Source organism: Zalophus californianus, chromosome 16 (assembly GCF_009762305.2).
Source record: "Zalophus californianus isolate mZalCal1 chromosome 16, mZalCal1.pri.v2, whole genome shotgun sequence".
Classification (NCBI taxonomy): Eukaryota; Metazoa; Chordata; class Mammalia; order Carnivora; family Otariidae; genus Zalophus; species Zalophus californianus.
The window spans coordinates 7,992,519-8,136,697 of NC_045610.1; positions in this window are offsets into that span (position 1 = coordinate 7,992,519).

Below are 144,179 nucleotides of genomic sequence, written 5' to 3' on the forward strand. Positions count from 1 at the left end.
TTCTCTTCTTGACAATTAATTGAAGCTGCTCTCTGAGGACTTCTAGTTCAAGCTCAGAACTGGAGAGTCCTGGGTTTAACTCTGCTGGACATGGAAACGCTCCACCCAGACCCCTCATCAAGGGGGGTTCACTTCAGATACAAGATGTGTCATCACCGGCAGCTAGCAGCTCCTTCAGAGCTGGCTCAGCAGTGCCACCTCGTCTAACAACATTCCTTTGTCAGGTGATCACATATAGGCTTGCCAGATAAAATACAAGATGTCCAGTTAAATTTGAGTTGCAGGTAAACAACAGGTTTAAAAAAAAAAGTATGTCTCATGCAATATTGGAAACATACCCATATTTTTTAAGGTTTTTATTTATTTTTAATAATCTTTACACCCAACGTGGGGCTCGAACTCATGACCCCAAGATCAAGTGTCACATGCTCTTCTGACTGAGCCAGACAGGTGCCCGGGGGACATACTCATATTTTAAAAGTATTAATTCTTCATCTGTAATTCAAAATTAATCTAACATCTTCTCTTTTTATTTGCTAAATCGGGAGACACTCCTCATCCACTGACTGAGTGAGGTGAGGGCATAAGGGCCAGGTCTGTTAGGCAACATTCCCTCCGCAGCTCCATGAAGGGCTGTCAAGGCTTTGTTGGATCAGCCTCACAGGTTTGCCTTCTTCCTCTGCACAGCCCTGCTTCTTCCCTCTCCCTTTGTAGGGTCTGAGCCATTAAAGCATCCTTCACACCACTCTCTTTCTCAGCACCTTTCACAGAACCCACCCAGAGACATCTCTCCATCCCAAGTTCCTTCTGCAATGTCCAGAGAAATAGAAAGCAAAGGATAACATAATTTCAACCCTGGAAAACAGGAAAGGAGGAATGGAATAAGGAAACCACCAAGTATCTCTCTGCTCTGTACATGTGAAGGAAAACGTGTTCTGGGCAACAAGTGGACAGTATTCTTAGAAGACCAAAATATACTAAATAGGAATACTGCAGAGGAAATAAAAAGAATTCTATAAAAGAGACGATACATATGTCCTATATATATATATATGGAAAGACTGAGCATAATTAGGAATCAAAGCAAAGCACATAAATGCACCATTGGACAACCATTGTTTTACTTGACGAATTGATAAAGATACAGAAGGAATATTTCTGCTACTCTTGAGCATATGAAGAAGTAACCAGTTGTGTATTTTTCTAGTAAAAATTCTATGCCTAGAAACTTAACCTAAGGAAATAATCAAGCACATGTACATGCATATATGAATAAAAAGGTTTAAAAGGTCAAAAATTAAAAATTGCTAATAAGAAAGTGATTGAATAAATTATGGTAGCTCTGTTACAACCAGAATAACTTGCAGCCATTTTTCATGTGCCTATTCATTGACATGGAAAGATATTCATGGCATATTGTTTTATGAAAATGACAGATTCCACATTACTATGTATATAATGTTCTATTTGTGTTTACAAAAAACATATATTTGCAAGAGAAATCATTAATAAGTGTTTATCTTTGAGTGGTGGAATTATGGATGATTGGGTTTCATTTGTTTTGATTATTATAATTTTTTTTCCCAATGAACAATACTCTTCATCAGATTTTAAAAATAACACTTCTGTCTATCCCATATGCACCAAAACCTTTGGATTTTTTTTCCTCCTTAGACTTTTTTTTTTTAATCTTTCTATAACACTGAATATAGTTGACTGTATGGACTCCTTTTCCATCTTCTTGTCTTTGCATTATTTTTTTATTCTCCATCAGTAAATCTCTCTTAGTTCTTTTTCCTTCACATGGGCATGCCACCATGTTGCACCATCAGCCTTTTTTTCTCTTCTCTCTACCTAGATGACTTAACTATTGCCTATGCACCCATAACTCAAGCATCTTAGTCTTAACAATATTGACTTACCTCACAAGCATGTAACAATATTGACTTACCTCACAAGCATGTAACAATATTGACTTACCTCACAAGCTAGTTCCAAATGCCTGCTGGACTTCCCAATTCCAGTGTTTATTCTGCACCTGCTATTTTCAGGGAACAGTACCTGTAGATGGCACCACAATGCCAGGGAGAGCCCACCTTAGAGGAACATCCAATCTCCACTTGGATTTTCTAATTTCAATATATTTAACAACAGATGTGTCTCCTCACCTTTTCTCAAATCAGCTCTCCTTCCTGACGTTCCATTTTCTGTTACCAGCACAACTAGCATTGCAGTTACCAGCCCTGCTTATTCCAGTAATTAATTAATTCCCTCACTTAACAAGCGAGGGGCCTGCTAACATAGTAGTACTCAGCCTCAACTACATATTCAAGTCACCTGGGAAGCTTTAAAATATGCCAGTGCTTGTTTCCCACCCCCCAGAGATTCTATTTAATTAGTCTAGAGTGCCACTCGAGTTTAGGAGTTTAACATTTTCCCAGGTGATTCTAATATGCACCCAGGATTGAAAGTTACTATGTCAGAGAAAGACGAGGACTTTGTAACTGATTGCATGATGAAAGGAGAAAGGTCAAATTTTTTAAATATTGTTTTTTCCTAGTAATTAACACCTGAGTTTTCACTGTCTTTCCATTGGATGGTAGAAGCTGAATTGGCTTTCCCATGGCAGTCAACTCCTTATCCAACTCAGCTCCAGGCTTTATTCAATTTCCAGAATGTACAAAGAGAAGAGAATCATCCTGCCATCTAGATACCTCCACACTCTGACCTGGACAGGTCTTTTCAGTATTATCCCACATTCAAACATCAGTTAAACAGGACTGCCCATTGCTCTCCAGACAGTGCCTCTGTCCTGACCTTGCTTTTTCCCTTGCCATTCCTTCCACCTTGATGATCCTTCACTCCCACCTGTCAATCACAATTCCACCAATCCTTTAGCTCTAAGGATTGATGATGAACCAGCGTTGATAACATGCCCCACCCCCCAACCACTTCTCACTCTCCTAAACTCCAAAGCACTCCTTGTTATACTTAATAAACCCTGTCTTATGGAAAAGTTATGTGGACACATATCATATGTTTCTAGTCAGACTTGACGCCCTCTGACAGCAGAAACTAAATTCCCTTCATCTGTATATGGAGAAATGAAGAAGTTAAACATGAGAGCTCCAGTCATCCTGCCTGACTTTATATCCAAACTGTGTTTACACACAGTGTGTGTGACTCTTAGGGAAGCAATTCACTTTCCTGAGCCTCAGTTTTCTCCTTCCCTGAATGAAAACAATATGACCTCTCAAGATAGTTATGAAGGTAAGATGAATAAATGTATATGAGGCACTTAGTGCAATTGTTCCAAAAGGCATCAGTAATAATGGTGATCAGCATTTGGGGGACTAAAGCACATCAAGAAAAATGTTTAGTTGTGAGGTCAACAGCATCTTTGTGTAGTAAATAGATGGAAAATAAAAACTCTTGGATTTGAAAAATATTTATTACATTTCCTAACATTACTCCCTAGGACAGCTCATGTTATTACTAGGGTTTTCAATTATTCCAGACAGCCAGTCCTGCTTCCTGATCGTATGTAAATTTCTCAGCTTGGTGCCATCTCTAAGATTCTAAATCTCATTTTGCAATGACAGCTTTTCTGAAAACTCTGCCACTCAGAGACCCCTGTGTCCTAAATGCTGTTTCTTCGTGGAATGCAACATTTTTAATCGAGTAAAACAGTGATGAAGAACATGTCAGATATCCATGTAGGATATAATCATTTGTGAAACATGAAATCTTGCTGTTAAGACTCCAATTAAATAAGAGAGCAACAAGCTATTTCTATCTAGCAGGCTGATAGCATTACAGGCTCTGGATCTAAAATGAGATCTACTTTAAATGCAATTCATTTTCTGAAAGGATAAATAACAAAAGTCAAAGACCAAATGCTGTGCAGATAGTTGGTAAGCGAGTGTGAGGACTCAGAGTGTGGATTTCTCAGGATTTCATGGGTGCCATCTCTCCCAGCAAAATGGTTGTGCTGTTTCCTAAGCCCATGTGAAGTACCAAAGACTCAACAAAGAGTAATTTCACGGGATGAGGCTGCAAACCAACAGGCCATCCGAGTTTAGAATGCATCTGTAATTTCTTGTCTCTCCTTTATCATCAACCTCTGTCTCCGTGGGGGAAACTTCCCAACAGTGTTTAGACGTCTCCAAGGCTCTCTTATCCTTAAAAATAAAAAACCTCTCTTCGTCCCACTTCCTTCTCCACCTACCACTTTGTTCCCTCTCCCCCTGAACCCCCTGTCTACATTCATTGTTTCCATGCCTCACGTCTCATGCATTCCTCATGGCCTCCCCAAAAGCTTCTACATCCTTCCCCTCCAAGCATCATGGAAATGATTCTTAGGCTACAAAAGGCTTCCAGGAGCCAAATCCAGCCCTCAGCTTGTGTGACACAATTAACCCAAACCTCCCTCTGAAGACACTTTTTCTTCAGCTTTTCTTATTCTTCATTCTCTAAGCCTTCCTCTACCTCCCTGACCTCTCCTTTGCTGCATCCTTCATAGCAGGCTTTTCCTCCCACCCCCCCCCCGCCCCGCCCCAGACACTAAAAGGTACTGTACACCAAGGGTGGGTCTCAAGCTCTTTTTTTCTCCCAGATTCCTCTTCCCAACAGATCTCCATCACATCCATGAGCTCAGTTACCAATGACTGACAACTCTGCTTCAGTCCATCCATATCCCCTTCTGAGTAGCTGGTATCTAAACATTGACACCACATCTTCTACCTGGATTCTTAAAAGTTCTTCGAAAGCAACATATTCTAAACTAGCTGTAACCTCTGTTGCTTTGTGATCACACCAGAAACCCAAGAGACACCCTTGACCCTTCCCTCAATATAACTCTTAATATTTGCAAGGCCCATGTCGAGAGTTCAGCTAAGCTGCACCCATTTGTGGGGCCACATGGCCTGCAGGGACCTGGAACTGCCACTAGCCCTCATGCAAGTGCGTGCCCTATGTAACAACCCGCAGAATCACAAGCAAATGAAGTTCCAGATATGACTCCCCAAACAACCCTGATGCTCAGCAGTCTCTCCCATCTCCCAGGGCCTTCTTCTCATGCACCCCTTAGATAAGACCCCCACGGAGCTTACCAAAACCCTGATCTCCTGATCAATCTTGGCCTTAGCCTGGGAATCCCAAAGCACTCCACCCACAGACCCTAGTAAAGGCCTGTGCCTCAGGCCCTGCCTCTCTGCCTGTACCTGCCTTGTCCTCCCCGTGTGGCCCCTCAGGGTATAGGTGTATTTCCTCCAGACCATGTAAGTAATAAACTTCTCTATTTCAATTTCTCTGTGGTCTTTTGTTGAACCTCAGCTCACAACCCAGCACCATGTGCTGTACTTAATAAAGTCATAATAGCCCGGAATGCAAGTATAAATGGAGTTCATATGCATATGTATAACTTTTATGTTTATGTAAAGAATCAGTATCATACTTAATTCATGTTTGGTCTAGATTAGAATAACACAAGTTGTTTAATATAGCAAAATATTCCTTAGCTACCATGTGCTGCAACCACAAAGACCACACTCATTTAGGAGTTTTGCAAAACAATGCAAAACAAACAACATGGATGCTGTGAGTACTATTAAGAAACTAAACTTGGTGACAAATAATTCATTTCATTCTTGCTATAGATTAGATAACGATTTTGACAAGTGAATTAGTCTTTTCTTCCACATCCGCATTCCTTTAGCTCAAATCTTCCCTGCACTAGAAAGTGTTGTTGGCAACAACAAAAGCCAAAAGCCTCCACAGCATTTAGACACATCTGTTTACAGGACTCAAGATGAAGGGATGGAGAGAAGCAACTCCCTGGGGTCTGAACAGCTTTGATCCTGACAGTAGATGCCTAGAGTTATAGTCAAGCAACTAGCCTGGGCTGAGACGGACTCACTATTTACTAAAAATTCATTTTTTGTGCAACTTTGGATATGTGGGGTCTTTGGAAGCATGGACTGGCAAAAAAAAATCTTTTCTGTAAGGGGCCAGATAGTAAATATTTTAGACTTCATGAGCCAGATAGCCTTTGTCACAACCTACTCAACTCCGCCGCTGTAGCACCATGGTAGCCACAGACAGTACGTAAATTAATGAGTGTAGCTGTCTTTCAATAAAACTTTATTTAAAAAAAGAAAAACAAGATAGAGATCAGACCTGACCCATGGGCTGGAGTTTGCCAACCCCTAGTCCAAGGTAGCGGCCCCTTTGCTAAGGTGTAAGGGCTAAGGATGGTACTGTCCTCACCTCTCTATTTCTAATATATTATCATAATCTCTTTTATACCCTAAAACATATTTCTAATCCATCCACTTCTGAACATGTTACCCTCCCCACTGTGCTCAGAGCTGCTTTTATTTCCACCCCCCACCCCCACCCCCACCCCGACCCCACCTGGGCTGCATTTGAGAATAGCCTAACAGACATCTTATTTCATTGTTATGTAATCTCCCACCCCACCTCTGCAGAGAAGGTGATCTTTCTTTTTTTTTTTTTTAAGTAGGCATAGAGTCCAACAAAGGGATCGAACTCATGACCCAGAGATCAAGACCTGAGCCAAAGAGTCGGAGGCTTAACCAACTGAATCACAAAGGCACCCCTAAGATGGTCTTTCTAATATGCAAATCTGGTCATGGTACTTCCCAACTTAAAACCTTTCCACACCTTCTCTTTTCCCTTCAGATTAAAGTCACAGTTTTTAATGTGACCTAGAGGTCCCTAACCAGCCAGGCAAAGGCCTTACATCAAACTGCACACGCTCCCTCCTCTTCTTGCTGGACACTCCTCTTTAGCCAGTAAATTCTTTCCCTTGCACAGGGCTGCCCCAAAGAGAGGATTTCTCGGCCTCTCCCATCATGGCCTCACCCCATGCTCTCACCATGGAGAGCTTACACTACTCCTTACTTCCCTGCCCTTTATCACCATTGAAATCAAATCATTGCTTGTGTAATGACCTGCTTAAAATGCAAGCTCTATGGGGATGAGGCAATGCCTATCTAGGTCACTGCCAAGAGCACTCTAAATCATGAAAGTCAGGTTATATAAAGAGGAGTTAAAGGAATTAGGAGCAGGTAGGGGTGAGGAGGAGGAATAAGCACTGAGGGGGAGGAGAGTGAGGGTGTGTTCTCCTAACACTTTCAGATGTTCTAGGTGGAAGTGACAATAGAAATATTCTATGCAGCTGCAGACAGAAATCAGCACTAGCACCCATGAATGGAAGGTAAATGGGGAAAGTTAGGCTCAGAACTTTTAAGAAATACCTGGAGATTTAAAGGTGTCAACAATGGGGCCCCTGGGTGGCTCAGTCGTTAAGTGTCTGCCTTCGGCTCAGGTCATGATCCCAGGGTCCTGGGATCGAGTCCCGCATAGGGCTCCCTGCTCAGCGGGAAGCCTGCTTCTCCCTCACCCACTCCCCCTGCTTGTGTTTCCTCTCTCACTGTGTCTCCCTCTGTCAAATAAACAAATAAAATCTTAAAAAAAAAAAATGTGTCAACAGTGGAACAAGTTGGCCTGAGATATGGTGACTGCCTTGTTAGCGTGGGGTTGTGGGCTAGAATTTACTGGGAGCAGTGGAGGTGGGGGCAGCGGGGAGACTAACACACATGCTAGGAAATGTCCACTCCATGCTAAGGCCCCATTAAGATGACTGGTAGTCCTGTTCAATGCCTTTGTTGTCATTGTCCTTGTTACAAAATGTCTATCCAAAGCCTAACCTAAGAACTGAAACATGACACATGCATGGCACAAAGTCCCTTATGGTCCTTCTTCCACCTCCACATTCTGTTATGGGTTGATTGTGTCACCCCCTAACCCCCCAAAAAAAGCTGTGCTGGAGTCCTAACCCCAAATACTGCACAATGTGATGTTATTTGGAGATAGGGTCTTCGCTGAGGTCATCAAACTAAAATAAGGTCATTAGGGTGGGCGCTAATCTAATGTGACTTATGTCCTTATAAAAGAATGGAAATTTGGGCACCCACATACAGACACATACAGAGGTAGACAGGGAAGTTCTCCCTGTGAAGACACAGGGAGAACACCATCCATAAGACAAGGAAGCATGGGACAGATGCTCCCCCACAGCCCTCAGAAGGAGCCGATTCTGCTGTTAGGGACTGAATTTTGTCTCCCTCCACCGACAAAATTCATATGTTGAAGCTCTAACCCCCAGTACCTCATAAATGTGACTACATTTGGAGATAGAGCCTTTAAAGAGGTGACTAAGGTAAAATGAGGCCATTGGAGTGAGCCCTAATCCAATCTGACAGGTGTCCTTATAAGAAGAGATTTGGACACCAAGTATGTCTGCACACAGGAGACCATGGGAAGACACAGCAAGGAGGAGACTATCTGCATGCCATAGAAAGAGGCCTTAGGAGAAATCAGACATGATAACACCTTGATCTTAGACTTCTAATTTCCATATCTGTGAGACAATAAATTTCTGTTGTTTAAGCTGCTCAGTTTGACACTTTATTACACCTGCCCCAGGAAACTAATACATTCTCCCTCAGCCCTAGTGGGGTACATATTGCTTTGCAATTGTATTGAATATGCATTTTCCAATAAATAATACATAATATTGCTTTGCATGTTTCTTTCTATACATGGACTTTTAGGTTGTGTCCAGTTTTTCCCTATTGCAAATGATGCTATAATAAATATTTATTCAGCCCTTGTAAGTAGATTTAGTTCTCCTCCCAACCTGGTAACGACATAGCTCCAATGACAACAACAAGAAAAATCAGCTAGTTAGACAGCATTGACTCTGTGCCAAGTGCTCCACCAACACAGAGAAATAAAGGCAAAACAGAAAATACAGGTTTGACTCAGGAGCGTAATCTTTATCTGCAACAAATATGACTGGAAGACCATTCTCAAAAAATGACTTAAGCAAGGCATTGAGTATACAAAGATGCATAGGACAAAGCCCTTCCTTTCATGGGGTCTATCACTGCTACAGCACCAAAAGGGTCAACATTAGGGAACCATTTGCATTAGGAAGTGCATGAGTAATGTAGGAAGCAGGTGCTCTGGGAGATTGTGAAAGCTTGCTGAAGACTGAGAAGAGTTCTTGATACTGGACTTGAGGATGAATAGTCTCAGACACACAGAGAGAAGAAAGGGGTTTCCCCACATGAGGGTTCTACCCAATAGCAGAAATTGGGAATGCATGTAGTCAGCTTAGTAGAGAGCAGAGGACTAGTATGTCTCTAAAGGGATGGTGGTAAGACAGTTGGAAGGTAAGTGGGGGCAAGATATGGACATCTGGGGAGGTTGCACTTGACCGTGCAAGCAAGAGGGAAGTAGAAGGTTAACTGCAAGGTGTAGAGCACCCACCTTTGAAGGTGTGCAAGAAGAAGGAAATTACTGTTTGGGGGATGATATCAAGCCAATTTCTACAGTGGAGTAAGGTTGAACTCCATCATCTCCAAGGTCCCCTCCATCTTGAAAATGAATATATTAAGTGGAATGAGCAAAAGGTGTCCAGTGTTTAAACATAAAGGCTCAGATCTTGAGCCCAGCCCTCATCATCACCATGTACTAGCTATGTGTCCCTTCTGAGCCTCAGTTTCCTTTTCTGTAAAATTCTGAGGATTATTGTGAAGACAAACATGGTAAATAGGTGGAGTCCTACTGTTGTGCCTGGCCAATAGTGAATACTCAGCAAGTGGTCTTTGTGAGATTCAAAGCACAGCTTTGGGCGGGTTTGTCCAACAGGACCTTTGATAACATAGGCACAATTTGTTTGCATAATGCTTTTATCTTTTCAAAAATGCTTGCATATCAGCCATCTTATTTGGTTCAGCATACAATGCAATGCATAGGTATGCATTGAGGGGGTTTAGCATCAACAAAAATAGACTCACTGCTTGGAAAAGAATGGAGCACTATCTAAATTCCTCGTGGACTAAACCATTTTGGAGGTCCTTCAAAGCTAGCAAGGCAGCTTATAAGCTAAACAAGCAATATACTAAATTTATCATCCTGGTGCCAGTGAAAAATCCCCAAGTGGTTTTGTTTCCTAGTTCTGGCCCTGCTTGTTACTTGTCAAGCTGCTTTTGCACATCTGGAAACAGAAAGACAGAAACCAGCCCTCAAAACTCATTAGAATGAGTTCTTGAAATGAACACTATCTCATTCATCTTGGTCTGTTCAGAGCCTAGTTCAGGACCTAGGTAGGCATTAGTTGGGGGGAATGGTGTGACCCAGACCCAAGAGCACGGGCTGTGGAATCAGGCAGACTCAAGCTCATGCCCAGGAGCAGGTCAGTGGTAGCAGTGAGTCCTTGAGCAAATGCCCTAACCTCTGGACACCTCACTCCCCTCATCTGTAAACTGGGCCACCAAACTTGCAAGCCTGGTGAGGATCGATGCTCATATATACAAAGAACCTGCACAGAGATGCTGTAATATGTAGGAGCTCTTAATACTGACGCTGGTTCTCAAGTCTTTGACTTAGGGCAGTTTTTCTCCAAGTGGCTCTTCTTTGTAGTCGCCTCAGATTCACCTGCCTGTATTTTGTTTAAAATGCAGATTCAGAACTCCGTGCAAACCTTCTGACTCAAATTATCTAGAAATGAGCTTCATTCTGCATTTTTAGCAAGCTTCCCAGGGAATTTGGAAAGATATGAAAGTTTGCATGTAGAGTCTGATTTAAGGTCTATTTGAAGGAGAGGTGTGCTCCTTCCTCCCCCTCCCCATTAAACCATGTCACCCGGCTTTTGTTCACCATCATCGGGATGTTGGGGTAAGAAGCTTCTGTTTAGAGGACATGACAACAGCACTGTCAAGCAGCTTGAAACAATAAACACTGTTGGAAAGACAGGTACCTGTATCTTCTCTGTGCTTGTGAAGCCCCTGGAGACCAGCCATAGTTCCCCTGATGGATGGCTTTGCAGGTAGTGGGAAGCACAGAGGATCTTCTGCCCTCCCTGTATCACAGATTGTCAATGAGCTTCTCTTGAACAAGGCCATGCAGGCTACACCCATTGGTAATGTTCCCCTCATTTCCATAAAGCTTAATCAGCCAAGGTTAGTGTGCAAATCACAGAGACACCCCTTCTTCTCTTGAACTTCATGGGACTGTGGTCTTTATAGACAGGCAATGATGCAAAAAACACAAATCCAGCAGGGGTTCAAAAGCATAAAAACATAACATTTTTAGCAGAAGTTTCCTGAAATGATAAAATTTCTTTGTGCCACACTTCTGTTTTTTAATTTATTTTTAATTTATTTTTTAAAAAATTTTATTTATTTATTTGACAGAGAGAGACACAGAGAGAGGGAACACAAGCAGGGGGAGTGGGAGAGGGAGAAGCAGGCCTCCTGTGGAGTAGGGAGCCGGATGCGGGGCTCGATCCCAGGACCCTGGGATCATGACCTGAGCCGAAGGCAGATGTCCAACCGACTGAGCCACCCAGGTGCCCCGTCATGCTTCTGTTTTTTTCATGATGAACATGATTATGGGAAATCTACCTTCACTGGGAGGCTGAGCTCTTCATGCTGCCCTTTTGAAAAATACCTACTTTCAAGGATTAGAGCACACAGCAGTGAGGTTAATACCATTGCTATTCCTCCTCCATTTGGGGATAAATAATAGACTACCTCTGAAGCTTCCAAGAAGGCTGTTAGAGCAAGAAAATAAATGTTATGTGAATTTTCCAATGCCACTGACTAAAGGTGAACTACTCCAGAAGCAAGTAGAAGGTTGGGACTTAAATCTCTCTAGATGTGCACGTATCTGAGAGTTAGTAACTAGAGAGGGTCGATCGATTTACTCAGAGTTCAGAGTAAGTGGGTCATACTCTTAGTGGCTCCTAAATATGGTGTTGTGGGACCCTGAAGTTTTCCTATTCATCTGAAAGAATTGGAAATGATGGCATTTGGTGGTTGTGGGGGGTGGGGGGAGTGCTTGCTGGTAGTGGTGAGAAGCAAAGTGGGAAGGAAGATGAGTCTTTTAAAGTGGCCCATTTTCAACAACTTTAAGGTGCCATGTTGGCATGACAGTTGTAAGAGTATGGTGATAAAACATCAGGGGAAGCAGCGTGAAAGGGAGGTCAGTGTGTTCAGTATGAGTTTGAATCATAAGGGTCAGACACAGAGACAACATAAACAGGAGAGCACAGCTGAGGCTTTGAGAATGTGCTCACTCCCAGCCAACCCCTACATGAGACAGGGGTCATCACCATCATCAGAAGCTAACAGTAACACTTCCTTACAAGAGTGTGGTACTCCTGGTGTAAAAGCCCCTTTGAGGGCTGGTTGAGGGTGTGGGAAAGGACCCGTAAGGGGAGAAGAGGTCAAAAATCCTTAAAATAATGAAGCTCCCAGTCACTAAAATTTTAGATAGAAAATGGCAAATATTTGAGATGGCTGCAGCAGGAAAGGACATTTGTCCTGGGTGGAAAATTCAAAAACGTTTGCCACCATAGAGATTTGACCAGCTCCCTTCCTATTTAGAATTCTACCCACTCTATCTATGTCCCAAAGCTCATCCCTCCTTCTTGTGTGCTTAACTCTGTGTTCTGGTCTCTACCCTTCCCCACATGCCATAGGGACAATTCCTTAATGGACTGTATTGACAAGCCTGGTGATCCTCTTTGGTTTGCCGGTGGGATTAGCTTAGGAAGGGGCATGTGATTCAGGTCTGAGCAGTGAGAGAGAAGAGCAAGTCTTTGGGGGTCTTCAGGGAATGATTTCCTCCGTATGAAATAGACAAATGCAGAAAAGGAGACTCTTTCTCCCCTAGACATTTTCTTGTCTGGATGTGACACTTGGAACTACTGAAGCTATCATTTGATGATGAGGTTATAACCAACATGACAAAAATGAAGAGTAGGAGAGATGGAAAACCCATCCAGTCACTGAACTGATGGATCTCAGCACTACCCTATCTCAGGCCTTCTTGTTAAATGACATAATCAAATTTCGCTGTTACTTAAAACAAATTCAATAGTTGGGGGTGGGGTGGGAGTGAGGGGGCATTGTTTCTTGCAGCTTAAAGAATACTAACTGATGCAAACAGTACCATTCTCAGACTGATGGTCATATTTTTTATTGTGTATTTTCCTTGTTTGTTACAGAGTTCAACTATTAAGAGAACACATACACAACACCAAAATGGGAGTAATAAAGAGAATAAAGTGACAATCCCTCCATAAGACTCATTTGGAAAGCACAGCTTTATCCTTACCCAGTGTTACAAAATTTAATAAAAATGACAGTGGTTCACATTCACTACTATGTGTACACCAGGCACAGTGATAGGCATTTTATGTCCATTCTCTCTTTTTAGTCCTTTCTAGCTACTTACTTATGTAGCTGTTTTATAAGCAATAAATTACCTGGAAAATCCTGATAATTATTCTTATTAATCATAGAGAATGAGTGATGCCTTTCCTTTGGATGGTTTATGCACAGTATGTTCACATCCCTTCTGACACTTTATTTTTTCCAGCTTCCCAGCATGTGAAAATTAAAGCTGAGAGTAGACACAGTGACAGAATCTCAACCCAGCCCAGTATCTTCTTATCCTCTTATGTCCCCTACACATTGTCATTAACAGTGTATAATTATTTTTTTAACTGAGTAAAAATTATTTTCTTATCCTGTAAAGCCTTGCTATTCAAAGTAGAGTCTGTAGACCAATATCACCTGAGAGCTTGTGATAAATGCAAAATCTCAGGTCTCACCCTGGACCTGCTGAATCAGAAACTGTATTTTACTTTTTTTATTTTTAAAAAACATATCAAAAACTAATGATGTACTATATGTTGGGTAATTGAATTTAAATTAAAAATTTTTTTATTTAAATTCAATTCAGTTAACATTTACTGTATTATTAGTTTTGGAGGTAGAGTTTAGTGATTCCTCAGTTGCATGCAACACCCAGGGTTCATTCCATCAAGTGCCCTCCTTAATGCCCATCCCCCAGTTGCCCCACCCCCCCACCAACCTCCCCTCTAGCAACCCTCAGTTTGTGTCCTACAGTTAAGAGTCTCTAATGGTCTGCCTCCCTCCCTGTTTTCATCTTATTTCATCTTATTTCATCTTATTCCTTCCCCTATGTTCATCTGTCTTGTTTCCTAAATTCCACATATGAGTGAAATCATATGATATTTGTCTTTCTCTGACTGACTTATTTCACTTAGCATAATATCCTCTAATTCCATCTGTGTCGTTGCAAGATTTCATTCTTTTTAATGGTTAAGAAATATTCCAATATATATACCACATCTTCCTTATCCATTCACCTGTTGATGGACATCTGGGCTCTTTTCATATTTTGGCTATTGTGGACATTGCTGCTACAAACATTGGAGTGCACGTGCCCCTTAGAATCACTACGTTTGTATCCTTTGGATAAATACATAGTGGTATAATAGCTACATCATAGGGTGGCTCTATTTTAACTTCTTGAGGAAACTCCATACTGTTTTCCACAGCGGCAGCATGAGCTTGCATTCCCACCAACAGTATAAGAAGGTTCCCCTTTCTCCACATCCTCACCAACATCTATTGTTTCCTGACTTGTTAATTTTAGCCATTCTGACATGTGTGAGGTGGTATCTCATTGTGGTTTTGATTTGTATTTCCCTGATGCCGAGTGATGTTGAGCATTTAGAAACTGCATTTTAATAAGACTTCCAGGTGATCTGAATGCATGTTGAAGTGTGAGAAACATTGGACTAGAGGCCACAGCTTTAAACCATGGAAGTGGTAGCAAGTGGCTGCTGGAGGCCTACATGAGATGTCTGGCAGTGTTTACAGGAGTTTAGTGGGGAATCTCCTGGGTGCAAGTCAATCTGGATGCTTTTAGTTCCAAACAACAGAATACTCATATTGGCTTAAACATTAGTATTTACACTAAAAAGCTAATAGGCAAACTTCTGAACATAAACACAAAATAAATCAAGAGTAAGTCAAGTTCCCCACCTGGATCTAACCTACAGCCTGGAGCCAAGCTAGCCTAGTCCAGTTTAGGGCAATCAACACTTGCTACTCTCTAGAGCAACTTGAAGTATAAGTAAGCAAGGCTGGGTGATGGCTGCTTTAGGCTGCTGAGTTTGAGATGACAAGCTGACTGATGGACCAACTTAACATTGCTCTGGAAGAAACTAGCTAATGCCATCAGAACAAAGAAAGGAAGAGAAGGGAGAGAAGGAAAAGGAGGAGGAGGAGGAGGAGGAGAAGGAGAAGGAGAAGGAGAAGGAGAAGAAGAAGAAGAAGAAGAAGAAGAAGAAGAAGAAGAAGAAGAAGAAGAAGAAGAAGAAGAAGAAGAAGAAGAAAAAGAAGAAGGAGAGGAAGGAGAGGAAGAGGAAGAGGAAGAAGAAGAAGAGGAAGAGGAAGAAGAAGAGGAAGAAGAAGAAGAAGAAGGAGAAGAAGAAGAAGGAGAGGAAGGAGAGGAAGAAGGAGGAGGAAGAAGAAAGAATTGTACATATTTGAAAGGAATACACAGAATTATTAGAAACAATAGGATTTTTTCTAATCCTGGAACATTCAAGAAAAGCAAATGAGTAATTATTAGAATAAGAGAGACTACTAAATTAAAAAATATATTAGTGTTACTGTTTAAGAATAGTAGAACAATTAGAATAGGGGAAATGTTAACATATAAACATTCACCAGTGCCACAAATACAAAATACTTATGAATTTTAAGATTAGTCCGTAATATATAGGGTTAATTGAATAAATGGAGGGGTATACTTGATTGGAATACTCAGTATTAAAAATTTATTGATTCACAAATTATCCTGTAAGCTAATGCAATTCTAATAAAAATGGCATGATTTTTGACAAATCAAAGATTTTAAATTCATTCCAAAAAAATATGAAAACACAAATACAGACCCCCTCCCAAATAAACCTAACAGGGGAAGGAGGAGATTGCCATACTATATATTAATTTGTATATTTATAATGCATTACTCTTCAGTATATAATGTTGTATATAATATAATGTGTTGTTATATTTTATATTCTATTTTATTTTACATTATATTTTCTCTAAAATGTAACATACTAATATGTTTATTTATAAAAGATTTCATGGGGCGCCTGGGTGGCTCAGTCATTAAGTGTATGCCTTCAGCTCAGGTCATGATCCCAGGGTCCTGGGATCCAGCCCCATATAGGGTTCCCTGCTCAGCGGGAAGCCTGCTTCTCCCTCTCCCGCCCCCCTGCTTGTATTCTCCCTCTCACTGTCTCTCTCTGTCAAATAAATAAATAAAATCTTAAAAAAAAAAAATTTCACTAGTGTGACAAGATAACAGAAATAGATCAATGGAGAAAAATAGTTGAATAAATCTCATCTGAACCTCATCTACAAAAATGCAATGTAATAATACCTACTAGAATGAGTTGTCATGAAGATTTAATGAAAAAAATGCAATAAGCTTATCATGGTGCTTGGCAAACTGTCAATTTATATGTAACAACTCTTACTGGAAATAAAAAGGGCCATTTAAGCCTGCCATCTTCCAAGGCACCCTCTGAGATGAAAGGAAAATCAAAACCCACTGGGTGGTGAGTGACTTGGTACAGAACATTTGATAAGATTCAAGAAACAAAGAAAAATCCAAGTACCCTACTCAGGGTTGAAGTTCTCCTCATCTGACTTCTTCCTTTTTCCCATGCTCAAAAAAATAAACAAAAACAAATACAGCTCTCAAAAGGTAGTACAATGGGGGAAGTTGGGGTAAAATAACCCAGAATAAACATGAACAAGATGCAAGGAAATGATGTTAATTCTGTATATAACTTCCAACAAGAGATAAAAGAGGAAAAAAATGATCAACAACAACAAAAATAGCACCCAAAAAACAAGCAAAGGGATCAGTCCAGAGAAAAGCATGACCCCAGGAACACAAGTGCATGGACCCATAGAATACACATTCAATAAAACTATAGTTGAGAAAGAAGATCATAAGGTTGGGATGAAAAAGGGAGAACAAAGAAACCAAGTGAAGGGTCATAACAACGTTATTTTGGGTCTTACAACATTCTAGAAAAAACAAGAACTATAGTAAATAAGGTTAAGTACTGTATTAATGGCATAGAGGGAGGACATTCGGTATGCTGAATGAATGGAAAAGACAAAGAAATTAAAGCAATTCCAGTGCATGATTAATATAGGAGACAAAGAAGATCCAACATAAAGCTAATTGGTGTCCCTACCATCGAGAACCCAAAGAGTGGGAAGGAAAGGTATTCAGAGATATAATACAGAAAAGATTGTCCCTAAGAAAGAAAAACTTGTACCAATTGAATGCTTATAGCATATATGGAGAATATGATAGAAATCAAGACATAACCTCATTTAATTATTTAACGTCAAGGATAAAGATAGAATCTTCAGCTGTACTGACAAGAAATGGCAGCTTAGTGCAAGACAAAAAGTCAGGCTGGTCTCCGATTTCACCACAATAAATTTCAATGCCAAAAGAGCATGGAACAGTATCTAAAAAGTTCTGAGGGAAAGAAAGCATGACTATATCTAGCCAGGTTAATTTTCAATCACCGAAACAAGTAAAGAACTCAAGTAATGTGCCATTGTTGAGCCAGTGTGGGGGGATAAATACTTCCCCTCTTGGTGGTTTCCAGAATCTTCTTGCCTGATTTTGAAGGAATTTATTAAGACCAAAGTTTTGTGTGGTGAAAATTTCTACAGATTCACTTCATCTACTCTTACTTCAGTTAATGAAAGTTAATCCTTTTTATTACAAAATAAAAGCAGCAAGAGAATTTTATGCCACCTAAAAGTTGGCAGGATTGTCATTGGAGAGTACCTTGTCGTTAGCAAATGTAAAGCAAATACATCACATTCTTTCTCTTTGGCTCTCTCTGCTCCCCACCTCTCTCCCTCACACACACACACACACACACACACACACACACACACACACACACACACACACAGCCTTGTCCTTTAAGACCTGAGTGCTATGAACTCACCAGACCACATATGCTTTGGTCTATAATTACATGTTCTGTTTGGTAAGATAAATACAGTATATCTTTCAGCGGACCTATATCTTTGCTACACTTTCCCTACGGTCAGTGGTTTGCAACGAGAATTGCATATTAGAATCACCTACAGAGATTTTACATTTTATAACCCAGATGCCTTGGCTTAGGTTCTTTCCAGCAGTGTTTTTATTGCCAATGTCCAGAACCACTGACTTAGAGAAAAGTTTCTTTCTCATGTAGGAATTTAGACTCCCCTGTACATCCATAGCACGTCTAACACTTGCAGAATCATACGTGTTCTTATTTACTTAGCTGTTCAAGTCAGCAAAGCAGTGTGAGTCCAAAGCTCTTTTATTTTTCCCTTTAAAAAAGGAGATTTGGGAAAGAAACAGAAGTGACTGTGGTGTATCCTGACTTGAATACCCCAGATCTTAGAAAACATACTTACATTATCCCATGGCACCCTCAGGGGAGTGCTACCTTTGGGAGAGAGCCTCTGTATGTTGAAGCTTCTTCCAAAAGAAATGGGCTAACAATCATCTTTTGAAAGCGTTCAGTCCTGGAGTGGGAAAAGAAGACTTAGTGGATGGATCTTAGGCTGGTTTTAGGTGGATGTCCATGGCCCCTTGGGGGTCTTTTAGCAAGTCCTTTGGGCCTGAACTTGAAGGCATGGAATTGCATGGAGCTTCCCAGCGGGGAAGGACACAGCAGAGTGTGCACAATTAGGGGCTAGGGGTCTGGCAGCCTGGTTCTAATCCCACTCTGCATTTGATAAGGAAAATCTGTGTCCTAAGATGGCTAACCAAGCCAGCAAGAGAGTCCCAGTCCTTGCCCCGGGGCTCTTCTGGGTTCTTCTCCCTGCTCTGCTTCCCGCACACACCAATCCGGGTTCTTCTCCCTGCCCGGCTTCGTGCATGCGCCAAAAGTGCCAAGTATGCGGAAATAAAAGTGTATAAATTACCCCCTTTGTTTGTGCTCGGGGCTCAGACCTTTGGAGAGCACTCTTCTCTGAGCCCGCTGGTGTTAAATAAACCTCCTATCCTCCAAGATCTCCAAGTGCCACTTGGTTCTTCCAACGGGTGATCCAATTCAGGTTCCTTAACATTAGGTTCTCTGACTGGGAAACTCAACCTCGCTGGCCCATTGTTGCCACTGCTTTGGTGGGGCAATGGTGGGGCGGTGAAGGAATGAGGGATCATAATGGAGAAGGCGCACCCTGCCTAATTTTAGGCAGTCTCCCGCCCTGGTCACCTGGTGTTGGCCCCGCTCCGCTATTCCCACCAGACTCAAGGAGACTTGACAGGTAAGGACCTGGTCCAGACATTGAATTCTGGTAAGGCCTGGGACCTCAAGACCCAGACAGGCCCACCCCCACTGGGGTGGAAGGGGAGCCTGATCACCTCCCAGAGACCTCTTAGAGGTCTCCCAGGTAGGGATTCCCAGGGAGGGAATGTGATAACTTCTGGAGTGTGAATATGTGAGTGAATGTGCAGTCTGACCTGGCTTGCTCAAGCGGACTGATTCTGTGACTCCACAGGCAGGTACACTTAAGGTCCCCAGAAGCCTACAGAGTCTTGAGTGAGACTGTCTGCAATTCCGTGGTGAATGGCATACAGTCTATGGTGGCATTGGAATAGTTTCCGATCATAAGTCACAACTCTGAGACCGCTATGGCTAAGCCTCACCTAAGCTCCTTTGGGACACGGCCAAATGGGCATCTGACTGGTCTCCTCATTTCAGGAGGCACCCCCCCTTTGTGCCACCACACACGGGGACATCACCATGGGGTCAGGGCAGAGTAAACCTACAGTTCTAGAGACCATGATCAAAAATTTCTAGAAGAGATTTTTGGGAGACTATAGAGTCAGGATTAACCCCAGCAAGTTGAGAACCCTATGTGAATTGGGGTGGCCCACCTTTGATGTCGGGTGGACTTCAGAAGGGACACTGGATGTCCCAACAATTCATCAAGTATGGCGAGTCGTAACAAGAGAACCAGGACACCCTGATCAGTTTCCGTGCATTGACTCCTGGCTAGGAATTGCTCAGACCCTTCCCCACTGTGTGCAATTTGCTTGCAGTTGGCAGGAAAAGGCCAGGGTCTTAATCGCCTCATCTAGGTGACCTAAAGAAAATCAGCAAAAGCCCCAATCTCCACAAATCCTAGCTGGAGGTCCCGAGGACGAACCGACCCTGCCCCCACCATAGGTACCCCCCAGGACCGCCTACACCTGGCCCTTCAGCTCCAGACACTCCACTGTCATTGGTTTTGCCAGTGCTCCCAGGCCCAGAGGACCCACCGGTGCCTCCCAGGCCAAAAAGATCCACTTTCTCCATGACCAGCAGCCAGGCTGCACCCCAGGCTGGATGCAAGTGCCCTCCAAATGCCGGTACAAGAGATGCAAGAACCCGAGAGGCACGATGAAGATGGGACAGTCCAACCTGGCCATTCCATGATGTATTATCAGCCCTTCTCTACCACCGACCTCCTCAACTGGAAACATAACACCCCATCCTACTCTGAGAAACCACAGGCTATGGTAGACCTCATAGAATCCCTCTTTCAGACTCATCGGCCAACCTGGGAAGACTGCCAACAGTTACACTGCACCCTGTTTAACACAGAGAAAAGGAGGAGAATAATAAAAGGTGCGTGGCAGTACCTGGAAGAGCACACACCAGCGGGAGTCATCAACCCTGCTGCCTGGGCTAATACAGCAGCATCCGAAGAGAGCCCAGCATGGGACTTCACCACAACTGAGGGACAGGTCCACATCCGCCAGTACCAGGAGGCCCTCCTGGTATCTGAGCAGGAGCTAAGAAACCCATGAACATGACTAAGGTATCCTCGGTCACTCAACAACCGGGGGAGTACCCGGGGGACTACTACGAAAGACTATGTGAAGCCTACAGGATATACACTCCATTTGACCCTGAGGCACAGGAAAGCCAACAGATGGTAAACACCTCCTTTGTGGCTTAGGCTGCCCCAGACATCAGAAAGAAACTTCAGAAACTAGAGGGTTTTGCCGGGATGAACATCACCCATCTAACAGAGATTGCCAATAAGGTCTACATGAACAGGGAGGTCGCAGGGAACGGGAAGCCGACAAAAAGATGAAAAAGAAAGTCAGCCTCCTTGCCACCACCCTGAAAGAAAAGGACAACACAAAGATGGGGAGACCCCAACCACTGAAAGGGGGGAAGCCCAGAACCTCCTTGGCAAGGGATCAATGTGCCTCCTGTAAAGAGAAAGGGCATTGGAAAAATGAATGTCCCAGACAGGGAAAGGCTCAAAAGCCCAGCCACTACAAGGAAGAACCCCAAGAGGAGGACCTCATAGGCCTTGCAGGAATGGACTCAGATTGAGGGTCACAGGCTCTTTCCTCCTTGGCCCCCATGAACCCACAGTCAAAATGAAGGTGGGGGGGGCCAACCAGTGACTTTTATGGTTGATACTGGGGCTGAGCACTCTGTTGTCACCTCCCCAGTGGCACCTTTCAACAAAAGGACTGAGACCATCCTCAGGGTCACTGGGACGCAGGCAATACAACAGCCCTTTTGCCAGGCTTGCCAGTGCGAACTCGGGGCCCACAAGGTCCGACATGAATTCCTTTATCTGCCTGATTGCCCCATCCTTCTCCTGGGCCGAGACATACTCTCCAAGCTTAGGGCTCAGATAACCTTTGAGCCCAGTGGACACACTAGCCTCCGATTGAACCCAAGGCAAGAGGAGATGGGGTCTCTAATACTAGCAATTACCATGCCAGAGGAAGAAGAATGGAGGCTATTCTGTGCCCAGGCCCAACCGAGGAGCCCGCCGGAGTTCAGACTCGTCTTCCCTTCAGTATGGGCTGAAAACAACCTACCTGGACTAGCCCGGAATTGGGCCCCTATCATTGTTGAACTTATCCCAGGAGCCCAACCTCAGAGGCAAAGGAAATACCCCTTCCACAAGAAGCTAAGATCGGCATCCAAGAACATCTGACCAAACTCAAAGAAGCAGGTATTCTAGTCGAGTGCCAGTCAGCCGGGAATGCCCCACTCCTGCCAGTCAAGAAGCCAGGAGGGGGATACCGACCAGTTCAAGACCTGCAGGCCATCAACAAGGTGACCATCTCTCTGCACCCAGTGGTCCCGAATCCATTCACCCTCCTCGGACAAATCCCAGGTTCGGCCAGATGGGTCACTTGCCTAGATTTGAAGGATACCTTCTTCTGTCTCCGCTTAGCTCCCCAGAGCCAGCCACTGTTTGCCTTTGAATGGTCTGAACCAGATACAGGGCACCAGAGGCAACTGACTTGGACGCGCCTCCCACAGGGGTTTAAAAATTCACCAACCCTCTTTGGGGAAGTGCTGGCCGAGGACCTCACCACCTTCCCAACAGAGGCCATATGATGCACTCTCCTCCAGTATGTGGATGACTTCCTCCTTGCCAGTGACACACAAGAAGACTGCACAAAAGGCACAAAGGCCCTCCTACAGCTCCTGTCAGACTCGGGATACCGAGCCTCATGGAAGAAGGCAGAAATCTGTCAACAACAGGTCCAATACCTTGGTTTCCTCCTCACCCAAGGGAGGAGAGAACTAGGGCCGGAGAGGAAAAGGGTCATCATCTCCCTGCCACAGCCCCAGACAAAAAGGGGCCTATGAGAATTCCTGGGGGCTGCAGAATTCTACCCCATCTGGATCCCTGGGTTCTCGGCAATAGCAAGACCACTCTATGATCTCTTAGGGGGACCAGATTGAGAACCCCTGCCTGGACTGAAGAAGCAAGAGCCACTTTCACAGAGATAAAAACTGTCCCGGGGCGGGTTCCAGCCCTGGGCCTACCAGATGTACAAAAACCCTTCAATCTCTTTGTGCATGAAAAGGAAAAAATAGCACTCAGGGTACTCACCCAGACTGTTGGACGCTGGCAATGGTCAATTGCTTACCTGTCAAAGAAGCTGGATTCCAGGCAGTGGGACAGCCACCTTGCCTCAGGGTGCTGGCAGCCACAGCCCTACTCATCAAGGAGGTGGACAAACTTACCCTGGGGCAAGAACTAAACGTCAAGGTCCCTCATGCAGTTGTGTCCCTCATGAACGCACAGGGACACTGCTTCCTTTCCAACTCTTGGCTAGCACAATACCAAGGGTTCCTCTGTGAAAACCTGGGGGTCACCCTCGGAACAGTAAGGACATTAAATCTAGCAACCTTTCTCCCCACGGAAGAGGGGGAACCAGACCATGACTGCTCCCAGGTGACTGATGAAGTCTACGTGAGCCGTCCAGATCTGTGGGATCAAGCCATAAAGAATCCAGAGCTCACGCTGATCAGCGATGGCAGCAGTTACCTACAAGAGGGTGCCCGGAAAGTGGGTTTTGCAGTATTCACAAGCACTGAAGTCCTAGAAGCTAAGGAATTACCAGCTGGATGGTCAGCTGAATGGGCCAAATTATATGCCTTAGTCCGAGCCCTTGCCCTTGGTGAAGGCAAGCAAGTCAACATCTATACTGACTCTAGGTATGCCTTTGCTACTGTACATATACATGGAGCCATCTGCAAGGAAAGGGACCTCCTAACCACAGCAGGAAAAGCTATCAAGAACAAAGAGGAGATACTGAGACTCCTTCAAGCCGTCTGGCTCCCAAAGGAAGTAGCAATCCTGCACTGTAAGGGACACCAGAAAAGAGATGACCCCATAGCACAGGGAAATAGTCTGGCAGGTGAGGCAGCCAAGACTGCAGCCAGTGAGGACATGGACAGAGCCCCTTCCCTCCCTATGGCCCTAACACCCCCGGAAGAAATCCCTCCACCCAGTTACACTAAAAAGGAAAAGGAATGGGCCATGGCTGAGGGAGCCACCCTGACTGAAAAGAGATGGTGGATGATGCCAGACGGGTGCCTCTTTGTTCCAACAGCAACTGGAGGGCATCTAGTCAAGGAATACCACCAACTCACTCACCTGGGAAAAACTGCATTAGAGCCCTTCTCAAGACGCACTACTACAACAGTCAGCTGCCGGCACTGTGCCAAGTAATGAGTGAACAGTGCATAACACGTGCTAAAAATAATGCTTGGTCTGCACCATTGCCCCACCAGGTGTCCAGAGAATGGAAACAACCCCCTTCAAAGACCTAGATGTAGACTTCGCAGATGTGCAGCCAAGCAGGGGTTCAAATATCTCCTAGTAATAGTATGCACATACTCTGGCTGGGTCAAAGACTTCCCAACTAGGACAGAGCAAAGCCGGGAAGTAGCAAGAGTCCTCTTGCAGGAGATCGTGCCCCAGTTTGGCCTGCCATTAACAATCCATAGTGACAATGGACCCGCATTTGTGACAGATATTGTACAGGTCTTGACCAAATCTCTCAACATCATCTGAAGACTCCACACCGCTTACCAGCCCCAAAGTTCAGGGGAAGTAGAGTGAATGACTCGCACCCTCAAGGGAACCTTAGCAAAGTTTTGTCAGGAGACTAACCTCCCATGGCCAGATCTGCTACCCCTGGCTTTCCTGTGTGCTCACTGCACGCCCGGGACATCAGGTTTCTCCCCATTCGAATTAATATATGGATGGCCTCCCCCGTGCCTGGGAAGCCTTCCAGGAAACCTACATCAGGTTGGAGATAAAGGGATAAAGGAGTAGCTTCAGGCCCTGGGGGCCACCCTAAATGAATTAACAAAAGTACACCATCAGGAGGGCCCCAATCTCCTTAGGATCTCAGATACACTCCTTCCAGACAAGGGACTCAGTTTGGGTCAAAGATTGGAAGAAAGACCCCCTCAGGCAGAAGGTATATTGGAGCAAATTATAGCAGAGAACTTCCCTAATGTGAGGAAGGAAACAGGCATTAAAATCCAGGAGGCACAGAGAACCCCTCTCAAAATCAATAAAAATAGGTCAACACCCCGACATCTAATAGTAAAACTTACGAGTCTCAGAGACAAAGAGAAAATCCTGAAAGCAGCTCGGGAGAAGAGATATGTAACCTACAATGGTAGAAACATTAGATTGGCAACAGACCTATCCACAGAGACCTGGCAGGCCAGAAAGGACTGGCAAGATATCTTCAGAGCACTAAACGAGAAAAATATGCAGCCAAGAATACTATATCCAGCTAGGCTATCATTGAAAATAGAAGGAGAGATCAAAAGCTTCCAGAACAAACAAAAACTAAAGGAATTTGCAAACACGAAACCAGCCCTCCAAGAAATATTGAGAGGGGTCCTCTAAGCAAAGAGAGAACCTAAAAGCAGCAAAGAGCAGAAACGAACACAGACAACAGACAGTTAACAGTCACCTTACAGGTAATACAATGGCACTAAATTCATACCTTTCAATAGTTACCCTGAATGTAAATGGGCTAAATGCCCCAATCAAAAGACACAGGCTATCAGATTGGATTAAAAAACAAGACCCATCCATATGCTGTCTGCAAGAGACTCATTTTACACCCAAAGACACCCCCAGATTGAAAGTGAGGGGGTGGAAAACCATTTACCATGCTAATGGACACCAAAAGAAAGCTGGGGTGGCAATCCTTATATCAGACAAACTAGATTTTAAAACAAGGACTGTAATAAGAGATGAGGAAGGACACTATATCCTACTTAAAGGGTCTATCCAACAAGAAGATCTAACAATTGTAAATATCTATGCCCCGAACATGGGAGCAGCCAATTATATAAGGCAATTAATAACAAAAGCAAAGAAACACATTGACAACAATACAATAATAGTGGGGGACTTTAACACCCCCCTGACTGAAATGGACAGATCATCTAAGCAAAAGATCAACAAGGAAATAAAGACTTTAAATGACACACTGGACCAAATGGACTTCACAGACATATTCAGAACATTCCATCCCAAAGCAACGGAATACACATTCTTCTCTAGTGCCCATGGAACATTTTCCAGAATTGATCACATCCTAGGTCACAAATCAGGTCTCAATAGGTACCAAAAGATTGGGATCATTCCCTGCATATTTTCAGACCACAATGCTTTGAAACTAGAACTCAACCACAAGAGGAAAGTCGGAAAGAACTCAAATACATGGAGGCTAAAGAGCATCCTACTAAAGAATGAATGGGTCAACCAAGAAATTAAAGAAGAATTAAAAAAATTCCTGGAAACCAATGAAAATGAAAACACAACTGTTCAAAATCTTTGGGATACAGCAAAGGCAGTCCTGAGAGGAAAGTATATAGCAATACAAGCCTTTCTCAAGAAACAGGAAAGGTCTCAAATACACAACCTAACCCTACACCTAAAGGAGCTGGAGAAAGAACAGCAAAGAAAGCCTAAACCCAGCAGGAGAAGAGAAATCATAAAGATCAGAGCAGAAATCAATGAACTAGAAACCAAAAGAACAGTAGAACAGATCAACGAAACTAGGAGCTGGTTCTTTGAAAGAATTAACAAGTTTGATAAACCCCTGGCCAGACTGATCAAAAAGAAAAGAGAAATGACCCAAATCAACAAAATCATGAATGAAAGAGGAGAGATCACAACCAACACCAAAGAAATACAAACAATTATAAGAACATATTATGAGCAACTCTATGCCAGCAAATTAGATAACCTGGAAGAAATGGGTGCATTCCTAGAGATGTATCAACTACCAAAATTGAACCAGGAAGAAATAGAAAACCTGAACAGACCTATAACCACTAAGGAAATTGAAACAGTCATCAAAAATCTCCCAAGAAACAAAAGCCCAGGGCCAGATGGCTTCCCAGGGGAATTCTATCAGACATTTCAAGAAGAATTAATACCTATTCTCCTGAAACTGTTCCAAAAAATAGAAATGGAAGGGAAACTTCCAAACTCATTTTATGCGGCCAGCATTACCTTGATCCCAAAACCAGACAAAGACCCCATCAAAAAAGAGAATTACAGACCAATATCCTTGATGAACATGGATGCAAAAATTCTCACCAAAATACTAGCCAATAGGATCCAACAGTACATTAAAAGGATTATTTACCACGACCAAGTGGGATTTATCCCTGGGCTGCAAGGCTGGTTCAACATCCGCAAATCAATCAACGTGATACAACACATTAACAAAAGAAAGAACAAGAATCATATGATCCTCTCAATAGATGCAGAAAAAGCATTTGACAAAGTACAACATCCTTTCTTGATCAAAACTCTTCAGAGTATAGGGATAGAGGGTACATACCTCAATATCATAAAAGCCATCTACGAAAAACCTACAGCGAATATCATTCTCAATGGGGAAAGGCTGAGAGCTTTTCCCCTAAGGTCAGGAACGCGGCAGGGATGTCCACTCTCACCACTGCTATTCAACATAGTATTAGAAGCCCTAGCCACAGCAATCAGACAACAAAAAGAAATCAAAGGCATCCAAATCGGCAAAGAGGAAGTCAAACTCTCACTCTTTGCAGATGATATGATACTGTATGTGGAAAACCCAAAAGACTCCACCCCAAAACTGCTAGAACTCATACAGGAATTCAGTAAAGTAGCAGGATATAAAATCAATGCACAGAAATCAGTGGCATTCCTATACACCAACAACAAGACAGAAGAGAGACAAATCAAGGAGTCTATCCCATTTACAATTGCACCCAAAACCATTAGATACCTAGGAATAAATCTAACCAAAGAGGCAAAGGATCTGTACTCAGAAAACTATAAAATACTCAGGAAAGAAATTGAAGAAGACACAAAGAAATGGAAAAACGTTCCATGCTCATGGATTGGGAGAATCAACATTGTGAAGATGTCAATGCTACCTAGAGCAATCTACACATTCAATGCAATCCCCATCAAAATACCATCCACTTTTTTCAAAGAAATGGAACAAATAATCCTAAAATTTGTATGGAACCAGAAGAGACCCAGAATAGCCAGAGGAATACTGAAAAAGAAAAGCAAAGCTGGCGGCATCACAATTCCAGACTTCCAGCTCTATTACAAAGCTGTCATCATCAAGACAGTATGGTACTGGCACAAAAACAGACACATAGATCAATGGAACAGAATTGAGAGCCCAGAAATGGACCCTCAACTCTATGGTCAACTTATTTTTGACAAAGCAGGAAAGAATGTCCAATGGCAAAAAGACAGTCTCTTCAACAAATGGTGTTGGGAAAATTGGACAGCCACATGCAGAAGAATGAAACTGGACCATTTCCTTACACCACACACAAAAATAGACTCCAAATGGTTGAAAGACCTAAACGTGAGACAGGAGTCCATCCAAATCCTAAAGGAGAACACAGGTAGCAACCTTTTCGACCTTAGCCGCAGCAACTTCTTCCTAGAAACATCGCCAAAGGCACGGGAAGCCAGGGCAAAAATGAACTATTGGGATTTCATCAAGATAAAAAGCTTCTGCACAGCAAAAGAAACAGTCCACAAAACCAAAAGACAACCGACAGAATGGGAGAAAATATTTGCAAATGACATATCAGATAAAGGGCTAGTATCCAAAATCTATAAAGAACTTATCAAACTCAACACCCAAAGAACAAATAATCCAATCAAGAAATGGGCAGAAGACATGAACAGACATTTCTCCAAAGAAGACATCCAAATGGCCAACAGGCACATGAAAAAGTGCTCAACATCGCTTGGCATCAGGGAAATCCAAATCAAAACCTCCATGAGATACCACCTCACACCCGTCAGAATGGCTAAAATTAACAAGTCAGGGAACGACAGATGTTGGCGGGGATGTGGAGAAAGGGGAACCCTCCTACACTGTTGGTGGGAATGCAAGCTGGTGCAACTCCTCTGGAAAACAGTATGGAGGTTCCTCAAACAGTTGAAATTAGAGCTACCGTTCGATCCAGCAATTGCACTACTGGGTATTTACCCCAAAGATACAAATGTAGGGACCCGAAGGGGTACGTGTACCCCAATGTTTATAGCAGCAATGTCCACCATAGCCAAACTGTGGAAAGAGCCAAGATGCCCATCGACAGACGAATGGATAAAGAAGATGTGGTATATATACACAATGGAATATTATGCAGCCATCAAAAGGAATGAGATCTTGCCATTTGCAATGATGTGGATGGAACTGGAGGGTGTTATGCTGAGTGAAATAAGTCAATCAGAGAAAGACATGTATCATATGACCTCACTGATATGAGGAATTCTTAATCTCAGGAAAGAAACTGAGTGTTACTGGAGTGGTTGGGGGTGGGAGGGATGGGGTGGCTGGGTGATAGATATTGGGGAGGGTATGTGCTACGGTGAGCACTGTGAATTGTGCAAGACTGTTGAATCACAGATCTGTACTTCTGAAACAAATAATGCAACATATTTTGAGAAAAAAGAAAAAGAAGAAGATAACAGGAGAGGAAGAAAAGGGGAGTATGTCAGAGGGGGAGACGAACCATGAGAGATGATGGACTCTGAAAAACAAACTGAGGGTTCTAGAGGGGAGGGGGGTGGGGGGATGGGTTAGCCTGGTGATGGGCATTGAGGAGGGCACGTTCTGCATGGAGCACTGGGTGTTATGAACAAACAATGAATCATGGAACACTGCAGCAAAAACTAATGATGTAATATATGGTGATTAACATAACAATAAAAAATTAAAAAAAAAATTAAAAAAAAAAAAAAAAAAAAAAAGAAAGACCCCCTCAAACTGCAGTGGACAGGGCTCCACACTGTTGTACTAACCACCCCTACTGCCCTCAAGGTCTCTGGTGTCACCCCGTGGGTCCACCACTCCAGAATGAAGAAAGCTCATCATTCAGATGAGGAGCCACGCCAGTGGAGAGTCCAGCCAGACTTCACGAACCCACTGTGTCTTCACCTTTGACAGACCCCACTGACTGATGGACACCTTCTCACCATGGTCCCTGGCTCTCATCAGCATGATTTCCCTCATCTTGGGTGTTGGACTCTACACTGTTGCCCCTCCTGACTGAACTTTCCCCCAGAGTCTTACTATTGTCATTGCTTATTGGGTGTCCCTATGGTGTATTACTGGACTTACTTGTCCACAGGTTTCATCTGCTGACAGGGTTAACCATGATGGCTCCCTCTACCTAAGGTCATAGATCCCACTTTTATTGGCCCTCTGCTGTCTACTCCTGAGTGCATTTCACCGTGGTTTTCCTGGCCCTAGTCAGTCCTGGTTTTCTGCTACCTGGTGTGCTGTTCCTCCATACTGCCTCCAGCTTGCCCGGCCAGGCAAGGGGGGGCAAACTCTCATATCACCGTCACTGGCAAATGGACTTTCCAGCTTATCCCCCCAATCCTGCACCAGAGCCCCACTAAATTCTTTCACCTGGGATGGGCACACACCAAAGGTTAACCTCCATTTTGATGGATGCCAGCTTCTTGATACCTCCTGGTAACATCATAGATGGTGTTCCTGCCATGGCCCTCACTCAGGTTACCGGCTGGTAGATATCTACATCTGTGGGGGCCCTGTGTTTCAACAGCCAAACACCTGCCCTCAATTCTGCTCGCAACCCTGGGGATGAGAGTCATGTGTGGCGACTTGGCCGGGAATGGAACGATGGTCCACCAGGTGGTGGCATCTCAAACAGTGCAATGACATCCGGATTTCCTTGGTATACAACGCCACCCCATCCTCTTGCTCTAACAATCACTGTATATCACTCACCCTGTCAGTCTTAGAACCCAATGCCACATCATGGGCTACAGGAATCATTCTCCTGTTGGGCCAATATCACCCTATGGGAACCGACCCCATGGCCAAATTTATGATTAAGTCCATGTTCACTACAAGCCTTACAGTCAACCCCCAGAGTCAAACAGAAAATAACTCGCCCTGGCGCATCCCTGGGTCCCCCATCCACACACAGTAAGCATCCATAGTGCAACTGCTAGATATGATTAACGCCTCCCACCAAGCACTTAACTACTCAAATTCACCCCTAGCGTCTGACTGCTAGATCTGTATAAAACCCAGTCCCATCCAATACCTAGGTGTCATCCTTGACCAATCTACCATGTCACTTCCCACCTCAGCACTGGGGACCTCAGATTATCCCTTTCTGGTTCCAGTACCACTGTATGGCAACTCTTCCTCTCCCATCATGGGCCGCAGTTGGGTCTGTGTGCCTAACAACAATTTTCTGGCCTGTGATCAAGGTGTATACATCTGCATCACCCCGAGTGATCAATTATGCACTCTTATCAGTCTCTTACTTGATCTTTCAGTCTTCCCTAGGAGCGATGTTGCACTAATATGGAGACCTCCTACTCGCCCTCGATGCTCCCCCATGGCCATACCTTTTATTGTGAGCCTACTGGCTGCATCAGGTGTTGCCCTTGGCGCCACTGGCATTGGGATGTCTCAGGTTCAGCTCCAGGGGTTAACTCAACAACTCACGGCACATTTTTCCGCCCTCACTCAGTCAGCCCTGGGTCTGCAGTACCAACTCGATTCACTTGCCTCAGTGGTCCTCCAAAACAGGCATGGGCTCAACTTGCTCACAGCTGGGCTCTGCTTCTTCTTACAGGAGGAATGTTGTTTCTATGCTAATGAGTTTGGGGTGGTCCAAGAAACTCTGACCCAAGTACAGGAACGAGTACATCACTGGTGGGAATCACTCCAGCGGACAACTTGGTGGGATACCCTCTCACAATGGTTCCCTTGGTTCATCCCCCTCGTCGGCTCGGCCCCCTCCTATTGCTTCTCCTCATAGTAGCATTTGGTCCTTGTATTCTTAATGCCCTTACTAGGTTTATCACTATTCAAATTGCTAAAAATCAGACTCCAGTTACTCCTTACTCACTATCACCCCTTAGAAGATGAAGATGATGCCCTCTAAACTAGGTGTTTAAAGGGGCATCAAAGGGGGGAATGATAAGGAATATCTGTGTCCTAAGATGGCTGACTGAGCCAGCAAGAGAGTCCCAGTCCTTGCCCCGGGGCTCTTCGGGGTCCTTCTCCCTGCCCCACTTGGTGCACGCACCAAGAGTGCCCAGTATGTGGAAGTAGAATTGTATAAATTACCCCCTTTGTTTGTGCTCGGGGCTCAGACCTTTGGAGACCACTCTCCTCTGAGCCCGCTGGTGTTAAATAAACCTCCTATCTTCCAAGATCTCTGAGTGCTGCTTGGTCCTTCCATCGGGTGGTCCAGTCCAGGTTCCATAATACATTGGCTGGCTCTGTGCCCTTGAGCAGGTTACAGAATCTCTCTGTGCCTTTGTTCCCTCATCTGTAAAATGGATCCCATCTGTGGTTGTGAAGATCCATGGAATAATACACACAAAAGGCTTAGAATAGCCCCTGGCACCTACTAAGCACCCAATCAATGTTGACTGTTGCTTTTACAACACGGAGCAAGCAGGGAGCCAGCCACGGATAGAGCTCCGTGAAGACCCTTCGGGACTGGTCTGGCTGCATCTGGAGTCACTCTGAGTCCTAGTAGGCCTCCATTAGACATACAATCCTGGCCTTGTAGAATTAGGTGGGAAGCCCTGTGTCTCTCTGCCCGTGCCCGCCACCCCAAGGCCAGGTGGTGGCAGTGTGATTACTTCACAATGGCCGGCAGCTGCAGAACTCTCAATATGGCAGTGCCTCACAGTAAGCAGCATCTTGTTGGGAAGGGTCAGCGCATACTTCCAGAAAGCCAATTCTCCTGTAATCGAGTCAGTGAGGGCTGTTTTCATCAACATTTGGATGAAAAAAAAGGGAATGAGGCCTTGGCCATTACATGATGAAGCTTCACCGTTTGGTTTATTCTAGGACAGGTATCGCAACACCACAGGTACTACAGACAGCGTAGCAGTGGCTAACAGCAGGTATGAGCCACCTGGGCCTCCCTGCTCTGTGGTCCCATGGCTGCAGGGGTGGCCTGGGGTCAGCTCTGCTTGTCCTTCTCCCTGAATCACAGCTGGAGGGTGTGATCCTCCAGATGCCAGAATGCTTGGATTACTCTCCGAGGACAATCATACTTGCAGGGCAGATGATGGTGTGAGCAGAAAGGATGACTATTCATTACCGAAACTTTGGAATATTCTCCAGCCAGTGCTCAAATGGTAAGACGACAGAACCTCCTTTTTGTTGGACAAGCCCCCAGTAACCTTTGCCACTGAACTAAAAGCTTTCAAAGGGTCAACAGAAGTGCCATAAATTTCCGAGGTGACGTTAAATGTTTGTCACTGAAACACTTAAGTCTTGTTTCAGACCCATTCCTTTCTGAAAGTTTATAACAAATAACTGGCTGACTTAACCTCTACAAGAGCATCTCCTTTTTCACTACAAATGGAAACAAATGGTCTATACAGAGCAGGACCCTGCTGATGGGCAATTCTCAGCCACTGTGTGGTCTCCCAGCCCTGTCCAAATGGGTGAGCCGCCTCTTTTGTTTAGATTAAGCTGGCTCTTGCCTCCATGACATTAGGGCAGCAAAGGTTTTAACTGGACTTTCTTTTAAACTGCCCATTAATCTTCCCTCCCCTCTCCCCGTTGAATGAATGAGTAAAGTAAATTATTTACATTCTGATGTTGCAAGAACTCTCCCTGCATTAAGCTTTCATTTGCGCTTCAAATATTTCTTTAGATGGTGTTTACCTCACCCTCCTTTATCATAACTGCATGGCTTCTCCAGAGAGATCACCTGTTGGACAAAACTATGACACAGATACAAACCTATTCCCAACCACCTGTGTGTGTCCTAAACCACACAACCCACAAAAACTCTTTTCAACGATGTTGAATCCCGATCTTACCGGGTTACAAATGCAAGCATCTTGGCACCTGGCGTTTTAGAGTTCGTTTGATCTTCAATACTCCAAATGTTCATTGTTCCTGGAGGAAAATGAAAGCACATCAAATGCTTTTCAAATTGACCCATTACATGTCTTGTCAGAGTGAAGGGCGAAGGCCTTTGTTGGAAAGAAGGTCATTCTCTCTACAGTTCTCCCTGGCCTGGATGGGACAGGCAGTCACCTACATGGTGGATTGTAGGCATGGGGCTGTTAGATGGACAAACATCCACATGGATTCTACCCTGAAATTCCACTTCTTTTGTGTGATGGCGAGAATTAGGAAAATACATTTTTTTTAAAGTGTCAGAGGAGAAGAATCCAGGAAATGCTACAGAAAGGGAATCAGTAAAGCAAGATCAAAGCAAGAGAAAAGAGAAGCACAGACCATCACAGGCATCAGGAAAACCATTATGTCTGCAGTCTAAATAACAATTTCCTATTAAGTTAAAATTAGTAAAGTAACTTTTAATTAGAAGAAGATAAACCAAGCAGTATCTATTAGGACAGACATGAGTTTACGAAGCATCTGTTCTTCCCTTCTCTTAATATGCCGCCTCATTAATTTCTTGGGACCTTGATTTCTTTTGGCCACCTTTACAAGTTCTTATTTCACCTAACAAGTCAATGGAATTTAAATTCAACACCTATATAAATCATATTTTGCTGACTCTTGCCCAAATTTTGCCAGTAACTTAAAGACATTCATCCCTTAAAAATCACCCCCAACCATCAATTATTTCAGGATGCTCTAGAATAATGTTAAGAATGGCCTTGCAACCAAAAATGGCCACCATTTTTTCCTCTGACACTTTGTCTCCAATGATGCCCTAGGCATCAAAACATCAAGGTCCCCCTGAGCCTTGCACTGGCTTCTCCTGGGAACTGCCATCTCCCACTGTGTACCACGACTAATGCACAGTGCCAAGGACTGCTGTCCTCTGGAGTTCTCTGTGCACTGAGTCTCCCTGTAAAATTCTACCTCCTTTTGTATCTCACTCTGTCTTCTGAACAGTAAAGAAATGTGGCTTGTGTTTCCATGTCTTAGAGTTATTAGCCAAATCTTTTTTCAGTTTTTGCTCAAATACCCTTTCCTTGTTGGCTCCCAGACTAGCAGTCAGGGTCAGGAAGCATGACTGAGAGGGAACTCAGATTCATCCCTCCCTTCAGCTGTGCATTGGTTTGGTACTTGACCAGGCTTGTCTACATGGACTTTTAGGCCGACCAACTTCTGGTGGCCTGTTCTACCAGCTAACCCAATGTGTGTAAGTTCCAGCAGTAGACATAGCTGAGAATCAAGCTGAGGACGCTCACACGTGAATATCACTTAGCTTGTGCTAAAACTATGATGTCTCAGCTAGCTCCTTTTTATCTCCCCTACACTTCTTTGATTCTGGAGAAATTCCTAAATACTGGCTATCAACCAGTAGCATCCAGAATACACGTATCACTTGTTAAAAGTGCAGATTCAGTGGCTAAAATTAACAAGTCAGGAAACGACAGATGTTGGTGGGGATGCGGAGAAAGGGGAACCCTCCTATACTGTTGGTGGGAATGCAAGCTGGTGCAGCCCCTCTGGAAAACAGTATGGAGGTTCCTCAAATAGTTGAAAATAGAGCTACCCTATAATCCAGCAATTTCACTACTGGGTATTTACCCCAAAGATACAAATGTAGGGATCCGAAGGGGTACGTGCACCCCGATGTTTATAGTAGCAATGTCCACAATAGCCAAACTGTGGAAAGAGCCAAGATGTCCATCGACAGATGAATGGATAAAGAAGAAGTGGTATATATACACAATGGAATATTATGCAACCATCAAAAGGAATGAGATCTTGCCATTTGCAACGACGTGGATGGAACTGGAGGGTGTTATGCTGAGTGAAATAAGTCAATCAGAGAAACACATGTATCATATGACCTCACTGACATGAGGAATTCTTAATCTCAGGAAACAAACTGAGGGTTGCTGGAGTGGTTGGAGGGTGGGAGGGTTGGGGTGGCTGGGTGATAGACATTGGGGAGGGTATGTGCTATGGTGAGCACTGTGAATTGTGCAAGACTGTTGAATCACGGATCTGTACTTCTGAAACAAATAATGCAATCTATGTTAAGAAAAAAAAAAAAGAAGAAGAAGATAGCAGGAGGGGAAGAATGAAGGGGAGTAAGTCGGAGGGGGAGACGAACCATGAGAGAGGATGGACTCTGAAAAACAAACTGAGGGTTCTAGAGGGGAGGGGGGTGGGGGGATGGGTTAGCCTGGTGATGGGTATTAAAGAGGGCACGTTCTGTGTGGAGCACTGGGTGTTATGCACAAACAATGAATCATGGAACCCTACATCAAAAACTAATGATGTAATGTATGGTGATTAACATAACAATAAAAAATTTAAAGAAAAGGAAAAAAAAAGTGCAGATTCAGGCCCTCAGCCAGAGTAAATAAAACTCTTTGTTAGGAACTAAGCTTTTGTTTTGTTTTTTATTTTAGTTCTCTCAAATGATTCTTTCAGACAACTAGGTTTGCAAAGGGCTGTTTCAGGGCCCTGTCTAATCTCAGCCCATCTAAGCATACCTTCCCTCACTGAATTTCACTTCTGGAATATCTTCTCTCTGGCTCTCTCTTCCTCAGACTGTTATAACTAGGGCGCGTCATGGCCTTTCCCCACACGTGCTGTTTCTAATTGACTCTCTCAAGCTGTGTCTGGGCAAATGCCTTAGTGGACAATTCAAACAATTGTGGAGCTAAGGGGAAGAAGGGGTGTGGGGGATTCAGATGTTAGGCTTACCCCAGATCCAAATTCAACATATCCAGGGGTGTAGGCCAGGATTCTTTGGAGAATTTCCCAGCTTTGGGAACTTTAACAAGATTTAGTGGGATGATTTTTTTTTTTTTTTTGGATAGACAAGTATATGGTAGAGATAGGGTTCTCATCACACAACCAAAAGATCTCTTCATAATAAATACTCAAATGTTAAAAACCACAGGCTTCAAAACACATCAGAAAATAAGGTGGATTGATAGATGGGTAGCAGGAAGGAGAGATACGTACATAATAAAGGAAATGTAGTAAAATGTTCATTGTAGAATCTATACAGTAGGTTTATAGGTATTCCCTGCACAATTCTTGGAAATTGTTCATCAGAAAATGATGGAGGAAAAGACGCAAGGATAGAACTTTCCCTCAAAACATATCAGTTTAGATGACTGATAAGTATAACTCCAATGCCCCTAAACAATATATGTGCTATTTCTGAAGTAATTTACTATCTATGCCTACCAAGTAACATATCTGGTTTAAGTGGAATTTTTTAAAATAAATGAAGTACTAATGTTTTATCTTGATAAAATGTAAAAGCTCATCCTCTTTATTTGCATGTGTATTTTCTAGTTTTCAACTTATTTAATATATAAATAGAAGAAACATATATAAATACCACTCTTAACAAAAAGTATTATATGATTATGAAAATGAAAAAAACAAATCAAGACAAAACCATAATTTCCAGGAAAGTTAACAGAGAATGTTATTGCGTTCTGTGTTAGTAACTTTGAAAAGCTTATGCTCAAAGTTGGACATTTGCTGCTGAGGAAATTAAGCCCGGAGAAATCAAGATATTCAGGATCGTATCACTAGTGGCTGAGTTAGAAAGAGAACACAAATGTCCTGACCTTGTTACTATACTCAATTCACTCAAAATTTACTCAGATATATAAATGACTTTAAATTATTTCACTTAAAATCCTTTTTTCCATTAGTCAATAAATAGCTTTGGAATATTAATAAAATTACACTTCTAACTCAGTGTTTTTGCCAAATAATATCCCTCTTAAAAAGATTTAAAATGAAACACAAGGGCCATCTGGGTGGCTCAATCAGTTAAGTGTCTGCTTTCAGCTCAGGTCATGATCTCAGGGTCCTGGGATCGAGCCCCCATCAGAGTCCCTGCTCAGCGGGGAGCCTGCTTCTCCCTCTCCCTCTGCCTGCCGTTCCCCCTGCTCCTGCTCGATCTCAAATAAATAAATCTTAAAAATAAAAAATAAAATAAAACATAAGATAAGACATAAACTAGGGACAAAATATTTGCAAGTAACAACTAATAAAGGATATGTATCCATAATATATAAAAAACACTCAAAAATCAAAAATAAGGAGCACATAGGTGGCTCAGTCAGTTAAGTGTCAGACTTGATTTAGGCTCAGGTCTTGATCTCAGGGTCGTGAGATGGCCCCATGTTGGGGTCCACTCACCAGGGATTCTGCTGGAGGTTCTCTCCCTCTTCCTATTCTCCAGCACTCTCTCTCTAAAATAATAAATAAATAAATAAATAAATAAATAAATAAATAAATAAATAACTCAAAAATAAGAAAATAGACAACCCAATTTTTCAAAATGGGTGAAAGTTCTCAATAGGCTTTTCATCAAAAAGAAGACACAGATGGCAAATAAGCATATAAAAAGATGTTCAACATCATTAGTCATTAGGGAAGTGCAAATTAAGTCCACAATGAGATACCACTATCCATGTGTTAGAATGACTAGAAATAAATCAATAAACAAACAACTTACAACACCAAGTGCTGGCAAGAATGCAGAGCAATTGGAACCCTCATAGATTTTTGGTGGGAATGCCAAATAGTACAGTCACTTTGGGAAACAACTCAGCAGTTTCTTATAAAATTAAATACACCCTTACCAAGTGACTAATACCACTCCTAGGTATTTAACTAAGTTAATTGAAAATTTGTGTTCTTACACAAGCTGCATGCAAATGTTTATAGAAGCTTTATTCAAGTTGCCAAAAACTGGAAACAACATAACCCTTCAATAAGCAAATGAGAAAACAAACTGGTACATCCATACAATGAATATTCTTGGGAATAAAAAGGAATAAACTGATTTCTGCTTCTGACCAAGGTGTAATAAAGACTGTATTTCCACTCTGGACTAAAACAAATGAAAACCAATAAGATATATGGGAAACAACAGTTTTGTAAGACACCAAATACCAAGCAATGAAGAACAAAGATTCCTGAAGGACAGGGTACAAATGAGATGAGCCCTATGGTTGTCTCAATTTGCTGCCTTGAGAGGGTTTCCAGGACAAAGTATAGGGAGAGGAATCCTGGTGGAGCCCAGCAGATTTCCCAAATTGAAGAGACAGAGCTAAGAATTTAGGGAAATCAAGATGGCTAGCGTTCCCAAGACAGATTAGAATAGAAAAGGGAACTGCAAAGACACAGAACTGCAGAGATCTGCAGAGGAGTCTCATCTAGTATTCAGGTGAGCATTGATCAGTGAGTGCCTGGGTAGAAGCTACTCCAAGATGGGGAAAGAAACATCTGGAAGGATTAGAAGCAACAGTGCTTGGTGATCATACAGGACCATTTACACCTCACATATTACTGATAGTGTCAGGTTTGAATCTATCATCTTGCTATTTGTCTCCTCTTTGTCCATATTTTTTTTCTCATTTTCCTTTTTTTTCTGCTTTGTTTTGGATAAGTTGAGTATCTTTATTGACATTGGTAAATATTAATATTTAGCCATATAAATATTGATATCCATATCAACATTTTAAGAACTTGGTGTCTTTTTGGCTATAACTCTGTTGTTTTATTTTAGTGGTTGCTCTAAGATTTATGTTATCCCTTTTTTACTTCCCACATTCTGGCTTCAAGTGATATCTTACCACTTCATGTACGTATAAGAACCTGCCAATAGCATACTTCCATTTCTTCCCTCCAACCTTTGTGCTGTTATTTTCATACATTTCGCTTTTACATATGGTATAAACATCATACTACATTACTTTTGTTTCAATACTTATCTTGTAAACAGATTTAAATAGTAAGAAAATGTCTTCTCTATTTACCAATGTAGTTTATCATTTCCTGCATTTATCATCCCTTTGTGTAGATCCATATTGCCATCTGGTCATGTTTTTCTTCTGCCTTGAGGATTTCCTTTAATTTTTCATTCAGTGCAAAGCTGATGGCTGTGAATGATCACAGCTTTTGTATGCCTGAAAACATTTTTATTTCATCATCATTTCTCAAAGACATTTTTTGCTGGGTATAGAATTTTAGGTTGATGTTTCACTGTTTCATTGTCTTCTTGCTTGCATATTAGTGAACTAAAAATATTGTCTCAATAGACATAGAAAAATCACTCGACAAAATTCATTTCTGATAAAAAGAAAAAAAAAAACAACCTCTCAGCAAACTAGAAATAAGAGAGAAGTTTCTCTACCTCATAAAAGACATTAAAAGAAAAAAAAACACCCTATATTCAGCATATATACATGGTTAAAAACTAAATGATGACCCCTTTGAAATCAGGAACAATACCAGGATAACCATTCTCACCATTTCTATTCAGCATTGTTTTTGAGGTTCTAACCAGTGCAGCAAGGTGAGGATAAGAAATTAAAGGCATCCAGTTTGGAAACGAAGGTATAAACCTGTCATTATTTCCAGTTAACATGATCTTTTACATAGATAATTTCATGGGAACACAAAAATCAGCTAGAACTAAGTGAGTTTAGCAAGAATCGAGGATACAAGACCAATGGGGAAAATCAGTTGTATTTCTATATACTAGCAACATACAGTCAGAAATAGAAATTTAACCAAGAATATAATTTACAGGGGTGACTGGGTGTCTCAGTCGGTTAAGCATCTGCCTTTGGACCAGGTCATGATCCCAGGGTCCTGGGATTGAGCCTTACATCGGGCTCCCTGCTCAGCGGGAAGGCTGCTTCTGCTTCTCCCTCTCCCTCTGCTGCTCCTCCTACTTGTGCTCTCTTGCTGTCTGTCAAATAAATAAATAAAATCTTTTTTAAAAGGTATAATTTACAATAGCATCAACAATGGGAAATACTTAAGGATAAGTCTGACAAAGATGTGAAAGTTTTGTTTCCTCAGAAAACAAAGGAGACATAATGAAGGAAGAGATATGTACGTTTATTGGTTGAGGAATCCGTATTATTAAAATGAAAATTGTCTCCCAAATGATCTAAAGATTCAATGAAGTCCCGATAAAAATCTGGGATGCTTTTGCAGAAATTGGCAAACTGATTTTCAAATTCATATGGAAATATAAAAGACCTAGAATAGGCTAAGCAATTTTGCAAAACAAGCAAACAAACAAAGAAAAAAACAAAGTTGGAGGACTGACACTACCTGATTTCAAGAATTATTATAAAATTACAATAATCAAGACAGGGTGGTATGGGTAGAAAGATAAATAAATAGGCAAATTTAACAAATAGGAATCCAGAAATAGACCCACACATATATGAACAACTGATTTTTGGCAAAGGTGTAAAGGCAATTCAGTGAATAAAGAGACTTTTCACTAAATGGTGCTGGAACAATTGGATATCCACAAGCAAACAAAACAAACCAAAACAAAAAAACTTCATTACATACTTGGCACCATAAAGAAAAATTAAATTTAAATTAAATAAAAAATGAGCTCATAAGACATAACTGTAAAACCTAAAACTATAAGACATTCAGAAGAAAACTTAAGAGAAAACTTTTGTGACCTTCCATTAGGCAAAGATTTCTTCCATATGACACTGAGAGTATGAGTCATAAAAGAAGAAATTGATAAATTGGACTTCAGCAAAATTTAAAACTCTGCTTTCCCAAAGATCTCTTAAGAAAAGGAAAGACAAGCCACAGACCAGAAGAAAATATTTAAAAGTCATGTATCTGATAACAGACTTTTAATATACAACAGACATTTAAATATATTCAAAATATATCTTAAAATCTTAAAATTCAATACAAAGGAAACAATCTTTTAAAAATATGAGATTCAAGCAGTCATGTTACTAGAAGAGAAGGCAAATGAACTCATGGAATAAATCTCTACATCATTAGCCATTAAGGAAATGCAAATCACACACAATAAAATACCACTGCATACAATTAGAATGGCTAAAATGGAAAAAGATTGACCATAACATGTGTTGGCAACAATACACAGAAACTAGAACTATCCTGCATTGCTAATAGGAATGTAAAATGGGGCAACCACTTTACAAGAGTTTGGCAATTTCTTAAAATGTCAGCATACACCCACCATCTGATCCATCCATTCTTCTTTGTTCAAGAAAAATGAAAGCATATACCTATCCCAAAAAAAGTAGTGCATGAATGACCATAGTCACTATTTGTAATAGCCCCCAAATCCAAAAATCCAAACATCCATCAACAGGTGAATGAATAAACAAACTCGAGTTCTTTCCATCCAATGGACTACAACCCTGCAACAAAAAGGAATGAACTAGTGAAACATACTACATCAAGGATGAATCCTAAAATAATTTTTCTGAGTGAAAGAAGTCAGATAAAAGGGATACATATTGTATAATTTTATTCCTACAAGAGTCTAGCAAATGTAGATGTATCCATAGTGACAGCAGATCAGTGGATGCTTAGGGATGGAAGAAGTGGAGAATGACATGAGAAATGATGACAAAGGGGAACAAGGAAGGTTTTGGTAGTGATGGATCTATTATCTTGATTGTAGTGAAGGCTGTATGGATGCATACTTATGTTAAAACTTGTCAAATCAACACTTTCAATATGTGCTGTTTATTGCATGTCAATTCTACATCAGTAAATATGTTATTTTTTAAAGAATGTGCTATGGATCCACTCAACAACATAGATTAGTCTTAAATGCATTTGACTCAGTGAAAGTCAGAATCAAAAAACTGTGTACTGGGGGCGCCTGGGTGGCTCAGTTGGTTAAGCGACTGCCTTCGGCTCAGGTCATGATCCTGGAGTCCCGGGATCGAGTCCCGCATTGGGCTCCCTGCTCGGCGGGGAGTCTGCCTCTCCCTCTGACCCTCTTCCCTCTCGTGCTCTCTATCTCTCATTCTCTCCTTCTCAAATAAATAAATAAAATCTTTAAAAAAAAAAACTGTGTACTGATCAATCCCATTTATATGATATTCTTGAAAAGACAAAACAATAGGAACGCAAAACTGAGCAGTGATGGTCAATTTGAGGCTGGGTGAAGAGTTCATTGCAAAGAAGCAGCATGAGGAAATGTTGGGGTGAGTGGAAAATCCTCTATAGTACTATGATGATCAATACACAACTCCATGTGATTGTCAAAATCCACAGTACTGCATACCATGAAGAGTTAATTTTATTGTACTCAATGTTTAAAAAATCAACCAGCTCACTGAGGCAACCCCAAACACTCTGAGACTGTGGCAAATACGTATAATTGTGTTATCAATGCATAACATAATCACACTGAAAGGGGTGGGTAGGAAAGAAGCTGACCTACATGAAGAACAGTTTTTTGCCTGGATACAGGCCCAAAGGCAAAATGAACCTGTGTACAAACATTGTACTCTAGTTAGTATATTTGTTTCTCAAAGGCATATGTGCTAGCAATTCTAAAACAACTTTACACATTTAGTAGGGGCAAACAAATAAGTAAATGTACTACAGATAATGACAGTCAGGTTTTAAACTGTTGGAGAAGGAAGTTATGAATAAACAAATGGGAACCTCTAAAATTTGTGCTGGATTGAAGCTGAGGTATCTGTATGAAGTCATTTGTTTTTCTTTTAAAAATATATTAAACATATATTTATATATATGTATATTTTATATTTATACACATTTATATTATATTTTATCAATTCTATTGTATTATAGTTTACCTATTACATTAACGTTTATATCATATTTGTATATACTAAATGTAACTTTAAATTATATATTATTATATATTTATATATATGTAATATTTGGTTTATATTATACTAATATTTTATCTTATATTTATATATTAAAATATATTTTTAAAAATATATTTTAAAACATATGTTTGTTTTTAGAGAAAGAGAGCATGAGTGCATACATACAAGTGCACACACACACACACACACACAAACACACACACACACACACACACGCAAGTTGGGGGGAGGGGCAGAGGAAGAAGGAGAGAGAGAATCCCCAGCAGACTCCATGCTGAGCGTGGAGGGCTTGATTCCATGACCCTGAGATCATGACCTGAGCCAAAATCAAGAGTCAGACGCTTAACCAACTGAGCCACCCAGGTGCCCCAAAACATATATATTACAAATATATATTTTAATATTTATTTTAAAAGAGAAACACATGATTGTATGTATATAAAATATATTCAGATAAATAAATATAGAATGTATACATACTAACATATATGTATATTTCCTCAAAGTATCTTCCCCCAAATATTTATTAATTATACAAGGAAAAATAGTAACTTTATAGTGGAGAAACCTGGCAGACAAAGCCTTAACCAAATGATCAAATTTAACATTACCAGTTATAAAATATATTGTTATGTACCCCTGATACAGTGTTCTAAGAAGGATACACCAACTCTGATATTCTTTTCAAAAATCCATAATCTAAATAAGGAAATATCAGACAAAATTAAATGGGACTAGAATGCTTCAAAAACGTCAAGGTCATAAAAGACAAAGATTGAGGAACTGTCACATATTGGAGGAGATAAGGGACACAGGGCAATAAAATGTGGCATTCTGGGTTGGTACCTGTAACAGAAAAAAGGACATATGTGGAAAACTGAAAATCCCATTAGAGTCTATGTTTAATTAAGAGTACTGTACCAATGTTGACTTCTTAGTTTTACTATTTGTACCATGGTTGTATAAAGTGTTAACAGTAGCCAAAGGTGGGTGAAGACTAGCTTTACCGTGCTTCTGTAAATCCAAAATTATTTCAAGATACACGTTTTTAAAAATGACACTGTAAGTATTTTTTTAAGATTGTTTTTATTTATTAATTTGACAAAGAGAGAGAGCACAAGCAAGGGGAGCTGTGGGCAGAGGGAGAGGGAGAAGCAGGCTCCCCGCCAAGCAGGGAGCCTGACGCGGGGCTTGATCCCAGGACCCTGGGATCATGACCTGAGCTGAAGGCAGACACTTAACCAACTGAAACACCCAGGTGCCCTGACACTAAAATATTAAAAGAGATCATGGTAACTTAAAATAATCTAACAGTTGAAAAATCCTAAGTATGACCCTAAACTGAAAAGAAATACAAGAAATTTTACTACATAAAAATTTTTTAAATTTGTTATTACAAAAATAAATAAATAAAGTCCAAACTCAGCAAACTGGGGAAAAGGCTTGCATCTTATGCCCGAAGGAATAGTTTTCTTAATACAGAGTTAGCTCTTACCAATCGGTAAGAAAAAGATAAATAATCCTATGGGAAGATGGTCAAGATATATGATCAGAGTTCATTTCTTAAAAAGAATTTCAATAACCCAAAACTATGCAAAGATGCTCAGCCTCACTAATAAGATAAATGAAAAGTAAAAACCCAAATACATTTTTCTACTGAAAAATTTTATACTTAAAATTGACAAAAGTCAAAATTGCATAATACACTGTAGTGTTAGGGAACATGTGAAAAAAAAAAAAAGCCAGACTTCCCTTAGGAATAAAAATTGGAACAACCCCTATAAAGGATAATTTGGTAAAATCTCTCAAAATTATCTATGTTCATACCCGGTGGCCAAGCGGTTCCATTTCCAGGAATTTATCTTCTAAATAGTTCTACATGAGAAATAAGGCTATTCACTGGGGCCTTGTTTGTAGTAGCAAAAAATTAGGAACTATTTAAAAGTCTATTAAGAGCAGCCTGATTAAATCAATGACGATGTAGTCACAATGAAAGACCATGCAGCCTTCACAAAAAGGGAGTAATGGGGAACCATATCCAAGATGTATATAAGGTCGAGAACAAGGTGTAGGAAGTGCTACCCTTTATGGTTTAAAAAACAATAGGCACATGTTTGTAATTGCAGAGAACATCTTTGAAATGATACACAAGAAAGTGGAGAATAACGTTTGCCCCTGGGAACAGAAAGTAGGTGACGGGGGAAAGGAGAGGGAGAGAAATTCTGTCACAACCGCTTCCTGTGTACCTTTTAAAATGTACCAACTGCCTTTATTATGCATCCAATTAATTAAATGCTTAAATATTCCTTTCCCAGCTTAATAATGCAGGGGAAAACAAAGAATGTGGATGAACAACCTCAAACAATAGGAAGAGTATACCCGAGGTGCCTATTTGAGTCACCCAGGCAGAAGCCGCAGCCAGAGCGATGGAGAAGTAAAATAGAAGTCAAGGACTTGAGGGTTTCTTTGTTTTTGTTTGTTTGTATGTTTTGTTTTTTGTTTTTTTATTTTTTTTATTTTTTATTTTTTAAATTTTATTTTATTATGTTATGTTAGTCCCCATACATCACCGGTTTTTGTGTTTTTTTTTTTTCATTTTTTATTGTTATGTTAATCACCATACATTACAACATTAGTTTTTGATGGAGTGTTCCATGATTCATTGTTTGTGCATAACACCCAGTGCTCCACGCAGAACGTGCCCTCTTTAATACCCATCACCAGGCTAACCCATCCCCCCACCCCCCTCCCCTCTAGAACCCTCGGTTTGTTTTTCAGAGGCCATTGCCTCTCATGGTTCGTCTCACCCTCCGATTCCCCCCCCATTTTTCCCTTCCTTCTCCTAATGTCCTCCATGCTGTTCCTTATGTTCCACAAATAAATGAAACCATATGATAATTGACTTTCTCTGCTTGACTTATTTCGCTTAACATAATCTCCTCCAGTCCCATCCATGTGGATGTAAAAGTTGTGTATTCATCCTTTCTGACAGCTGAGTAATATTCCATTGTATATATGGACCACATCTTCTTTATCCATCATCTGTTGAAGGGCATCTTGGCTCTTTCCACAGTTTGGCTGTTGCGGACACTGCTGCTATGAACATTGGGGTGCATATGGCCCTTCTTTTCACTACGTTTGTGTCTTTGGGGTAAATACCCAGTAGTGCAATTATTGGGTCATAGGGTAGCTCTATTTGTAATTTTTTGAGGAACCTCCACACTGTTTTCCAAAGTGGTTGTACCAACTTGCATTCCCACTAACAGTGTAAGAGGGTTCCCCTTTCTCCACAACCTCTTCAACATTTGTTGCTTCTTGCCTTGTCAATTTTTGCCATTCTAACTGGAGTAAGGTGATATCTCAATGTGGTTTTGATTCGAATTTCCTTGATGGCTAATGTTGATGAACATTTTTTCATGTGTCTGTTAGCCATTTGTATGTCTTCTTCGGAGAAGTGTCTGTTCATGTCTTCTGCCCATTTTTTGACTTGATTATTTGTTTTTTGGGTGTTGAGTTTGAGAAGTTCTTTATACATCTTGGATACCAGCCCTTTATCTGTAGTGTCATTTGCAAATATCTTCTCCCATTCTGTGGGTTGCCTCTTTGTTTTGTTGACTGTTTCCTTTGCTGTGCTGAAGCTTTTTATCTTGATGAAGTCCCAATAGTTCATTTTTGCTTTTGTTTCACTAGCTTCTGGAGATGTATCTTGAAAGAAGTTGGTGTGGCCGATGTGAAAGAGGTTACTGCCTATGTTCTCTAGGATTTTGATGGATTTCTGTCTCACATTGAGATCTTTAATGCATTTTGAGTTTATCTTTGTGTATGGTGTTAGAGAATGGTCGAGTTTCATTCTTCTGCATGTGGCTGTCCAATTTTCCCAGCACCATTTAGTGAAGAGACTATCTTTTTCCATTGCCTATTTTTTCCTGCTTTGTCAAAGATTATTTGACCATACAGTTGAGAGTCCATATCTGGGCTCTCTATTCTGTTCCATTGGTCTCTATGTCTGTTTTTTGTGCCAGTATCATGCTGTCTTGGTGATCACTGCTTTGTAATATAGCTTGAAATTGGGCAACGTGATGCCCTCAGCTTTGTTTTTCTTTTTCAACATTTCCTTGGTGATTCGGGCTCTTTTCTGATTCCATACAAATTTTCGGATTGTTTGTTCCAGCACTTTGGAAAAATGTCATTGGAATTTTGATCGGGAGAGCATTGAAGGTATAGATTGCTCTGGGTAGCATAGACATATTAACAATGTTTATTCTTCTGATCCATGAGCATGGAATGTTTTCCATCTTTTTGTGTCTTCTTCAATTTCTTTCATGAGTGTTCTGTAGTTCCTAGAGTATAGATCCTTTACCTCTTCGGTTAGGTTTATTCTGAGGTATCTTATGGTTTTTGGTGTCATTGTAAATGGAATCATTTCTCTAATTTCTCTTTCTACAGTTGAGTTGTTAGTGTATAAGAAAGCAACTGATTTCTGTGCGTTGATTTTGTATCCTGCCACATTACTGAATTCTTGTATGGGTTCTACTCATTTGGGGGTGGAGTCTTTTGGGTTTTCCACATAAAATATCATGTCATCTGTGAAGAGAGAGATTTTGACTTCTTCTTTGTCAATTTGAATAACTTTTATTTCTTTTTGTTGTCTAATTGCTGTTGCTAGGACTTCTATTACTATGTTGAACAATAGTGGTGAGAGTGGGTATCCTTGATGTGTTCCTGATCTTAAGGGAAAGGCTCTCAGCTTTTTGAAGTCTGCAGCAGAGCCCCAGACTGAAGCAGCAAGATGCATCTGCTAATAGAATTTCTGTCTCAGAGGTGCCCTGCTGCCATCCAGCATCTAGCCAGCACTTGGAGTCTGGCTCTATTGATAGATGAATAAGATTGAACATGACACCTGTGTCCAGTGAATCCCCTGGCACCATTTAACTAACACTTAGAGCAGCTGCTTTAGAAAAAATTACCTTCGGACTGGGCCCACCCTAGCAGAACAAAATCATCACCTTAAGTACTTTTCCAGTTCCCAATAAATGGGGATTTTTGCCCTGCAAGAGGAGAACTGAGCCATATTTTATTTGAAGTCACATCTGTCGCTTTCTTTTTATTTCCTCTGCTGCCGACCTTAGATCATAAGGCCCGCGCTATCGCAATATCCTTCCAAGGGATCTTGGCAGCTCCCCTTTGAAGAACTTTAGTGGCTTCTCCTTGCCCACGGCACATTCATGCTCAGCAGGATTTACAAGGCTGCTCCCAGTCTGCTCTCACCAACTCCCATGCATCTGCAACAAAACTACTGGACTTTCTCTAAGCACATCCCCAACATCTTCTACCTCTTCAAACCATTGCTCCTGCTTCTCTATTCATTACCTTCTTAATGAACCACTGCTAATTTATCAAGACTCGGATCCAATGTCACCTTCCAGCCCTACCAGGCCAATTGATAGATAGCTTCAACCTGCTTCCAGTCTGTACGAGTCTCTGCTGCAGCATTTATTGCAATGCCTTATTATATATCTTATTCATCTCTTGTCAGTATGTGTGGTATCTGCCACAGAAGGGAACATGACTTCCTTTTATATCCACGGTGCCCAGGTAACCTGCCTCTAGCTCATAGTAAAAGCTCAGTAATTGTCTTTTTCATAAATATGTAGATTTTCCATTTACAGTTTCTGAACGCCTAATTCAACACTCACATTCTGCTTAATTCTCAGATTTTTGGCCTCTTGCTTCAAACATTGCTTCTAACATTGCTTCTAACATACCTGGAGGAGGGCACCAATGGCCTGTCCCACTCTAACTCCTGCTAAAATGTCCAGTTGCATCTTTCATCCACAGAAACATTTCACCCCAGGTAAGCTGTCCTAATATGGCTTGTATTTCCCCACCTCCAAACTCCTGTTCACTCTGTTCTCCTTGCCAACATTCTCCACCTGTACACATTAAGAAACCAGGACATGATACCACCCCACACCCACCAGAATAGTTAAAATAAAAAAGACTAATGACAGTACGTGTTGAAGTGGGTGTGGAGCAACTGGAACGCTCGTTCATTGCTGGTGCACACGCAAGCCAGCATAATCACTATGGAAATCTTTTGTGCTAAATACAAATTCTCATGATCCACAAATTCTATTCCTAGGTATATATCCAACAGTAGAGACAGGACCTGTATAAGAATGCACATAACAGTGCCTCGAGATAGAAACAACCCAAAAGTCCACCACCAGTAGGTTGGATGAAGTGTGGTTTGTTCATGCAGCAGAATACTACACAGGAATAAGAATGAGCCATTGCTGTACAAAACACCATAGGTGGATCTCACAGTGTGGAGTAAAAGAAACCAGACACAGAAGACAAAAGAATTTACTCTATGATTTTAATTTATATAAAGTTCAAAACCAGGCACAACTAGTCCACAGTGATAGCAGTCAGGATTGTCAGGGACCTAGAAACTGGCAGGTGGGATTAGGGAGCTTCTGTGGAACCGATAAATGTTGCATTTCTTGATCTGGGTTGTGGTTACATGTCTTGCTTTTTGAAGGCTCAATAAACTGCACACCTAAGTTTTGGATTATGTTTGGGTAAAACTGAAAATCAAATCACAGCATTGGGTCTGCTCCTTCACATAAGGGAAGTTCTCCTACATGCTTGATGGTCAAATAACTAATGGTATTCTACTACCCTGTAAAGTGCCTGAGGGCCTCTGGGGGGCGTCTCAATGGTTTTGAATTATACTGAGACCACCAACATGTTTTATTTGTCCTTGACATCTCTACATTGAAAGAGCTTAAACTAAGATCTTCAGTAACCAGACCATTTAACTTGGGTTCTGTGGACAGTTGGGGGGGCAGCTTGAGGATCTGTTTCACTCTGCTATCCTCAGCTGTGATGGGAGCTGTTCAAGAACAGCCTGCCTCTACTCAGATTGTATTTTCTGGGGTGCCAACAATGCTCTTCACTCATCTCCTTCAGAGCAGTACTACTTAAAGCGTGAGCCACAAACCAGCAGCATGCCATGTCACCTGGGGGCTGATCAGAAATGCAAATGAATCAGCTTCATCTCAGGCCAAATGAATCAGAATGGTGGGGCCCAGAATTCTGTGTTTTAATAAGATCCCCTGGTGTATTAACCGTGTCTTTTCTTCTCTGTATTCTGATGCTCTAACATTTGCGGCCTTGCTGACCCTGGAGGGACGGCCCCTCCCAGGGTTAGCCAATTCCCAAAGACAGTAAGCCATTCGCCCCCAACCTTGCTTTTCAATGACAAACCAACCAATCCAGAGCCCACACCCCAACTACCTTCCTTTTGGGGCTCTCATTCTCCAGGCCACTATCCTAATCACTGCATTGAGGGAGTAGGTACCAGACAGCTAGGGTTGGCCCCTTTGCCCCAGAGCCCACTGAAATTACTTAGCTAATCCTAAGCCTTTTTACCCTTCCTTTCTGAGGAAACAACTAAAAAACCAGCCACAACTCTAACTTGTCCCTCTGCCCAGTGAATGACCCTGGTGTTTCCCCGTGCGCCCTCCCCCCCAAGCAAGGTGTGCCTCCCCCTCTTGGGAACTGTGAGTAATAAACTATTCTTTTGGTGGCGGTCATCTCCTGATACATTGGCCTTACTATACTTCAGATGTTCTGTCAATACACTATTTTAAAACACAGATTTATATGCACATTAACATTTGAGAATTAGAAATTCTCTCCTACCTCTTGCAAAAGAGCCACCTAGACCACAGCTGAATCCTGAATTCACATTCCTTCCAGAAACAGGAATAAATCCTACCAGAGAAGGAAGATCATCCTTGCCCTTCCCGAGCATGGGGTGTGGTCATTTGTCATTTTCAGGTGTCCCGGGTGGAAATGTGGGGATGAAGAGGGACACTGACATATAGGGGATTTTCAAGCTTCTGTCCTGGTGTTGGAGAGCCTAGGTGACCTTACTCATGGTCCCAACCCCAGCATCACAGAAATTATCACCCAAGCTACCATGTGTTGAATGCATTCTAAGTGCCGGGTAATGAGCTGTAGAAATGTCTTATCCAATTAACACCATGATAAGCCTCTCGGGCAGGTATCCCCATTTCCAGAGGAGACACCTGAAACTCAAAAATATCAAGTGACTTTTGTTTATATACCATACCAGAAGCACAGTTATTATTCAAACTAGGTCTTTCTGATTCCAAAAACACAGCTTTTAATGACTACAAGATGGACATAAAAACTGGAGATGCTTTCAGCAGAATAGCTTGGAAATTAGATACAGAATTCTAATGTGCCATTGCAGATTTTGAAATATGATAGTCATGAATTTTCCCAATACTCAAAGTGGAAAAATGTAATATTTCTTAATTTTTATAAATCAAATTAGAATCTGGTTCACAGCCCTCACACACCAAATTCCACTTGGAATTCAAAGTCAGTAACCATTGAAGATTTCTTCTCTATTCTGTTGGGCTTACATGGGTCTGTAAAAATGAGGGAGGAATCTGGTCCTGAGTATTCTGGTATCTGATACTCCTGAGGGTCAGTGTTCCCTCTCTGTCTATGGTCTTTGTGTTTCCATGTCAGCCTCACTGGCCTTTAACTTCACCCAGACTTTCAATGTACCACTAAGCCACACTCCTGTGAGGTCTTACTACCTCCGGGCTGTTTCATCCAAGCGGACCCCCAACTCCTGTTGCGTGCATGGCTCTTTTCCCATACTCTTCTCCAGGTCAGATAACTCTTCTCTGCAACGCACCAGCCTCCGACCTCTACCCCCATCAGGCTTAATAATGTCAATCCTCATCAACATTTGCAAACAAAGCCTTTTTAGAGTTGACCCTTGGCTTTCCACTCTTACCCAGCATTACAAAAAGAAAAACAAAACAAAACAAAACAAAAAACAAAAATACCTGTTATTGCCCTTAGCCAAGGAAGCTCAAAACTAGGAGAAATGAGAGAAGTGCTTTCTATTTTTTTCCTAATGAGAACATGGGGAGAAGGAGTGGGGAGGGGGGAGAGATAAAACACCATTCCATTTTTTAATAGCTCTCATTCTTACCTAAGTGGTCATTAACTTGTGGGCCAAAATGTTAAAGCTAAAAGCAAAGCAACTCCTTTTTTAACTCTCTCTGAAATTCTCCCATTGTATGTTCCCCAAATTGAAACCCTCTGGAGGTTAACAAGTAAATCAACAATGCCCTATTTTTTTCTTTACCTTTCAAGGCCTAACTCAAATGTCATCTCTTCCATGAAGGCTTCCTTGATTATCATTCTGATCAGAATCATTCTTTCCATTCCCTGTTCTCCCAGAAATTTGCTAGGTGTCTGCCTTATAATGTATTAATTATATTCTGCTTTACCTCATACAATTTAAAAAAAAATGCCTGCCACATTTCCTAACTGGATATTTTAGAGTATAACGGTATGAAACAGCTTTATCTACTTCCAGCAAAGACTGAGAAAAAAATTCTTTGGCTTAAGAGTCTTCACCATGAATTGAGAAGAGAAAAAAATCATAAATTTGCCCAAAGTTCAACAAACATCTTTCTCAAAACTTTATTGAGCAGAGTAACTTTTGCTGGCTTCAGAGTGATGACAGTCACTCAGGGTAATTTAATGGCAAGTTCTCTTACTTAAAAACTTAACTTGGACATCAACCAAGTCTATATAGTTGCATTCTTAGAGTGCCAGAATACCTCCATCACTCTGGGAGGAAAGTCTGTCCCTAGGAAATGGTGCAGAACAGCCCAAATAGGACGGTGATTACCCTCCTGGGTGTCAAAGGCTGCAAATCCAACTCTGGGGCTGCAAAGTGCATCCTGGGATGCCAGCCAGCTTAGAGATGCAATCTGGTGTGGTGCAGACAGCACTCAGCTGGGGATCAGAAGCCTAGGATGTAGTAAGGAGGAAAAACTATGGAGCTTTTAGCCACCTGTTATTTGAATACGTCTCATGGACGTGTTAACCTTCCACTCTGTAATGACCACCTTGGCGCCTTGTCCCTGTAACTCTTCTTCCTGCGATCATGGCCTCTTGGCCCTCACCTGTAGGCTTAGCTCAGGTCTATGACCATGAATGCTAAATCATGAAGGACTTAAGGAGTCATGTTTAGTCTTCTTCCCTGGCATAACCATGGCATAACCAGACTATCACTTTGTTCCTTGACATGAAGCTTATGGAATCTCCTATCTCACTTTTTAACCCAGTCATGATCAAATTTGCCTCTGCCTAAATTCCTCAATAGCATTTCTGACCCCTAGAGATGAGTGCACTGCTTGCTTTCATGGTTCCATCTCTGAATGCTATGCTTAAATTTGAGGTTCATTTAGTAACTAGACCCTGTGATCCTCACTCCCTCCTTGAACCCTAGCATATGGTCTTCTGCCAGATTTCCTGGTTGCCGAGCTCTACAGGGTGTTAGGAAACCCATGCACTACCTCTTGTCACTCCTTGATGCTGTCTGCTCTCTGCTGTTGCAAGTCTGGGCGTTCATTTCCCTACCACCATGATATTCCAGACTCATTCATGGCTGCATATTCCCATGGACTCCTGCCATTGGGTTGATTTCCAATTTGCTACCTCAATTGTGCAGATCATTCCATCTTCCATATATTAGCTCTCACTGGTCTGACTAAACCCACCAGCAGCCAACACCTGGTTTGGATAGATTTTGTTACACTGGTGTTTTTCCAAATACGTTCTGCAGAACCAAGGTTGGTAGACATAACATACACAAAGGGCTCTATAGTTAAATGGATATTTAAGGAGAATGTGTGAGACAAACAGGATTCTTTACAGGAGGACTTCACAGAGCCTCTAAAATGATGACATGTGCTGACAATGTCTAAGGAGGGATATAGTGCTTAGTGTTCTCAAAACTGATTTGAACATGTTTGCCTTGGAGCATGTTCTTGGACTGCTGTTCCATGAAACAGACTTTGGGAAATGTTAAGTCACATTCTTCAGGTTCCAGCCCCATGTTATTGACTTCCTGGCAGTAATGACATCATGGAAAGCCCCAGATGCAGCCCCCTTCCTGGTGCCATGGAGCCACAGGAGCTGGTTTTGAATCCCAGGTCTTCTCCCTTTTCCTTTACTCTTATTCACTCGACTCTTTAAAAATTGCTTAACTTATCTGCCTCTCCATTTCTACTTGTACTTCACAGAGTGATTGATATGCAACTGTGTACATTATTATTATCAACAGTGGCTAATGCTAACATTTACTTACTGAACATTTGCTCTCCATTCATAACTGTTCTAATCCCTTTGCCTGGATCACCACTTAAAAAAAAAAAATATATATATATATATATATATATATTTTTTTTTTTTTTTTTTTTTTTGCCAGAGAGCACGTGAGTCAGGCGGGAGGGCAGAGGGAGAGGAAGAGAGAATCTTAAGCAGGCTCCATGCCCAGTGCAGAGACCAATGTGGGGTTCGATCTCATGACTCTGAGATCATAACCTGAGCTGAAATCAAGAGTCCAATCTTAAACAACCGAGCCACGCAGGCATCTCATGTATCACCGCTTTTAATACAACAAACATGTGATGTAGACACAACCTTTGATCCCATTTTACAGAGGGGGCTATTGAGGTATAAAACAGCTAGATATTAACTGACCGACATTAACCAGCTAATAATGCTCAACTGAGATTCAAGCCATGGTAGCTGGACTGCAGCAACATTGTTCTCAATCAGTGCTGTAATTTACTCACTCATTCAATACCTACTGTATGCCAGGTCATGCAATAAGCCCTAGATATATAGCAATAAATAGACATTCTTGCCCTGATGGAGCTTATATTCCTAGTGGGTGGAAACAGGCAACAAGTAAATAAGCATAGGTCTTGTAGTGATGAGTGACATGGAGAAAATTAAAGCAAGGAATGGGATATGCAAGTGTTATTTTTAGACAGGTTCGTCAGGGAAAGTCCCTCTGATTTAAGATGAAATTTGAGCAGAAGGAAGTGATAAGTGGAGGGAAGAGTATTCCAGGCAGAGGGAACAGCAAAGGCCAAGGTCCTAAGGTGAGAACACTTTTGAATCCATTCACAATGAAGCAAGGGGCCAGTGTGGATGCAGCAGAGCAAGTAAGAGGGAGTAGAGTTAGCAAGTTTCAGAAGCACAGGTCATGGGGTGGATTGGGAATGGAGGTTAACTCTGTTAAGAAATACAGTTTTGCTCTGAAATAAAAAGTTGTTGGAGGGTTTGGGGCTGAGGCAAGGTGTTCTGACTTAGTTGCAAAGGCCACTCGAACTGCTATTTAGGGGGCAAGGAGAAGCAGGAAGACCAGCTGCAGGGATCCAGTCAAGAGATTATGTCAGCGATGAATGGATAAAGAAGATGTGGTATATATACACAATGGAATATTATGCAGCCATCAAAAGGAATGAGATCTTGCCATTTGCAACGACGTGGATGGAACTGGAGGGTGTTATGCTGAGTGAAATAAGTCAATCAGAGAAAGACATGTATCATATGACCTCGCTGATATGAGGAATTCTTAATCTCAGGAAACCAACTGAGGGTTGCTGGAGTGGTGGGGGGTGGGAGGGATGGGGTGGCTGGGTGATAGACATTGGGGAGGGTATGTGCTATGGTGAGTGCTGTGAATTGTGCAAGACTGTTGAATCACAGATCTGTACTTCTGAAACAAATAATGCAAGATATGTTAAGAAAAAAAAAAGAAGAAGATAGCAGGAGGGGAAGAATGAAGGGGAGTAAGTCGGAGGGGGAGACGAACCAGGAGAGATGATGGACTCTGAAAAACAAACTGAGGTTCTAGAGGGGTGGGGGTGGGGGGATGGGTTAGCCTGGTGATGGGTATTAAAGAGGGCCCGTTCTGCGTGGAGCCCTGGGTGTTATGCACAAACAATGAATCATGGAACACTACATCCAAAACTAATGATGTAATGTGTGGTGATTAACATAACAATAAAAAATTTAAAAAAAAGAGATTATGTCAGCTAGGCATTAGCAGTGGAGGCGGGAGATAAGGTCAGATTCTGGAGAGATTAGGATAAGAAACCCAGCAAGATTTCCTAATGGAGTTGACCTGGGTTATGAGGGAAGGATAACTCCAAGATTTTCACCTGAGCACTTGGAAGGGTGCAGTTGAGATGGCGCGCGCTGGCGGAAGAGTGGGATCCTGGAGGAAAACCCCCGTCGAAAACCCTGCATGGTAATCACTCCTGCTCCAGCTTCAAGCTAGTGCTGCCTCTTGTATGTAAACCTGCCTGTCACCTCTTGTCAGAAAATAACAGCGACATAATCCAATATAATCTCCCCCTTTTTGAGTCACCCAAGAACTTCAAACCCAGTTCAGGATGCTGTTGAAAATTTTTGATATTTCAAAGGGCTAAAAAGAATCAAGGACACACGTTTTCACTCTTGTACAAGGAGGATGGTAGAGAATAAATACAGTGGGTGATTTGCTTTAATTCTTGAGATATGTGGGTCCAAATGCAATGTCGCCACGAAGGTGGGGAGAAAGGATAAGACACAGAGTGTGGCTATTGAAAAGCAGTGTTATTTAATAGCTAAAAAATGGCTGATTTAGAAATTCCACAACATCATAGGACCCTCTCTTAGGAAAGGAGAGGCAACCACTCAGCAACTACTAGGGCTTTTGACATCAAGCTGGGCATTGTGGACACATTTATGTTTCCCTGGCAACTCTCTCTGCACAATTTGGCCAGACCAGCTCCCACCTAGGACTCAAGGCGTCTGTGTGGCTCAGGCTACTTTCCACATTGCATGAGGCCACTCTTCAAGATTACCCCAGGTGACCCACCCTCCATGGTTCTGTGAGGAAGACAGTTATACACGGAACAATAGAGCTTTAGAAGTAGTGACTTGCTACATATTTTCATAAATATCTGTGTATTTATCTTTATAATTTTATTTACTTTGATTCTAGTGGGCTTTTTCCCCCAAAATTTCTTTGTAGTTTAATTTCTTTGCCCTTAGATATGACAGAAATGTCATATGTTTGTATGACAAATGTTTGTATGACAAAAATACAAACAACAAAAGAAAAAAATAGATAAATGGGACTACATTGAAATTAGAAACTTTAGTGCTTCAAATGGTACCATCAAAAAGAAAAAGACAGCCCACAGAATAGTAGAGAATATTTACAAATCATCTATCTGATAAGGGACTTGTATCCAGAATATATAAAGAACTTCTACAACTCAAAAGTAAAAAGACAACCAAACTGAAAAATGGGCAAAAGATTTGAATAGACATTTCTCCAAAGAAGATATTAAAATGGCCACTAAGCACATGAAAAAATGTTCAACATCTATAACTAGTAGAAAAATACAAATTGAAACCACAGTGAGATACTAATCCATACCCACGAAGGATGGCTAATGTAAAAGACAAACAGGGGTGCCTGGGTGGCTCAGTCAGTTAAATGTCTGACTCTTGGTTTCAGCTCAGGTCATGATCTCAGGGTCTTGGGACCAAGCCCTGCGTCAGCCTCCACACTGAGCTTGAGTTTCTCTCCCTCTGTCCCTTTCCTACTTGCACGCACACTCTCTCTCTAAAGTAAATAAATAAATCTTAAAAAAAGAAAAAAGAGGGGTGCTTGGATGGCTTAGTTGGTTAAGCTTCTCATTCATGGCTCCTGAGAGTCATGGTATAGTCACTCTGGAAGACAGTTTGCTGTCTTTTACAAAACTAAAAATACTCTTACCATAATGATCCAGCAACTGTGATCCTTGGTATTTATCCAAAGGAGTTGAAACTATGTCCATGCAAATACCTGTGCACAGATGTTTACAGCAGCTTTATTCATAATTGTCAAAACTTGGAAGCAACCAAGATGTCCTTCAGTAGGTGAAAGGATAAAGTGTGGGTACAGTCAGACAACCGAATATTATTCAGCACCAAAAAGAAACGAGCTATCAAGCCATGAAAACACATGGAGGATCTTTAAATACATATCACTAAGTGAATGAAATCAATCTTAAGGGGCCACATATTATATCATTCTAGCTATAAGCAATTCTAGAAAAGGACAAAACTATGGAGGCAATAAAAAGATTGATGGTTGCCAGAGGTTAAGAGGGGAAGAGGGATGAATAAGCAGAGCACAGACAATTTTTAAGGTAGTAAAACTACTCTGTGTGATACTATAATGGTGGATACTTATCATGACACATTCACCCAAACCCATAGAACATACAACACCAAGAGTGAAACAGAGTGTAATGATGGAGCTTGGATGATAATAATGTATTAATGCAAGTTTACCAAGTGTAACAAATGTACCACTCCGGTGCAGAATTTTGATAATGGGGAAGGCTATACATATGTAGGGACAGGTGGTATAGGGGAAACGTTTGTGCCTTCTGCCTAATTGTGCTATGAGCCTAAAACTGCTCCAAAAAAATAAAGTCTATTTTAAAAAAGAGAAGGAAGGAAGGAAGGGAGGGAGGGAGGGAGGGAGGAAGGAAGGAGAGAAGAAGGGATAGGAGAGAGGGAGGGAGGAAGGGCATGGGAGAGGGAGAGAGGAAGGAAGGAACTGAAGATCCTAGAAATTAATGAGTAACCAGAACAGGCAGTGGTGTGTGGTTACTGGCTTGCACCAACTGGTGAAAGTTGGGCGTATGCTCCTCTTCCCAAATCCACATGTAGTGATGTCAAGCTATTAGCTCAGGGTCAGCCATCATGAGAGTATACCTGGGAACTTAGCAAATATTACCATCTAGGGCTTATGTTTGTCTTTATTTTTCTTTGAGAGCCAGTTTTTAAACATTTCATACCATGAGACTAGGATTTAAATTAAGTCTGTAAGACACAACATTTTTTTAGACACAATATTAAGAGCCTCCTTTGAGGCTGACCCAGAGCCTCTAACAGATTGAGGTTACCTGAGAGTTTTGTCAGCCAGCTAGTATTTTGCCATGTTCCTGAAAGGCTTTCTTTGGGCCCTTTGTCACTTTATATTGTGCAACGTTCCCAGCTTTGGTCAGTTCTGCACTCCCCTCACGATTTATGCCAAGCCCACATACCAACTGCACTGCTAGCCATTTGATAGTTTTCCTTAAATTGTCTCATTTTTATACATATACAAAGATGGGGTTTTTGTAAAAGAAAATAGTGGATAAGGCAGGGAAAATATACAAAAAGCAGAAAGGGCCATGACCCGAGGCGGGTGGGGGCGGAAACAAGCACTCTGATGTAGAGGACAAAGCCTTGAATTGCCAAAATATGGAGGGAGAAGTGAGTCTGATGTTTGTCATCTCAGGAGTTTAGAAAAGCAGCTAAGGGATATGCTGAGGACAACCAGCCTGGAAAGACAGGAGGAAAACATTGGGCCAGCTGGGTGTGCAATCTCGGGATAAGAAATCTGAGACTATTATGCAGACCAGTGAATTTCCTTTGAGGATGAAGCAGTGGGGACGAAGACAAGGATGGATCCTGGGGGTGAGAGGGTTACTGAGCAACTGAAGAAGCTACAGGAGAAACTGATCTAGGAGTTGAGATTACGTGGGGTAGTTTGATAGAGATGGAGCTAAAGGGGAGGACATGGTGAAGGTACGGCAGAGGGTACTTGGAAAGTTAACAGGAGGAAGGCTAAAGGCAGAGATGAGCTGACAGATGGAAGAGAGGGTGCAAAGGAGCCCCAGTGGGTGGGCTGTGATATCAGAAATACCACAGGAGGAGCAGATGGTGGCGGAGAGTAGACAGTGAGGATGCCAACTGCCATGTAAGGATGAGAATGTTGCCCTTCTGAGACTTGACAGTGAACACACAGTGTCAGTCAGTTTCTGGTGAGTGACAGGAGTCAATGCACCTAAAATTATCCCACATGCAATAAGTGAATGCACACACTGTGATCCGGGGAACATGCCTTCACACCCATCAATGTGGTAATTATATCCAACAAGGAATCCAAGTCCATTTGCTTGACCTTTTCCTAGGGGAAACTTGGTGTTTAGACATCCTTGAATTCTTTAGTTGCTTAAACATTTAAATGTGTTTCATCATCAGATACAGAATTTTGCCAAGGCTGTATATTAAGCTTAACATTTTGAAATTTCCTGAGTCTTTGCTGTTCTCGTAAATTGAGATCATTTGAACTTTGCCAATTGCTGTTTTAGTTTTTTCAACACACACACACAACAGAGAAATACATAAGAAGGTATTAGTCCAAAGATGGGGCTTCAAAACAATAAGGGAGAGGGAGACACAGTAAAAAGAAAGGGGGAAGAGAAAAAAATCACCAATATGGATCACACCCAGGTGGTATGTTTGCAACTGACTCAGTTATTATTACAGATGGTGACAGTTCCAATAGATCAAGCCCCTGTTGTTGTCCAGATCCTCTGCACTCATTTTTTCCAGGCCAAATAATCCTGAAAACTCATTTGAAAGGACAGACAACTGGAAGTCAAAGGTGAATTCAGACTTCATTCTTTTTTTTTTTTTTTGACATTTTAAAAAAGGTTTTTATTTATTTACTTGACAGAGAGATAGAGAGAGAACACAAGTAGGCAGAGCAGCAGGCAGAGGGAGAGGGAGAAGCAGGCTCTCCGCTGAGCAGGGAGCCCAATGTGGGGCACAATCCCAGGACCCTGGGATCATGACCTGAGCCGAAGGCAGCCGCTTAACCGACTGAGCCACCCAGGCACTCCATGGCTTCATTCTTAATAAGTGGCAGATCTGAATTTCAAATCCAGGCCTACCACACTGCCTCCTCCTTTCCCACTGGCTGATGAATTCTGATAAATCTTACCCTGAAAAAAGTTTCATGCCTTAAAAAAATAGAAAATATTGTTTTCCAGTTGGCTTTCTAGTTTTCTAAAAATATCTACTCTCAGAAGGGTTGGAAAGTATAGTGAACACTATTAATTTCTACCCAGTACCCATTCTCCCTTCCTTCGTCCCAAGAAAATGCCAGTTCCATGTAGGTCTGTAATCATGCATACCATGGGTCTTAGGAGAATCCGAGGCCATCCTCTAGGAGCCATTGATACTCTAGGAGGTGGTCTGATTAGGAAAAGGTAAATCCATCTCCGTGCCAGTGACTGGTTGAGGAATGAGCGTGTGACCTAACTCTGGGCAGGAAGACATAACGAAGAGACCTGCCAGAGGCTGCTGGAAAATTTCTTTGTTCTGAAAAGAACTCCCGGGAAGTCACTTTCTCTCTCAATGGACATAAGCAAGGAACTCGGGGGCTCGACCATTGCTGGCAGCCATCCTAAAGCCACAGAGGGAACCAGTCTCAGGATAAGACTGAAAAAACTGTGGCTTGTAGAGCAGAGAAACAGAAGAGAAGTATGTGGTTCCTTGAAAACATCAGCAGGCCACAGATCAAGCAACACCAAAGGCCACTCAGCACCAGGACCTCACCTTTGTGAGGTAGAAAATTGTGTGTATTGAACACAAATCTATTCAATAACTTCTTTAACCAATCTGAGTTCACCTTTCTGCTGTTTACAGCCCCAAACCCCCTAATGGAATACTGACAATAATACAGCCAAAATAGTAGGTCCATGGTGAAAAAAGGAGGCAGACGAGCAAAAAATTAAGGGAGAAATCTAACTGCTGGGGGATAGGAGACCCTCCAGATGAAGGATGGAATCTCCCTGGGGTAAGTAACCACACTATATTTTCGGTGCCAACTGCCTTCTTTAACTTAAATCAGTGCTTCGCCAAGGTTAGTTATTCAGGGACCAGCAGGATTAGCAACATCTGGAAACCCGCTAGAAATGCAAATTCCAGGGCCTCACCCTAGCCCAATGAATCAGCAATTCTGGGGATGGTAGCCCAACCATCTGTGTTTTAATAAGGCCTCTGGGGGATTCTGATCCTCAAGTGTGAGAACCACTTCCCTAAATGTCCCTAAAGTTGAGTTTGCCTGAGGAGTTCTCAGTATTAATGATTAGCACTTGGTTTGAACTTGGGATTTAGAAACCGCCATCTTTATCCCAGACTTTGAATGTAGGGGTCACATATGCTTATGCGTTCAGAGAGTCTTGAGTCACTGAGTAGCACTTCTGGCAAAGTGAATCCTGTGCATGTTGACCTGAAGCCAGTTTTGGGTTGATTAGGACTCCCTTTACTGCTGTTAAGAAACCAAACTTTAAAAAGCACTAGTCCACCCTGCAGAGTAAATACGAACAGTTTTATTTGGTACTCGAGGCACATAGAGAAGTGTGGTATTTTCTAACTCTTTAAATTGCCACTTCTGGAGCATTTTAAATGTAGTTCTGGCCTGGCTAAGGATCGATTTTTAATTAATGTATTTTTATTTTCTGGCTAAGTAATTTTACAGTTTGACAAAATTTTGTTTAATATGCAATCAGGGGGTTAATGCTCTATGCTCAATGAATATTTCTGCAGAGCAACCTGCTCAGGGATAATGATTTTAGCAGTCTTCCGGTAGCAATGAGTATCATTAACACAGTGTGATCACGTTAAAGGAAAAGTGTCTTTCACTCAGGGAATCTAACATGTGGTTAGTGTCTTGATAATTAACACAAGGCCCTTGAAAAAAGAAGGTAATTAGAAGCAAAGGCAATTAACTTCTTTCAGGTGATTTCCCTTGCATCTCTATTCCCCTCCTTGAAAGGGGATTCCAGAAGGGTTCTAAGGAAGGGAACAGAAGCGATTAGATTGTATCAGGAGTGCTAATGAGGCTGTTGTGCCAGAGAGTTCGATGACGCTGCAGAATGAAGGAAGGCTCACTCTCTTTTCATGCCTCTCCAAGAACACTTTCAGTAGAGTAAGGAGGGCAAGTGCCAAGTGGTAGTGAATTAAGGAATAAATAACAGTGGAGAAATAGAAGAACCTCGGAAATTCTTTCCACGTCTTTCTCCGAGGAAATCATCTCTACCTCTTCACCTCTACATAATAAGCATTCTTGTGTTTAGAAGCTCTGTGTTTAGGATTTTTTTTTTTTCCTCATATGGCATGTATGCCAAAATTTTCAGCTTCTGCCACCATTTTTCTCCAGGTGACAAGATAATAAAATAATGAGGCAGAACCTGGCTTCGAATAATTTTCTGTGAGATCCCAGTAAATCTTTGGGCTTTGTTTTCCTGTCTGTAAAATAGGGACGAGGATGAATGCACTAGATTTCTGAAAAAGTGATACTATAAAACAGAGAAGGAAAGCATAGGTTCAATAAAATCAAGGCTTATTCCCAAAAGGGCTGTTGTAACAACTCGGTGTGAGAGGTTGGGCACAGCTGTTTGCTTTTGCTTCTTAAAGTTATTTTATTGTTCAATTTGGCCTTTGCCCAGCCTATTGTATTATTGCATCTGAGACTATATTACAGGTAAAATAAGTTCCAAATTAGGCTGGACTTAGGATATCCTACTGGTGGAGAGAAGGGGCTTGCTAGTGATTAAAATCTAGGGGTGCCTCCAGTTTCAGATAAGATGAAATAAATAACCTCCACACTGATTTTGTCACTGAGTGCAGCTGTAAAACCTGGACAAAGAAAGCAGAGAGTAGCTATTCAGGGACTCAAGAAAGTAAGTAGAAGGAAAATTGGAAAAGACTAGAATGTGATGTATCATTGAACTGGTGTGTTTACCATTTTTTCTCCTTTTGGTATCCTCCAACATGGAATCAAGGGAACCTGAAACCAGAGTGGATCGAGGCAGACAGAGGTCTCCAGGAGAAGCCCTCTAGGTCTGTATCAAGGAGCGGAAATGAAGTATCCCAACACTCAGAGAATAGGATAAGTCTTTCATTTTTCTTTTCTTTTTAAATTCATGGCTTATTTTCTTATTCTCTTGTACCTCAGTCTGCAGGCAATTCTATGATGCCTGTGATGGCAGCAGTAGTTTTGGAAGAGGGAGCCAAAGCAGCTTAAAACTCTAAAGCAAGGGTCTCTTCTTTTCTGATCAGAGGATCTGTGGTCCTAGGAGAATGGAGCCCTTTCTCCGTGGCTCTTTTCTTTCCTCTGTTCTCCCACCACCTGGCTTAGCAGGCACAGTCACAGAAAGTACATGGCAGAGCAAGTTCAATTAGATCCCAGGTTTCTGGTCATAGAACCCAAAAAGAGAAAGCCTCAAGAAGTCTGAAAGAACTAGGGTAATCACAGAGAGGAAGGAACTCAGGAAAGGAACCTGGACCTCAGAATGTTGCTTATGAATTCCCAAGCACACCTGCAAATTGTGCATACACGAGTCTGATCCTAAACAGCATACCGAAGACTGTGAGAACTGGCACCAGTGGTTATCATCGAGGTCTCAAACTGACCATAGGTTGGAGCACACGCATCTGACAGACCCATGTATCACCACAAGGCTTTGAACATATAACCAAAGTTAAAACCACAACCCACAGAAGGCTGGTCAGAGCATCAGCCTGAACTTACACGGTTGATTGCCTGCTAAAACAAAAATATTAACATTCTCCGTGGGCTTTACCTAAGACCTAGAGTGTCATAAGATAAGATTCAAAATGATAAAAAGGCAATACAAAGTTATTTGGCATACAGAAAACCAGGAAAACATGGGTTCAGATGGAAAAAGCCAATTGGTGCAAGTGAGTGCTGAGATAACTCAGATGTTGGAATTATCTGACAAAGACCGCATAAAGCATTCATTATACAAATGCTCCAGGGCACCTGGGTGACTCAGTCGGTTGAGCAACCAACTCTTGATCTCAGCTCAGGTCTTGATCTCAAGATCGTGAGTTCAACGCCTGCACTGGACTCTGTGCTGGGCGTGAGGCCAATAAATAAATAAATACTCCAAAAAGTAAGGATCAACCCTCTTGAAATAAACGGAAAGATAGAAAGTATCAACAAAACAATAGAAAATATGCACACACAAAAAGGGAATTTTAAAACAGAAAAATACAATACACACAAAAAATTTAAAACTCACTGGGTGGGATTGATAGAGGAATGGAAATGACAGTGGAAAAGCAAATAAATATTGAGAGAATTTGTTGCCCATAGACCTACCTTGTGAGACATCTTAGAAGTTCTTCAGAGAGAAGGAAAATTATATAGACCAGAACTTGGATTATGTAAAGGAAGGAAGAACATCAGAGAATGAGTAAGTCAAGGTAAAATAAAATATTTTTTCTGTTCTTAATTGATCTGACAGATAACAATTTGTTTAAAATAATAATCACAACAATGTATTGATTATCTATGCATATACATTATATGTATGCTTATGTAAAAGTAAATAAATGACAGCAATAATACAAGGGACAGGAGGGAGGAATCAGGAATATTTTGTTATTATAAGGTACTTGCACTATCCATGAAATGACATGGTGTTATTTGAAAGAAATAAAGGAAAAGTAACATAAATGGCAAGTATTTGCATAAACATAATAGTCTATCCTTTAAATAAGACACCTACAAGATGAAGGAAGGGGAATCGTGGGACCCAAATGGTAATAAGTTTCCTACATTCAGTTTGAAATGGTGAACCATGTATTCTAATTAGACTGTGAAAAAATATATACAAATATCGTAATCACCATAGCATCTGCTAAAAATTACACCAAGAGATGTAGTGAAAACCATAGTAAATAAATGAAAATGGAAGACAAAAAACTATTTCAATAACACATAATAAAAGCAGGAAGGGGGAACAAAGGAATGGGAATAAAAAGAACAAGTAGAAAACACAATTAAATGGTAGATTAAAATCCTATTATATCAATATTTTCTTTACCTGTAAGTGCATGAAACACATTGATGAAAAGACAAAGAATATAAAAAATAAACTAAACACATGATCCAACTTTAGGCTGTCTACAGGGACTCAATATAAATATATTAATATAGGCAAGTAAAAAGCAAACATCTAGCAAACAGTAAACAAAAGAAATCTGTAGTAGCTACATCAGTCTATACAGACTTCAGAACAAAGACAATTACAAGGATAAGGGATGATATTACATAACAATAGAAGGGCAATTTCATCAAAAGATATAAGAATCCTAAATATATATGCATGTAACAACAGAGATTCAAAACATGTAAAGCAAAAATTGACAGAACTAAAAGGAAAAATAGAAAATCTGCAACACTCCTAAGTAACTGATAAAAATGGTAGATTAAAAAAAATCGGCTAGAATATAGAAGAGCTGAATAACACCATCAACTGACTGTGTCTAACTGACATTTATAACACTGTCCACCCAACAACAGCTGAATACACATTCTTTTTAAGTGCACGTGTAACGTTCTCCAAGAGAGAACATATCTGGCTTCATAAAGCAAACCATTACAAATTAAACAGAATTGAAATCATACAAAGTATCTTCTCTGCTCATAATAGAATTAACCTAGAAACCAATAATAGAAATGTAAAAGAAAAATTTCCAAATACTTGGAAATTAAACAGTACACCTCTAAATAATCAATGTGTCAAAGAGGAAGTTTCAAGGGAAATTTAAATTTTAAATTAAACAATATGAAAATACAAAAGTCAAAAAGTACAGGTTGTAGCTAAAGCAGTGTTTAGAGGAAAATTTATAGAATTGTCTGTGCATGCTGAAAAACAAAAGTATCAGATCTATCATCAAAGCTTCCTCCTTAAGAGATTAAAAAAAAAAAAAAAAAAGAAAAATAGAAGTACCATAAGCTGAAAGAAGGAATTGAAAACAAAGAATAACAGTAGAGAAGAAGAATAGAATCAAATGCTGGTTATTTGAAAAGATCGATAAAATCAATATACTTCTATTAAAACTGATAAAGAGGAAAAGAAAGAAAAGATACATTACCAATATCAGGAATGAAATAAAGGATCTTCCAATGGCTACAGAGTCCACAAGTTTGGTAACTTTGGACAAAGCCCTTAAACGGGTGTCTTCAGCACCAGGTTAAAATAATCAGAATTGACAACTTTTCAGAGTATATACTATATTAAATAAAATCAGTCCAGCTGTGAGAAACATTACAAATCCAATGTAGCATTGGTTTGAGGACGGTGGAAATCTGGGATTAGGGTGCCCAGGGCCAGATGATGTTCTATTATATTAGTCACTGGCTCCTTTAATTCTTGCTGCTCGACCATTCATGGCTCCCTTCTCAAGATCACTTCATGGTTCAAGATGACTAGAGAAAATCACTAAATATCCATACCAGCCCACAGGGAGAAGGAAGCTGGAAAGAGAGGTAGGAATCATACCTTGAAGGACACTCCCTGGAAGTATCCCCATAAAATGAAGCCTCCACACTCAGAAACATCCACACCCACTTGATTAAAAGACAAAGAATATCAAAAATAGACTAACACATGATCCAACTTTATGCTGTCTTGACCATTCCTGCTCCCAGAGACACATCAGCTCGGATGTAATGCTCATCTAAAAGCAAGATATATTTCACTTGAGTGCAATTCAAAATGGGGCAAGTCGGGGGTTCTTCTAGAGTCCAAGAAGCTGAGGAGCCCTGCTCTGCTCCACAACCCTTCCCTTCTCCTGCCTCTTTGTTTCCCCCCCCCCTTATGCCTTCATTTTCACTTATAACCCTCAGCCAACCCACCAGCAATTTCTTCTGAATGAAATTTCGAAATAAATCTGAACTTCTACCACTTCTGTCTCTACTCTGTACCTTAGTCTAGGCTATCCTGACTGTTTGGACACATCTTTTATTTTCATCTCTAAAATAGAACCCAACACTCTTAGGGATTGGCAAACTTTTTCTCTAAAAGACCAAATAGTAAAGATTTTAGACTTTGCAAACTTTGCAGTCTCTGTTGCAAGTTCCCAGCTCTGCCACTGTGGCACAAAACAAATAGTTATGGCTGTGTTCCAATAAAACTTTATTTGCAAAAACCAGCGATGGGCCAGATTTGTCCCACAAGCTGTAATTTACCAACCCCTGGTCCAGACTTTTATTGTGGGATTTCCCTACAGCACATTTCACAGTCCTTAAAACATAATTTTCAATCTTGATCATTATGCATTATAAACCAGCTACTTTTTAAGCTAATCATTCTATGTCATTTTAAAATATGACCATATATGTTCTTTCATTTGTTCATTGATCTGGAAACATACATCGCAGTGACTTTTTCTGCACAGTGCTGCAGTGTAATCATCCTGAACACCTGACATCAATATCTCTTCATGTCTGACCTTTCTACATAATGATCTATGTGACAGACTGTTCTGCAGATACTCATTTCATGCCTACAGGAAAACTAAACAGTCTAATTAATGAATCCTCTAACTAAACCTTTTCCTTCACCCTGAACTTTAACCAAGAATATAAGGACCACCAAATTGAAAATGAATGAAGCTTGCATTTTTCTTTCTGTCGGAGAGCATCTAAGGACTCAAAATGCAGTTTGTTTCCAGAAGTTTTTCAGGATGGGGGTTATCCACATCTTCACATGTGTATAACATACATATTTATGGGAAAAAGGAAGAATGGATTTGAGATAAGGAAGAAATTACAAGCCAATGGTTCATGAGTTAAATATAACCCAGAGAGATGTTGCTTGGCATTTATAGTTGTTTCAAACAATTTGAGCCACCACAAACAGGATCAGAACCTTTTACATTAAAAATTTCAGATTCCAGCTTATCTTTTAAAAATAAGTATTTCCAGGGGCGGCTGGGTGGCTCAGTCAGTTAAGCGACTGCCTTCAGCTCAGGTCATGATCCCAGGGTCCTGGGATCGAGCCCCACATCAGGCTCCCTGCTCGGCGGGAAGCCTGCTTCTCCCTCTCCCACTCCCCCTGCTTGTGTTCCCTCTCCCGCTGTCTCTCTCTCTCTTTCTCTCTCTCTGTCAATTAAATAAATAAATAAAATCTTTAGGGAAGAAAAAGTATTTCTGGCAACACAGTGACCAAATTATTCCAAGGCAATAACAAGCTAGAGCTGAAAGGTGGCCCACTACTTTTAGATGGAGAGTATTTCCTACCTTTCCACAGTCCCCACTACTCCCTATTGTCTACCTAATATTGGAGCAAAGTGTCTGTTGCCAATTATTATTGTCTTCACACTATGTTTTTCCTACGGTAAAGAGTTACTTTTTCTGTGCCCCTTTCCCAATCCAAAGCAGGAAAAATAGAGGATTGAGAAGGCCATGTAATTTGTGGAAAGATAGCAGTTAGAACTCCTTTATGCTGCGAGTCTGGCCACTGTAGGCAGTTGGACAGTTTACCCCTGTGAAGGAGAAAGAGCTCAGCCAGGAGGCTGGATTAGAGTTCTAGGCTTAGTTCTGACTTAGTACAAGGGGACTTCTGAGCAGGGTACACACCCTGGCTTGCCCTCAATTTGTCCCCCCAAAATAAGTGGTTTTGTATGAGTTAGGGTGTTTTGACAGTCAGAAAAAAGGTAATTAATAGGAGGATATAAGATCCTATGGAATTGATTTGAAAGCAGAAATGATATGGAACTAAGGCACTGCAAGGAGCTTGTCAGTAGCAAATGCAGAACCAGACCCATAATAGAGCAAATAAAATAGGGCAATAATGCTGGCGTAGATGAATCCCGACCATTTCATTTCCTTTGCATTCCTTGTTCACTGTTCAAAGTTCCATTTTGTGATTGGCAATACTCAGGGGTAGGTGGCCCTTTTATTGGTAGCATCAGGCCAGCAAGCAGACAGATCTGAGAGGAAGAACCCCAGCAACCCCTTTCATCTTCCTCTGCAGAATGACATCTGAATTTATAGTCTCACCAAAACTACACATACAGGCAGAGAGGGAATTCCTCAAAGGGAAATGTTGGGCTGCTCCTGAGGGAGGATAGCATATGCTGCCCAGGCCAAAAACCCAAATGAATGCCCCTTACTGGATTACACAAAATCTTGTATGGAACCTAAATATAAAAGACAGGGAAGCACAGCAGTTCCGTTTGAAACAGGAGGAAGAAGCCAGGAGTCCTATTTACTCCCTGACTCCTCACTCTGCGTTAGCCCCTGAAGCATTTCCGCTGACCCAAGACCACCCTGAAGCCCAGAGTGAAAACCACAGGACGAGATCATCTGCACGATCCCTGAAAAGCTGTAATTTTGTGATCTGAATGGCAGAAAAATTACTGGAGTTTCCACTGGTTGGTTGAGCTCAGAGACCCTAACTAGATGATGTCTACAAGATAAATCGTGACAGCCAACCAAGCCATGAGCTGGGAATAGCACTGGTAAATCATTCTCATTGACTACTGATGACAGGGACTGGCTTTCAGGTTGCTACCATCAGAGGCAGAAATTGGAAACAATGACCTCAATGTCAACAGCTGAAGGGCTGATCATCGACCCTCTGTGCCACTGGATCCTCCACACATATGGAATGCCTCTGTTGTTGGGTTACTGAGAACGTCTCTGTGGCCCACCTCTCTCACACACATCAGTATGTCTTTATCCTTTGTTTAGCATGGCAATGTGAGACAGGAAGAAAACGGGTCCTTGTGGCTTCATAGCATGAGAGACCAGCAGGAAGAAATGAGGAATGTGAGAAAAAATATCATATTTACTAAAGATTTGTTTTGAATAACCAGCCACTCAGGGTAGCATGCAGCTGGAATCACATTATTAAACTATTACAATACTGAAACAGAGCTATGCTAATAGCATACACAATCACGCAGAAAGCCCCAGTTGCAGAGATCATTAACTCTTTGAAGATTTTGGAATAATTTTTCCTTCCCATTCTGGAAATATCCCAGCCTCACACCATTCTGTTTACTAAGTCTCTCATGGCACCAGTTCTTCATATGTGAACGTGCCTTACTGTTCCAAGTGAATTATTGGCAAGAAACTTCAGCTCTCAAAGGGAACTGAGCAATTGGAGGAGCTTAGATTTGACATTACAAGAAGTATTGTCTCTTATCCAAAGAGTTCAAGTCTCCAGGGAGATACATTCCCATCATCTCAATATCTTCAGAAGTCAGGGACTCCTTCCTGGCTTCACTGTGAGGAGCATTGTACGACCACTTTCAGAGAACAGGTTTCTGGTTCTAGGAGTGAGTGACATATCGAACACCTTCCTTCACGTGGTTTCCAGGCTGCTCTGCCCAGCAGAATATCTATGTCAAATGGGAGCTCCTAAGAGCAAAGGAGCCAAACAGCCCATCTAGGAAGTAGGCCTTCAGATACCTGACCTGTTGCCCTCAGGCCCCATGTGCCATCCCTGTGGTCATAAGGACAAAAAAATGTCACATATAGCAGCACAAGCATTGTATACACATCAAAATCTGGATGTGCACCCCAGCTCTACCAAGCACAAGCTAGGTGACCTTAACAATACTTGGTTACTTTGTCTTTCCATTAGTAAGATGGGAATAAAAACTCACTGGGCACATGGAGGATGAAAGGAGATGATGTGTGTCATAAATGGATTCTACTGTGCTTCGTGCATTATACATACTCAGTGGATGCTAACTTACATTACCATCAACCTTACCCACGCAGGTTGCCGAACCTAGTGGTTTTCAAAGCTAAATGTGTAGACTCACCTAGAATGATATTTTCAGTCATCAACGGAAAATGATCTGTACCCTAGGCCAGACCAACTGTGTCAAATTACTGAAGCTGGGATGAGGGTGTATGTGTGTGTTTATCAAGCTTTCTAGGTGATGCTGATATAGCCCATCTCTGGACTATGTTTTGGGATCTACTCTCTATAATTGGAGTAATTGGAGACATATATATATATATATATTCACATGAAAATATAGTTAAAGCCAAAGCCACGGTCGCAAAACCCAACACGATCTAAGAAAAACAGAGAGCAGAGGAGAGAGGAGGACACACAGAGGGCAAACATAGTAACCATCTTAAAACCTATCCTGATGTCAAAAGAAGCTGTCTTTTACTAAGAACCTTCTAAGCACAATCCTCAGATAACTCACAAATCTCCTGTGATTAAAAGGCTTAACAGAAAGCGTTGAAACTACATAGCGAATACTCTCAGGAAATAAAAGATTCCTTTATTAAATCTAAGCTAAATAACAATTTAACCATCTTTCTCATATCCTTTGTCCTTGCAGGAAGGCTCCTCTATTGGCACTCATTTGTAAAAATTACACTTAGGCTGCATTTGCCAGCACACATTGGAAAAATCATTCCAAGGGTGACTTTTCATCAAATTTGTCAGTGTGCTCTGCGAACCAGAAAACGTCTTGTAGAAGGCAGAGTGGATGACTGGCGTGAGCTTAGAAAGACTGGGGAATACTTCTAGACCGCTTTCCCTCTGTTTTCTAATGCGGAAGTTTCCTTCAAAGAATTAACACTTCTGCTCTGTGCCTTCTGACCCTGGCCATTTGCAGAAATCTTCTAGGGAGACTTGAAAAATTCTAAGCGCCCACCTCAGATATTTGATCTGGTGTGTTTAGGGTGGGACTAATCATTAGAATTTATAATGCTCCTTGAGAGATTCCAAGGGGCCAGCAAAATTGATGACCACTGTTCCTTTTTATTTTTTTATTTATTTATTTGACACAGAAAGAGAGAGAGACCACAAGTAGGCAGAGCGGCAGGCAGAGGGAGGGGGAGAAGCAGACTCCCCACTGAGCTGGGAGCCCGATTCGGGGCTCGATCCCAGGACCTTGGGATCATGACCTGAACTGAAGGCAGATGTTTAACTGACTGAGCCACCCAGGCGCCCCGATGACCACTGTTTCAGTTAAAGTCTCAAAACTTGCTTATCAGTAACAACAAACTCACATTCAGGGAGTATTTTAAGCCATTAAAACCTTCTTATGTTTTGGTGTTTCCAATGGTTTTGGTTTATTTTTCTGAGAGGTACTAAGTTTGGGTTCCCAGATAAAATACAAGATGTCCTGCTTATTTATTTATTTGTTTGTTTGTTTGTTTGTTTGTTTGTTTATAACGTTTACATATGTCAAAGCCTTGAGGTGGTTTATTTGCTTGTTGAATTTTCAATTTTTTTAATTTAAATTTCAGATAAACAACAATCATGGGACCCACTTATACCAAAAAAAAATATAGTTTACTTATTAGAAATCCAAATTTGCCTGGGTGCCTGTACTTGTATTTGCTAAATCTGTCAATCCTATCCCAAAGGCCTCAGAAAAAGGGGAGGGAAATTTCTAGTAGCCACACTTTAATTTTCCTTAAGGAATTCCTCCTCCCCCTCTTTGTCTATGTGGTTTTGGTGGATACATGAGCTAGACCTGCCCATCAGAGGTGTCCATCTCCCTGGCCACAGTGATTCACACAATGCATGGTGGACATTTAAACCAAGACAACCAATAAAACATCATTCCAGAACTTTTATGTGATTGTGAGGGAAGAGGTACCCTTTCTACTAAGGTCACTGGGAATGTAGGCTTTCCTGGAGCTACTGGTGGTCTCCTTATCACCATATGTGAAGAATCTCCCTGAATAAAGTCAACAAGAAGAGGGCAGAGCTAAGAAATGAAGAGAGACCAACCCTAATGAACCCTGGGACCCAGTCATGCCTGAAATCTGCACCCTGCACTTTTTGAGATGCCAACCAATTGATTCAGTTTTTTAAGCTTATACCAGTTTGGGTTAGGTTTCTACCATTAGCCCGCAAAAGAATCCTGAATAATGCATGTAATGAATGCACACCGAGAAGCTGGAATACAAAGATAAGCTTTCACCTGCCTTACCACATTTTTTTTTTAGCCTTAAGAAACGGTTCTTCCAAATACCCCAGTATGTAATTCCTCTCAGTAACTATCACTGACCCCCACTGTTCCTAATCCAGTATTCCCTTCTCTGTACCCCCTCATACTTTGTCTGTTCTATCATGGTGCTCTCATACATGATAGCTATTTAAATACATTGCTGTCCTTCAGTTTTATTTATCTTTGTATTCCCAGCCAGGGTCTGGCACCGAATAGGTGCTGAATCAGTGTTTGTCAAATTAAATTGACTGTGCAGACAGGCTGTGATGATGATGATGATGATGATGATGATGATGATGATGTATTCAAAAGCTACATTGAGCCACAGGCTTGGCCTGTGCCAGAAGGGAGGGAGGCTGTGGAGGAGAGAGCTGGCCTGAATCATGCAGACCATTGCTTCTGTCCACCATCCCTACATATGCAGAGTGGAGATAAAGCTTCAGATTTTGTGTCTTATCTTACATTCAAAGTCATCAGATTTTGTTTTACCAAATTAATATGTGCCACATAGACACATATTCAGCTTATACTTACATTCTAGAATTCAGTAACAATGAACAATACATTTCCAGTTTATTTCCTTTCTTTGGTGTGATTCTCAAAAATGAAATAAAGGAAATAATCAGTGGTTCCCCCCTCCATGGAAACAGAACAGAGATTTTTTTGAGAGAAAATATAGTAATGGGCACACTCCTTGGCTTAACAGTGAACAGTGTGTTCACAGTCAGTGTTTACATCATTGACTGTTTTAAAAAATTATGATAACTCTTTTGGGAAGATGCAGGGAAGGAAAGCAGGGGATTGTGGTGAGAGCTAAATTTTTGTTCACTGCAACAAGACATTGATCGATAATGTCTATAATTGAAAATATGCTGTTATTGCTGCTTCTAGATATTTAGCACCACGGAGGCAAATGCCAGAGTCAAGAGCTAAGAGTTGAAAGTGGTTGCTTCAGGGGCCAGAACGGGGCAGGAGTGAAGCAGGGGACAGAAAGGGAGGTAAGGAGTGTTGCAAGGAGGATGTCCCCTTCCTTTTTCCACAAAGGGTTTTATTCTACAGATGATCTATGATAGGATGCAGTCCGGTACTGGATGGGTTGAAATGTGTGACAATCCTAAGGGGATAAAATGTTGCCCAGAGTGTGGAGTTCTGCTTGTAGAAAGAACCAAGGAGTCCTGGATCTCCCATCCCCTAACTGAAGGATTCTGAATCAGTTTTATGGCTGTGTCTGCAAGAATAAAAGGCAAAAATCAGTCATGTTGAAGAGTTTTGAAAGATGTGAATCCTGGCTTCCCATTCAGGTTCAATGCCATGAGGACGCAGCCTCCTGAAAGCATGACATCTGACTCTGTCCCGGTGTGTGTCTTTGTAGACTGGCACAGAAATTTCTTTTGAATTCCCCTGTGTTTCATTTAACCATGATGAAAATCACTCCCCTCTCAAATTAAACTGACTACAGTCCCATGTCCTCTGCAGGGGGCCTCAACCTTGGCTGCTAAGAATGCCATACTATTCATTCCTATGAAAGTGGCTTCCAATAACCAACCTGGCTGTTAATCTAGCAAAACAGACTGGTAGTTCTTGAAGTCATCTATTAACAATAATTGGAGTCTTAATCTGGCAGGAATCTCTCTCCATCAGGCAAATCAACTCTTTGAAGTGGCACAGGGGTACCATGGACCTCATGTTCAGAGGACTCCCTTTGAGCGGGTAGCCTGTCATCCCTGGAAGACATTACAGACAATGTCAATGGCTGTCTGAGGCTCTTGACTAGAAGGTGCCATCACTGCAAAGCTGAGATAAAAAAGTCTCCATGTTCCTCTTTAGAACTGCCCATCATCCATTTTCTCTGGAAGATTTGCTTGCCAGTTAGTAAAACCATCCCAAGCAGCGGTGACAGGGGGTAATTTCAGAGGAAGAGAGCTCCTGACACAATTTTTTTTAAATAAAATGGGGAAACACAGGGAAGAATGCTTCAGAGGTTTCAAATAGCATGAAAGGTAGACAATTCTAATTTCTTGTGTGAGTCTATTTAATGCCCATCTCCTGGTCTAAAGGAGTTATCATAGTAAGATAAATTCATGGGAGGTCTCTGACTGTTGTGATTCCATAGATCCTGGACAAATTCTGGGGAATCTGAAGTCCTGGTGGAGGAGAGCATGTGTTTGGGAGCTTCCCTTCTCTTCACAGAATAAAATGATCATACGTGCTGGGAGCACATTTAAGGCAACACGGTGCAATCTTCCACCCAACACACACCCCTTCTCACTTGGTCTTCTTTGAAATTTAATATAGCCAGTGATGGGGAGCTCTCTGTATTCCACTCTGCATTCCAAGGGAGCATGATCTTTTCTTTGAGAACAGCTCAATTAGCTGAAAAGTTCTCTACCAGAGGCTGAATAGAATCTGTTTCCTTGTGACATTCGTGCGTTGGTCCTGGTTTTACTGCCTGGAATGACATGGTGTCATTTGAACTCCTCCTCCTACTACTGGTCATCCTTCAACTAGAGAGTGCCACCATGTCATCCCTTCTCTGGGATAAACAGCCCCAATATTGCCAGTTGTTCCTCAAATCAGTTGCTTTTCAAACAGTGTTCATCATGGGGACTTTCCCTGGACAGTCTCTAAGACGCTACTCTTGCGTTTAGAAACTATGGCAAACATCCACAGCAAGATATGTCTTCCCTTGCACTTCCCCAGGCCAGGGTCTTAAACCTAAGGAGAGCTACTTGGGATTATATATCCCTAGGGGCTTTACGAAAGTATTATTCACGGTGTACAAGTGTTGTAATTACAAAGTGCAGAGACCAGCTTGGTTGCTTATCCAATAAACTTCAAAGCAGAAGGCAGGGGTGGAAGAGTTAAAAGAGAAAGCAACAAATATCTTATAGAGCACTGGGTCGTGACTTTATTAATGCCAACGGAATTTACCCATTCAATTAGCAAATTAGCATTGATTGGAGAATAACTCCTATGAAAATAGAAACTATCGGGGCGCCTGGGTGGCTCAGTTGGTTAAGCGACTGCCTTCGGCTCAGGTCATGATCTCAGGGTCCTGGGATCGAGCCCCGCATCGGGCTCCCTGCTCAGCGGGAAGCCTGCTTCTCCCTCTCCCACTCCCCCTGCTTGTGTTCCCTCTCTCGCTGTTTCTCTCTCTGTCAAATAAATAAACAAAATCTTAAAAATAAATAAATAAATAAATAAATAAATAAATAAATAAATAAATAAATAAATAAATAAATAGAAACTATCAGGCACCATGCTGGGCACTGTTCGCTATTCTTGGGAACTCTGCTGTTTCCCTAAACTGATGCAAACATCCCCTAGGACTTCCTAGACGCAAGTACTTCCAAGCAGGACAGCCAGCCTGTAGCACTCTCTTTTCATGTTGTGCAGGAGTACAAATGGTGTCCTCACACAGGCTCTGGGTGGGCCTCCAAACCCATCTGTGTTTCACTACTCCTGATGTGCCTCAGGAGGCCCTCGGTACCTGTGGGTTTCCATGCCCAATGGGTTCAACCCTTTTAAACTTGATTGACTTGTCTCAGAGGTTAAAAATCAGCCAAACCAGGGTTGACGTGGTCTTTGATTCTCTTCCCTCCAAAGACTAATTTGACTAGCTAGACTTCCATTGATTCTCCCTCCCTTTGCTAACATTGACACTGGAGGACAAACAATGTCTTAGGAATAGATGTGTCCATTTGCCTGGGGCCTGGAGCCCCAGGTCAGTAATGTTAAAGCCAGACACACCAGCAGAGGTTAAAAGATAAGCCCCCAGTGTACTGAGCTGTGTTTGTTGTTTTGACAAAGTAGAGAGCTTAAGGACGTGGAGGACAGTTCATTTCCCCTGTCAGTGTCACCTAGAAGACGGATGTTTTCGGGAACAAGAGCCAGAGAGCCAAGAACCTTGGCTCAAGGCCAAACCATCTTGTCCACATCAGCAATTAAGAGAATCGACTCCGAGCACTCATGTTGCTGAGGCTGACTGATGAGAGGAGGCTGCAATCTGAAAAGCACAGCAACAGGACTGTTGTACCCCTCCTGGTCCCCACAAAGCATGAAAGTCAGCTGTCCTGTGATTCTTCCAAACAGAAGTCTGGGCAATCAGTGAGTCTGTGACCCAGCAGAAACCACGGCGTGGGGGTTATAATAGTGGAATTAACTGGGTCCTCCTCACAGATTTTTGTCAATTTAAGTGGCCAATTTCACAGCATCCCTGTGAGAAATGGGCCCAGACGTGGTACTGCCCTAAAGATTCACGCATGAATCACACCAACTGCTTTTCAAGGCCACCATTGATTTTCTTCTGTTGGGTCTCTTTCTGTGCTGCACACTAGTTTGAAACAATTTCATGGTTTCCAGCTAAGGAGGAGAAAGAGTGTAACACAGGATATTTAATACTACTTAAAAATCATATATATGATTTTTTGTGTATGTATATACCACTTAAAATCACATGTGTACATGTATGTCTTGTTTTCATACTACATATATGTATTTTACATATTTAGACTAGTATGTACCAGAGATCGCTTCTGTATTAAAATGATTCGTGAATGTTATTTTCTTCCCTACTTATCCTCAGTGTCTCACCATGTCTTACCTCCCCTTGAGTGCCCCCCCCAAGTATTCCAGGGTGGTTTCTTACACATTGTAGATGTTCTATCAGTGTTAGCTGAATTGTCAATTCAGTTCAATGGGTGCATACCCACCATTGCTCTGTACAGTCTCCTTATAACACCATTTACTACACCTAATTTCCTGCCTATTGTCTGGATTAGCCTATTTGTCTTCCTCATCCCATTTCTTTCATACCTTTTCCCAAGAGAGGAGGTCAATTTTGTTCTTTCCCATATTATCCCCCTCCCACAAAGAGGGATCTTGTATGACCTCTCATTTCGCATTTATCCCATAACTCTCCAGGAAATTACTTAAAACATCATCTGCCAATACTCCCTTTGGGGGTTGAAACTGGTCGTTCCATTTTATGAACAAAGGATACAATTTGCGTACTTCCCTCCCTAAAACTTTAAACAGTAGATATTAACTGATAGCAAATTGTAGTTTTCATATGAAGCTGGCTGCCCTGAAGTTTTGCGTCCAAATGCATTTCTCCTTCATTGACATATTCATCACTGTACTTAGTCTGCCTTTGCCAAATTGGTTTCTCTCCTTTGTCATGACTAATAAAGAAGAAAAGCCTCTCTCTACTGTCTGCCTACTCCTTCTCTACTGCTAATACCCAGCTGGAGGAATGCAATGATATGTAGTCAGTAAATATTTTCTTTTAGAGTAATTCACCAAAGGAGCATTCCTTCCTTCAAATTATTGCTCTTAAAAGTATTTAGTTCAGGAGGAGTAGGAGACCTGGATTTTGTCTGGTCTCAGGAATTCAGCTGAATAGGGATCAAACCATTCTGAACACCTACGAACTCAACAGGAGATCGAAGAGGAGGGTAGCAACAACTCTCTGAACAGAGAAGCGACCACTTACTGGAAGGTAGGGCGTGCGGAGAAGTGAATCCGAGGCGATATTTGGGAGGATAGACGGCGGGGGAGGGGGCCTCCGTCGGCCGCTTCTGGCAAGTGCTAGAGCCGCGGAGCACAAAATCGGACCTTTTAGAAGCGGATCCGCGGAGGGACGTTGCTCCAGTGGCTAAGCAGGGGGTGAAACCCTCCCGGGACAGTGTGGTCTCAGGACCCTCGGGGGTCACAGAAAGACCGGGGGTGCCTGAGTGCAGCAGAGCTCCCAGGTATCAGAGCGGGGAAGCCGGCTGCAGAGACGGAGCCGAGGCGCGGGCTCTCAGCTCGGGGTGGCCATAAACTGTGATCCGCGGCCTAGTCAGGCCACTGCTCCTCCAGCAGGGACCCAAAAAGCGGCAGAGCCGGGGAGACTCCCCTTCCTCCTCCGGGAGGAGCGGCGTGGGAGCGCACCGCAGGGATCTGCTGGGTTTGGAGACTCCACACGGGGTCGGGTGCCAGAGATAGAAACGCTCTGTCACAGGCCGGGTGACCACGGAGTGCGGCCGGAGACCGGGGACACGGGAGTGACTGCTTTTCTCTGGGGGCGCACTGAGGAGCAGAGCCCCGAGTTCTCGGCTCCTCCGGGGCGAAGATTGGGAGGCCACCATTTTCACCCTGGTCCTCCAAGGCTGTACCGAGAGCTTGCAGGGAATAAAAGCTCCCGAGAGCAAACCCGAGCAGCTTGCTTAGCCCGGACTCACAAGGGCGGGGCAATTCCGCCTCCGACAAAGACATTTGGGAACCACGGCAACAGGCCCCTCCCCCAGAAGGTCAGCAGGAACACCCAGCAAGCCAAGACCAAGTTTACCGATCAAGGAGAACGGGAGAACTCCAGCGCTAGGGGAATACTGCACATAGAATTCATGGCTTTTTTTTACCATAATTCATTAGTTTTTCAAAGTTAATTTTTTTAACTTTTTTTTTTTGATTTTTTCTTTTTCCCTTTTTCAAACAACATCTTATCAATCCCTTTTCTAAAAAAAACGTTTTTTATTTTTAGAGTCATATTTTTATCCCTTCATACTAGTTACCCTTATTTTTGGCATATATATATAAGTTGTTCTCTCTTTAAAATTTTGAGATACAATTTCGTCTAACAGATCAAAATATACCCTAAATCACTACTGTATGGCTTTGTTCTATTCTCCTGCTTGATCACATTCTCTCCCTTTTTTTTTCTTTTTCCTTTTTCTTTTTAAATCTTCTTCTTTCTTTTTAAAAACAACTTCTTATTGTATCAATTCCTTTTACAAAATCTTTTATAATTTTCATCTTTACAGTCATCTGCCATCCCTTCATTGTATCAACCCTTAATTTGTACATATATAAGTCTTTCTTCCTTTAAAATTTTAGCAGGCACTTTCTTCTAACAGACCAAAATATGCCCAAAAGCTAGTGTGTGACACTTATCTATGCACTTGCCTGATCATATTTGATCATATTCTGTTTTTTTTGTTTTGTTTTGTTCTGTTTTTGTTTCTTTTGTCTTTTTCTTTTTCCTTTTTTTTTTCTCTTCTTTCTTTCTTTCCCTTTCTTGTCCCCTAGTTTCAGGTCTTTTCTGATTTGTATAGAGTATATTTGCTGGAGACGTTGTTAACCTGTTAGCATTCTGTTCTCTCATTCATCAGTTCTCCTCTGGACAAAATGACAAGACGAAAAAAATCACCTCAGCAAAAAGAACAAGAGGGAGTACCATCTGCCAGGGACCTACTCAATATGGACATTAGTACGATGTCGGACCTCAAGTTCAGAATCATGACTTTAAAGATACTAGCTGGGCTTGAAAAAAGTGTGGAAGTTATTAGAGAAACCCTTTCTGGAGAAATAAAAGAACTAAAATCTAACCAAATCGAAATCAAAAAGGCTATTCATGAGGTGCAATCAAAAATGGGGGCACTAACTGCTAGGATAAATGAGGCAGAAGAGAGAATCAGCAATATAGAAGACCAAATGATGGAAAATTAAGAGGCTGAGAAAAAGAGAGAGAAACAACTACAGGATCACGAGGGCAGAATTCGAGAGATAAGCGATACGATAAGACAAAACAACATTAGAATAATTGGGATCCCAGAAGAAGAAGAAAGAGAGAGAGGGGCAGAAGGTATATTGGAGCAAATACTAGCAGAGAACTTCCCTAATGTGGGGAAGGAAACAGGCATCAAAACCCAGGAGGCACAGAGAACCCCTCTCAAAATCAATAAAATAGGTCAACACCCCGACATCTAATAGTAAAACTTATGAGTCTCAGAGACAAAGAGAAAATCCTGAAAGCAGCTCGGGAGAAGAGATCTGTAACCTACAACGGTAGAAATATTAGATTGGCAACAGACCTATCCACAGAGACCTGGCAGGCCAGAAAGGACTAGCAAGATATCTTCAAGGCACTAAACGAGAAAAATACGCAGCCAAGAATACTATGTCCAGCTAGGCTGTCATTGAAAATACAAGGAGAGATAAAAAGCTTCCAGGACAAACAAAAACTAAAGGAATTTGCAAACACGAAACCAGCCCTCCAAGAAATATTGAAAGGGGTCCTCTAAGCAAAGAGAGAGTCTAAAAGCAGCATAGATCAGAAAGGAACACAGACAATATACAGTAACCATCACCTTACAGGCAATACAATGGCACTAAATTCGTACCTTTCAATAGTTACCCTGAATGTAAATGGGCTAAATGCCCCAATCAAAAGACACAGGCTATCAGATTGGATTAAAAAGCAAGACCCATCAATATGCTGTCTGCAAGAGACTCATTTTAGACCCAAAGACACCCCCACATTGAAAGTGAGTGGGTGGAAAACCATTTACCATGCTAATGGACACCAAAAGAAAGCTGGGGTGGCAATCCTTATATCAGACAAATTAGATTTTAAAACAAAGACTGTAATAAGAGATGAGGAAGGACACTATATCCTACTTAAAGTGTCTATCCAACAAGAAGATCTAACAATTGTAAATATCTATGCCCCGAACATGGGAGCAGCCAATTATATAAGGCAAGTAATAACAAAAGCAAAGACACACATTGACAACAATACAATAATAGTGGGGGACTTTAACACCCCCCTAACTGAAATGGACAGATCATCTAAGCAAAAGATCAACAAGGAAATAAAGACTTTAAATGATACACTGGACAAATGGACTTTACAGACATATTCAGAACATTCCATCCCAAAGCAAGGGAATACACATTCTTCTCTAGTGCCCATGGAACATTCTCCAGAATTGATCACATCCTAGGTCACAAATCAGGTCTCAACTGGTACCAAAAGATTGGGATCATTCCCTGCATATTTTCAGACCACAATGCTTTGAAACTAGAACTCAATCACAAGAGGAAAGTCGGAAAGAACTCAAATACATGGAGGCTAAAGAGCATCCTACTAAAGAATGAATGGGTCAACCAGGAAATTAAAGAAGAATTTAAAAAATTCATGGAAACCAATGAAAACAAAAACACAACTGTTCAAAATCTTTGGGATACAGCAAAGGCAGTCCTGAGGGGAAAGTATATAGCAATACAAGCCTTTCTCAAGAAACAAGAAAGGTCTCAAATACACAACCTAACCCTACACCTAAAGGAGCTGGAGAAAGAACAGCAAATAGAGCCTAAACCCAGCAGGAGAAGAGAAATAATAAAGATCAGAGCAGAAATCAATGAACTAGAAACCAAAAGAACAGTAGAACAGATCAACAAAACCAGGAGCTGGTTCTTTGAAAGAATTAACAAGATTGATAAACCCCTGGCCAGACTTATCAAAAAGAAAAGAGAAATGACCCAAATCAACAAAATCATGAATGAAAGAGGAGAGATCACAACCAATGGCAAAGAAATACAAACAATTATAAGAACACATTATGAGCAACCCTATGCCAGCAAATTAGAGAACCTGGAAGAAATGGGTGCATTCCTAGAGATGTATCAACTACCAAAACTGAACCAGGAAGAAATAGAAAACCTGAACAGACCTATAGCCACTAAGGAAATTGAAGCAGTCATCAAAAATCTCCCAACAAACAAAAGCCCAGGGCCAGATGGCTTCCCAGGGGAATTCTACCAGACATTTAAAGAAGAATTAATACCTATTTTCCTGAAACTGTTCCAAAAATAGAAATGGAAGGAAAACTTCCAAACCCATTTTATGAGGCCACCATTACCTTGATCCCCAAACCAGACAAAGACCCCATCAAAAAGGAGAATTACATACCAATATCCTTGATGAACATGGATGCAAAAATTCTCACCAAAATACTAGCCAATAGGATCCAACAGTACATTAAAAGGATTATTCACCACGACGAAGTGGGATTTATCCCTGGGCTGCAAGCCTGGTTCAACATCCACAAATCAATCAACGTGATACAATACATTAAGAAAAGAAAGAACAAGAATCATATGATCCTCTCAATAGATGCAGAGAAAGCATTTAACAAAGTACAGCATCCTTTCTTGATCAAAACTCTTCAGAGTAGAGGGATAGGGGGTACATACCTCAATATCATAAAAGCCATCTATGAAAAACCTACAGCGAATATCATTCTCAATGGGGAAAAGCTGAGAGCTTTTACACTAAGGTCAGGAACGCGGCAGGGATGGCCACTCTCACCACTGCTATTCAACATAGTATTAGAAGTCCTAGCCACAGCAATCAGACAACCAAAAGAAATCGAAGGCATCCAAATCGGCAAAGAGGAAGTCAAACTCTCACTCTTTGCAGATGATAGGATACTGTATGTGGAAAACCCAAAAGACTCCACCCCAAAACTGCTAGAACTCATAGAGGAATTCAGTCAAATGGCAGGATATAAAATCAATGCACAGAAATCAGTGGCATTCCTATACACCAACAACAAGACAGAAGAAAGAAAAATCAAGGAGTCGATCCCATTTACAATTGCACCCAAAACCGTAAGATACCTAGAAATAAATTTAACCGAAGAGGCAAAGGATCTGTACTCAGAAAACTATAAAATACTCATGAAAGAAATTGAAGAAGACACAAAGAAATGGAAAAACGTTCCATGCTCATGGATTGGAAGAACAAACATTGTGAAGATGTCAGTGCTACCTTGAGTAATCTACACATTCAATGCAATCCCCATCAAAATACCATCCACCTTTTTCAAAGAAATGGAACAAGTAATCCTAAAATTTGTATGGAACCAGAAGAGACCCCGAATAGCCAGAGGAATCTTGAAAAAGAAAAGCAAAGCTGGCGGCATCACAATTCCGGACTTCCAGCTCAATTACAAAGCTGTCATCATCAAGACAGTATGGTACTGTCTTGATGATGGTATGCCGTTGGTTGTGATCTCTCCTCTTTCATGGTACTGGCACAAAAACAGACACATAGATCAATGGAACAGAATAGAGAGCCCAGAAATGGACCCTCAACTCTATGGTCAACTCATCTTTGACAAAGCAGGGAAGAATGTCCAATGGAAAAAGGACTGTCTCTTCAACAAATGGTGTTGGGAAAATTGGACAGCTACATGAAGAAGAATGAAACTGGACCATTTCCTTACACCACGCACAAAAATAGACTCCAAATGGTTGAAAGACCTAAACGTGAGACAGGAGTCCATCCAAATCCTAAAGGAGAACACAGGCAGCAACCTCTTCCACCTCAGCCACAGCAACTTGTTCCTAGAAACATCGCCAAAGGCAAGGGAGGCCAGGGCAAAAATGAACTATTGGGATTTCATCAAGATAAAAAGCTTTTGCACAGCAAAAGAAACAGTCCACAAAACCAAAAGACAGCTGACAGAATGGGAGAAAATATTTGCAAATGACATATCAGATAAGGGCTAGTATCCAAAATCTATAAAGAACTTATCAAACTCAACACCCAAAGAACAAATACTCCAATCAAGAAATGGGCAGAAGACATGAACAGACATTTTTCCAAAGAAGACATCCAAATGGCCAACAGACACATGAAAAAGTGCTCAACATCGCTCGGCATCAGGGAAATCCAAATCAAAACCTCAATGAGATACCACCTCACACCAGTCAGAATGGCTAGAATTAACAAGCCAGGAAACGACAGATGTTGGCAGGGATGCGGAGAAAGGGAAACCCTCCTACACTTTTGGTGGGAATGCAAGCTGGTGCAACCACTCTGGAAAACAGTATGGAGGTTCCTCAAACAGTTGAAAATAGAGCTACCCTACGATCCAGCAATTGCACTACTGGGTATTTACCCCAAAGATACAAATGTAGGGACCCGAAGGGGTACGTGCACCCCAATGTTTATAGCAGCAATGTGCACAATAGCCAAACTGTGGAAAGAGCCAAGATGTCCATCAACAGTTGAATGGCTAAAGAAGAAGTGGTATATATACACAATGGAATATTATGCAGCCATCAAAAGGAATGAGATCTTGCCATTTGCGACGACGTGGATGGAACCGGAGGGTGTTATGCTGAGTGAAATAAGTCAATCAGAGAAAGACATGTATCATATGACCTCACTGATATGAGGAATTCTTAATCTCGGGAACCAAACTGAGGGTTGCTGGAGTGGTGGGTGGTGGGAGGGATTGGGTGGCTGGGTGATAGACATTGGGGAGGGTATGTGCTATGGCGAGCACTGTGAATTGTACAAGACTGATGAATCACGGATCTGTACTTCTGAAACAAATAATGCAATATATGTTAAGAAAAAAAAAGAAGAAGATAGCAGGAGGGGATGAATGAAGGGGAGTAAGTCGGAGGGGGAGACGAACCATTAGAGACGATGGACTCCGAAAAACAAACTGAGGGTTCTAGAGGGGAGGCGGTGGGGGGACGGGTTAGCCTAGTGGTGGGTATTAAAGAGGGCACGTTCTGCGTGGAGCGCTGGGTGTTATGCACAAACAATGAATCATGGAACACTACATCAAAAACTAATGATGTATTGTATGGTGATTAACATAACAATAAAAAATTATTTTAAAAAATTATTTAGTTTATACTTTGAGTTTCCGGATTATTTTGTCTACTAACCTGTAAAATGTTAACTGATGTGTAGAGTCCTGCACTAGTAGATAGTAAATAAATACCTGTTGAATTAATAAATGAAAAAAAAATTTTAAGTGTCCTTCATCATTCAGTACAGTTCCCTCTGACATGCACCAATTTATCAGTATTTCTTCTTTCTCCCAACGTAGAAAGTCCCTGTGAGTGTCTTTAAAGATCACTGTGATTAGGTAATTACTTGTTTATTAATTTGACAAATATTTAATTCCTATTCTGTATGGCACTTAGTAGACATTCAGTAAACAAGTAATGTGTTGAATAAACGAATGGCAAACTGATGAGATATCTAAATGTCATGTCCTATAAGAGAAATCTGAAGGTATAGCAAGATCTTAATCCAGAAAGAGAGACTCTCAGAAGGTAATGACACCTGTCAAAAAAAATAATAATAATTGAAGGATTGTCACAGACCCTGTCTGAATTTAAAAATTTGATACTTATTATAGGGTTTTTTGCACTCACTTACTTTTAAATATTTTATTAAAATATTACCTTGATTAATGAATTTTTTGGCATCCCCTGAAATTTTGCATATGAAGTGAGTGCCCCACTCGCTTCACCTTAGTGTAAGCCCTACAGGTAACATTTACTCAAGAGGTTCAGTGGCTTTCCATCATCTCCACAAATTCAAATCATAACATCTTTCAAAGTCCACATTAGTGTTTAGGATGGAGAGTGCGTAGACTGTTAGTTGGTACTTGGATAGGAGAACTGGGTGTACTCAAATCAGTTCACCACAGAGGGCTCCATAAAGAGATGGACAAAAAGAACAATGATAGATGGGAGCTCAAAGTACCATTATAATTGAGTTTTCTGGCAAATCAGATTGAGACACTGGCTTACATTCAAGCTCTAAAGAGGACTTTGTTATGGGATGAATCGTGCCCCCCAAAACTACATATGCTGAAATCCGCATCTCAGAATGTGACTGTATTTGGAGATAGGATCTCAAAGAGGTAACTGTGTTAAAATGAAGTTGTTAGGGTGGACCCTAATCCAATATGATTACTGTCCTTATAAAAAGAGGAAATTTGGACACAAACATGAATGGAGGGAAGATGATGTGAAGACATGGGGAAGAAGATGGCCATCCATAAGCCAAACAGAGAGGCCTCAAAAGAAACCAACCCTACAAGCACCTTGATCTCAGATTTCTAGCCTCCAAAACTGTCAGAAAATATATTTATTTCTGTTTCTTAAGTCTCCGGTCTTTGGTACTTTGTTGTTGTGGCTGTAGAGAACTAATACCGGCTTTCCCTTTGCTGTAGGACCAGAGTTAGATCTAACATCAGTCAGTTGATCTGAAATGAGGATGCGGTGAGCATGATCTTCTCAAAGGATCAGAGATTCCTCTTAAAGATCCTTGAGAGGAAGAGACTAGCAAGCAACATGGGCAGCCTCTGAGGAACATTATCCATTCAGCCTATACATCCGTTGGTGGCAGGATTGAAGACAGAGGGGGAGAAGAGTAATTTGGACAAATTAGCAGATATATGCAAGTGTAAAGGAAGAGAGAATACTGCATTATCTGCTTGCCCTAATTTAATGATCTGTGACCGTACCCATTAGGAAATGTGGGGCAATCTATGACCCATGGTCAGGGTCTGATCAAATCATATGCCTTCCCTTAGAAGAAAGAAAGATGGCAGAAGGGAACATAGAGGTCCTCTTCCCTAAAGTTCAATTTAAATGTTACTCCTTGAAAAAAATCTTCAGATTTATACCCATCCTTACTCCGAAAGCTGGAAATGAGTTCTTTATCCTCTAAACTCCCAGATAAATTACCAGGTATTTTCCTACAGAATCTAGCACATTCTCACAACTACCATTTTTTGTTTGTTTCAGCATTTTATTGAAAAAAATGTCATAAATTGAGAGCTAAGGAACTGACGCTCTGATATACATACCAGTAGAATTAGTAATTACTAATAAAAGAACAGATAAATAAACAACAAATAAATAATTTCAGTAAGGGTAACTAAAAATCCAAGCAATTGATTAATAGACTGTGCTAGTGAACTTTCCATGTGATATCATTTACAACTATCATTTGTTGAGCCAAACAACAGCAGTTTATAGAAAATATGACACGGAATCTTAAAAACAACCCCATGGGTTAGTATTCCCAACACAATTTTAGTAGGTATTAAAGTAATTTATTTCAACAAACATGTATGGAGAAACTAATATGCTCTTTAGCTATATCAAGAATGTGAAGTTAAGGTAAAGTTTTTGTCTTCAAGAAGGTCTTAGTTTAATGAGGGAAAGATAACAACAAAGAATTGGTTTCTAATGTAGTAAGTCAATTTACTCATTTAACAAATATTCATTATCTACTCTGTGCTAGACACTGTTCCAGACAATTAAAATATACCAGAGAACAGAGGCACTTGGGTAGCTCAGCTGGTTGAGCGTCTGACTCTTGATCTCAGCTCAGGTCGTTATCTCAGGGTTGTGAGTTCAAGTCTCGTGTTGGGCTCCATACTGGGTGTGGATATATATATGAACAAAATAGATAATATAATATTAGAAAGTGATTAATACAATGGGGAAAAGTGCAGTAGAAGAAACAGAGGTGCTGTGGGGTGTGGGAGTTGGGTTGCAATTTTAAAGTGGGTGATCAGGATGAGCCTCGTTAAGAAGATAATATTTAACCAAAGACTTCAAGTAAGTTCACCATACAGATATCTAGAGAAGGAGAATTCCAGGAGGAGGGAATAAGGGTTAACAATAATTAAGGCAAAAGGAAGCCTGGCATGTTTAAGAAATGGCGTCAAAACTCAATGTAGTTAGAAGGTTAGAACAATGTGAACGAGGTATAGAGTGGTAGGAGTTGAGATCAGTGAGATACCCAGGGGCAAGTCAATGGGTCTATTTAGCTGTCATAGGGCCTTTGGATTTTATTCTGAGTGGGGAAGAAAGCTGTTAGAAAGTTTTGAACAGAGGAGTTAACTTTGAGGCCAGGACGCAACTAGAGAGTCAAGAGGATTTACCGGGAGAGCACCTGTGGAGGATAAAGGGGTGAGGGTTTGTTACGGAGATAGGAGTAAACTGGGATAGACTGAAGGCCACAGTGTAAGTCTGGCACCTGTGAAAGGAGAGAGGGAAGGAAAGAAGATGGGCTGGGAGTAACCTCCTACCAGAATACAGCTCTGAGAAATTTACATGTGAGAGGCTGCAAGAGTCCAGCCCAAATGCCCTCACCGTAGTCAGTCATCAGCGGGGAGCAACCTGAGACAGCATGACTGAGAAGTGCTTGAAAACTGGGTGGATCCAAGGTGTGGCAGCTGGATGCTGTTCTTCAACCACCCTTCTCTCAGCAGATTCTCTGGAGGGAAGATCTGAGCAGCACATCACCCTGGCTGCCAACGGAAAGTGAAATCATCAGGAGCGCCTGGGTGGCTCAGTCGGTTAAGCGTCTGACTTGGGCTCAGGTCATGATCTCAGGGTCCTAGGATCGAGCCCTGCATTGGGCTCCCTGCTCAGTGGGGAGTCTGCTTTTCCCTCTGCCCCAGCCCCCACTCATGCTCTCTCTCTCAAACAAATAAGTAAATCTTTTTTAAAAAATGAAATCATCTGAATTGTATATATAAAAGATCACTCTGGTTGCTGGGGAGAAAACAGATTGCATGAGACCAAGACAGAAAACAGGAGCCAGCTGTGAGGCCATCAAGATCATCCAGGTGAAGGATGAAGGAGCCTGGGATAGAGCCGTGGTTCTCAAATGGGAATGACTTTGTCCCCTAGAGGACATGTGGCCGTGTCTGGAGACACCTTTAGTTGTCACAACTGGAGGGAATGGAACATGCTACTGTCATCTAATGGGTAGAGACCAGAGATACTGCTAAATATCCCACAACACACAGGACAGCTCCCACACAAAGGACTTATCAAACAAAAAATGTCAATGATGCTGAGGGAGAGAAATCCTAGGGTAGGATAAAAGTGATATAAGTAAATGACTTTTTCCCCAATATTTTTTGAAGGTAGAACTGACAGAATTTGCAGATGGATTGAATATAAGGTATGTCAGAAAGGAGAGTCCATGTCAAGATTCCTTGATTTTTGGTATTTCGTCAATGTTGGTTGTGATCTCTCCTCTTTCACTCGTGATTTTATTTATCTGGGTCCTTTCTCTTTTCTTGTTAAGTCTGGCTAGAGGTTTATTATCGATCTTATTAATTCTTTCCAAGAACCAGCTCCTAGTTTCATTGATCCGTTCCACTGTTCTTTTGGTTTCTATTTCAAGATTCCTTGAATTTTGAGTACTACCTAGAAAAATGGTTCCAGGTTTGTGTGTTTGTCTTTGTTCTTGTTTTCTCTCACAATTGAGATAGTATAGGCTTAGAAAGAAGTGGTTTGGGGGGTGAATGCAAATTAGGAATTTTGTTGTAGGTATGTTGAGTAGGTATGACTATGAGACATTCAACTGCTATCCAATAGGATATTTAAAATATGGAGATTTTTCATTCTCAAGGGAAACTGGAAATATAAAGTTGGGGAGCATCATCACAGAGTTGGTATTTAAAGTCATTGGATCGAATGAATTCATGTAGGATATAAGTGTTAGAAAAGAGATCCATATTTGAGTTCTGATCCATTTCTGCGTATGAGGTTGAAAGAAGGCAGGGATCTAATCAATTGAGAAAGGAGTATCCAGTGAGTTGGGAAGGAAATGAAAAGAGGTGGTGTTTGTTCTGAAAGCAAGAGGAATTGCTGCTGATGGGTTAAGGAGGAATGAAGAGTGAGAATTGGCCTTTGAACTTGGAAAGCTAGAAGGCATTGGTGGCCTTGATAAAGGTAATGTCAAAGGATGATGGAGCTGTGCCTTACTCTTATAACCGGGAGGAAGGCAGCCAGTTGAGGATGAGAATGCTCTCTAAGAAGATAGCACTGAAGGGGCACCTGGGTGGCTCAGTCAGTTAAGCATCCCACTCTTGATTTCAGCTCAGATCATAATTTCATGGGTCGTGAAGATCGAGCCCCACATCAGGCGCCATGCTCAGCAGGGAGTGTGCTTGAGATTCTCTCCCTCTTCCCCCTCCCCACTTGTACTCTCTTTCTCTAAAATAAATACATAAATCTTAAAAGAAAAAAAAGGTAGTGCTGAAGAAAATGGAGCGAAAGACATATATCCCCAAATTTACCATCCAGCCCTTTTATATATCCCATAAGGAGAAGCATTCACAAAATCAGAACTTGACATGGGTAAGAATGCCATCAAGAAAAGTCAAGAACCATTTATGGAGGATGCTGTAGAGTCCTGGACTTTTAAAACAGGGTTCTGATAAGCTATGGGACTTTATGACCAGTGCCCAGAGGATAAAACCTCTTCCACACATGTTCTGTACCCAGCAAGAGACAGACCAGAGTCTGTTGTATTCTCGAGTGAAACGTTCTACTGAGTGAGTGAGAGCTTTTGGGTGGTTTTGCCACACGGGAGCTCATTTGTTTCTTCAGTTAAAAAAAAAAAAAAAGCGCGCTTTATAGTATTGATGTACCTGGCTGGCCAGACTGAAGACTTGGGGAAATCAACAAAGGAGGTCCTCAGAGAAAGGAGGCCCTCCCACATTTCCTCCCCATCCCCTAACTCCCAACACACACACATACCCTAGCCAACCACCATATTTCCCCCTTTAAAACCTTTTTTTTAATACTTTTTAATTTTTTGAAAGTTTTTCTTGAGAGTCCAAAATACAAATCTCTCCTCCCACCTAGAAAGGTTCTTCTGGACTGTCAAAACTGTATTTCCAATGCTAGATTTCCGAGAGCTGAAACAGCCCGGCATGCTCGCATAACACAAACACACTCAGAGAACAGCAAAGGAAGTAACATTGAAAACCCTTTCTTTGTTTGGGCCACGTACAGAATAGACCAAGAGCAGACTTCATGTCCTTTATTTATTTATTTATAAAAAAGTTTTTTTTTTTATTATGTTCAGTTAGCCAGCATACAGTACATCAGAAGCACTAACTGGCTGGATTGAGAAGCTATGAATTTCATTCAGGTACAAACTGGCTAAAAATCCTTTATTTTAAAATATAATATGCCAGGGGATCAAGAGAGGCCAGAATTTTCAGCTAGTCAGTGTTGTGTGTGTGTGTGTGTGTGTGTGTGTGTGTGTGTGTGTGTTTTAAGTTTCTCAGCCTTCACAATTAAAATTTTAAACATCTTCCAGCAAGAAACTAGGTTTTAAGATATGCATCAGCATTGGAAGTTAAAACTAAATGGGTTTACCATCTCTCTCTGGGCCAGTTGCCAGAATATTACATTATCCTCGCTCCTTCCTCTCTCTCTCTCTCTCTCCTTTTCTCCAGCCCCTCTGGTTTTTCCTCCCACCTCTCCCTCTGATTTTCAGTGTGTGTGCATGGGTCTTTGTCACCTTCAGCATGTGTTAGTTATTCTAGAGAAATAGTCCTAGATCCCAAGGACAAATGAAAAACTAGAAAACAGGAAATACAGTTTCTGGTGATACTACGCTCTTTCCCACAGTAATCATGATCCCCCACCAGTCTTTCTGTGCCTCAGTTTGCCTGTTTGGAAAACAGAATGTTTGCTAAGTTAGGTGAGATCTTCCCTATGGTTTCTTTTCCCTCAGAAATATATCGAGTTGTTGCTGAAGGTTATGTCTATTTTAAGCAGTGCGGCTGAGTCCAAATACTAAATATAAGAATAATCTCAGAGCTAAAAAAAGTTTTTTGATTCCAAGTTTGAAAGACTTCCTTAAAATCCAAATTTTGATTAACAAAGAATCAACTTTCCCAATGTATGTAATTATCAAAAATCATTCCAATTACCAATTCATCACAATGCATCAACTGAAAGCTGTATATTCTTTCCAAAGAAAAAGAAGAGCAATTAAAATAAGGCTTTCTCAGCCAATGTAGCATTGTAAGGATAAAGGCATAATTTCCTGACACCTTTTATGTACATAAAGTAGTTCGGAGAGCTTACCACCGTTTTGGACCTCTTGAGGTTAGGGTACCCCAAGTTGAGAGCCATTTGCTTATAAAACACTGAGTCAGTGCTGATAAAGCAATAATAGCCTGGCCCACAATTCTATAAGCAATAATGATATTACTAATCATTTACAACAGCCCACTAGGGACTTCGGAAATAACCTCAAAGCAATTAACTAATGACCTGCCTTTGATTATGTCTCCAGCTTTGAAAGCAAAAGGTTAAGGTTCATATGCCAAACCAGTGTTGAGAGAGTCACATAGCCTGGTGGTCAGCTCTCTTCCTGAGCAGGGCACATAACTCCTACCTGGTTAATCTCCCTTCTGATTACTCTTTCCAGAAGATGGTAATCTTTATAGGCTTTTAACATTTTTAGGACATCTTTTTTCATTTTAATTAAAACTATTGTTGACACAAAAAACTTGGAACCACAGAAAGGCGCGGAAACAAAAAATGGCATCCGTATTCCCATCAACCACCCCAACATTACATTTTTGTGTTTGTCCAATTTTTCTACCTATCAATGTACAATATGTTACTCAAAAATCAACAACTGTTAATACTGCTGTTTTTACCTGCATTTCTCATCACAACGTGTTGTGAACATGTTTCCACAGCAATAAGCGTTTTATACAGTTGTACACATTTTAGTTAACTAATTCCTTTCTGTTGGGTATGTAGGCAGTTCCAAATGTCTCACTACTTTAAATAATACTGGGATTCTGTTATTTCACTCATTAATGACACCTATTGATAGGCATCCTTTCACACTCACAAAAATTCTCTTCCCATGTATATACTTACACTGATAAGACAAACTTTCAAAAGGGGTATCAATGTCAAAGACATCTACGTGTTTTGAAGCATATGGCAGACTGTCTCCCCAAAACTGTTGTTTTAACTTTTATTCTTCTCTCAAGAAGTAAACCTGAGAGTGCCATCTACAACCTAAACTTTACCAATTTTAATAATATTTTCAAAAACTGACCTAGGACAAAAGCATCTCATGGTGTTTTCCCTTGCATATTTGATTATTAATCAAGTTGCACGTTTCTTACGTGGTAAGTAGTGATTGGTATTTACCGTCTATTGAGTTTCTGGTATATGTCCTTTGAACATTTTTCTACCAAGATATTAGCCTTTTCTTTATCGATTTCCTGATTGATTTCCTCATTGACTTACTTTATTTTATTTTCATTTTATCATGACCACCTCTACAAGTTGGCTCATACGAAGTTAGCTCATCTTTTGTAACTACTGTGTTAAAAAATGTTTTGTGTATATACACAAAATGGATACTTCTAGAACTTAAATTGAATCCTCCCATGCATGATGGGATTTATAATGCAGGCGTTTTTGCTTTTTCTTGTCTCCCTTCCAACCGCTCCCCAGGTCCATCTATATCTTCACCAGCACACCCCACAATAACCCATGTTAACAACCTAGTATATATCCTTTTAATTTTTTCCATTTTCTCCTAATTATATATCAATATACATATAGATATATATACAGCATTTTTCATTTATTATTTCATAAAAATGAGATTATATTCAACAATTTTGGCATCTTGTTTTACTCACTTAAAGATACTTCATAAAAATCCTGCCAAGATAAAATGGTATAATTCTAATTCATTCTTTTTAATAACTAGTCAGTTTCCCTGGGGTAGATGGACCACAACTTATTCAGCATCCCCCTATTACTAGCATTCACTCTGCTTCTGGTTTTTTGTGACTATGAATGGGGCTGCAGTAAACATCTTTGAGCAGATATGCTTATTTATGGGTGCTTTCATTTTGATGGGATAGGTTCCCAGGAAGAATACTGCTGAGTCAAGAAGTATGTCCAATTTATTTTTATTTTTATGGGTGCTGTCAGATTGCTTCCTGAAAAGGCCATAATAATTCCTAGTTCCACCAGCGATGTATGAGAATTTCCCCGTAGCTACATTAGCAATAGGTATTATAGCTCTTTTCAATTTTTATAAGTCTGAAGAGTAAAAACATAGCCCTGACCACTCATGAATTCAAGTGACATATGATTTTATTGAACATGTGGATTTTACTTCTGTGAATTATGGCTTATTCCTTGATCCATTTTTTCATTTTTTCATGTCAATTTGTACAATCTTTGTATACTATAGATTTTAATACTTTGTCAGCTGTACAGTAAATCACTTTTCTCCAGGGCTCATACACGTATATATATATATACCTTATTTATGGCAGTGCTTCTCAAATTCTCTGTGGCAAAGGACCAGTAATTTTAAAATTTCCAATCCATAGCTGATCAAGATTTCATAAAATACAAAATCACACACTCAGATGTCATGGTGATGTTGAATTGCTGTAAAAGTTTATAAATGCTTATTCTCAGTGTCTATACTTAACAAGGGTCGATAGCAAATGTAGACAGGCATTGGTCCCCCAGCCACACTGTAAGTAACATTTGTGCCATCTTTCTTTGCAATCAAAATTTTTCACTTCTATGTAGTCAAACTATTTCCTTCTATAGTTTCTGGACTTCCTATCTTGCTTAAGGAGGTTGTTTAAGATTCATTTACAAGAATTATATTGCTAAGCATATTCCATTGAAATCTCTAGTCCATGTGGGTTTTTTCCCAAATTTTCTTATACCCTCTTCTTTGTTCTGGGTTGTTTATGGTGTGGGATAGGGGTCCAGCCCCAGTTTCTTCCAGATGTGCTGCCACATTGCCTTTGTCGTTGTGGAAGATATAAAGGTCTGGCTCACTCAGCGGTCACTCCCTCCCCCTTCTAGTTTACCTTCTTACGATATAGATTGAGGGTCTGGAAGGCTAAAATCTTACATTCTCAGATCAATTCTATTGTGGCTCCATATGTGATGTGCATGCCATGAAATAGGCAAATCCAAGCAAGTCTTGGAACCAGGAGGGCAGTATAACGGGCTGCATAGGGATTTTCATTTTTCTGATGTAAACACAGTAGATATTTTGTTCTCTTGGGGTAGCTGTGAAAAGTTTCTCAGGTTCTTGTATCATAAATGCCAAGCAATAGAGTAGCAGCAATGGTACTTCTTGAAAAGTCTTGGGTATGACTGGCCTTCTTTCTGGCTGCATAACATTCGGCCATTTTTCTTTCATATTCTCAGATAGTTTCTAGGAGCTACCTAACTTATCTTAATAAATTCTTTCACTTAAGCTACCTAGATTGAATTCCATTGTCTATCACAAAAAACCTTGGCCAAACAGTCATATATATTATTATCTCATATACTGAGATATTTTACTATATTCACAAAACCATTTTGAATCAATCAGTATCAATATACTCATGCTTATAACACATTGTTGTTATCACCGTGGATTTATATAGTGTTCTGAGGTCTGAGTTTTTGGTTCGTTTGTTTTTTGTTCTTCTCAAAAATGTACACTTCCATTTGCACTTAAAGATAATTGTATCACTTTAAGTCAATAAAAAGAATGAGAAGCAGAAGCACATTTGAGTAAAACTAAAGAGACTCCCTTGAGCCCTAAGCCAAAATATATGAGGACAAGGACTGAATGAAGAAATGGAAAATGACTCAGAAAAGCTGAGGACAGTCAAACCAGGACATTCACAGAGTAGCATACTAATTATCACCTTGAAGAACCTTTGATGAAATTAATAAACTCGTGGCACCTGCTAAAGATTGTGAGGGATTGCTAAACCATGAGGTTTCTGTAAAAGCAAGAACCAGAAGAAATTAAACTCCTAAATATACTTTCTCACAGGCACTATCTTTTCTCTCCACCTGTAGGAAATAGGAAGTATATTTTCTGGAGAAAATAAACTATAGAAGCTTTGGACTTTGGGCCACCAGCCCAGAGAAGGTGAAGATAAGAGTCTAGGATAGAAGTCGGCAATTTTTTTTTTTCAGTAAAGATCCATATAGTAAATATTTTAGGCCTCATAGCCATATGATCTCTGTCACAACTACTCAACTGTGACATGGTAGCACAAAATCAGCCATCGATAATACTTATACAAATGGGTGTGTCTGTGTGCCAATACAATTTTAATTATAAAAACAGGTGGTGGCCTGGATTTGACCAACTGGCTATAATGTATAACTTCTTTGGCCTAGGGTAATATCAGGGGGATTAAGTAAAAACAGGGAGACTCCTAGTCCTCCTGTGACCAATAGTTAGGTTTATTCACCACACCATACTTTTTCCTAGCCCTCATCTCCCCCCAAAATATATAAGTAAGTTAGTAAATGAGGATATTATTCTCTCAAGAAACTAAAAACCCCAATAGCAAACACCTACAGATGCCAATATATAGTGTCAATGATTTAAAAAACCAACTGGTCCAAGAGGGAAACTCATCGCTTGTTAAGCCCTATGAGCCTGATCCAGTGAGGCTGCAGGGATTGGGGGTGGAGCAAACTCCAAGCAGTTCTCACTTAAAACCAGCTTCATTTTTAAAAATTAACAGATAACAAAAGGTCCTCTGACATTTGAAGAAAACTTCTAGCATAAAAGGCAGAGACTGGAACAAACAATACAGACAATGCAAGGATCAAGAAACAGCTTCAGAGAAACTCTAATTCATATCTCCAGAGAGGCCCATTCATTTATTAAACACATGTTTACTGAGTGTTAAGAGTGTGCCAAACATTTTTCTACATATAAGTGATATAGTAGTGACCAAAACAGATTAAAAAAAAATTTTGACATCACGAAGCTTTCTTCTAGAAAGAAGACAAAATAAGATGAAACAAAACAAGAATACTATTTCTTAAATTATAAAACAAAAAAGTTTTACTGATGATGAAAATTTTTCAGGTAAACTTTTTCTAAAGTATTGGAAGATAAAATTGGAAATCTCTCTGAAAAATAAAAAAAATAAAGAAATTAGAAGGAAAATAAGATAGAAAAGAAAATTAGAAAAAAAAAAAGAAAGAAAGAAAATTAGAAGGTTGACCCAAGAGGTCTAACAACCAACACTTAGGAATCCCAAGAATATTAAAAGAAATTATCAAATTAATAACACACAAAATTCCCCAGAGCTAAATGACACGAGCTACCAAATTAAGAAGGTCCTCAAAGTAACCACACAATAAGTGAAAATTATCAACATTAAGGCACATTTCTGTGAAATTTTAGAATGCCAGGGAAGATCTGAAGACTTGCCAGAGAGGCAGAAAAGTTCTACTTCAAGATTCGAAAATAAAATCACCTCAGATTCCTCAAACACAATAATGGAACAATACCTTCATTTTTTTAAATTGAAAATTATTTCTACCTTAGAATTCCATACCCAGCCAAACTATCAGTCAAGTGTAAGAGTAGAACACATATATTTTCAGACATTCAAAAATCTATAAAAAGGGAGAGGCAGAGCAAGATGGCGGAGGAGTAAGAGACCTGGATTTCGTCTGGTCTCAGGAATTCAGCTGAAAAGGGATCAAACCATTCTGAACACTTATGAACGCAACAGGAGATCGAAGAAGAGAGTAGCAACAACTCTCTGAACAGAGAAGCGACCACTTGCTGGAAGGTAGGACGTGCGGAGAAGTGAGTCCGAGGCGATATTCGGGAGGATAGACGGCGGGGGAGGGGGCCTCAAGCCGCGGAGGACAAAATCGGAATTTTTAGAAGTCGGCTGTGCTGAGGGACGTCACTCCAGTGACTAAGCGGGAGGTGGAACCCTCACGGGACAGTGTGGTCTCAGAACCCTCGGGGTCACAGAAAGACCGGGGGTGCCTGAGTGCGCCAGAGCTCCCAAGTATCGGAGCGGGGAAGCCGGCTGCAGAGACGGAGCCGAGGCGCGGGCTCTCAGCTCGGGGTTGCCATAAACTGTGATCTGTGGCCCAGTCGGGCCACTGCTCCTCCAGCAGGGACCCAACAAGCGGCAGAGCCAGGGAGACACCCTTCCCCTCCCCCCCCCGGGAGGAGAGGCGCGGGAGCGCACCGCGGGGATCTGCTGGGTTTGGAGACTCCACACGGGGTCGGGTGCCAGAGATACCAACGCTTGGTCACAGGCCGGGTGAGCGCGGAGTGCGGCCGGAGACTGGGGACACAGGAGTGACTGCTTTTCTCTGGGGGCGCACTGAGGGGCGGGGCCCCGAGTTCTCAGCTCCTCTAGGCAGAGAGTGGGAGGCCACCATTTTCACTCTCATCCTCCAAAGCTGTACCGAGAGCTTGCAGGGAACAAAATCTCCCGAGAGCAAACCCGGGCAGCTTGCTTAGCCCGGACTCACAAGGGCAGGGCAATTCCGCCTCTGGCAAAGACATTTGGGAACCACAGCAACAGGCCCCTCCCCCAGAAGATCAGCACGAACAGCCAGCCAAGACCAAGTTTACCGATCAAGAACAGGAGAACTCCAGCGCTAGGGGAATACTGCACATAGAATTCATGGCGTTTTTACCATGATTCATTAGTTTTTCAAACTTAATTTTTTAACGGTTTTTTTTATTTTTCTTTTTAAACCAACATCTTATCAATCCCTTTTTTAAAAAAAAAATTATTTTTCATTTTTAGAGTCATATTCTATCCCTTCATAGTAGTTACCCTTATTTTTGGCATATATATATATATATGTTGTTCTCTCTTTAAAATTTTGAGATACAGTTTTTTCTAACAGATCAAAATATACCCTAAATCTCTAGTGTATGGCTTTGTTCTAGTCTGCCTGATCACATTCTCTCCCTTTTTTTTTAAATCTTCTTCTTTCTTTTTTCAAACAACTTCTTATCAATTCCTTTTATAAAATCTTTTATAATTTTCATCTTTACAGTCATCGCCCATCCCCTCATTGTATCAACCCTTATTTTGTACATATGTAAGTCTTTCTTCCTTTACAATTTTAGGAGGCACTATCTTCTAAAAGACCAAAATACACCCAGAATCTAGTGTGTGGCACTGATCTATGCACTAGCCTCATCATATTTGATCATATTCTGTTTTTTTTAGTTCTGTTTTTGTTTGTTTTTATCTTTTTCTTTTTTCTCCTCTCTTTCTTTTTTCTTTCTTTCCCTTTCTTTTCCCCTGCTTTACGGTCTTTTCTGATTTGTTTAGAGTATATTTTCTGGGGACGTTGTTAACCTGTTAGCATTTTGTTCTCTCATTCATCTATTCTCCTCTGGACAAAATGACAAGATGAAAGAAATCACCTCAGCAAAAAGAACAAGAGGTAGTACCGTCTGCCAGGGACCTACTCAATATGGACATTATACGATGTCGGACCTAGCGTTCAGAATCATGACTGTAAAGATACTAGCTGGGCTTGAAAAAAGCGTGGAAGTTATTAGAGAAACCCTTTCTGGAGAAATAAAAGAACTAAATCTAACCAAATCAAAATCGAAAAGGCTGTTAATGAGGTGAAATCAAAAATGGGGGCACTAGGCAAGATGGCGGAGGAGCAGGAGACCTAGATTTCGTCTGGTCTCAGGAATTCAGCTGAATAGGGATCAAACCATTCTGAACACCTACGAACTCAACAGGAGATCGAAGAGGAGAGTAGCAACAACTCTCTGAACAGAGAAGCGACCACTTACTGGAAGGTAGGACGTGCGGAGAAGTGAATCCGAGGCGATATTCGGGAGGATAGATGGCAGGGGAGGGGGCCTCCGTCGGCCGCTTCTGGCAAGTGCTAGAGCCGTGGAGCACAAAATCGGAACTTTTAGAAGTTGGCTCCGCTGAGGGACGTCGCTCCAGTGGCTAAGTGGGGGGTGGAACCCTCGCGGGACAGTGGGGTCTCAGGACCCTCGGGGTCACAGAAAGACCGGGGGAGCCTGAGTGTGCCAGAGCTCCCAGGTATCGGAGCGGGGAAGCTGGCTGCAGAGATGGAGCTGAGGGGCGGGCTCTCAGCTCGGGGTGGCCATAAACTGTGATCCGCGGCCCAATCGGGCCACTGCTCCTGCAGCAGGGACCCAACAGGTGGCAGATCCGGGGAGACTCCCCTTCCTTCCTGGGGAGGAGCGGCGTGGGAACGCACCGCAGGGATCTGCTGGGTTTGGAGACTCCACACGGGGTCGGGTGCCAGAGATACAAATGCTCGGTCACAGGCCGGGTGAGCACGGAGTGAGGACGGAGACCAGGGACAAGGGAGTGACTGCTTTTCTCTGGGGGCGCACTGAGGAGCGGGGCCCCGAGTTCTCAGCTCCTCTGGGTGGAGATTGGGAGGCCACCATTTTCACCCTGGTCCTCCAAGGCTGTACGGAGAGCTTGCAGGGAACAAAAGCTCCTGAGATCAAACCTGAGCAGCTTGCTTAGCCCGGACCGACAAAGGCGGGGCAATTCAGCCTCCGGCAAAGACATTTGGAAACCACAGCAACAGGCCCCTCCCCCAGAAGATCAGCACGAACAGCCAGCAAGCCAAGACCAAGTTTACCGATCAAGGAGAACGGGAGAACTCCAGCGCTAGGGGAATACTGCACGTAGAATTCATGGCTTTTTTTTTACCATGATTCATTAGTTCATCAAAGTTAATTTTTGTTAACTGTTTTTTTTCTTTTTCTTTTTCCCTTTTTCAACCAACATCTTATCAATCTCTTTTAAAAAAAAAAAACATTTTTTATTTTTCATTTTTAGAGTCATATTTTATCCCTTCATAGTAGTTACCCTTATTGTGGCATATATATATAAGTTGTTCTCTCTTTAAAATTTTGAGATACAGTTTCTTCTAACAGATAAAAATATACCCTAAATCACTAGTATATGGTTCTGTTCTAGTCTCCTGCCTGATCACATTCTCTCCCTTTTTTCTTTTTTTTTTAAATCTTCTTTCTTTTTTCAAACAACTTCTTATCTTATCAAGTCCTTTTATAAAATCTTTTATAATTTTCATCTTTACACTCATCTTCTATCCCTTCATTGTATCAAACCTTATTTTGTACATATATGTCTTTCTTCCTTTAAAATTTTAGGAGGCACTTTTTTCTAACAGACCAAAATACGCCAAAAATCTAGTGTGTGGCACTGATCTATGCACTAGCCTGATCATATTTTATCACATTCTACTTTTTTTGTATTGTTCTGTTTTTGTTTTTATCTTTTTTTTCTTTTTTTTTCTCTTTCTTTGTTCTTTCTTTCCCTTCTTTTCCCCTTGTTTCAGGTCTTTTCTGATTTGTATACAGTATATTTGCTGGGGACGTTGTAAACCTGTTAGCATTTTGTTCTCTCATTCATCTATTCTCCTCTGGACAAAATGACAAGAAGAAAAAAATCACCTCAGCAAAAAGAACAAGAGGTAGTACCATCAGCCAGGGACCTACTCAATACGGACATTAGTACGATGTTGGACCTAGAGTTGAGAATCATGACTTTAAAGATACTAGCTGGGCTTGAAAAAAGCGTGGAAGTTATTAGATAAACCCTTTCTGGAGAAATAAAAGAACTAAAATCTAACCAAGTCGAAATCAAAAAGGCTATTGATGAAGTGCAATCAAAAATGGGGGCACTAACTGCTAGGATAAATGAGGCAGAAGAGAGAATCAGTGATATAGAAGACCAAATGATGGAAAGTAAAGAGGCTGAGAAAAAGAGGGAGAAACAACTACAGGATCACGAGGGCAGAATTCGAGAGATAAGTGATTCGATAAGACAAAACAACATTAGAATAATTGGGATCCCAGAAGAAGAAGAAAGAGAGAGAAGGGCAGAAGGTATATTGGAGCAAATAATAGCAGAGTACTTCCCTAATGTGAGGAAGGAAACAGGCATCAAAATCCAGGAGGCACAGAGAACCCCCCTCAAAATCAATAAAAATACGTCAACACCCCGACATCTAATAGTAAAACTTACGAGTCTCAGAGACAAAGAGAAAATCCTGAAAGCAGCTCGAGAGAAGAGATATGTAACCTACAATGGTAAAAATATTAGACTGGCAACAGACCTATCCACAGAGACCTGGCAGGCCAGAAAGGACTGGCATGATATCTTCAGAACACTAAACGAGAAAAATATGCAGCCAAGAATACTATATCCAGCTAGGCTGTCATTGAAAATAGAAGGAGAGATAAAAAGCTTCCAGAACAAACAAAAACTAAAGGAATTTGCAAACATGAAACCAGCCCTCCAAGAAATATTGAAAGGGGTCCTCTAAGCAAAGAGAGAGCCTAAAAGCAGCAAAGATCAGAAAGGAACACAGACAACATACAGTAACAGTCACCTTACAGGCAATACAATGGCACTAAATTCATACCTTTCAATAGTTACCCTGAATGTAAATGGGCTAAATGCCCCAATCAAAAGACACAAGCTATCAGATTGGATTAAAAAACAAGACCCATCCATATGCTGTCTGCAAGAGACTCATTTTAGACCCAAAGACACCCCCAGATTAAAAGTGAGGGGGTGGAAAACCATTTACCATGCTAATGGACACCAAAAGAAAGCTGGGGTGGCAATCCTTATATCAGACAAACTAGATTTTAAAACAAAGACTGTAATAAGAGATGAGGAAGGACACTATATCCTACTTAAAGGGTCTATCCAACAAGAAGATCTAACAATTGTAAATATCTATGCCCCGAACATGGGAGCAGCCAATTATATAAGGCAATTAATAACAAAAGCAAAGAAACACATTGACAACAATACGATAATAGTGGGGGACTTTAACACCCCCCTGACTGAAATGGACAGATCATCTAGGCAAAAGATCAACAAGGAAATAAAGACTTTAAATGACACACTGGACCAAATGGACTTCACAGACATATTTAGAACATTCCATCCCAAAGCAACGGAATACACATTCTTCTCTAGTCGCCGTGGAACATTCTCCAGAATGGATCACATCCATTCTCAAGGTCACAAATCAGGTCTCAACTGGTACCAAAAGATTGGGATCATTCCCTGCATATTTTCGGACCACAATGCTTTGAAACTAGAACCCAATCACAAGAGGAAAGTTGGAAAGAATTCAAATACATGGAGGTTAAAGAGCATCTGACTAAAGAATGAATGGGTCAACCAGGAAATTAAAGAAGAATTTAAAAAATTCATGGAAACCAATGAAAATGAAAACACAACTGTTCCAAATCTTTGGGATACAGCAAAGGCAGTCCTGAGGGGAAAGTATATAGCAATACAAGCCTTTCTCAAGAAACAAGAAAGGTCTCAAATACACAACCTAACCCTACACCTAAAGGAGCTAGAGAAAAAACAGCAAATAAAGCACCAACCCAGCAGGAGAAGACAAATAATAAAGATCAGAGCAGAAATCAATGAACTAGACACCAAAAGAACAGTAGAACAGATCAACAAAACTAGGAGCTGGTTCTTTGAAAGAATTAACAAGACTGATAAACCCCTGGCCAGACTGATCAAAAAGAAAAGAGAAATGACCCAAATCAACAAAATCTTGAATGAAAGAGGAGAGATCACAACCAACACCAAAGAAATACAAACAATTATAAGAACACATTATGAGCAACTCTATGCCAGCAAATTAGAGAACCTGGAAGAAATGGATGCATTCCTAGAGATGTATCAACTACCAAAAGTGAACCAGGAAGAAATAGAAAACCTGAACAGACCTATAACCACTAAGGAAATTGAAGCAGTCATCAAAAATCTCCCAACAAACAAAAGCCCAGGGCCAGATGGCTTCCCAGGGGAATTCTATCAGACATTTCAAGAAGAATTAATACCTATTCTCCTGAAACTGTTCCAAAAAATAGAAATGGAAGGAAAACATCCAAACTCATTTTATGAGGCCACCATTACCTTGATCCCCAAACCAGACAAAGACCCCATCAAAAAGGAGAATTACAGACCAATATCCTTGATGAACATGGATGCAAAAATTCTCACCAAAATACTAGCCAATGGGATCCAACAGTACATTAAAAGGATTATTCACCATGATCAAGTGGGATTTATCCCTGGACTGCAAGTCTGGTTCAACATCCGCAAATCAATCAACGTGATACAGTACATTAACAAAAGAAAGAACAAGAATCATATGATCCTCTCAATAGATGCAGAAAAAGCATTCGACAAAGTACAGCATCCTTTCTTGATCAAAACTCTTCAGAGTATAGGGATGGGGGTACATACCTCAATATCATAAAAGCCATCTATGAAAAACCTACAGCGAATATCATTCTCAATGGGGAAAAGCTGAGAGCTTTTCCCCTAAGGTCAGGAACGCGGCAGGGATGTCCACTCTCACCACTGCTATTCAACATAGTATTAGAAGTCCTAGCCACAGCAATCAGACAACCAAAAGAAATCAAAGGCATCCAAATCGGCAAAAAGGAAGTTAAACTCTCACTCTTTGCAGATGATAGGATACTGTATGTGGAAAACCCAAAAGACTCCACCCCAAAACTGCTAGAACTCATACAGGAATTCAGTCAAGTGGCAGGATATAAAATCAATGCACAGAAATCAGTGGCATTCCTATACACCAACAACAAGACAAAAGAGAGACAAATCAAGGAGTCGATCTCATTTACAATTGCACCCAAAACCATAAGATACCTAGGAATAAATTTACCCAAAGAGGCAAAGGATCTCTACTCAGAAAACTATAATATACTCATGAAAGAAATTGAAGAAGACAGAAAGAAATGGAAAAACGTTCCATGCTCATGGATTGGAAGAACAAACATTATGAAGATGTCAATGTTACCTAAAGCAATCTACACATTCAATGCAATCCCCATCAAAATACCAAACACTTTTTCAAAGAAATGGAACAAAGAATCGTAAAATTTGTATGGAACGAGAAGAGACCCCAAATAGCCAGAGGAATGTTGAAAAAGAAAAGCAACCTGGCAGCATCACAATTCTGGACTTCCAGCTCTATTACAAAGCTGTCATCATCAAGACAGTATGGTACTGGCACAAAAAACAGACACATAGATCAATGGAACAGAATAGAGAGCCCAGAAATGGACCCTCAACTCTATGGTCAACTAATCTTTCACAAAGCAGGGAAGAATGTCCAATGGAAAAAAGTCTCTTCAACAAATAGTGTTGGGAAAATTGGACAGCCACATGAAGAAGAATGAAACTGGACCATTTCCTTACACCACGCACAAAAATAGACTCCAAATGGTTCAAAGACCTAAACGTGAGACCGGAGTCCATCAAAATCCTAAAGGAGAACACAGGCAGCAACCTCTTCCACCTCAGCCGTAGCAACTTCTTCTTAGAAACATTGCCAAAGGCAAGGGAAGCCAGGGCAAAAATGAACTATTGGGATTTCATCAAGATAAAGAGCTTTTGCACAGCAAAAGAAACAGTCCACAAAACAAAAAGACAACCAACAAAATGGGAGAAAATATTTGCAAATGACATATCAGATAAAGGGCTAGTATCCAAAATCTATAAAGAACTTATCAAACTCAACACCCATAGAACAAATAATCCAATCAAGAAATGGGCAGACGACACGAACAGATATTTTTCCAAAGAAGACATCGAAATGGCCAACAGACACATGAAAAAGTGCTCAACATCGCTCGGCATCAGGGAAATCCAAATCAAAACCTCAATGAGATACCACCTCACACCCGTCAGAATGGCTAAAATTAACAAGTCAGGAAACGACAGATGTTGGCGAGGATGTGGAGAAAGGGGAACCCTCCTACACTGTTGGTGGGAATGCAAGCTGGTGCAGCCACTCTGGAAAACAGTATGGAGGTTCCTCAAAAAGTTGAAAATAGAGCTACCCTACGATCCAGCAATTGCACTACTGGGTATTTACCCCAAGGATACAAATGTAGGGATCCGAAGGGGTACGTGCACCCCGATGTTTATAGCAGCAATGTCCACCATAGCCAAACTGTGGAAAGAGCCAAGATGCCCATCGACAGATGAATGGATAAAGAAGATGTGGTATATATACACAATGGAATATTATGCAGCCATCAAAAGGAATGAGATCTTGCCATTTGCAACGACGTGGATGGAACTGGAGGGTGTTATGCTGAGTGAAATAAGTCAATCAGAGAAAGACATGTATCATGTGACCTCACTGATATGAGGAATTCTTAATCTCGGGAAACAAACTGAGGGTTGCTGGAGTGGTGGGGGTGTGGGAGGGATGGGGTGGCTGGGTGATAGACATTGGGGAGGGTATGTGCTATGGTGAGCACTGTGAATTGTGCAAGACTGTTAAATCACAGATCTGTACCTCTGAAACAAATAATGCAATATATGTTAAGAAAAAAAAGAAGAAGAATATAGCAGGAGGGGAAGAATGAAGGGGAGTAAATCGGAGGGGGGAGACGAACCATGATAGATGATGGACTCTGAAAAAGAAACTAAGGGTTCTAGAGGGGAGGGGGGTGAGGGGATGGGTTAGCCTGGTGATGGCTATTAAAGAGGGCACGTTCTGCATGGAGCACTGGGTGTTATGCACAAACAATGAATCATGGAACACTACATCAAAAACTAATGATGTCATGTATGGTGATTAACATAACAATAGAAAAATTTTAAAAAACTATAAAAAGAAAGTATTTTCTTTTGTGCCTTTTAAAACAGTTTTTTTGAACTTAAATTTAATTAGCCAACATATAGTACATCAATTTGTGCCATTTCTAAGAAAACTACTAGAAGATGTGGTACACAAAAAGTAAAGAAGCTAGGACAGAGAGGATTCAATATTTGAAAGAGAAATGAAGGCAAGTCCCAAGGAATTGATGAAAGAAAATGGAGAATAGGATGTGGCTGGAAAATAACTTAAAAGTTCCAAACCCTGGGGCACCTGGGTGGCTCAGTCAGTTAAGCATCTGACTCTTGATTTTGGCTCAGGTCATGACTTCGGGATTGTGAGATCGAGTCCCACTTCACGCTCTGCACTCTGCTTGAGATACTCTCCCTCTGGCCCCCCCAAAATGATAAATAAATCTTAAAAAAAAAATTTCCAATCCCTGTTACGGTATGAGGATGGATGGCTCCAGGAGAAATGTCCTCAAGTAAAAGAAGAGAAAATGATCTATTATTTGACAGGTTCTCCTTTTCATGTGGAAATTTATGCTGAGAAACATTGTACAGAACTTTAGAAATGTTGGAAGACCACCATAGGCTCAAGGAAAACTTCACAAATAAAAAAAGCAATGATTAACTCTATGCAAAATAAAAATGCATATAGAAAAGGAAATAGAGGAATAGCAAAATATTCAGCTTCAAAATGAACAAGATTGACATAGTTATAATGGAAACACTGAATACGGGCTTTATCATTTCATTGAGGCATAATTTATGTGCAATAAGCTGCACCCATTTAAATTGTATAACTCGATGAGTTTTTAACACATATCCATTTTATAAACAAACAGCCACCACTCTAGCTCCAAACTCCCACCAACACAACGCATGCCCCCTGTTCACCTCTCTGGTCTGACACTGCGTATTCTTTTTCTTTTTTTTAAGATTTTATTTATTTGTTTGACAGAGAAAGAGACAGCTAGAGAGGGAACACAAGCAGGGGGAGTGGGAGAGGGGGAGGAGCAGGCTTCCCACCGAGCAGGGAGCCCAATGCGAAGCTCGATCAGGCTCAATCCCAGGACCCTGGGATCATGACCCGAGCCGAAGGAAGACTCTTAACGACTGAGCCACCCAGGGGCCTCGACACTGCGTATTTTTGACAACAAAAGGAATCAGGGTGGGAAAGACAGCCAAATGCTTGTTCTCTTTTACTTTTTCTTTACAATTCCTATCCTCTTCTAGAGAGAGCTTTCCCCCATATTGGTTCTGCTAAGATGTTCAGAAAACCACCCCCAAATACTTCTCTCTTCAAGAATGTTGTCCATCAGGGCCCTTGGTAGAATGTTACACCTGTTTTGGTAAGTTCTCCTGACACTGAATTTACATCTCACTCATAAACATCATCTAGATTTTCCCAAAACAGTACTGATGTGGGCATACTCATGGCACCCTATTAATAGAAAGAACTTTTACTTCATTGGCTGCTATCATCACCTTAAATTATAATTTCTTTAGATTCTTGCTACTCAAAGTGTGGTCCACAGACCAGTAGCATTAGCATCACCTGGGAGCTCCTTAGAAATTCAGAAGTTCAGTCCCCACCCCAGATGAAAAGCTGCAGGATCCCCAGGTGTACACTAAAGTTTAAGAAGCACTGCCTTAGTTTTCTGCCAAGACTTCATCATTTATTACAAGGAATGTCCAGAAATAGCTCACAAATTGTCACATCATTTACCACATGGTGCCTGCCATTCCTTTCTCTTCCGCTCTGTAAGAACTCTTTGGTGATACACAATTCTGAGTCTTCTACTGCATGTAAGGGACAACAAAGGCACTTTGCCACTGTGCCCTTTATCCACTGGCCAGCCACTTGCTTCTGGCCAACGCTCCTTGCATCTCACCACTCAGCTTCACATCCACTCCTGCAGGTGGGTAAGGCTTGTAGAATTCAACAGATCACTTGCCCTCTGGACATCTAAGCAGCTCTGTATTCCCAGCACAACAAGGGAGAATGCTTCTCACCCCATTTATTACATAAATGGCTAAGCAATGCTGTTACATTCCTGATGTCTTACAAGTTTTTAATGAAAATATCTTTCAGATTTTATTTGCATCTCACCTTTCCCTAAGATTGGGACATGAATCCAAGTTATACAAAGGAATTATTAGTAGTGGGAAGCCACAGGCAAAGTGAAAGACATTAGAATTCATTCACTCATTCATTAACTTAATTTTTCATTTATCCACTCAAAAAATATTTCCTGAATGCTTATTCTATGTCAGCATTATGATGGAACCTGGGGATACAGCACCTTCCCTCCTAGTGCACTTTGTAATTGGGTCAAACCCTGTGAGTCCTATGCAAACCATCCTCTTAAGCAGTATTTTTTTTAAACTATAATATTTTAAGACCATATAACAGTGTCTCTCAAAACATGGTCCAAATTTCTTAAAAAATTTAATTCATGAAACACTTAAAATCCTACATCAGAATCACCAGGGACACCTGGAATGCAGATTCCCGGACTGAACCCCAAACCTTCTAATTCTGAATCTAGGTAGTACACAGAATACTCTAGGGCATATCCTAGATGTTGTAAACATGTGATTCAAATTGGTAATCTATTGGTAATTCTGAAACACATCGGGGTCAAGCAGGCTTTTAAGTCTGAATTGGTTTACATATTCAGCATCTGCAGAAATTGTATCTCAAGGAAGGATTGCTTAAAGGAAGAGTTGGGTACTCATTGCTCTAAAGCACCCAACAGAAGAATGCAGTGGGGGATGAGGTAAGAGATGAGGAGAAATCACCAAATCTTTAGGACAGTAAACTTGGACAGACATGGAGGCAGGCAGATACCGGGTTCAAGGTATCTACAGAAGCAAGGCCAAATCTAAGGGAAAGCAAGAGTCAGTTCGTATGGCCCTCTGGGATCAGTGTCCGAAGGCTTTAACCAAGCAGTAAGTTCAGAGAATTTTGGAAGCCTTTAATGAGTGGTCCAGACAGAGCTACAAAGGCTATGTTAGGGTCCCATGAGTCCCTTGGAGGACCTGTACTTCTGCTCAATATGCCTCTGCTGCCCTTAAGATTTCTGCCAGCCCATCCTAGGACCTGAACATCCATCGATCCAACACAGGTTTAAGTGCAGAGACACATCTGAGTTCATGTCAATTAGAATAAGAAGTAATAACTGGTCAGGCTACTTTGCAGGAGTAACACAGATGCAGCAATATTTGTGGTCTCACTCCATACGTGATTCTTTTATTAAAGAAATGCGGAGAGTCTTTGCATCTCATGGAGAGGCTTCCTGTCTATGGGGGAGTGATGGGGAAAATGGCTGTGATCATTGCCAATTCCAGACCATCTGTGAGAGGAAGAGATGAGCCATGCAGGAGATGGCTCCCTCGCAGACACAACCAGCTCAAGGAAGAGCCAGCGTCCTGTTTAGTAAAAGCTGCCTTGAAGAAACCATTCTCACTGACACTCCTCAGGGGCCAGATCTGGATTCCAGGGCAACTTTATGAGGTGCTACTATAAGGTAATGAATAGATTCTTACCAAATGTTCCAGAATTTACAGAAGCGAGTGTTGAAAACACCTCTTTTGTAAATTCCTCCAGAGCCTGCGGCAGATCTTAATCCTCTGTGTGGGATTTGAGGTTTGGAAACAGGCAACAGACAATTGGAGCCAAGGACAGAGAATCAGGTCAGTGCCTCTGCTCAGTGTTGGGGTCACAAAAAGATGAAGTTTTACTATAATAAAGATGCTTTCATCCCTTTCATGATAAATTGAAGTAAATTCAAAAATATCAGACTGATTTCCTGTGTGACTCAAATTGAAAGTAATAAGTCAAGATGAAAAAAGGTGGCTTGGAGCAATGGCAGCACTATTAGAATTCATATACAGCTGCCCCTGGTGATATGACTCTGGGAAATAACCCTCAACTACAAATGCTGGCATTTTACTGTAAAAGGTCTTAGTAGAGTCTTGAAACAAACGCCCTGTTCAGAGATTTTGCACCACCATGAGGCACCACCACCCAGAATGCCCATGGTCCTGGGGCTTCTAAATCCTCAGTGGTGCTTTGCTGCCCCAAACAACTCAAAGCATAACCTGGCCTCTCACCAGGTTTCCAGCACGGTCCTAATGCTGTGGTGGGAGTTCTAAGGACTAGAAAGAACCAGGCATCAGACTGTCTTCCTCAGGTTTGGGGGCTTCTTCCAGTATAGCCTTGGAGCTGGAAAATGGATATTCATGACCATAAAAAAGGATTAGACCATGCCAACAACCTCTTTTCTAGTCCCTCTGATCAGAGTAGGCTTGTTCACCATTATTTTGGACCCTTGACTCACAAGTGCAAAGTTTGTAATGGCCTCATCACCCCTCCAGGAAAAAATGTGAATCCACTTGCATGGCGCCCAAGATCCCTGCCCAACTGTTTCCCTGTCTAACATGGTCACCTGCCACATCTCCACACTTTATACTGCAGCCATGATGAGCTATCTACAGTTGCCCTGTAAATATCTACTCTTTCCTTAATAATTTTGCCTGTGGTACACTCTCCTTCTACCCCAGGGATATGCAGAGGCATATTCTCCTCTTGTTACTGACCCTTGGCTGTAAGGGGAGGAAAGTGGGATGAGTCCTATGTCAGGATCAGTTGGGGGGCAGCACCACTATCTAGATACCATTGGACAGATTTTGTCCTGGTCTTATTTCTGCCTGAACTCATCCCAAGAACTCATTATAAGATGGCTGTTCTGCCAACCGTCTCCACATGGAGTCTGGGAGGTCACAAGCCAAGTTCTGGCCAAAGTTCTAAATCTAAGAAGATCCTTATGGATGAATCACCAAGATAGCAAAATTGGGTAGATCTCACTGTGCTTGTGGATCTTAAGACTGGTCATATTTTAAAATCAGTTGGGGAAATTTTTTTTAATATAAAGCCAATGAAATTAGAGTCTCTGAAGTTTAGCCTGAACATTGATTACATTTTCAAAGCTCCAAGGGGAATTCTAATGTTCGGGCCGTACTGAGAACTGCTGTACCATTTCCTTGACTTCCTTCTGCCCTGACTCCTTTTCTCACTTTTTCATTGCCTTAACACTTTCCACCCACCTCTCTCATCTATGGCAGAGACTGGCTCACCCATCACAATTGCCCAGTGGAAACTGAACAAGGGATTGAACCAAGCTTATACCACATTGTCAAGATTCTAGGCTCTAGAAGTTTATTTTCTCATAATACAGAAGGCATATTATCTGGTTTCTTGCTACCTGGCTGATTTACCCTCTTTGGAAGGAATTGGATCTGACTCAGTAGAAACCCTGATCAGACCGACGGATACCAGGAAAGGCTCCAGGAAGCTATGTCACCAAGAGCTAATGGAGCAGTTTAGAGTGGCTGAAAAAGCCCCGGTCCAAAATGGAGATGAAAAGATCTGTGTAAGAAAAGATTCTGTGACCTCCCAGACATGACTGTCTTCTAGTTGGAATGACTGTATTCGACCCAAATGCTGGGAGGAAGGGAGAGAGAGAGAAAAAAATATCAGAGGTCAAAATACCAGGAAGAGAAAGCAGACTGATGGTCACACCAGCTGCATGTTGAGAGGTGGGGATTAACTAAAAAACAAACAAACAAACAAACAAAAACCTCAAAAGGATGTTTTAGGATGATGGAAATATTCTTTGTCTTGATTGTGGGGTGCCCTGAATGCCATCTCACAGACTCTGGCCATGGGGGCCACAGACCAAAATCAAGGGCCATGCTGCTCCTTCATCTCAGAATAGCATATCCTGAGTGTCAGATCTCAATCCCTTTCCTGAAGTATATCCCATGAAACACTAGTTTCATGAGTTGCTCCCTGAATGAAAAGAATCTGAAGTCAAATAAATTTTGGAAATGCTCATACTCTGTCCATCTCTTGGATGATCACAGGATACATTAGACCAGTTCTGTCCAGGGGAATTATAATGTGAGTTACATTTGTCATTTAAAATATTCAGAGAGCCGCATTTAAAAAAATAAATTTAAGTTTAATAATATTTTTAGGTAACCCAATATATCAAAAATATTAATATTCCAACATGCAATCAATATAAAAATTATTAATGAGATATTTTACATTCCTTTTTTTATACTAAATCTGTGAAATCTGGTGTATTTTTTAATTGACAGCATATCTCAGTAGAGAGAGCCATATTTCAAGTGCTCAATAGCCACATGTGTCTAGTGACTGCCATATTGAACAGCATAGCCTTAGAATATTAAATATCTACTCTACAGGAACACACTTCAAAAATGTTAATCTAGTTCAGAGATCCACAAGTAGTGTTCCAAAAATTAGGTATAGTGTAGACATGTTTTGACTGGTCAATACAGTGTTTGTGAGTAATTTAAGTTGGCTTTTAAAAATTGGGGGATTTCACATAAAAAGCTGGATTTCTAATTTCTCTGCAAATGAAAACACCTGATATCGAGTCTGTATTCCTTCATGGCAACTATAGGCTAAAGCTGAGTGTCAGTTGCTCTCTTTAGAAAACAGGTGGGGTGGGTTGGGCTCCAAGGTTCACACAGCAGGATATGCCTTGCTGTTCAGAACCATCCATATTGCTCCCACAATGTACTTGCATATACCCCACCTGGGCACCCCATCCATGTGAGTGACTGTAGGCATTTGAGTACCTAATCCCTGGTCAATCTCAGTCTTTTCACTTTTCAGATAAGTAAGCTCAGGCCCCCAAAAGCTGAAGGTCATGTGGCCAAAGTTATTTTGCTAGTTCAGGACAGACTGAGAACTGTCCCCCATTTTTCCTGACCATTCCCATATGCTCTCTGATGCTTCTATTACTCTTCTTTTATCCATTTCTGCTTCTTCTCCTGCTATACCTTGAGAGACTCACAAAATCTGTGAGCCACAGACCTGCTAACTCTTCACTATTAAATTATGCCCTTTAAGTTAAAGATGGATGATGGAAATCGTCTCTGTCTTGGTTGTCTGACACAACTTGGATCTGCACTCACGGCTAATGAGATGCTGACTTGAAACAAATCAAGGGGTGATAGAGCCTTTGTGGAGGTCAAAATATCGCCCAGTAGTCCTAGAGATAGTACCAAATTCCTTAGATATCGTTCAGTCTTCTTGTTTGGACTTAATCAAAACATCATGTCTGCTGTTAAGAATGGGACATCAAGAATCTCTGAACAGAATCCCAACACAAGGCATCAGGAGACAGTGCCTCTGGGCAAGATGCCAGAGCTGCCATGGTTTTACTACTCCCAGCGGGAAGTGCGTTCCTCCCGGCATGATTCAAATCTATAGCTGATGCTTATCTCAGGGCCAAGGCCAATACAATTTTTTTTCTTTATAACATCAGTTCATTTCCCCAGAGTTTCAGCTACTTTTAATAGGAGAATATTTATCCAAGAATGTGGAGAGATGGGTGTCTGTGTGTTTGAGAATGCGTGGGTGCTCATATACCCATTTTAATGCAAAATTAATTACCCTTGAACACGACAGACTTCTTTCTTATGTACTTTTTGACTCCTACTTCGTGGAAAGTTAAGAAGTGACCCTGTAGTATAGAGTGGATAAAAGAGCCAGGAGTTAAAAAAAAAAAAGTACACTCATAGGTACCCCCATTAGCCTAGAAAGACAATGAGCAAAAAGCAGAGAACAATTGATCTTCAGTGGTCTTTCTCTCTGTCTAATGGACTTATTAGCTCACTGTGGGTTGGGAACTAAGTAGAGAAATTTAAGGAAGAGATGCCATCTCTGTGATCACGTATTTCTCAATGAAGACTTTTGATCTTCCCAAGAAGAGCCCTTATTTCCTCAACTCCTTGTTATAACCCAGATCATGAGCAAGAAATGGATTAGTGGCCCAGTCAAGGAAACAATGGAGGGAAACACAATAGATGTCCTAAGACTGGTCTAGGGAGATGCTTTCCAACCATTGTGCCTCCTCTGAGCTGTGGTTAACCCCACATGTATTTCCAAAGGCTCAACAAATTTTAGAAGAACCATATTTCCTTTTCCACCTTGTGTTCTCCCCACCATCTAGCAGTTTTTCACTTGCTGGTCATATTTGTCTGGCTTCCCCAGAAAGCAGAGCCCAAAGAAAAGGCTTATGTCCTCTAAGTAGGTACTACAACACCAGGGGACAGGGGTGAGGAAAAAAGGGAGCGAGCCAGGGAGGGGCAGAAGAGCCAATGTGAGGGTGTGTCATTGGGCTGGTCCTCAATTGGTATCAAGTGAGACTTGGAATCAGGTGCTCTTTTTTGTAGGACAAGAGGCTTATACATAAGCAACCGCTTCTTAGGACAGTCTAACAAGGGAGAGAAAGATTTTTCCTGCTATTTCATAAATTTCAGCAAAGATGTCCAAGGACAAGAAGAATAGGTGCCAAGCACCACCCACTCTCCTTTTTATGATGAGGTGCTAGACTGTTTATGCAAGACTTATATAAGAGGTGGCCCAAAATTCATATACCTGCATCATCCCATCACCCACCCAAGGTTATTAATGGGATGCTCAGAAGATTAAGGAGGAAGATGAACGTATAAAGCTTTGTTTCCAGAGGGCAATATTTCTGTTCTCTTACCCAAGGGAGAGAGAAATAAAATGCTCCTCCCTCCTCTTAAGCCATGATGGGAACTTCAGGAGAAAAACTCAGAGGCTTGATTTCTTTTCCCCATAGAATTTGGGGCCACATGGGCTGGTGGCTGCCTCATACCTGAGGAAGAAATAGTGGGAGGACCCCAGTGATGGCAGGAGAGCAAAAGACAGCTGCATTAGGCATAGCCTGCCATCTCCATTTGCTAAGGATGTGTCCATGTTGCTTTGGGTCCCATGAGCTTCTTATGGGAAAGGAGTTGGCCATAAGCCATTTTCAAATGGACCCTGCCCAAGAAACCTAGAGGAGCAAGGTGACCCCAATAGAGGTGACCCAACAAAAGCCAGGGGGTGAGGGAGTCTTAGTAGTTAGGTAAATAAGGTATCACCTAATCAATGGAACTGCAGGTAGCAGACCTCAGCAGCAGGTAGGGATTCTAAAGGAACTCTCCAAAACTACACGGCACGAGAAAGAAGCCAAAGGGCTCATTGAGACACAGCTGAAGCATACCAATGCCTGGTAAAACAGCATCACCCCAGCTAGTGAACTCAAGAGGAGGCAGTGAGAGGAAATGCGGGAAGAAGCTGGACGTGTCTCTTCTCCCGCCTCAGACTTCCAAGCCCAGATGGGTGCAAGCAGAGGGAGGGAAGAACTTTTCAACTTTCTAAGAAGAGCCCAGAGTTTTGATGTTAGAGTGGCCTGGGTTGTATTATCATTATTACCCAAAGAAAAGTAGCCAGAAAACTCTGGGAACTTTCTGGGATTTCAGCCAGAGGCAGGGAAAAACATTCGAACAAAACAGGTTGGAAGAGATAGCGGTAGGAAAGAGAAATTGGTCGCTGGGTGTACCCTGCAGAGCAATTGACCAGCTACAGTGCTCAACCAAAGGACTGCATTTGGGACAGCCCTTCAAAAATATTACTCATCCTATCTTGCTAAGTATTTGTCAAGACAGAAACCAGATATCCCGTAATCCCATCAGTTTGTTCTTTTGTGCAAAAATTAATTTATTAAAAGATCCCAGGAGAGTCCCTGGACAGGGGAGGTGTTCATTGAATGAACCCCATTCTGCTCCCTCGACCTCTCTGGTGGCCTGGACCCACCCCACCTGGCAAAGAAACTCTGCCAACAGCAAAGATGCCAGAAGTGAATTTCTAGGTCAAAAAACAAAAACAAAAACAAAAACCCTATTCTTGACGGCAAAACAAAAATTATGGGAGAATAGATGAAAACCAATAGTAGGAAATTTAAAAAATGAACTTTACTTGGAGAGGATGGAAAAAGCAAGAAAAAAATAGAGTGATAAGCGAGATGGAAGGTGGGCAAAGTCGGGAGGAGAGAGGAGAAGAAGGATCCCCTCAGAGTTCCAGGGCACATGAAGGAAGGAAGGCTGACATGCTGACTCTCAGCTGTTATTTGAAAGTGGCAGCCCTGGGCAAAAGATTTAAAAAGGAGGCGGATGATCTATTTAAATATGAGAGATTCAAATGGACCGCAGTTGTCTATGGACTGGGAATGGTATGAGGGGGAGCTCAAAATTTTCCGAGGGGCAGAAAGTAACTGAAAGGTTGCTCTGACCAGCCCTTGGAAGTTGCCTGGCCAAGTGAAAGGAAACACATCAAAGTCATGTATTGGGCTCCTTGCCAGATGTGAGGCTGCATCTGGGCAGAAGCATCCAAGCCAAGCCTCTACACTGCAATTGGGTATGCCACCCCCCACCCCACCCCCAAGCTACCAAAGGTCCCTTCTGTGCCCAAATGGAGAAAAAGACCCCACGAGGGCAGCAGCTGCTGATGACAGAGGGAGAGTTACAAGAGGCCTTCAAAACAGGACATCTCTCCTCCCAGACTCAACACCTGGCTGAGGTAGGTGCTTTGTTGATCAGCAACAGCAGGGAAGAGGGAAGGAAACTCAGATAAAGGGCTTTGACTGGACCGAGCTAGAAATCCCTAGACCAGAAGCTAGAATGGACTAAATTAAGTTATTTGTAGACAGTAAGTGGTGGATCAGAGCAGAGATCAGACTGAGTTATACAAACCAAGTTCTATTCCTAAGATCCAGGCTGCGTCTTGCGGACTCTCGTAACTGAAGTGACCTTCTGGAGAACAGAAGGTCTTGTTTACCCTCTTCCCTCGAGGCAGAGGGAGGGAAGCAAGGTGGTGCGGAGTAGACATGTCTTGGCTTCTTTCTTTTCTTTCCCTGATTACAACAGGAAGGAGACAAAAGACAGACTAAGCCACTTAAAAAAATACTTCTTTGTGGTTTCTCTGGGGTTTTTTTTTTTTTTTTTTTCCATTCGAATAAAAATGTCTTCATCTCCCATTCCCTGCTTTTACATAACTTCCTAAATATTAAAAGAGTCCATCAATTTGCTTAATGTTCTACGTTTTAAAGAAGTCTCTGGCAGAACCCATATTCTATAAGGAGCTGTGCTTTCCTTTTTCTGAATATTTAAGCAGAATAAATCCATTAACGAATAAAAATACACAATGGCCTTAAAATTCCTGCCTTAAGAAATTGAGGCTGTCAGTCCCAGCTCCCTCTTATTTAAAGGAGTAGTTGGACGACACCAATATGAAAATGAAGCATCTTGACAGTTCCCTGAGGTTAATGGTGCAGAACCACCTGTATTTAACATTCTGGCTTCTACTCCATTAACATGCCTAACTCAGTTTTCTTGATCTGCCAGGGAGAGATGGAACGAAAATCAATATCTTATCCCAAAGCATTGATGAGATTTTTATTCTCTCTCCCATCGCAAAGGAATGTCAGCTCACTTTACAGCAAGACTTACCCTAAGAAATTACAGGTTGTCACCATATAAAGCTACGTTGTATGAAATCAAGAGTTGAAATGGGTGCCGCCTTGTTATTTTTTCCCTTCTTGCAACATATATTCCATGTTTGCATTAGTGCATTCAGATGCCAAAAAGATAAGTACTCAGCAATCCTGACTGTGGAAGCACTTGTTAATAGCTTCAATCCATTCCCTTGGGTTGTGAATTTGAGCTTTCCTATCTTTCCAGGAAGTCCCTCCCTCTACCTTGGCAGTGAGTGAACCTGCCAAGAGACGTGCCCCATGCCCCAACCCCTGACTTTGGTCCAGCTCTACTGGGTGTATAGGCTGCACCCTGGAATGTTCACCCTACCTGCAAGCACGCCCTGTGAGCCTTGTGCACTCACGCATGCCCAGAGAAACGGGTGAGCAAATAGCAGCTTCTGCCATAGGAATGACATGGTGCTTCCTTCGCTGCCTTGGTTAGGCTGATCCTCCACCTCTCACAGTGGAAAACATGCTTACCTAGACCCTTCCAGGTCTCCATGGCCATTCATGCTTCAGTTACCTTCTTGAACTTGATCTTGTAATTGCCAGGGCTGCACCAGCTGCCTCACTTACTCCTGCCCCATTGCTTATCTGACCCATGGTATCCACACACCACCGTTGCCTGGAGATGCTCCTGGCCCTAGTTGGCTCTTCCCTGTCATTGTACCCTCATCATTTAAAATCAGGATATCAGGGGCACGTGCCTTGTGTTTTGAGTGTGCATTCTGTGTGTTAGAGAGGGGGCCAGCAAACCTTTCCTACAGAGAGCCAGAGAGTATAAATACTTTAGGCTTTATGGGCCACACAGTTTCTGTCACAACCACTCAGCTCTGCCATGGTCCTGTGTATTAGTCAGTGTTCTCCAGATAAATAGAAGCAGTAGAATCATCTATCTATCTATCTATCTATCTATCTATCTATCTATCTATCTATCTATCTATCTAATCTATCATCTATCCATCATCTATCTATCTAAAGATACAGAGATATCTAGAGGAGATTTATTATGGGAGTCGGTTCATATGGTTATGGGGGTTAAGCAGTCCCACACCTTACCATCTGCAAACTGCGAGTATAATTCAGTCTGAATCCGAAGAAGGCAGAACATGGACATTCCAGCTCAAGTGAGAGAGGGAATTCACCCTTCTGTCACCTTTTTTTGTTGCATTCAGGACCCCAAAAGATTGGATGATATCCACCCACATTGGTGAAGGTGATCTTTTATTCAGTCTATTGAATCAAGCATCCATCTCCCCCAGAAACACCCTCACAGAAACAGCCCAAAATAATGTTTTACCAGCTATCTGGGCATCCCTTAGCCCAGTCAAGTTGACACGTCAAATTAATCACACATCCTGTGAAAGCAGCCCTAGACAGCATATGTAAACAAGTGAACCTGGCTTTTTTTCTAATAAAAATGTAGTAGTGGGGGCGCCTGGGTGGCTCAGTCAGTTAAGCGTCTGCCTTGGGCTCAGGTCATGATCCTGGGATCAAGCCCCGTGTTGGGCACCCTGCTCAGCAGTGAGTCTGTTTCTCCCTCTCCCTCTGCCTCTCTGCCTGCTTGTGCGCTCTCTCTCTCTCAAATAAATAAATAAAAATCTTTAAAAGAATGTACTAGTGGACAACTAAAATTTGAATTTCCTCTAATCTGATGAGTCACAAATATTATTCTTCTTTTTAATTTTGTAAGAACCATTTAAACAGGTAAAAGCTATTCTTATCTCAGGAGCCATGTGGAAGCAAGCAGTGGGCCAGATGTGGCCCATGGGACTTAGTTTGCTGATCCCTGTGTTCGAGATTTCAAATAAGCTTCCTACGTAGTAGCTGGCACAGAGTGGGTACTCAAAAAAAAAAAAAAAATTACTTCACGGGTGAATTTAAAAAAGAATGAGGAAATGAATGAAGGAATACAGGAATGAAATCACAATAAAAAAAATTTGACTGATCCCAAGGAACTCTGAAAATGTCTTTGGTCATTTTTCTTTTTAATTGGAGTCTAAAGTTCCATGTCTGGACCCCTGTGCATTCAGTCTTTAACCTCACGCTCCACTCACTCATTTGACAAATGCTCACTGCACACCTACTACAGTATGGGCCAGGTCTGCTGCCAGCCACCGAGGAGAGAAGAGTGGATGAGACAGGCCTGCCCTCTCAGAGCTCGAGCCCTAGAAGGGGCTTTAGTGAGTGAACAAGGAATTACATCACTTTGCAAAATGCCTATGAGACAGGGCAGGCTACTCTGGGATCACAAGGGACGCTACCAGTCAAGATGGAGTCAGGATTCCTTAAAAGTTAGGAAGGTCAAGTAAGGTGGGGCAGGCGGACCCTTTGACCTCCATCAAGACAGGACCCCTTTGCCTTCTGATCAGACCCAGCTCGTGTAAGTCAGGAGCAAATTCTGGGATTCTCTATTAGAGTTAGTCCAAAGGGATTGTTATGGACTGAATGTGTGTGTCTCCCTAAAATGTATATGTTGAAATGCCATCCCCCAATGTGATGGTATTTGGAGATGGGCCTTTGGGGAGTGGTTAGGTCATGAGAGTGGAACCCTCACAAATGCCCCTTATTAGAAGAAAACAGGAGAGAGAGAATTCTTCTCTTAGTCATGTGAACAGACAATGAGAAGATGGCCGCCTATCAACCAGGAAGTGGGCTCTCACCAGATCCCAAATCTGCCAGCGCCTTGATCTTGGACTTCCCAGCTTCAGGAACTATAAGAATTAAATGTTTGTTGTTTAAGACACTCAGCCTGTGGTATTTTGTTAGAGCACCCCAAACTGATAAAGACAGGGCTCACCTAATCTTCAGGATACCTCTCTAAAGTTCTCCAACAAGTCCTCCGAACGTTAGTTTGCACGTTTGTCGGTTATAAATTCCAATAATTTGAGATAAATTTTCATCTTAAAACACATGTAAAATATTTTCCTCCAATAAAGAAAAACCAAGCCCCACTCCCATGTGTTTTTTTTAAATTTTTTATTGTTATGTTAATCACCATATATTACATCATTAGTTTTTGATGTATTGTTCCATGATTCATTGTTGCGTATAACACCCAGCGCTCCATGCAGAGCATGCCCTCTTTAATAGCCACCACCAGGCTAACCCATCCCCCCACCCCCCTCCCCTCTAGAACCCTCAGTTTGTGAATTGTCCCATGTGTTTTTATGAAAGATACAGCAAGGTTCTCAAAGTGGAGGTTTCTTGTATGTCCCTTAGATAAAAGCTAGGGAAATAACATTAAATCTTAACGGAGTGGAAGTGTTTCTGAAGGGAACTAAGATAATACGCACCAGACACATGGCTTTCTGAAGAGCTAACTCAATACCAGGCTTGAGCTCAAAGAATGTAGATGAATGGATGTTTAACATGAGCCCTCAATGCTCTCTTACACACATCAAATGTCTCCAGCCAGCTTCTGGAGAGTGCTGAATTATAGCAAATTCATGATGGGTTTCTCTGATGCGTTCCTGAAGTGTCGGTGGATCCCGCTTTAATCATTGAAAGGCAAAGCCAGCCTTCCAGGAAGGTGGAGAAAGCCATACACAGTGTGATGGGAGAGGCAGGAAGGCCCACTACCCAAAACCATCTGCGCATATCCAGGTGCCACAGGGCTGTAAGCCCTCCACTACAGAGAACCTGATCACATTGCTGCCCCCACCCGGCTTTGTTTAGGGGCTCCCCATCAACTTTCAAATAAAATCCACATCCCTTGGAGTGATATAAAGGGATCTTCCTAGGAAAAAAAATTAAGTTAGATCTCTACCTCATGCTTTAAACCAAAATAATTTCCAGATGTGCTGAAGAGTTAAATGTAAGAAATAAAACCTAAAAAGAACCTGGAAAAAAAATACAGAGAAGTGAGCATTCTCTGATCTGGGGATTGTTAAGATTTACAAAACATGCAAGTCAAAAGGGAAAGGATGGATAAATTGAACCATATAAAAATTTGAAAAAATATATATATATATCACAGAAATGAAACTAATGAAATTGAAAGGCAGGGGGCAAATGGAGAGAATATTTTACTATATGATGAAGCGTTAATATTTTAAAATGCAAGTAGCACTTTGCAAAGAAATGAGAGGGGAAAAAGATAAATATTAGCAACAGAAAAAAAATGGGTACAAGGCATGAACAAAAGAAATGAAATTATGTGGTTTATGCAACAAATCTTTATGCCTAGTCTATGCCAGATCCTGTGTCTGTTAATATGAAAAAGCATTGTGGGTGGAGGTGATATGGTCTGTCCAGTCAACAAAGCCCAGCCCCTGGGAATGTTGGTTGCCTGGGGCTCTGGCTGAATCCCTTCCTAGACTTCCCTCCCGCAAAGGTAGTTGTCTCTCCCAAGATGGAGTCCCTTCCCTGGCCCACACCCAGTGACTGGTCAAACGAGAGGCTGCAAAGGATAGACCCCTTGCTTCAGGTCAAGACAACTCCAGTTTATAGTTCAGCCTCTCTTCTGCCCAGTCCTGTTCTGCTCACACTTTCAGGTGGTATCCCCAGGATTGCTCCCCAATCTGGGCTCCACACTGCAGCCAATATACCTCAGGTCTGTTTCTAGGAGACCTGACATAAGACAGGTGTTCAGCTTCACCAGTAGGCAAAGAAATGGAAGCAAGGACATGCCTTTTTTGCCTATCAAATTAAACAAGATATTTCTTGAATGAGAATATGCAGTGTTTCATAAGACAATGGGCGCTCTCAAATCAGCCTGATGAGGATACAAATTGGAACAGCTTTTCTAAAGCCTAAGTTAGCAGATGTGTCAGATTCATGTATACACATAACATATGATCCCTCTAATTTTAAAGATTTGGTCTTCTGGAAATATTTATAAAGGAGGTGACTTTCATTTTAGACATGCTGAGTGTGTAGGGAAAATATCCAGTAAGAATCTAAATGTCCATGCAAAGGGTAATTCTTTATAAAGTATTACACATACCTACTATGCAGCCATTACGAATCATTTTATGTCAAGACAACTTCAAATAAAATCCACATCCCTTGGAGTGATATAAAGGGATGACATCGGAAAATATTCATAAGACTTTAAGCTTACCAGATGGTTAACGAAATGGCATGTATATTATAAGCCCAGTTTTTTATAATTTACCTCTTGCATGGAGGAGAGGCCTTAAATTTTTGTAATTGGCGTCACAAGCCGGGACCTGAGAGATAATTCAGCTTGCAGGTGCATTGTATTTGGCCAAAACAGAATTTAAAATTTAAATAATTTACATACCTGGTGGGGGGCAGGGGTGGGGAAATGTAGCCTCTCCATTGTGCCACGGTCCCCACTGTTATTATTAATTATTATTAGTTATTATTATTACTTTTTTTCCTTTCCTAGATCTTGAAGGCATTGAGTTTGTGACTCATTTTAAAGCTGAGAGCAAAAGGAGGAAAGTGACTTTTGCTCCGCAAAACATATTCATGGTCTGTTTGTGGCTGTGGGCTGAGAGCCTGTGAAGGCAGTTTCATTTTTTAACTTGAGCAAGTTGAAAGGGGTTCCCACGCGCTCCAGTCGGAACAGTGAAAGAGAAGGTGATTCCCTGAGCGGAGATGGTGTCTTCCAGGGGAGACATGTTGAGTTTGAGGTGCTTGTGGGATGGTTAACTGAAGATACCCATGAGAAGTAGGATCTCTGGGTGTACAATTCTTTATAAGATGGTCAGTGAAGGCTTCAGCATGAGTGAACTCATCAGCACAAATGTGTAATGTTGGCAAGGGCTTGGGCCAAACCCAGAGAAATGAGCCTTTTCAACTGGCATGGGATTTGGCCAAGAGCAGCTTGCGAAACCATTGACCTTCCTTCTTCAAGGACTCTCTTCCGAGGCTTCATAGACATGACCTTCTTGGGATTTCCCTTCCTGGGCAGTGAAGGAAGAGTCCCCAAAAGAGGGGAAGACCAAGTAGGTATAGGAAAGTCTCAGAGAGGCTAATAAAAGAGAAAATTTCAGAATGGAGGTAATGATCAATTGTAGCAAATAATGCAAAAAAAAAAAAAAGGAGCGAGAGTTAAGGATTTTCAAAAGTGTCTCTTGAATTGAGCAATAATAAGATTTTCAACACCTGGGAAATAGTAGCTTTGGGGGAATGAAAAGTGTCAGAGCTTTGAGGCGAGAATGGGAGGTGAGGAACAGGTGACAGCAGGTAATGCCAACTCCTTCAAGACATAATGATGACTAACGTTCTATAAATTTTGCAGGGGAGCGCTCTGTGTGTGTGTGTGTGTGTGTGTGTGTGTGCGCGCGCAGTGGGCCAAAGCAGAGGGGTTGGGGACCAGAGAATAAATATTTGAGGTGCTTTGGGCCAGATGATCTGAGTCACAACTGTTCAACTCTGCCATTGTAGAATCTTTACATCATTTTATGGCCTCCCGTGCATCTGTTTAGAATGGTAGTTCTCAAAAGTTCAGCTTGCCTCAGAATCACTTGGCAGGCTTGTTAAAACAGATTGCTGAGCCCCAACCCAGAGTTTCTGATTCAGTAGGTCTGAGGTGGGACCTGAGGATTTGTATTTCTAGCAAGTTCCCAAGTGATGCTACTACTTAGCTGGTCCAAGGACCATGCGTGGACAGCCACTGTTCTAGACTTCAGCCATGGCTGTCAGATCTCCCCATTAAAACTGAAGTCTACCATGGAAAAGACCAGCCTTTCCATTTCTTTTAAGGTTAACTGCAACCTCTCGGGCAACTTCATACACCTCAACCCACACAAAACACAGCCCTGCTGCCTTCCCAATGTGTAACAACCTGCAAGCAAGAGGTAAAAGCTAATGTATAAATATTTACTCTGGGCTTTTTTCTTCCCAGTAGATCATGAAAAGGTCCCAGCTGCCAAGGCAGAAGAGGATCATCTAAACACTTCATTTCAGCGGTGTGGTGAAAAATGTTTAACAACTGATTTAGGTGGGGAGGAGTGCCAAGGTGCATCATTTGCCAATTTCTGCTGTGTAAATACTCCCACCATGGCTGAATTCAAGCTACCAGTGTGATGTCACAAAATGCAAGACTGGGTAAAGGCATCCACCATTTACTCCACTGAGCCACTGTTAAGTGGACTCCAGTCTACCACTGCATAACTTCCCTTGGGATTCACAGGAAGACAGTAGTTGGCAGGAAAATCACAGCTGCTGAATGCTCAGTGGCTCAGCCCAGCTCAGCTCCTGGACTGTCTGGTTTTCACTGGGGGTCTCTAGCCTCTGATATGTAAAGTGCTGAAACTACCCTTCCTTAGGTTCCAGTGGAAACCAGTTTACATTTATAGCTGCCCAAAACCTATCCTAGGATGTCTCTCACCCCCACCCACTCCACCTGCTTATCTTCAGAAATGTTCCAAGGGGAAAGAAGTCCAAGAATAGGGAGCAGCGGGTCCTGGGCATTGTTTCAGTTAGGATAGCAGAAGTTGATTTCGTTCTTAGAACCGCTGAGAAAGGACCAGACAATGTGTTCTCTTGGCATAGTCTCTCCTGCTTCTAGTCATCAGGCTTTCAGAGATCTCAAACAGGTAAAGCAGAGCTTTCCACCACAGATTCCCATTAGCATCACCTGTGTAGTGTTGTTTATTTTTTTAATATATAAATACCCACCCCCAGATCTCATGACTTAATTAATCAGGAGTGGGGCTTGGGCTTGAGTATCTATAAGAGGGGTTTCTGATGTACAACTATAGTTGAGAACCCTGAGACAGAATCATCGATCTTTTGTCCAAAGGGACCCAGACCCCAATTAGTCCAACCCTCATTTGAAAGATGAGAAAACGAAAACCCAGAAAGACTTAGTGATTTGTCCAAGCTCATAAAGCTAGTTAATTATACAGTGGGGCTTAGAATCTATGCCCTGTGACTTCCAATCCCATGTTCTTGCCAATGGACCATAATGGGTCTCATGGTCTGAAAGGCATTGACACCAAAGAGAATTGGCCTTCTTGAACTTTCCTTTGATAAGGGCTTGGGGACTTGGGGACTCGGCCTGGTGCTCTTTATTTCCATATGGAAGTGCCTCATGTTTCTATTGGAAGAAGACAAACAAAGCATGGTTTTGCTCCCCACCTCCATCAATACCATCGACAGGAAGTTGTCTTTGAAACCTCTTTCTCCTCAATCTAAGAGAAAATGTTTTCTCAACTTGGCAAGCTCACAAATATCAAAAAAAAAAAGAGAGAGAGAAATAGAAAGAAAGAAAGAAAGAAAGAGAAAGAAAGAAAGAAAGAAAGAAAGAAAGAAAGAAAGAAAAGAAAGAAAGAAAGAAAGAAAAAGAAAAAGATTAAATTTGCTTTTAAGTTACCAAATGCACCATGCAGGTCTGTAATTGACCATGAGAGTGTCGGGAAAGTATGATCTATCCTCTATAAATCAGGAAACCTTAAACAGGCTCTCTAATCGTAAATGCCGATCCTGGCAGTGTCCAAAAAGGCTCATGTTTATAAATTGTTCCCTGATGTTTTAAGTAAGTGCACAAACACAAATCATACTAAGGACTTCAGAAAAGACTTAGCTGTGTGGCAATTTATTATAAGCAGTGTAATTTTCATCAGTCAGGCAGCCCTACACTGTAATTACCTCTCCACCGAAAGAGTTACAATTGCTTTCATTACATTTTCCTAGTCATATGCTCGTCTGGATTGCCACAGAGACACTGAATGGAAAATGCATTTATTTATTGTTAGTCCTCCTAATGGCTTGTTACTTGGTTTCTAAAGATGTTATCAAGTCACTTGCTTTCCCTACTCCTCCCGCTTGGACTAGCGGCATTTATGGCCACACAAAAGAAGCTCAACTTGAAAACTCTCAGCTCGTGGTGAGCATCCGAAAATTGACCAACATCTCCAGATTAACCCAACCCTGGTCTAGGAGTCCTCATTCAGCTGGCTTAAATTCAAGTGATGAAGATTAATTAAAACCACATGCCATTGAGCACAAGGACCAGCCCCCTGGTCACAACAGAAAAGAAACCACATTTTGTTCCCTGTAGTTAGAGCTTTACAGGAACATTTAAACGACCCCAAAGGTGATCTAGAGCCCATCTCCCACATGGGTGGGTGCTGTGATTAGAGGGCATGGTCACACCTCGGACCTTGAAACATGCAAAAGGCAGGGGACAGTTCCATCCCTCTCATAGTCCTATTTAACCTTGATACCATGAAAGATAAAACGGGAAACAGAGGTCCTGGATTTGGAAGGTTGGAGCAGGTGGGTGGTGAGTAGACTGTGTCTACACAGTGACGGATGAGTTTTGTCAAGCTAGAGCATTTTGCCAGTCATTGATGAAGGGGTTGCTTATTGTCTAGGACACTAGACACAACAGAAGTCTTCTAAGGAATCTGCCATGTGCCGGCAGCTCGGCCACTCAATAGCTGTGACTCTGAGCAAGACACTTAACCTTCCAGAAGCTCTCCTCCCCAAAAGTCCACTGAAGAGCCAATGACGGAGGTGCAAACGGTGACTCTTTCAACTTGTACATCAAACTTGGAACACAAAGGAAGGAAAGGGGTTGTCAACACTAAAAGAATTCCTTCCCATGTGGTTTTTTTCTTCTTGCCTTTACTTTTCTTATTTAAATCCGTGTCACTACTTACATCAGTAGTGGTCCTGCCTAGGAAATCCTCACTAGCTGAATCAAGAAAGGACATTTTAAGTAGTCTAGAAACACAGAGCACCAACGTTTTAAATTTCAGAAAGATACCGGCAGTATCACCCGCTCTAGTGGTCTTATTTATAGATAAGAAAACTGAGATGCTCAATAATGTGTCAGAGTCACAGAAACACTTCATAACCAGACTCCCAGCTACCAGTCCAGATTTTGCTGCACCAAAGGCGATCTCTCCCTGATGCACTTGATGAGCGACTAGCGAGTTGCCATTAAGGAATGCCATTCTCCTGACTTTGCCCCGCACGTAACAGAGTATGCACTTTCTTGAGCGTGTGTATGAAGTGGCTTAAAACAGGGGACCTACTAAGGCTAGCTGTATCTGATGGTCCATCTTCCTTCTACAGTCTTCCTTTAGAATTACTCTCAGGTCTAGGGTGTGGGAATAAAAGCATACTCTCCCCACAGTGGGCGAGCCCTGGGGGTGCCAGCCACGTAGCATGAGTCTGCGCATGCAGTGACAAAGTTCGTAAGTGTATGTGTGTCCATTTTGTGCTCAGCTGCTGGGGAGCTCAGGAGCAGCCCATCCCCACCTTGAACTGCTTCCCGTGAGCGTGAGGGACAAGCCCAATTTCACCTAACCCCAAATGAGCCCAGGTTGGCTGTGCCACCTCCAGTTAAAATGAATTCAAAAGATTTCCCCGTGACAGCTGGGCATAAACTCATGCTTTCTAAGGCTGGTTCATTCAGGGTAAAAATTTCTGCTTTGCATGATTTGTCGAATGGAAGAGCTCTTGTTCTTGGATGAGTCTGTCACTTCTGCAGAAATCCTATACCCTCCATTTCCTCCCATTTGCTTGCATTTCACAAATGGCCACATCATTTTGTCAAATTGTGGAGCCACTTGGAAATTGGGCATAGAGTTTTGCATAATCATTCATGTCATGCCAGTGACACTCCGTGATTACATATAATGGTCTCTGAGGAGTCCCTGATGCAGGGGAATGCTACCTGGTTGGCCTCGGAGCCAAGTCTCATTATAACCACTTCATAGAGAGGGACACTAAGTGGGGGAAAAGAGCGACATCTACCCCGGGACCCTGTATAGACAGGCAGGAAAAGCAGGAAGTTCCGCTTTCCTCAGTGAGCTGGTGTCAGAAAACGAATTAGTAGTCTTGTCTAAAGGAATTCTCTTGAAAATCATTTCAGTTAAATTGATCTCTGAGCCTAGACACAAAGGCCAAATTTCACTAAAATTTCACAGGAGGGGAAAAAAATTAGCTTTTGCTTTAAGATACTTTATCGGTGAAGATAAAGGCACAACCGTTTTTCAAGAGTAGAGGGATGTTAGCAACAGCTAGCGTGTAACGTAGGTTCATGAAGGTTCATTGCTATTCTTTCTATAGTTTTCTGTGTATTTAAAATGTGTCACATCAAAACTTTTTTTTTCCCATAAAATATGTAATGTTTCTGTTTGGATGTGAGGATCGTTGAAATGTTTGACCACACTGTTGAATTCCAGATTATGTCGGGGGGTGGGGGGAGGGCAATGACCCTGAGAGATTTCAGAAAGAAGTAAAAATTTCTAAACAGGCAGTAAGATGGAGGGACAGAGGCATCGTGTGCCCCCTTTTCCAGGAAGAACCATGGAGGCAGGAAGCTCCTAGGGGAGAAAAGTTTGCATGGTGTGTCAGGGTAGACATGTAGTCATGTAGAGTTTCCCAGAACCTGCCTCAGTAATGGAGATGCAAAAAGGGCCACATACACCCTGGAGTGGCATGGAAGTTATGGAAATGCCTGCCAGACCAGAAGAGGTGGGTCAAGAGAAATAAGGAGCCTCTTGGTCAACGCCGTGTAGCCAGATGACATTACAGGCACCATTCCCCAAAACTTCAATGCAATTCCCACCCCCTGAAATGACAGACATTGTATGTCCAACACTAAGGCAGTGGAAATGAAATAAATTGAGACAAGATTTAATCCTTAATTCTCTCCCCTCTTAATTTCTGTAACACTTCATCTGTGCCCTCTGGTTTTAGGGCTTATTTATGAGTTGCCTTGCTCGCTCTTTTCTGATGTGTGTTACACTTACCTCACTGCAGACTGTAAATCCTCTGAAAGCTGGGGATTACGTTGTATACTTTTAAAGGCTTCCCTGGCTCAGCTCAAGACCCACCTTTAGTACAATCTTCTCTGATGATTATGGTCTACGCCCTCCTTGTGTCTTCTAATATTCGTAATGTCTGTATTACAATTAACGTATTGGGATGGTCTTGGCACTCACTTTCTGCACACAGTTCTTATTTTATTATGACAGTATATTTCTATGTTAATAAAATGAGAGAGCAATAGCAATCCTTGTGAGATGCTGTGGGAAGGAAAGCAGCAGATACTCTCATTTCTCCAATGCTACTCCTGGTCTCAGCCCCCTTCTTCCCTGCCCACCTTCATTCTAGAGGTGAGAGACGCTCTGGCTTAATTTTTCTTTGAAGAAGCTTGCTGAGGACTTCTGGAAAGGCTTTTACTCTTCCCCATGAATGGGGACACATGTGGCTGGCAGCACCTCTTCTTTCCCCATCTTCCTGCCTAGATTGTGTATTCTGGACGCGATACCTGGTGTTAGGGTAACTACCTTGAGACTACGGGGGGAGGCAAAAGGAATGACAGGGTTGGCATTTCTAACCTCACTGAGGTGCCGAACCAAAGCCAGGAGCCACACACCAGGCTTCTGACGGTGTGACCCCAACCCCATGACAAAATGCTCAGGCTTTATTCAATGTGATGGGTGGCCATGTTGGGAGGGAGGTGATTTTGCCTCCCTTTAATGAAGACAAGTGGTAGCCATATAAAGGAGTATGGGAGTGCTAGAGGCAGGAATGCAATTAAGAAGCTCTTCCTTTCATTGAGGTAAAACACAAGGAGGACCAGAAATAGGGCGATAGCCGGAAGGATGAACATCTGGGGAGGGACATAAGACATCCTGTAGTTGTAGAATTAACAAATGTGGGTAACTAGTTGGAGATGGAATGAGGAGAAGAAAGACAGAAGTAGAGGCCATTTGGAGGTTTTATCAGGTACCCAGATGGATGGTGTTACTATGTCGGTATGATTTCCAGGAGATCAGGGATTTCAGGATGGAAGGCAGGCTGTATAAAATAGAAGCAGACTGAAAGATTCATCAAAGTGTCTCCGATAGTATGAATCAGCTGCAACCACGCTCAGTCTCATGTCATTTATGTAATTTTCAAACCCTTAGATGAGAGCATGGAATTGGCATAGCTTGGACCACGAGCCCATCTTGATCAGGGTTGAGTCGGCACCTGGAACCACAGTCCCACTAAGACTGTGTGCAATGGAAGGAAGGAAGGAAGTAACCCAAAGGAAAAGCAGGGCACTATTAGGAGAAGGAGGAAAAATGGAGTTTGGGAAAAAGTCATTCATGTCCATTATACCTAATCATGTAATAATTCTAAAGGCTGATGGAAAGATGGAGCACCTGTGCAAGAAGAAACTGAGTGAAGACTGGATTTCTGTCTCCCTTGTCTAGAGACCCCTAAGGTAGGTACCTTTCTTTTGGTTTACTTCTTCCAAAAAGAAGTCTAACTCCCGCCTTCCTCCTCAAGAGCAAATCTTATCTTATGGTATATTAGCGGCAGCACAGTATGACTATGGGAATAATGAACGGTAGCAATGTAAAGGCGAAAGTTTTATTTTTAGTGAGAAAAAAATCAAGGGTCTGTGCTTTTCAAAACTGACCCTAAGAGGAGATGGCTGGATGTGTGGCACTTTGAAGGACAAAGGAATGTTTTTGGGGGTGGTGAGACAGATCAGGCTTCCCTAGAAACGTTTCCCAGCTTCTAAACTACAAGACCGGAAGGAGAAGCTTCAGATCATTTGGCTCAAGGCTCATTCACCAGCAACAGGAATATTCTGGCATACTCTAGAATAAGGCAAAGGCTCTCTCTCCCTCTCCCCCTTCCAACACCCCCTTATCAGTATTCAAACAAGAGCTTAAAGGAAAGAGTAAACAAATCAGAGCTGCTCCATGTGAAATCAAATTTGAGGGCTTGAATATTGCCCCCAGTACCCCTTGTTCAGCCTGTAGTTTTTGCTGCATACCACCCAAAACTAATGACTTCAGACAATGGCCATTCATTTAGCTGATGTTTCAGGGAGTCAGCAAGTTGGGTTGGGCTCTGCTAACCAGTTCTCAGCTGGGGTCATTCCTGCATAGGCAATCTGCCATCTATCAGCTAGGCAGCTCTACTTACAGGGTTTGGCTGGTTGAGATGACAACTACTCATCCTGCCATAGACAGACTTGGGCTGCTCATAGTTTCCAAGAGCCTCAGGAGGGCAAGCCCCAAGGCATAAATGCTTATCAAGCCTTGGCTTTTCTCACAATTAATAGTGTCCCACTGGCCAAGGCAAGTCACATATCCAACCCAGTTTCCAAGAGTAGAGAAACAGTCTCCACCTCCTGGTGAAAGGATTTGTAGTGGTACATTGCAAGGAGATGAACACAGGAATGGATAGAATTTGTGATCATGCTTCAGTCTTCCATAGAAGGTAAACTCTGATGGGATTCCATGGATCCAAATTTGGAAACCACTGGGCTAAGCTAACCTGATTTATACAGCCTCAGTCTGCATGGATGACTTCCAGCCCACCTAACTAATATGAGGGGAGCCTGCTATGTCCAAATCTCTTATTTTCTGCAGGCTTCTGGGTGAGTAAGTTAGCAAGAGCGACTCCACTGCCCAGCTAAATCGACATTTATCTTGCCTCCCCAGCCTGAGCCATCTGCCCTAACACTGCTTGCTCCTTTAAAATGCAGCATTAGCAGATAGAGACCCCTGTGCCTTCCACAGACCTTGGAAAGACAGGCTGGCTTTCCTTGTAGCACGTTCTGCTGATGGTGAAACAGTTCAAAGCCGGATCATTTAAAGCTCTTATTTAACTCAAAGAATTCATTTGTCTTTTGATCCACCTTTCACTCTGTCAAATGCTCCCTTTCCTATCATATTCAAACACACACCCCCTTCAGAAGCTGGTAAACTCATCCCCTGCCAAGGAATGGATTTTCCCCATATTGCGCTATCTGAGTGATAAAAGGGTTTAATGTCCCAAGTTCGTTTTTCAGTAGCTAACTCAGATACACCCGACACAGCAAAGCGCCTAAGCTCTTTCTGCAGTTATTAAACTGTTATCCCTAATTCCTTTGGAGACTCAACCTAGCAGCAACGATTCTGAGGCACTTCCTATTAAATCTGCGTTGTGCACAGAGAGATAAAGCAGGCCAGCTCAACCCTGTTTACAAGGATGACAGAAGAGCTACTGCAGGCTGCTGGTGCTGTCAGCACTTTCTCCTCTCAGAAAGGTTGTGCGAGATGGTCCTTCACAGTCCCTGGCCCAGGCACATTCGCCAACTTTTGTGGACTCTGCTAAAACACTTCCAGGGTAGGAGCTCAGAGCCGCCGGGCAACACCATGGGGCGGTTTTACCACAGGCACGGCGTGAGCATGCCACAAGCTCCGCCAACCTGAGAGGGACAGGAGGTTCCAGACACATCTATATAAAGCCAAAAATCAGTCTGCAAGAAAACAAACTTGTGTGGTGTGATACATAAAAGGGGTCTCCAAATTGTGTGCACAGCTCCCGAGGGGGATATAAAAGGATGCATTGATGGATAAAAACAATACACTAGAATTACAAAAAGAAAAAAAGAAATTAAGTTTTCCTAATTTTCTAATATATAGATTTTCTCAAGCACCCTTAAGTGGTCTCCATGTGAGGTGGCGCATGTCTCATGGGACACATGGGTCCACCACAGGAGGAGATAGAGGGCAGACTGAAGAGGTGTCCTCCCTCACTGATACTTTAAGCAGACTGTGACATATCACTGTTTATGTGAGACCTGTATAACTAATTTAATGACTACATGATTTATTTAACCTAAACCAACTCTTATGACACAGACGAGCGGCTTAAAAAGGATTCTTGCGAAGACATTAGAATTGAAGGTACAGTGATAACGTGGCCTCTCGGCAGCAATAGACATGCACTCCATTCTCCCCTTGCTATTTGATCTCCCTGTCAGCCACCCGATGAGGAGAAAAACAAAAAGAATGGGGCTAATTAGATCTGACGAAAGTTTGAAATATGAATGTACATCCACTACTGTCGATGGCAAACCTCATCCAAAGTACCTTGAAGTATGAGCTAATGATGCTTGCAAACTTTCAAGATTAGAAGGTTGCTTATTTATTTTATTTTATTCCTTATTTCTTATTTATCCCAACCTTTTGTAATTTCTATTCTGTACATGTCTTATAGTATAAATAAAGATGCATACATTGGAGATGCATGGTAAGACATTTTTAACCAATGGGGTACTACAACCAAAAATAATTTGGACTGTGACAAAATGCATGGATCTGGAGGCATTATGCTAAATGACAGGTCAGACAGAGAAAGAAAAATACCATATGATATCACTTATATGTGGAATCGAAAAACAAAACAAAACTCATAGATATAAAGAGCAGATGAGGTGCTGGTGGGGGTGAAGGGATGAAATGGGTACAGAGGGTCAAAAAGTATAAACTTCCAGTTATAGGGCACCTGGGTGGCTCAGTTGGTTAAGCGACTGCCTTCGGCTCAGGTCATGATCCTGGAGTCCCGGGATCGAGTCCCACATCGGGCTCCCTGCTCAGCGGGGAGTCTGCTTCTCCCTCTGACCCTCTTCCCTCTCGTGCTTTCTATCTCTCATTCTCTCTCTCTCTCTCAAATAAATAAATAAAAAATAAAATCTTTAAAAAAAAGAAACTTCCAGTTATAACATAAGTAAGGCCTGGGGATGTCATGTACAGCATGGTGATTATAGTTAATAATATCATATTACAAATTTGAAAAGTTGCTAAGAGAATAGGTCTTAAAAGTTCTCATCACAAGAAAAAAATTTGTAACTATGTATTATGAGGGACCTTACCTAGACTTATTGTGGTGATCAATTCACAACATATACAAATATCAAATCATTATGTTGTACACCTGAAACTAATATATGTCAATTATATGTCAATTATAACTCAATAAAAAAGTAAAAACAGTGGCAGTTATATTACTTTACATAGTAAACTCACTTTCTAATAGTCAAACCTCATAATTACATAAAAAAGTGAGAATAAATTGGAAAGCCTAGTTTAAGAAGAAAGTAAAAAGGACAGCCAACATTTGCGTAGCCCAGAGAACGTTGCCTATAAATTCATAGCTCTTCAAAAGTCAAACCTTGTGTATTTCCCACTCATGGAGCCTCCAACTAAGAAAATAAAATTAAATTAGAAAGGTTATTGGATCTATTTTATTTGCTAACTGTTGTAGGTGTTTGCTTAAATTGAATTGTGTCCTCCCGGGTTCCCTAAAGACCATTCATTCAAAGACTTCTCAACGAGAAGTACAAGTGAAGAGGCATTCCTCCTGATGATGATAACATGACCTTCCCCACAACCAACAGTCATGTACTTCCTGCGTAAGGGTCTTCTTCAAAGAGCTTGATGTATATTAACACACTTAACTCCTCACAATAACCTTTTGAGATACTGTGGTGGACAGACTCTAAAGGTGGTCTCATGACCCCTAATTCTTGGTGTCCATACCTTTAAGTGACCATCCACCCCCACCTTTGAGTGGTGGGCAGGACATGTGACTTACTCCTAATCAACAGAACACAGCAAAGGGGACATGATCATGTTACCTAGTACTGCCTGACTTGCCAGAGCCTCTCTGTGTCCCTGGTTGGTTTTGAGAAAGCAAGAGGCCACACTGGGGTCCACATGGCAAGGAACCGAGGGTGGCCTTTGGTTAATAGCCAACAAGAAAATGAAGACCTCTGTCCCAGAATCACAAGAAATACATCTTGTTGACCCCTGCAATGAGCTCGGAAGTGGATCCTTCCCTGGTCGAGTGTCAGATGAGACCTCATCCCCAGCAGACACTGCCTCTGTGAAGAAGACTCAGCTGAGTGAGGCCCAGATCCTGACCCCTAGAAACTGTGAGATAATAAATGTGTGTTGTCTTAAGCTGTGAGGTGTACAGTAATCTTGTTACTCAGCAATAGATAGCTAACACAGCTGCGTGTCCCTGCATCCTTGCTTTACAGATGGAAGCTGAAATAAATCATCCAAGTTCACACAGCTAGTAAGAGACAGAGCTGAGGTGAACACCTGGGAAGTCTGGTTCTGGAAGATTAGTCTTAACCATTCCACTTACTGCCTCTGCAAATACTTTACTTACTAGACCACCAGTCATCTCCTTAGGGTAGGGACCCCTCTCCCAAGGCCACAGCCCCCTCCCTTGCAATCCCAGTGCCAAGACTGAGGCATGGCAATCATGCCGCACAAAGGAAAGAGTGGAGACAATGAGTCACGGATGTTCCTTCCAAGGCCCTGGCATCTGGGAAGGAGCAAAGCTTAGTAGCAGACCAAAGGCTCCAGCTGTCTGTGGCTCTGAATAAGTTCTGCCAATAACTCAAGCTTCCCCACAAATAAAGGAGGAAAATAAGTCTGTGGGTGTCACAGAAAGAGTCTTGGCACGAAAGTCAGCACATTTAGCCTCTGACCTTGGGTCTGCCGACCAGGAGGCCGTGGGAACTTGAGGAAGTCACTTAGCTTCTCTGGGCCTCTGTTTTCTCATTCTAGAAGGAAGAGTTTTGATTGGATGATTCTTAATGTCTCCAAAATTTTTTTTACCTAGTTCTAAGGTACCGTCTTGGTTCTGATACACTGAATGCCTTCCCCTTCCCTCACTCCAGAACTGACAAGGCCTTCTTCATTTTGTCCACCTAATTTTGAAACCCAGGTGACACATTTCTAATGGAGACTAGGTAGGAGAAAGAAAGAAAGAAAGAAAGAAAAAGAAAGAAAGAAAGAGAGGGAGAGAAGAAAGAAAGAGAGGGAGGGAAGGAGGGAGAGAGAGAAAAGAAGGAAGGAAGGAAGGAAGGAAGGAAGGAAGGAAGGAAGGAGAAATCTCACGGGGTCAGAGATACAAGGGAGGTTGGAATCAACAGCCAAAAAAGAAGAAATTCTCACCCAAAGCTATTGGAGCCCTGAGCCTCCAGCCTTGGCATTTCTACCCATCGCCCAAGCTCAGACACCAGGGCTCCTGTGTCCATGCATTCCCTTGCAGATTGAGTCCCAGCCTGCATGACCGTCTCATTTTTCACTGAATGCATGCAGTGAATGCTAAACTGTAATCTCTTTTTGCATGCTTCGGTTCCAAATTCATAACTGGAGGAGCAGACCCCGTTGTGTGCAAGCGACCGCTGTTAGCCGCTCTGCCAAGCTGAGCCAGGCAGCCCTGCAATCTTGTGGCATTTTCCCTGCTTCACACTTTGTCAAAATGCATCACGAGCGACACAAAGAAATGGCCACTGGAAACTCCCCATTTTCCAATCCTTTTACTATCTAATTGTTCTTCTTCTTCAAGGCTTGGCCATCCTCAAAATAGGCCAGGGTCCCTGCTTGGGTTGCTTTCACTTTAAAGCAGAATGCACTACAAAAGAGAGGCCCTTCCTACAGCTCTGAGCTGGGCAGTGTTTGTCTTCATTGTCCTAAATTCTGCTTTCTATGCTCCGAGCTGCCTCCAAGTTGCTGTTTTACCCTTCCTCTTAGTGGCCAATCCCTTCCAGCACTACTAAAACATGATCTCATAAAGAAGATGGGGTGAAAAGTAAAGCAGATCTGCCCTGCAAGAATCCTCCGTGGGCTTCCCATTGCACTTAGAACGATGTCTACCTCCTTGCCATGAACCCGGAACCCTGCCTGCCTCCCCCCAACTTCACCCCCAGCACAGCTGGAAGATCAGTCCCCTCCAGCCTTTGCACATGTTGTTCCCTTTGTCATAATGTTCTTTGCCCAGATCTCTCCATGGCTACCTCTTGCTTGTCCTTAGTCTAGGGAATGGAGGCCAGCAATGTCATCCTGATGTTGTCCTGGTCAGCCCTGGCTGTGCACATGGCTGGACTCCAGACCCCAGCATCTGTGACTCCACCTGAGCCTTCTGACCACCAGAGCCCACTCTGCCCTGAGGCAAGTCAGTCTGGTGACATGCCAGTGATTCAATGGCCCCAGGAGCAGCCTTCAATCTATTCCTAGCACCCTTGTCCCACAGCTGGGATAACTCTGAGGCACAGGGTCTACACTGGCTCCCCAGGTGCCCACACAGTCACTTGTTTGGCGTCACACCCTCTACTCATTCCATACTCTGTCTCACTTCTCCACTCCTCTCCTGGTCTTTTCGGGAATGACTTCCCCAATAAACTGCTTGCACTCCCATCCTTGTCTTGAAGCCTGGTTCAGAAATCCATCTAAGAGAATCTGCATTCCCCATTCTGTCCCTATGACCTTGTCCTATTTTCTTCACAGCTCTTGATCTCTGAATTCTTTTCTCGGTTTATCTATTTCCTTACTCTTTTTTATCAACTGTCTTCTCGACGGAAAGAATGTAAGCTTCACGAGAGGAGAGAATTCTTTATTTGTCTCCAGCATTTGAACAACACCTGACACAGAGTAGGTGCTCAATGAATGTTTGCTGAGAAATGAATGAACTCAGGGCGCCTGGGTGGCTCAGTCGATTAAGGGTTTGCCTTCAGCTCAGGTCATGATCCCAGGGTCCTGGGATCCAGTCCTGCATCAGGCTCCTTGCTCATCAGGGAGTCTGCTTCTCCCTCTCCTTCTGCCCCTCCGCATTTATGCACGTGCCCTCGTTCTCTCTCTCATATAAATAAAATCTGTTAAAAAAAAAAAGAAAGAGAGAGAGAAATGAATGAACTCACAGCTGACTGATGCTGAGCTGCTCTTTTGTCTTTTAATGGGATTTCCCATTGAAGGCTAAGGTATCCTACAAAGCTTCCCCACCCATCTGACGCCCCCACTAAAACATGTCAAGCCCATGGGGAAGGGGAAATAAGGAAAGTTCTTTGTGCCTCAGAGGTCATTGTGCAATCACTGAGGCACCCGGTATCCACCAGCCGTGGTCACCCAGTCCTGCAGGTGAGACCTGACCAGAAAGGACAGTTAGATGGCGTGATAAAAACTGCCTAGGTCTTTGCGTTCTTGGGACAATGTAACTATTGGAATTCTGGACTCTTGCCTTAAATTTAGGTTGTTTAGTTCTGCCAGATGAAAAGCACATTTGTCTCAAGTGGCCATCCTTTGTCCCGCAGGATGTTCTCTGTGGTTAACTAGGTCTTGGGTCTCAGTCCACAGAGGAATGAGCTTGCTCGTTAGGTGGCTGCCAGCAGGACTTGGAAAGAAAACCAGGTCTTCCCAAGCCACCCTCTGTTCTAAATGCGAGGATCACAGAGCATGTGCCCTTGTGTGTGTCTATCTCCCAGGGGTGTGGAGTGCCTCTTCCACTCATGCCCACTCCTTGCCCTTATCCCTTATGCCTGGTCCATCTGTCTAACTTCCCCAGACCCAAGGCACTAGAGACCATCTCTCTTTATTCACCATTGTGTCTCCAGTGTTTACTATAGTTACTATAGTAATTATTAATTAATTATTAATTACACAGTGGGTGAATGAATGAATGAACAAATGAATGAATTTGAGTTTTCCCAGAGGAAGAACCACTAAAACCCAGTGAAAGAGTCTCTAAAGCTCATTGAGATGGAGTAGAATCTTCAGGAGTCCTTGATGAAGAAAGGAGCAGTGACAATGACTAGCCCACTAAGAAAAAGTCATAGTGTCAAAGAATCCGATGAATGGTGTTTAAAGAAAAAGTTGGGATTGCCCATGGGTGATTCCGCACAGGCAACTGTGGCTTAGCTATAAACAGATGGGCTAATTTCCAGAAAACTCCACCATCAGTAAGTTATTGCCAGAGCCAGGTTTTAAATCTCTTTTCTGATCATGAGGGGCACACCCAGACTCCTAAAATGCCCAGTGACTAAGGAGACAGGAGGCTACACAAACTGTCCCAAGAATTGAACAAGATGATGTATGAGGAGGCATTCTGTAAAGCGTAAATCTCTTTACCCACAGTGTGTTTTTATGATGATGATAAATACTGCTGCTAAGTGTGTTCAGTGGATAATTAGTCCCAGACGATGTCCCATTGGAAAAAAGAAAAAAAAAAATGTGTGGTCAGAAAGCCAGAATGAAATCCGTTTAAAATATAAGTCAGATCATGCTACACCCCTGCTCCAAAGCCTCTGGAGTCTCCCATTCCACCCAGAGGCAAACTCAAACTCCTTACTAGGGCCCCCAAATCAGATGTGGTCTTCCATCTGGGCCTTGATCATGTCAGTTCTACAGTTAGTTGCCTGTTAGAAAGTTCTTCATGTAAAATCCTAAAATCTTCATGGAGCAACGCTCAATACCACTAATCACTAAAGAAATGCAAATCCAAACGGCAAAGAGATTCCACCTCACACCCAGTAAGACGGCTATTATTGAGGTAAACAGAAAATAACAAACATTCGCCATGACGTGGAGAAATTGGAACTCTCAACGCACTGCTGGTAGGAAGGTAAAATGGCACTGCCACTGTGGAAAACAGTATGGCGGTTCCTTGAAAATGAAAAATGGAGCTTCTGTTCGATCTAACTATCCCACTTCCTGGTAAACATATACCCAGAAGAATTGAAAACAGAGACTCAAACAGATATTTGCACTCCTGTGTTCACTGCAGCATTATTCATAGTAGCCACGATGTGGAAATTGTCTAAATGTCTGCCAACAAAGGAATGGATAAAGAAAATGTGGTATATACATACAATGGAATACTATCCAACCTTAGAAATTTTGACCCATGCTACAATCTAGATGAACCTCAAGGTCACTATGCTGAGCGAATGAAGTCAGTCACCATCCCATTTCTATGAGGTAACTGGATTAGTCAAATTCATGGAGACAGAAAGTAGAAAGGTGGTTACCCTCCTGGGGGTATAGAGGAATGGGGAGCTAGCATTTAAAAGGGACAGAGTTTCAGTTTGGAAAATGAAAGAGGTTCTAGAGATGCACAGTACTGACGCTTGCACAATGATGTGAAGGTATTTAATGCTACAAAACTGTACTCTTAAAAAAGGTTAAAATGGGAAATTATGTGTTATGTATATTTTAACACAATTTAAAAATAGAATAAGGGGCACCTGGATGGCTCAGTCGGTTGAGTGTCAGACTCTTGATTTCAGCTCAGGTCATGATCTCAGGGTCCTGGGATAGAGTCGCACAACAGGCCCTGCACTCGGTGGGGAATGTGCTTGGGATTCTCTCTCTCACTTGCCCTCTGCCCCTCTCCCTACTTGCACATGCACACACACACTCTCTCTCTCAAATAAATAAATACATCTTAAAAAAAAAAAAGAAAGGAAGGAAGGGAGGGAGGGAGGGAGGGAAGGAAGAAACGAAGGAAGGAAGGAAGGAAAAAACCCACATGGGTTTCCTCTCACTTCTCTCAGCATCTGAACATCAAATGTCACCCCTCCAAAGAGCCACACCTGACCACACCCTTACAAAGCACCTCCAATCCTCCCTGCCCCCTTACCTTGCTTTCTTTTTCCTCCTGGGCCTTATCCGTGCCTGACACATTATTACTCAAATCAGTATTTGATTTTGTCTGCAGTGTAAGCACCATAAGGCCTTTGTTTGGTCCACTACCATTTCCCCAAAAGCTGCAGCAGTCTTTGACACATGGTGGTTCTCACTAAGTATCTGTAAAACAAATGGACGCAATGCCTTTTTCTAGATAAGGAAACCGGAATTGCAAAAAGTGAAGTAACATACCCATAGTCACTCACACGTGAAATAGACACAAAAGCCAGGCCCGGGACCCAGCCCCAAGTCTGCATCTTCTCCCAAAGATACTGTGTTGTTGTTGATGGTGAAATTCGTTCAAATGCCCCACCTTTTCTCGCCTGAGTGAGATCTCCCCCAGTTCAAAATCAAATTGCCTGATAGGCAAAAATATATGGGTTCATTCATTCGCTCAATGCCTATGTTCCCGGCACTGTGTTAGGCACCAGACGGGAACAAAGAGCAGGAAGGTCAGTGCTGCATAGACCAAGCCTGCGGTGATGAGAACCAGCCTCGCCTTGTGTCCATGGACAGGCCCTGGAGTTCAAGAAACTCTTAGCCACGTGACAGGAGGAACTGAGGCGAGGAGAAGAAAATGGTGCCACCATGTAGTTTGCTACCAATGAAGCTTAAGGAGCAATGTGGAAGCCAAGAAACGAGGGTGACAATATTTTGATGGAGTGTTTCCTGAACAGCTAACTTTCCTTCCCTTTGCCTTATCCTTCTAGACACTCCAACTCCCTTGAAGTGATCTGCCATGGCGTGGATTTGCACATCAGATGGAAGTGAGTTCCATTCTCAGCTCGGAGTGACCTTCAGCAAGATATTGTAATCTCTCCGGAACTCAGTTTCCACCTCCATACAGTGGGAATAGAGAGATGCCTACCTCAGAGGATGATGAGGATTAACAGGAAAAACACATGGAGAGGACAGTACCTGGTACTTGGTACCCAGTAAGCATTTAATAAATGATGGCTCTGTTATTATCTTGCACTGCACATGCCGCCCATATATTTTAACATGTTCCTTAGCCCTTCTGACTACAGAGGGGGTGATTTTTTTTTTAACAGAAAAGAGTTTGTAGAAAATAAACTGGAAGTGGACAACCAGTGTAGAGAATTGAAAGAATCTGATAGAAACAACGGATTTGTTCTTTCTGGCAGAATTTAAGGGTTTTGGGAGAGAACCGTTGGGATGGTACCCCAGAGCCAGTCATGCCGGCCACACATCTCTTCCCAACTCTGTGTCCAGTAACCTCACGATGGCGGCTTGAAATTGACCAGGAGGGGAGAATTAACACCACAGAAATCAGCAAAAACCACAAATCAGGGCTTTTTTTTTTTTTTAACCTTTTCAGGAAAGCTGGTTTATCAGCACCTCTCTGGAACTACAGCACAAGCTCTCCCGAAGTTTTAGAGGTCAGGTTTTCCGACATGATTGACCAGGTTCAACCTGGCTGTTGAACCTTGTGTGGATGCGATCTGCGTTTACACTCGGGATATTGCAACATGTGGTGTGCATTTGGAACATACTTACCTCTGGTGATAAGACCACCTCCCTCGGGCTGCCACGGGAGGATGTGAGGGGCACACCTCCCCTCGTCTCAGGTGCCCAAAGAGAAGGCTTCTC